The following is a 144,179-nucleotide window of genomic DNA, read 5'->3' on the forward strand; positions in this document are numbered from 1 at the left end:
CTGCCATGCCATTAGACTGTGGGTAGTGTGGACTTGATGTTAGGTGCTGGAATCCATAATCTTGTGCGAACTGCTTGAAAACGGCACTAGAAAATTGTGGACCGTTGTCTGTTATCAATTTGTCTGGGATTCCATGCCTGGAGAACTGTGATTTACAATGTGTAACAATGTGCTTACTGGTGGTTCCATTTTGGAGCAAATTCACTTCAATGAAACCCGAGTAATAATCAACCATAACTAGATACTTTTGGTTGTTGATTTCAAACAGGTCGGCACCAACCTGAGACCATGGCCTGGTTGGAATCTCATGCGATATCATTGGTTCCTTCATATTGTTTCGCTGGTGTGTACTACAGATATGGCAGTTTGCAACAATGTCTTGAATCTGGGCGGCCATCCCAGGCCAGAACATAACATCCCTTGCTCTTCTTTTGCATTTCTCCATCCCTAGATGTGAACTGTGAATATTGTGCAGCATCTCATGCCTCAAATTATTGGGAATTATGACTTTCTCACCTTTGAATATGATGTCATTGCAAATTGATAGTTCATCACGGTAGTTCCAGTAGGGTAAACAGTTTTCTGGCACTTCTTGCTTTGTCTCTGGCCAACCTGTGGCAATCACTGATGCTAGTTGTTGCAAGTGTGGGTCCTTTATGGTTTCCTCTCTTAGTTGGTCTAGCTTTGTTTCGGAGATAGGCAAAGTTTGTAAAATGTTGATGTCAAATTTCTCTTCTATTGATTCTCCACATTCTGGTAGGAAAGCTCGTGATAGTGTGTCAGCTAATACAAGTTGCTTGCCTGGTCGGTAAGTAACGTTGAGTGAATACTTTTGTGTAGTCATTATCATCTTCTGTAGCCTTAATGGGGCTTGGTGGAGAGGTTTTCTTAGGATTGCTTCAAGTGGTTTGTGGTCGCTTTCTACCTCAACATCAGGCATGCCATAGATGTAGTCATGGAATTTTGTGCAGCCAAATACTATAGCGAGCATCTCTTTCTCAATCTGAGCATACCGTTGTTGAGTGTCTGTAAGGGCTCTTGAAGCATACGCTATAGGGTGGTCATTTTGGAGAAGGACAGCACCTAGACCCTTGGAGCTGGCATCAACTGAGAGTTTGACTGGTTGCCTGGGATTGAAGTATGCAAGAACAGGAGCACTGCTGGCTAGGCGTTTTAATGTCGAAAAGCTTTGTAGGTGTTCCGGATGCCACTGCCATTTTGCATCCTTTTCTAGCAGTGCTCTAAGAGGTGCTGCAGTTTGTGAGAGGTTAGGAATGAATTTGGATAAGTATGTGATCATGCCAAGGAAACGTTGTAGGGCCTCTTTGCTTGTTGGAGGTGTCATATCATTAATCGCCTGTGTTTTCTTGGGGTCTGGCTTCAATCCATCTTTAGTCAGGACATGTCCCAGGTAAGTGATTTCTTGTTTCTTGAATTGGCACTTAGCTTTGTTCAATTTCAGGTTTCGTAGGCGAGCTCTGTCGAGGACTTTAATCAGCCCAGCATCATGCTCAGCCTCAGTTGCTCCCCATACAAGAATGTCGTCAACCACAACCTCCACGCCATCAATGTCTTCAAACATTTCTGTCATCACTTTTTGGAATACATCTTGTGCAGATGATAAGCCAAATGGAAGGCGTTTGAACATGTAGCGACCAAATGGGCTGTTGAATGTGCAGAGCTTGGCACTTTCTTGGTCAAGGCTGATTTGCCAATAGCCTGAACTGGCATCCAGAACTGAGAAGTAGGTGGCATTTGGCATCCGCGTAGTTACTTCTTCTATAGTTTGCATGGGGTAGTGCTCCCGCTGAATGGCTTCATTAAGATTACGAGGGTCAATGCAGATACGTAAAGAGCCATTAGGTTTGATTATTGTCACCATGCTGTTCACCCAGCTTGTAGGTTCAGTGACCTTCTCTATTACGTCAAGGCTTTCCATACGTGCAAGCTCTTCTTGGATCTTTGGACGGAGTGTAATGGGCACACGGCGTGGTGGATGGATTACTGGTGTTTTTATTGGGTCAATCCTTATGTGGTAACGCACATCTGTGACACACCCCAGTCCCTCAAACACATCATAGTACTGTTCAAACAAATTAGCACGACTGTTACCAACAGTGTCTATGCGTTGTACAAGGTTCATTTCAATGCATGTAATGAGTCCTAGAATGTTTGGAACGTTATGGTCCATGACTTCAAATTCGACAAGGTAATTCAGGTCTTTGTATTGGCATGGTATTTTAGCCTTGCCACAAGTGTGTAACTTATGGCCACCAAATGCTACTAGGCTAGCCGAGGATGGTTTGAGTGGGTCCTTGCACACTTGGTAATATAGCCACTGAGGTATCACATTGCATTGGGCGCCAGTGTCAATCTTGAAAGTGGTTTTCTGTTGGTTCATTAAGATAGTAACCGACCAGTCCTTTACTCCGTGAGCCTGTCCGAGTGTGCCGATAAACAGATCATCACTGTCAGGTGTCTCTCTTTGGATACTGTAGTTGTGTAGTGGTTGAGTTACCCTTGTGCGGCATACTTTGGCAAAATGGTTTCTTCGGCCACATTTTCGACATTCTGCTCCAAATGCAGGACAGATTTGTTGCTTGGTGTGCCAACCTCCACATCGGTCACAAGATACCTTTTGAACTTGTTTGCTCTGAGACCGTATTCCATGAATGGCAGGTAGACCATTAGTTTGGTCACCGGTGAACAGCTTCATTTGGGATGATGTCGTTTCATTTGCCCTACATATGTCAACTGCCTTCTGCAAAGTTAAATCAGGTTCTCTGAGGAGTCTGCTGCGTGTTTTGTCACAGTGTATGCCACACACTATTCTGTCTCTTATTAAGCTGTCCTTAAGATCTTTAAACTCGCATGTTTGGGCTTTGGTCTTGAGGTCTGTGACATACTGGTCGATTGTTTCTCCGTCATGTTGGTCGCGCGTATTGAACATATGTCTTTCCCACGTGATGTTTCTCCGCGGCACACAATATGCTTCGAATTTCTCCAGTATTTTTGCTGCTTTATTTTTGTCACTTCCATCTTCCCACGAGAACGTATTGTAGACTTCTAGAGCATCGGGTCCGACCACGTGTAGTAGAGTCGCAGCTTGGATTCCTTCGTCTTTCGAGCTGAGGCCACTGGCAAGTGAGAAGAGTTCGAAACGTTGTTTCCACTTCCTCCAAGCATCAGAAACGTTACTGCCATCCAAGTCTAGCGGATCTGGTGGCGTTAGCTTGTCCATTCTGACACCATGTGATAGACGCTACACGAAATACTTCGAATACAACAATTGTGTCACGTGTTACATATGCGCATGCGTATATTCTAATATGTTACACCAATAATGCCTTAAAGTCGTCTGAGAAAATAAAATATATTACCTGTTTTTATCCATAGTTCCACTATATAACACAAATTACAAGTAAAATAGTAAAATTAACTCTACTACTACAATTACAGTACCACTACAACTACTACTACTACTAACTAAGGGTAAAAGGGATTGTCATCATCAGACCCCTGTAGAGCCTAATATCTAAGGATCATCCTTGCATTGTAAGTCCATAAGGCAACAGACAGTTGTTGGAGGAGATTCTTTCATGCCAACTTGGGAGGAACACCACTACGGGGGGGTGGTTCGTTCAGCAATGGTAAAATTGAGGCTGGTTTTTGGGTGATGTTATTTCGTGGGCCACGCCTACTCCTTTGTGGTCCCTACTATACAGTTACTATTGTACTGTATGGCATGTAGGTTGTGTTCATTGGCAAACTATCTAGAGGAGGAGGGGATTAGAATATGGCTGCAAAAACTTCAGAAAATTGACCACACAGTTTTACCGAATCTGTGAGTCATGATTAACCTTGTTTTAACTGGTACATATTATTTTATAAGTTGAGGTCTATTCTGGATCAGTTTGCCTAGTGGTATTGCTTACATCAATGTGTATCACTTGATTCACTTCCCAATGTACAACAAACTTTTAATATACTCTATGATGGTTGATGTATGCATCCTACACCTATATAAACTATGTATATACATGTAACAAACTGTTCATAAGATGTATGTTACCCCCATATAGTAATTGCAGCTTGCGAAAATAGGGCATGTGGGAACATAAAAATTGCCTACTTTTTCAAACTTTGATGTGTCATAACTTTGCATTCCATTGTTGTTGGCCATGAAATTTTCAGTGCTTATTAAACATTTAGTTGGCTTTAAAATACAAGTTATACAGAATGAAAATATTCTATCCCAGTACTGAGATATGAGATATTCTGTGGTGGGATGTAGTTTGTGCCTCATGCCCTATTTTCACAGGCCCAGTCACATTATTATGATGATAACAACACTACTACTTCAGTAGGTTAGCACACCTACCACACAATTGTTATTTTCAGTATTGTACACACAGCAAAAAATAGTGTTCCACTACCTATACGAACTCCATCTTTAGTCAGTATTGGAACAACTGATTCAAAAAATTCCCTATAATGAGAGAAATGCCCTATAAATGACTCCAATGTTATTCAGTATTGGGGCATGTGGACTGATTTTGTCTGAGCACAGTTCCAACACCAAAACAGATGGAATAAACAGAGGCAGTATTTGTATATATGAATTATGCTGTGATACAACTGCAGCAGGAACCCATAATGGACTATGCTCTCTTGAGTATTTATACCTTTGTAAATCATTACTTTTTATTATTACGTGAAATTCGGTCAGACACATTGCAACATGAATATGTATAATTCCAGGCTTCGTAAGGAGAATTGAATTGCATTTGTGTCCATAACCCCCTTTCATAAATCACATCATAATAATACAGCTGTACATGTTTCATGCAAATGAAGAGTGTATAATACAGCTACTATAATATAGGTTGTAATCCAACAATAAGTTACAATATTGAATACTGTGGGAAAGTGCGAGAGTCCACAATCACTTTAGAGATATTGTTATTTGACTACCAGCATATTTCTCGCCAGTGGACACCAGTGGATATATTACATTACAGAACTGATGTGAATTACAGAATAATTGTATGTATGCACTACACAGACGGTTTGGCATGTCTTGTAGCTGAGTCTGACTAATTATGATTGCAACTTCAGAGCACGGCTCAGGCAACAACATAAATTTGTAGCACATACCTGTAATACTACAGCATAAGTTATTTCTGTACAAGATTTTGATGTATTGATGTGCTACAATTTCAATATTTTTACTGCTGCATGGTTTACAGCTAAATGAAACAATACAAGTCGGTATAGTGGCTAGGTATGGTATAGATTTGAAACTATCATCAGTAATTCTCCACACTGGTGGACAGTGGAGACCACCATGTCTTACTTGATTATCCAACCCCCTTGGGACCAAGACATGTTCAGATAATTGATAATCAAAGCCCATTTATAATATAACAGAACCTGTTCAAATACTCTAATAGAACATACATCTTAGACAAAATAATCTAATAGAGCAGTCATTTCTACTGTTTGGATAATAGAGGTTCGGATAATCAAGGGAGCACATAGCATATAGTCTGTGGCTACGATGCTGTAATTTGTTATATAATTATGCCAATCAAGACTTAACAAATGTCCAACTATATACCAGATAACTATACTTAGTTCCATCAGTTCAGTGTAACCACTGTAGGGAGAGGAAGTGTATCAGTGGCAGTAGAAATTTGCAGCAGAGAGTCGGCAGTCCCAAGAAGCTCCAGTTGTGGTAATTCTATTCAATTCAATACTATAACGGGTTTATAATAGCTTTCTGAGTATATAGTCTTCATTAAACGCAAGTCACATTGATCTGTTCCAGTGTTTATTTATGATTGACATCTAGAGTTATCTAAAGTATGCAAGACAGTCACTCAACTATATAGGAGAACATATGTGATCAAATTTTGTATCCACTTGCAGAATGTTTATTACAGATGGTGATTGTTCTATTAGAGTATTTGACTGTTAAAAGAGATGGGGCTGGGTATGATTCCTGTACATACTGCAGTTTTCAGTAATACATTATTTTCACTTCTGTTCCTAACAATCTTTTGCCCATTCCATACGTATATTATTCTAATGTGAAATTACAAGTTCAATGAACAGCAGCTACAAAAACTGTATGAGCAGCATACACACACATAATATGGCATTTAAATTAGTCCCAGCTATATACAGTAAATATAGTATAGCTAACGTACCACTATTATGCAACACTATTGCTACAATAAATACAGACTCAAACCCTACAAATGTGAACTTTGTCACTTGGATGGAACAAAGCAATGCTCATCCACAGTTTGCCTACAAACTGCTCCTTAGTAACATACATAATTTTGGATCCAACAGTAAAGCACACTCTGTCATCATCCATGATAATAGACCCATCAACTTCCTGAGAATCATGCTCAATGTAGCATGATACCCTACTGCTTGACGATGTCGCTTAAAGTAATCGAAGTCTGATGTGTTGCGTACACTTCTTTATGTATATTTTAAATTGGACAGCTTTAGATGCTTTGGTATTGATCTTAGTTAAACATCTAGTAAATCTAACAGCGGTATCAGTTTTAGTGATCAGTGTCCCCTTAGCAGTATGTTCAATCAGCAATCCTTCAGAGCGTAAAAACTTTAAATGAAACTTTTTTAGTTTAATTTGCTTCTCAGGCCCACTAAACTTCTCTGGTATGTGATGATACTCCAAAGCTGCTTTGTAAAGATCAGGATCAGCTAAATTGGTAACACGCACCTTGTCAAGCAAGTCAACCACAGATATTAGTGGGTAACGTATTTTCTGAAAAATATTTTTTATTTCATCTTCAGCCAACAGATCACCCTGATGATTATGCCATTTCACAAGTGCAAGGAACTGGTCAATTTCCTTGACGTCCGGGTTAGATGAATCCATAAAAGTAGTCAAGACTGGTAGTGGCAAGCTAAGAAACTCTGATGTGTAAATTATTTCACTGGCCTTAGCTTCCATCACTTCTAAGCAGCGCTTAAATAGCAAGTCAAACTGTTGGTGGAATGCAATTGTAATGATGTTGCTGCAGTTATGAAGATCCAAAGAAGCCACCATCATATCAACACATAGACTTTCTAATGAAGTAATGTCAAAGTAATGAGCAGCTTGTAACAGGTCAAGACAATCATCCAAACTTGTTTGCACCTTGCCAGTGTACACAAAATTAACCAGCATCTGCAGCACCACAAAATTGACAGTTGGTAATTCAATCTCCTTTTCGTTACTCTCCTTTGTACCACCATACAACATAGCATGGAATACTAGTGAACCAGCTGCTACTATTACCCTATGAGCACTCACACTACCACCATCAGATGTCTTGAATGTCTCATCATGTGTACTGGGGTCTTCCAGTAGAGATGAAAATGTGGTCACACACCATGTCGAGTCTTGCAATGTCCGTATTGACTCTGTAATAATAAATGAACATAATTATAGAAAATGTACGTGTTTAGCTGTGAGGTACCACAACAACGTTGTGTTAAATAAAGTGAGACAAATGCATCCTGTTTTGTTATGGATTCCGTATAAAATTAAAATAGCAGACTTGCAACTTGATTCTTAAGAAAAGTTACTGCAAGTTACTACTGTATGAAGCGTCCCAATGGAATGGTCATGGATATTTTGATAGATACTATATAAGAGCAGTCAAGAATGGATATAATTTTCTGAGCATAATTGTGAGCATATTAGGAAAGTGCTCAAAAGTGTAGGACAATTTGGACAAGAGCATATGACTTTGGGCATCCAGGCCTTGCATTCTAACTAAGACACAGTATGCTATTTTTAGACTGGACTGGATTACTCGACCCATGTTCTTTCCTTCTTACAGACCTGTAGTTATTGCTGCACTGGATGTAGAGAATATGCAAGTGGACTTGCCAACTTTGCATAGCCTGTTCATATTTGAGGCCCATACAAAATTACCAGTTTGAATGGGCTATGAGAAATTTGCGTAGAATGAAATATATACACTGTATGTTGGCTATACGTTACTGTTTAAATTAAACCCACTTACAGTCAAATTCTTAGCATGCTCAACAGTAAATCTCCAGTGTGTGATGGCTACAGTACTATTCTTTTTAAGGTGGCACTGAACGAAAGTCCAACCACAAAAGCAAATTTGTTACAACCCACATGTAATAGTCTTGCACCAGTAATAAGATTAGTTATTGGAAAACCATACATATAACGGATTTATTATTTTTGTATATATCAGTATTGGATCAGCAAAAAGCAGATGTATTTTGTTACATGCTCATGTGCACAAACAATGTATCAAATTGCGTACTCAAAAATATAGACAAAAGCCAGCTTATACAAAAAGATAATTAATGATATCTAATCCAAAACAGCCAAGCTGTGAAAAAGGGTATACAGCAATTGATATCAGAAAATAGCTGCAATGATTAGGCCATACCTATTTGATCTTATGTTGCGCGGGCCCGACCGACTGCATTTTTCTTCAAATGAAATAATTTTGAAAATCACGTGTTCCGATCACGTGTACTTAATTAAGACAACACATCATCAGCACCCTCGTAATATAGTCCAAAAGGGACCATTGAAGATCGTCCAATGCTCTAAAATTGTAGAATACGATGGAAAGCTCTTTTGAAGATATCTGATGCTACTAGAAGAGTATGAAACCTAGATTTTTAACTGTGTATGTACTATTATAGCTACATTCATTATTTGCATTTTATATACTTGAGTTTAAAATGTTTATCATTTTCATTTTCAAACCGACCTACCTACCCAAATTTAAAATAATTTTGCCCGCGCAACATAAGATCAAATAGGTATGGCCTTATTATATCAATTAATATGTTATGTTAATTAATATGTAGCCTGCGCAACATAAGATCAAATAGGTATGGCCTTATTATATCAATTAATATGTTATGTTAATTAATATGTAATGTGACATTACAATATCATCTGCCACCTTTGACATCACAATTTTTATACTAGCCTTTTTGGAAGGCCACACAACTTGGCTGTTTTGGACTAGATCATTATTACTAGGGCTGAGCAATATTATTGTTTTAGCGATATATCGCGATATTTTGAAAGTATCGATATTGTGAGGTTTTGTTATTAACTATCGTGATACCATGCCTGTACATTACTGTCATTAAAAAAATCCATTTGTTATGCAGTACTATTATAGGCTAACAATCCTTGTAAGTCATAACCTGGATACCCCTGCAGAGAGGTATGAACACTATAACATAACCTCAAAGCATGTGTTACAATAACTGTTACTGTAAACAAGGATGATAGTTTGATGCTACCTTTAAAGACTTCCTACAGGAATGCTGAGCAATATACCATGTAGCACCAGCTATGATTTAAGTATCGTGAACTATTCAGTATCATGAATAGTAGCTTTAGTATCGACTGTGATACTAAAATGGCAGTATCACTCAGCCCTAATTATTACTACATTGATATGGTTGTAGTGTATTACTGCCACTATAAACAAGCTAAATTGGTCCTTCATATTATAAAATTTGCGGGAAGACATGATAGACATGCAGTATTATATCTGACATTCTACGTATACCAGCTTATTCGTATATGTAATAGGATGGATGGCTGTGGTATTCGGGATTAATAGTGTGAGCATTGTAAACAGGAAGGAGTAAAATAGTGCGAGGCAAACCCAAGCACTGTTTCCTTCCTGTTTACAATGCGAGAACTATTAATCCCGAATACCATAGCCATCCGTCCTATTGCAAATTAATCCAACAACCATAGCAACTGTTACTAGGCAACAGAATTCAAAAATAACCACTGCAAAAAACCAATCACACTTAGCAACCGTATTGTTACTATGCCGTGGGGCATCTATCACTATGGCAACATTAGTTGTCAAGTCGGACATTCACTTCTAATAGAAACACACCACACTATTTTAGCCAATCAAATTAGTATTACAGGTTTTCGTCAAGGGACCTTGACAAACAAGTGTAATACTGATTGTATTGGCTAATCGCTTGACATATTTCAAAATAATGCGTCAAGGTGCTATTGAGAGTATTATATTATAATACATTCACTTGTTGGATTAAGCATTATATATCAGCTGTCTTGAACAAAATCTCATATCTGTGCAACAATAAGCTATTTAGGGTTGCCTAGAACTCCACTAGCATACATCTAAATCTATGCCTCAAAGGGTTCTGAGATGTTCTGTGTAGTTCAGCTTTGTGACTTTATTTCAAGACTATAACAATGTTAAAATATTTGCTGTGTGGCAAACAGAAGCAAAACAGTAATTTCAGCTCGAGTCGGCCAGCCCAGAATGCATTCACGCTGTATTCTATCCCATGCCCACCTCCAGCTCCTTGTCGTGCTGTGCTGGACCCAGTTCTTGATGGTTCAAACTAGTTTATTTCAAGCTGCACCGTGCTGTACCCGACTAATGTAAATGGGGTGTTTCACAGCACCAGTAGCTGCTAGCTACCTGCCACATTTGCAAGTCCTAGCTAGTCTTAAATTCATAAGTCAAAATGTCCTACATATATTAATTTCCAGGTAACAGCCTCCTCACAATGGCGGCCCTCCACCAACTATAGAGGATATCCGTTTGATGTCACACTAAATATTTTCCATATAATCACAGGTTATCTTTGTTAATGTGTGAGGCAAGAGTGATATACAAGCCAAAGAGCGCTGGCAAAAATAATTCGCAGCTGGAAGAAACAGGGTCATCAAACTCCAGCTGCTCGTTAGCTTGTACAGCAGAATTAGCCCAGTCCCCTTTGTTCCTGCTTTTGAATTGGCTATTACTATAAGTAACTTACTCAGCATAGCAATTTTTCCGTCTTTCTTCAATTGTGCACTAAGTTTCATTTTCTTACCTGGGTCCCATTGATTTTTGCCTCAAAAAACATGGTGTCTAGTAGCCTTTACTAATATAAAATGATGTAAACAGATAACCTCTATACATCATATCATTGATAAACTACATAAATGAATCCTTATTTTGTAACTGCATAGTTTACTACACTGCTTCTCTGAATAGTCACTAGTGTGACTTTATTGGAGTGATGACTGCTCTATTAGAGTATCTCGGTCTCACATACAAACACCCGCTTTGTATCACTATGGCACCAAAATTCTTAAGTACTAAACCACAATAGTCTACACATTTTACGTATATTTTACCTTGTGTTGATGTTGTTTCACTTCTTGCCCTTTTCGCTGAAGGTCCTTCCATCTTCAGGTAGAAAATTCGGGCTTGTTGCGAGCTCGCCGCCTAGTTCTGCTCGTTGCGCCTCAAAGTCCCGGTCCCGCCTTTTTGCTGATCCCGCCTTGGTAGGACATAAGTCAAGTGTATATTAGGGCCGGGGCATCTCCAAACTGATTTTGGTACGCTTAACGTCATAGTGACGCTACCTTGAGACCCCTGTCACACTATGAAAACAATGTATTGGCAATAGAAGCACAAAACGTTACCTGAAAACATAGTCTGCAAACAGTATTGCTGCTTAATCACGTCACTTTCTCTGTTCAGTCCTAGCTGTTTACACTATAACTGCATTAATAAAAAATTAAAACGTCACTGGCTGAACCCCCCCTCAACGTCATTATGACGTTAAGCGTACCAAAATCAGTTTGGAGATGCTCCCTTAACATATTGCTGTTTTTTGGTGTTGTTGTTTTTTCTCCTCCTTAATTCCCTTAGCTATACAGGGGTGGATTCTTTCCAAACCCTGAATCCGCCACTGTAGCTAACTATAGCTAGTTATTAAAAAAAAATTATCATACTAGCTAAATTAATGTTCTACACTTGAGTGTTCTAGAATGGCTCCAGCACCTGTTGGTGCTGCAGTTCAAGTTTATATATAGTGTTGTATCCAAACTTGGGTTGTATTCATCTGTTGTAAATGATGGTGGGGACTATTCTACGGAACGGAACGGAACGGAACGGAACGGAACGGAACGGAACGGAACGGAATGATGGACTAAACCACGGAACGCTTTCTCAAATTGAAGCTTGCAACTTACCATTGCTGAAACTTCCCTTATAAGTTAGCAGTGGTATCTCCAGTGGGTGATTAAACATAAGACAAAAAGAATTAACTGATCGATTGTGGGTTTTTGTTGGTTGTCATTAGTAACGAAGTATTATTGTGGGATGAGCTGTATCAGTGATGTTCATCCATACGGAAGGGAACTTTATGTGAGCTGTTTTTCTTATTACTTTAGAAAACAGTCTGGGCCGGTCTTTCAAGTCGTAAGTCAGTGTATAAATAAAGCAAGCAGGAAGATACTGGTAACAGGAAAGAGCCAGCTGAATTAAAACTTGAAGAATTTTGTGCAAGCAAATATTTTGGCAGACCGCAAGGAGGGTATATTCTGCAAACATCACTGAAGTGTATGCATGGAGTTATTTATATATTAACAGCTGGTGCAGTGGACTAATGCCGTATTCAATAGTGAGCTGATTTTATCTGTTACACAATTCAAGGATGTGTCTGACTGCTAGCCTTGAATCAGGCTAAATGCCAAACTCCAATATCAGCCAAATCTCTATTATAAGCCGCATGTGAAACCATGCCCGTAGCCACCAGGCAAACGTGATTTGGACCAGGATGTGTGTGTAATTTCAATGTATCTAGTCAGACCTGAAATGGAACACACATTAATTACATACCACCTAAGAATCCTAGGATTTCTTAAGTGTAACATTTCACATGCTTCACTTCAAACAAAATAGGTTAAATTTGTTTGTCTATTTTCAAGTGATTCCCAGTCCAGCTGGTCCATGAAATTACAATGGGATCACATGTATTTGTTACAGTGCGGGCTGTCCTGTATTGGATCTACTCTAGAGTTGAGATTTCAAGGTAGACTCACTGCCAATGTACTGACACTAGTACTGTTGTAGCATGTTTAAGTGGAGGACAAATGAAATAGTAATGCTAGATTATTTATGTATACAAATTTTTCATAATGAAATTGATATCCCATTTTGATTTGTACTTCTACTTTGCAACATATTCAAGAACAAGAAGCTACCACACTTAATCTCCAACCACTGTCATTAATTAACCAAGATCTCACTAGTCTGTAATTCACCTTACTGTAGTGATTTTATTGATTCATCTGTATGTTTTCTTCATTTTCCTTTGAAGTTGTACCAAGAGTTCATAATAAGGTGGAGAGAGTCTAACTTGAATGCATTCACCAAACACCCTGCTTAAAGTAACACCTTGGCCTTATTTCAGAACAAAGGCTTTACCTTCTTCAGCAACACTAATCAACAGTTTTCTACCCCCCAGTAAAGGTGTTGATTTGGTGAAAGGTGAACTTTACGCAGGGTGTTTGTACAGGCCATACTGAGAGTTAGACACTCTCCCCCATACAAATCAGTATTACGAACTCTTGGTTGTACAGTATAGGTAAACAAAGATAAGTTTCTCTCCCATCTTATTCTAGGATTTCTATTGACAAGGAAAATTCAATTATTTGTATACAGGCTCAAAATTGAGAAAATATAAAGTGAATTAATATTATACAGTCAGTTTGCTTTTGGATATTTAATGTCTCCAACCACAACAAAAATTCGATGAATCCATGCATCTCATCACTGGTCGTCTGAACATTCTGAAAGTGATACCTCACTCAATCAACCATATATTCTGTTTATTAGACTGAATAAAGTCATGATTACCTAAACAATCACTTAATTAATGTTTTATAATTATCCTATTCCATTTTCCTGGAGGTTCCACTGATAAAATGCAATGATAGCAGCTAGCCAAGCTGCAAGTTGATTCAGAAAGCATTCCATTCTGTAAAATAGACCCCATCCAGAATTCAACTCAGTACTCAGGCTGAGATATCTGACAATAGTCCACTACTCTGTTAATGAATCATTGATGTTCACACAATATAGCCTCCTTGAGGTATCAGAATGTTTGCTCCTCACACACTGCACAAAATTCCTTTAGATTCTGCTTAGACTGAGTTGATTCAGCTTGTCACCATACTTGTTTCCTTTGTAGTGTAGCTATACACATACTGATTTATGCCGATTAGAAAGGCTGGGCCTCAGACTGTACATTCTAAAGTCAAGTAAGTAAAAATAACTCACATACTAGTAAAAACAAGTCATGCATTTAGTTCCCTACTTGATATATCCGAAGATGAACACACTGAGTCAGCTATTCCCACAATTAGTACTTCGTTACTAATGACAACCAACAAGAACCCACAATCGATCCTTAAATTCGTTTTATCTTTCTTGGGGTACGTTTGATTACCTGCTGGAAGTGCCACTGATAACTTGTACAGCAATGGTAAGCTGCAAGCTTCAATCTGAGAAAGCATTCCGTTCCGCAGTTTAGCCCATCGTTCCGTTCCGTTCCGTAGAATAGTCCCCACCGTAAATGATCAAGTTTGTGTATAATGGTGAGCTATCGCTATTGAAATTGGTGAATGAAACTGTACATGTGGAGAAGCAGGGGCATAGGAAGCATGGATGCTTCTATACTGAAGTGAGTGGGCACTCATAACACAATCAAAATCACAAAGGAAGTAGCTACATCATCCTTCCTATTTGCCAGTGATTCTGATCTGCAGCTGGCTTCAACCATAATCCATAGGCTTAAAATAATTGAAAATCAACTTATAGTGGTAGGGCACCCATAAGGTAAATATCTTAATTCCTATGTCCCTGAGAAGATGTAACCTTTTCATTCATCGCCTTCCTGAACTTTTTCGGTCATCTTTTGTTCAGGAAAGGGTTGCTATTTGCTGATATTAAAACAGTTGAGGGTTTAATACTAGACATGCAGGCTAAGGTATCAGTTTCTGATGCTAACATAAGATTTGTAAAGTATTATAAGACTTGGTAAATGTAGGGAAATTGTTCCGAGTTACACTTGACGGTGAAAATTTAAAACGTGCTCCCAGATCTAGACTTAAGAATACGTAGTTAGCTACGTACTTTCCAAAAGGTTCATTTATCCCAAACTTACAAGAAAGGAAAGAGAACAATAAGCTGTATATATACTGAACTTAAGAAAAGGGTGAAAAAGATAATATGTATAATATATATATATATATATATATATATATACAAGGGGTGCATTGTGAAGAGTTACAGAACCAGCAAACTACCTTGAATTAACTGCACAGTCAAATGCAATATATAGCCACACCCTTGCAAACAGGCTTTTTATTGTGGTCACATCATGTGTCTGAGGACTCACCCACATTTATATATTTCTACAACATTTTCATCATTCCAGTAGTGATGGTTTCTCTCAGAAAGCCTGTCTGAGACAACACTTTACCATCAAATAAGTCAGTTTTATCTCAGATGCTTTGCAAAGCATACACTTCAGTGTTAAATAATGATCAAGAATTCAAACCTAGGAGGCCTATAATTTAATATATATATATATATATAGAGAGAGAGAGAGAGTCTATAAGAATAAAATATATAATTATGTTCTTAATTCATCCAGCTATACCAACTAGTTTGTGTACTCCATTCTAGGCTTTTTAATGTAGTGTATATGTTAGCTTTTCTTTTCAACTGTGCTCCTGCAATACAGAGAGCTAGAATGACTTTACCCAATTGCCGAATCAATAACATGATTACCCAAAATCCCAAAAGCTGGGGGAAATGCTTCAGTTCAATGCTTGTATGTAATCCGCTCTTAATAAATCTGGGAGTTCACAGCTGCATGGTATACAGTCCAGTTACTTGTTGATGAATATAAAAATAAAACCTGGTATTTATGCACATGTAACACGTGTCGTGCCTTGAGTTTGCTCAGCTTTAAAGTGGAGGACCCCACCAGCATGCACTATTAAAATGAGTTTAAATCAATACATGTATACAAATTAAACAATCATTACTGTGTTACAGCTGTATCATTACTATACAAAGGTATCTTCAGTTATTGCACAGCTACTAGTATTCCAAGTTAGGTATATTTCATTGGTAAACTATATAGCATAACATTACATAATAAACACCCTATACAAAGTTACACTATTACTTTATACACACATTTACATACATTAAACTACATTAATGTAACCTGTACTTGGTTGTTAATTTGCTTCATATTAATGTTAAGTGCTATTACACAAGGTACTTCACTCTCAGCCTGCTGAGGTTGATATGATGTAAATGACAATCTTGTACCACCAATATTGGCCACATATCTTGTGTGATCTGTTGAACAGGCAGCACTTACAACACAAAGGACTTCTTTCTTCATAGGGAGGGTGTTAACATTCAGTGTTTCACTGTTCTTATTACCATCAGCTATGTTAATGCTGATACTTTCACGATCTCCATCACAATTACTGGTAAGCAACTTAAACTGCATAGGTAGATAAATGGTGCCAGCAATTGTCAATATTTCCCCAGTATTTCTTAATTTGGTGATTACAGTTCCCTTTGCAGTTTGCTGTATCTCAACATCATCATTGTCAGAACGAAATGTTATGAAGTATTTTCTTGGTTGAAGTTGAATGGGTGGACCATTATAGCCATCCAAATTCAGACGATAAGCTAAAGCTGCTCTGTAGAGATCTGCATCTGCCATATTCATTGGGCCAACTTTCTCAAGTAAATCACTGGCAAATATAAGTGGATAACGTATCACTTTGAAAATATCCCTGGCAATATTCTGAGGCAAATCATACTGCTGATGGTTGTACCATTTTGTGATTCCGAGGAAAAGATCTAATTCCTTAATGTAAAGCTCTGAACTGTTGCAAACCTGTAACATGTAATCTGCGGGAAGTGTATTAAATTCTTCAAAGTTGATTATTTTACTGATATTAGTTTCCAAGAATTGCAGACATTGCTTATGCAAGAAGTCGAATTGCTGTTGTGATGCAATGGTGGCTAATTTGCTGTAGTTGTGCATGTCGAGTGAAGCTGCAATCATTTCAGTGCACTTAATTTCCAACAGTGAAACATCAAAGTAATGGGCAGCATGTAACAGGTTAAGGCAATCATCACAGCTTGTTTGGACTTGCCCGGTATAAATAAATGTCAGCATTTGTTGTAATGTGTAAGAGTCTACTACTGGTAATGAAATTTCATTCTCATTTTTCTCCTTTGTATTTCCATATAGCATAGCATGGAACACTGGTGAACCAGCTGCTACTATTGCCCTGTGAGCACTCACACTACCACCATCAGATGTCTTGAATGTCACATCATGTGTACTGGGGTCTTGTAGTAGGGCACTGAAAGTTGTGTTGCACCATTCTGAGGCTCTCAACATGTTTGGCACACCTAGTTAAAATTTACAAATACACAGCAGCAGATTTACCCCACAATACAATATATTTTGTATGACTACACAACAATTATTCATCAATGTAAGTGGTTACTGAATTGCACTATATAAGTCATTTGATTGGTGAGGATTTTACCTTAATAAATTGACAAGTTTTAGTTATTGTTTACCAAAATAAGCTCTGTTGATATGCTTTGTCTATGGTCTCAAAGCAGATATTGCTACATATAATGCATGCCCCCAGACCACTTACTTATGTAGCAAACCCTTATAATGAAAAGTAAAACCAAAAGCCATCTTTTACTCTAGAATTTGATTGATATTGGAGGATATAAATTCTTGATTGGACATGCCAACAGCTAGGCAACTTGCATACCCTTAAACTGCTGCAATTATGTCAGTATAATTAGGTATGTGAAGAAGTCAGGAATTATGCTGGCATTTTGAAGCGATTATAAGGCTTTTACCAGTAACAAAATTTGTAAATTAGTTAAAACGATCAAGATACTTTAATAGAGCAGCCAGAAATTTTAATAGAACAGTCACACTAGTTTTGTTACTCTAATAAAGTAGTCAGACAGATGGACAAGATACAAATACGAGATGAAATACTCTGGCACCAACTAAAGAGAGGAAGCCCAAACTCTTTTAGCCAATAATGTTACCGTAATATACCATATATATTGAATATGGGATGTCTTTAAATGTGACCACCTCTTGGAAACCAGTCTATCACACAGCTATTATATTCCCAACTAAAAGGAAACATTGGATTTAATTCTTTACAGTGCTGTAGCTTACCAATAGTTGGACCAAATCTTGATACTCATTGTAATCATTTCTCTACATGTTTGTATAGCTACAAACAGCCAACTCTTCCACCATTGTATACAGTTTTTGTGAAGCTTCATCCAATAGGTGAGCTCCAATCAGGCTGGTGACTGGGCAATGTAGTGCAATTATAATGCAACAGAAAAAACTGAGGTACAATAGGGCCAAGTTTATGAGCTTCAAAATAGGGGTAATTTACTGTACAACAGGATCCAGCCATCTCTAAATAGGCAATGGCTCCATCATGACCTCTTACTACTCGTAAGTCTCAGCACAGGTAGCCAACAATAAAATAGGGCTGAAACAATCATGGTTTTTTGTATTCGAACACTCTACAATTGTGACTGGATTTTGGAAAAACGATCCAAATCGCACATTAGAAGTTTCGAGATAAACGGTTTTAAAGAATTGAAGCCAGCATAACTCTCCAAGGATAGCAAGCACGCGTATGACATTTACACAAAAGATGCATCAATCTGTTACCTTTCAAGTCACTTCCAGTACTTGTAGCTGCTTGTACAGTTTCCCGCCAAATAAGATAGAAAATCTGAGCAGTTGGACGAGCGAAGTAGTATCACGAGTGCTCACAAAGGGGTGGAGGCTGGGGGGTGGAGGCTGGGGGGTGGAGGCTGGGGGGTGGAGGCTGGGGGGTGGAGGCTGGGGGGTGGAGGCTGGGGGGTGGAGGCTGGGGGGTGGAGGCTGGGGGGTGGAGGCTGGGGGGTGGAGGCTGGGGGGTGGCGGGGAGGGCAAAAAGTAGGCCTCAAAATGGAGGCAGACCACGATTGGAGTCCAGACACGAGATTTCAGGGCTGTGCTGGCTGATATGTAGCAAAATCTACAGAGAACACGTCTGGCCAACATTATAAGGCTGTCCACCAGTAAACCACTGATTCTTGCCAAGCCATGTCCTTCACAAGGCCTGAAACCACCATTTGGGCACTCCACACCACCCAGAAAAGACGTATATTAAAACCAGCCTCGTGTAGTTTGAGTAGTGCTGAGGGTCAAAACTTGTAGTACGATAGTGTAGCTATCCACTGATGGTGTTAGTTTGATTTTGCCTGATGTGCGATTTGGTTCGGTTCTGTAAAATCTGGTCACAATTAATGATTGAGTAGTCATGAATACTAGCTACCTTGTTGCCTTCCATTATGCTGACTTTAAGAAGCTTACAGCTTTTCAAGTAACAACAGTTTCTTCAAGTAACAACAATGATACACACACTGTATTAAAGTACTGATCTTAGTATTTCTGACAAGAAATTATGCCAATCAAACTCTATAGCCTTCATTTTTATCACTACCTGATGGAAAGGCATCATGTGAGCTGGGTCATGTGATCTTAACAAGTACTCAATTACCAATTTTACTATCCTGAGTACCAAAATCTTTAACAAGTACTCGAGTATACACTTGTTTCAGTCCTACATTTTAAAAAAACCACTTACTTTTGTGGACAAGGAATTTAATGGTGTATTCATGATAAGAAAAAGATCAGCATTTCTGGACCTGGTCATGTGATATCTACAAAAAAATTATGGTGAAAACTTTGACTGGTCATAAAGTGACAGACATTTGAACAAAAAGATTTTGAAAGGATTTTAGCAGGTCAAGCAGCTCTACAAATGAGCCAAATTTCAAGAACTTGTGTAGTTATATCAACGAGTTACTAATGTTAATGAGGAACTTGTATACATTATAGTACAAGAGCTCATACACGGCTACGTACTTTTGCATATTAGTATAATTATAGCAGGTATATAAGCTACATCCCAATTTGGAAACAATGATCCAATGACTTCTAACAATGCAGAATAGTTAGCCAACACATGTACCTTATTAGTAGGACATCATACATTCAAGGATATATAACTTCTCTGTCTACCTTGAGTCGTAAAAAATATTTCACTTGCTACAATGACAACTCAGTTATTCAAAATTCCTTACACATTGAAAATTGTTAGTGGAAATGATACAGGAACGGGAATGAGCACGGACAGTGAGTTTTAAACAATGACCAACTAGGAACAGTAAACAACTCAAATAGAACAATTATTATGCAGAAAGGATAACTGATATCTGAGCAATAACAGTTGCACACAGCACTTAACTAAACAACACAAGGAACTACAAATTTGAATAGCTAGGAATTTAAACAAAAGGTCATCTACATTTGCTATACTAGAGCACATTAAATTTAATTCCTACTATAGTTGAGTAATAATAGCATAGCTACAGTGCAGACGATCTCCCTTTTCTATTTCTATAATCTCTTCTCAAATTTGAATCCCTGTACTTGTTGTTAACTATAATTTATGACTAGCTAGACATACCCCATCAAAGGGAAGAATCCTGCCAGACATATTTTTGTGAATGTATCTTATTAATTAATAGCAGAAATGGACATGGTACATTTTTTCAGGTATGAGGGTGCATAGCACCCCCAATTTAAAGCTGTATTGTGCAATAGTCGTCACGTGAACCCAGTAGTCGGGTTTATGTCACAACAGTTCCAGAAACTGATTGAGATACTATAATAGAACAGTCCTAGCATGTATTGAAATTATTAAAACCACTGTAAATACCCTTAAACTCAATCAGCTGGCACCTAATTTTTAAAATTATTCTGGGAAAGGGCATTTACCCAGACACCCCTAAATTAGAATGTGAAATTAGCAACTACTACAACATAAATTTTTGGGTATCCACAGAAATCACAAACAATGAGTGTAAACATGATTGTCATAACAACCCATAGACAGCCACAATGGTAGTGGAGAAAGAAATATAACACAAAATTTTGCAACTACTATGGTAACTGAAAAGGCGTACAGTGAAACCTGTCTATTCTGGTTGCCACATGGGCCACAATTCAGGTCACTTTTATAATTATACACAAACCATACATTTGGGGATTATTACAATAGCCAGATCAGACAGGTGACCTGATTAGAAAGGTTGTCTCACTTTGCACGTGACTTGCATAGACAGTACTCGAGACAGTGTTAGTGGTTGCGACCCGAGTGGTTGATGTCTGATTTGTACAGCTGTACAGTACGAGGTACAGTACGAGTAGCAGAAGTTGGTGAGCCATGGCGTATGGATGATTCCCAGTCTGGAAACAGTTTTTTTGTTTTTCATAAAACCATGAAACTTTCCACATAAATAGTACTCCTCATGACATGTAATTTTAGATATAGTGCCATCGCTGAGTTGACTTTTATGGCCATTTTTGTACACAAAAGTGATCATTTTTGTCTTTAATTCCCTGAGGCAGTAATTAACTTGTTAAAACATGGTACCAAACAAAAGATCTAAACAACTATTTGAAGTCAATAGGTGATTTCATTCTTAAGTTATGAGTATGTTTATTAGCTGCAAAATCTGATAAATTTATGCATAATTATCTGCCCACAGGTAATTCACACCTCGAGGGCAGGTAAATTTATCAAATTTTGCAGCTAGTGAAAATGATCATAGCTTTGTAATGAAATCACTTATTGACTTCAAATAAAAACCAACCTGTTTCTATCAGCAAGATCTTTTGTTTGGTACCATGTTTTAACAAGTTAATTACTGCCTCAGGGAGTTAAAGACAAAAATGATCACTTTTCTATACAAAAATGGCCATAAAAGTCAACTCAGCGATGGCACTATATCTAAAATTACATGTCATGAGGAGTACTACTTATGTGGAAAGTTTCATGGTTTTATGAAAAAATGCACAATGTTGCCAATTTTGGGGGCCACGCCACTATACTAATATAGACATGCAGTATTATATCTGAAATTCTATGTAAACCAGCTTATTCAGCATTATATATCAGCTGTCTTGAACAAAATGTTACCCATCCAAAAACAGCTTATAGCTGTAAAAAAAGTGCGAGTCCAAGTAAAGCAGAGTTAACTGCGACAAAAAGTAATGATAACATAATGCGGCCATGTGCGAGGTGTGCAAGTTGTAAAATTAATATTAGCTAATCAGATAATACAATGTTATTGTTAAAGTGTTAATGAGAACTATGTGATGCTGCTAGTTTTTAAGTGTGTGAGCATCTTCATAAATGCCACATAAATTTAATTCTCAATAAAGCAATGTGTATAGATTCTCTGATAGTAATAAATAGTTTGAGTTTGGCCACCTTTCCTGTATACAGCAATGCTACGAACAAAGGAAAGGTGGCCAAACTCAAACTATTTATTACTATCAGAGAATCTATACACATTGCTTTATTGAGAATTAAATTTATGTGGCATTTATGAAGATGCTCACACACTTAAAAACTAGCAGCATCACATAGTTCTCATTAACACTTTAACAATAACATTGTATTATCTGATTAGCTAATATTAATTTTACAACTTGCACACCTTGCACATGGCCGCATTATGATATCATTACTTTTTGTCGCAGTTAACTCTGTTTTACTTGGACGCGCACTTTTTTTACAGCTATAAGCTGTTTTTGGATGGGATTTCAATACTTTTTGTTAGAATAAGCAATGCACTGTTGATAACAGTAGGTGAGTTCCATGGTTTTGACAGAAACCCCAGATTACAGTGACAGAATATTAAAATATAACTGTAATTTTAGTGGCCAGGGCCGCCCACATTGGGGTATTTTGTCCCCTACCACAGCCCGAAAGGGGTCACTTGAAATCCTGTTTAAAGAAAGATCGATATACTCTAATAGAGCAATCAGGATCTAGACCCTTCCTTGCCCCTGGGTCCCTCTTTAACTCTATTCCCTGGGCCCTCTAATTTCTCTGGATGGCCCTGTTAGTGGCATGCAACTGCAGTCAACTAACACCCATTTTAACTAGTAAACGCTTAACAACACTTTGCCTTTCATCTTGTACTGCATTGAAACGATCAAGATACTCTATTAGAGCAGTCACAAAACAGCTGTAACACAGCAATCAATATTTAGCATAGTTACAACTTCTGCTTAACATCGGATTGTATAGTTTAAATTACTAGCTACTTACAGACTTTACAATATAAAAATATGGCACTTGTAGAAATGTGACTGTTCTATTAGAGTATCTCGATCTACTTCAAGCATTGACTAATTCAAGTGAAGAAGCTACGCCCCTGCCAAGAGATCTTGTGAAATGAAATGAGAATAGTAAAGAAAAGGCAAGTATGTACAGAGACAATAGAGGGGCGCGTAATTATATCCTGTTGTAAATAAACGCCTTTAAAATTTATATTACTACTAAATAAACGCACCAGAATAGGCTTGTGTGGCTGTTGTCTCCAAGGTTGTCTCTTTTCGTGTTGAAGGGATTTAGTCGCAATTGGTGAGTCTAACTATACATGTATTTGTGTTGTAAAACTTAATTGTAAAAAGGCGATTAGCACATATCATGATAAACATGTATTTGTCACAGTAGAGTCTCTCACGAAGTCACGATTATTACGAGACATTGGACCAGGGTAAAAAAATTACTGCTATATTTAGAGGTTGTAGCGTTTGTATATCTTAGTATCTTAATAAATAATCCCCCATGATCACTAATAGTACAGTGAAAACTGGTCATTATTCAGGCCGTAGGGACAAAATTTTCTAACCTTGCCTTTTATAGAGGTGGCTGCATTATGCGGCTTTAAAAAAAGGTAAGAAGCATGCTGTTCTAACTGGCTATAGAGATGGATTTAGTGTATGACAGCGTTTGAGACAGTGAGTGCTGGCAGCAAGGGGGCAGCCAATCTGTTAGAGCACCAAAAGCACTGCTTCAGACATAGGCAGTTGACTGTCAGCCCCAAGTGTAAAAAGTTTCACTATTGGTCCTTATAAGCTCCTGATGAAGAAAGTGATGAAGTCATTATCCATAGGATATATTTTTCAGAGTATCCATTTCAGTTCTACAATATAGTAGCCAAGCATAAGATGAACATAACACAGCATTCCAGTAGTTTAGTGGTGACCACAACACTGCCTGAGTTAAACTGTGGTGAGATTTGAGACTACCAGAAGCCCTGGAATGTCTTCAACACATGAAATACCAAATATCTAATGCCTGGCTTTCATCCACAGTGGACCTGTCTTGGTGGCCACTTGTACAGAAGGGAAACAGCTGCCACACAGTCTTGCGAGCGAAACAGCTAGTTGCCACACCCCTTAATCTAGTTGCCACACCCCTTAATTATCAATTTGTAAAATCTTTAGAAAAATTGTGTGTGCGAGCAAGTGCGATGTGGCAGTGCCGTGTATATGGTTGCTGCCTAGCAGTGACACATCACGAGTATTGAAGTCACAATGCGTTACTGTATCATCCATCTAAATACAATCTCTGAATGTGTCATTTTGTGTAGAGAGCAATCTTCCACAAGAAGTGACCTGCAGGTTTCAGTGTATATTGTTAACCATTAATATTGTTCACAATATTGTGAACTATATGTACAGTGAAACCTCACTTAGTGGCCACCTCTTTAATAAGACCACCTCATTATATTGGCCACCTCTAGTAGGTCCCAAATATAGCTAAGCATTACTTATGACCTCATTAATAAGGCCACCTTGTTATTCAGGCCAAATTTTTTGGTCCCACAGCCTGCCATATTAATGAGGTTTCATTGTACTTATGTGAATTTTTATTTTTCGTAACTTTTCTTCAGGTTTACTGATGGGCACTATGAAGCATTGTTGACTGGTACGTGTATAATGTGGTGACTTGAAATGCTAAAACAGTACGTAGCATGTCTTGTATGTACATGTAATGTGTTGTAATGTGTCCACACATCCACACATCTTAGAAATAAATATAATTGTATTCTCTATAAATAGTCAGTTCCATTGTGCCACTGGGTCATAAGTTGGTTGAGTATGGATCATCCAGGGCACTTGAGTCACATTTTGTCCTGGCCAAGTGGATCTCATCCACTGACAGAATATGTGACCGGATTTGCAAAAAGGTACCTTTTCCACGCATTTTACATACCAGCAAACAAAATGACGTAACACTTGACTCCTTATACTGATTAACTTGCTCTTAGTATCACAATGCAGCCAGATACTGTAGCTACACTCATGGAAAATTTCAGGCAATTATATGCCATGATATAAAAGTTATGAAGATTCAAAGTTCAAAAAATGGGTCAAATTTTGTGTGTGAAAAAGGTACCTTTTCGCAAATCCAGTCACATATACAGGATCAGATCACGTGTATAAATTACGGTGGAACTTGTTTATTGCCACCTTCACTCATTCAGCAGGTAACAGTGTATAAATTCTCAATTGGAATTGGCTTTTCAAGAGTGGTTGTCTTTCTATACTAGTGGCCATTAAGATAGGTTGTTCTGATAGAGTGTACATACTAGAGATGCAATAATATCCTCCACTTAGTGTCGTTTGATAGTGATGCAATGGAGACTATGTATTATTGCATTTAAATACTATACTATTATATTGCAACTCTAGCACGTATTTATAACAGGAATGTTTGTTAACTGTTTAGACATACTGGAGCCACACCCACTCATCTGGATTCTACAAATGGAGTCATACCAACTTGTTGTCATCACGCTTACTCGTTACTCCCATTGTGTTTGGATGAATATACATGCCGTCATGTGAGACTTGCTACCATGGCGGGCCACTGGAAAACATTTGCATAGCAGTTATATTTGCATAGCAGTTATATTACAGTCATTATTGTACAATTCTTACATTATTGTTGTGAAAAGTGTTTGGCAGCGGCGGAGGAAGTAGTTGATATGAGTGGGGGCTGGGCTGACCCAGACTTATTTCTATAGTTTGGTAAGGTGAGACCAAAAAAAAAAAAAAAAAAAAGGTCGCAACCAACTGACAAGAGCTTTTCGCCTCACTAGCTACCATTTCTAGCTGATAAACTACATAAAAATCCTTTCATAGCTCGCTACACACTGAATACTTTATTAGAGTGACTGCTCTATTAGAGTATCTCGATCTTTATCACGGTTTTCAGCCCCACTTCAAGAAAGATAATTTCGGTGTGATATCATTCTGAGGGGGGGTTTAGCCCCCCCCCCCCCCCCTTCCGCCGCCTATGGTGTTTGGTATTCATGTGTCTCCTCTGTATGTTGTAATTACATGTGTAATTTTGTGTGGGGGTGTTATAAAATGCAATAATGCATGGTGACAATTGTATTAGGCGATTTTGCACATTTCCTTTTAAGCTAGCTACATGTGCTAATTACTCACAGCTTGTGTCAACAACTGGTAACCGCAGTTGTACTCTTGTGTCATTCTTTAAGCCGCACCCTTAGAAGACAAATTATGTGGGGGCGACTAATTTCAAAACGAAGGATGGTATGCAGCACCATAGATTATATCTATGGACTATAATCTATGGCAGCACACTTCTTGGTGGCTATATGTACTGATTAACTACATAGAGCGCCAGTTCATCAATACCCAGTGACCGCAGTTGTGCTCTGCGTCATTCTTTAAATTCCGAGTAAAATTCTGAGAGCAAATGACGTGGGGGCGACTAAATTCAAATTTCAAACTAGGCATTCTCGAAAACAAATGTTTCAATCTGAACGAAACTTTCAGAACAGTTTAAAGACACATTGCCCTACATGCCAAGCGAGTATTGCGGAAAACAACAATCTGGGATTTGTATTTGGCCTCTAGGTCGACTGAGGACGACTGAAACTTCGTTTGGTGCTGAAATCACGACTGTAGGGTATATCATGTATGGTGAAATCGATGATGTGAATCTTGAGGTGATTGAGTGAATACTGAAGCGATAACAGGGCGATCAATGTTCGGAATGCACAAAGGAACGCAAGGCATACACCTGCGGTTGTGTCTAACCGCATGCGATAAAAAAAAAAATGAAACTTCCCCTTTGATGTCGGCAACCTCAATCATGAAACAATAGGCGTGGATTTGCTTCACTGCTTGTGTGGTAGTTACTAGTGACACGATGAGTTCAACTCCAGAGTTTCAGAGGGATAGCGTAAGTGACGGGTGGATTACAGGAAGGCCGAATTTGACAACATTCGTTCTTGTAAAATCCTCACGTAGTGGTCGCGTCATTTATTGTCTGCGGCGCGCATTTCTGCTTTATTGGCCGCGCGACTCACTACCGTGAGTCTTGATATCGGTGCAACAATAAGCTATTTAGGGTTGGCTAGAATTCCACTAGTATACATCTAAAATTATGCCTCAAAGGGTTCTGAGATGTTGTGTATAGTTCAGCTTTGTGACTTTATTTCCAGACTATATGTATATATCTAACTGAAGTTTCAAGCAAACTTTAATAACTACCTAGCACTAAATCATTTCATTGGTGGAGAGGAAGAGGAAGTATATCCCTGTAGTTGATGTGAGGGGGGCTGACCAGGGTATAGAATATCTGGTACCAGGGGGTCTGGGGACTACAAGCTGCAGCCGTTTTAGCTTTCATGATGTCTAAAAGTTCACCAGAATTACAACTTTCTTAGTTAAAAGTATCTAAACAGGCTATTTTCATAATAAAAACCTCTTTTGGTAAAGTTTTTAGCTGTTGAATACAGTGTTAATCAACATACAGCATTTATAAGCAGTACAAAACAGCCTTTAGTTACACTTGATACAGTGGTAATATATCAACTTACAAAGTAAGAGGTCAGTAGTTTGATTCCTGCTATAGGGAAAGATCTTTTTCGTTTTTGACTACCGTATAGTGGGAAAGTTTGGAGGAGATAAAGTTTGGCAAATTTGGCAAATGACCAGCTATTTGCCAAACTAAAACCATCCAAACTTTTCCACTTGTGTACTTTTAATATCACGTGAACTGGAATAAACACACATCTTGGGAATCTTGAAGTATTTTCGAGTTAAGAAAACCGAGCAGTCGTACTCCATCAAGAGAATCTAACCCAATGGACCATTATGTAAGGTGATAGCTACCGTCGCCCACCATTGCTGCAGTGAATGAAAAGCTCGATGAAAAGGTCATCGTTGCAAGCATCTGACATCACTTCATGGACTTGCATGCCGTGAGGATGAGCTTTGTTGTACAGACGATGTGATCTGTGGATTCCATATATACAAGGTGATCGCTCTTGGTGAAGAGTTGGGCACTGAGAGAGAGCTAGAAAGGATATGCAAGCAGTAGCTGTAGCCAAATCCCTCCATGGAGAAAGAACATACACCTGTTTTATGAAGTGCTTTTGACAGCTCTATTAGGGTATTTGAGCATTCTATTAGAGTATATCAATCTTTTGCAGCCTTAGAATATTTTCAGTGATTCGGTCATAGATACAGGGGACAGCCAGTGGGGCACCACATGGCCTACATGCAGACTTGGTCATAGGCTTTGCTAGTGACTTAACCTACTAGATATCATAAGAAAATGCACTGGAGCATAAAACCAGCTGAAATAAGTCACACAATGTAATAGCCACCATGTTTTAACTATTGAGTATTCCTTTCACCAAGAATATCAATGCATTGTCAGAGCATAACTGTCAAATAGTCTACCAAAAGTACAGTACGTTGTAACCATTTTGTAGAACAATTTTAATATATTTGCTGTGTGGCAAACAGAAGCAAAACATTATTTTCAACTCAAGTTGGCCAGCCCAGAATGCATTCACACTGTATTCTATCCCGTGCCCACCTCTCCTTGTCGTGCTGTGCTGGACCCAGTTTAGGATGGTTCACACTACAGTTTATTTCAAGCTGTGCCGTGCTGTACCCGACTAAGGGTGTTTTGCAGCACCGGTAGCTGCTAGCTAGCCTTAAATTCACAAGTAAAAATGTCCTATTAACTTCCAGGTCAGTGGCGTAACTAGAACCAGACTGACACCAGGGCCTACTGCAATCAGTGGCGTAGCTAACCGGAAGGTGATGGGGTGACACACCCCCACAGAACATGTAATGTCATGATTGTACAAAAGGCTCATGCCTCATGATGGGCTAGCCAACATACGGTGTAGTATTAATTTAGCTAACTTATATCCAAGTAGCTGCTTTATTACAAATTACTATCTATGTAAGTATAATGTAACCACTGCAGATTGAGCCTCATCTCACTCTCACGTGTCTCAACTGTATTCCAACATATTCGTCCACAATCAAGTAGAGCTATACATCACTGGCAGTATAGATATACTGCGTTATAGCTATTTAGGTTAGACACTCCTGGCCACACTGATTTTGTCCACTGAATTTAGTGAATTACCACTCCAGATTCCAGTTTGACTCTTTATCTCTAGTTCCAAGTAATCCCCTCTACTTTAATATATAGCAGACCAACTCTCTCAACAATTCATTGCCTCGTAGTGCAGTTTATCACTGTTATCTCAAGCCTCAATTGCAGAACGTCACCTGCCTTTGTTTAAATGCATTATCACGTGAGTAAGCTAGTCTAAAAATAAAACAATAATTAGTGTGAGTAACTAATATTTTCGTTACTTAGCATGGACGATCCTTTTGTTAACTGTTGCATCGCACGTTCACTAAATGGAGTGAGTGGAAGTGTTGAAGAGAATAGCACTGAAGAAGCTGGCCATTTAGCACAACTGTTACCATGTGCTAGGACACGTGCTCAACATTGTTTACATGGTCTAACGCCACAGCCTAATTTATGCACGTGAAATTTAATTTAAGGGGCGTGGTAGTTTGTGCCCCAATCAAATTGACCAATGGTCCACTATTGCTCAGTAAGAGATACTCTAGAGTATAGACCTAAGACCAGTAAGTCTTCTTCGCTGTTTTGTTCGAATTTTTGATACATCGTCCACGGTCCGTGATGGTTGGCCAAGCCTATCTTGGTGTCGCGGTATACAAAATGTCTGTTTTCAATCTAATAATTTGCTGCTAGGCCCGGGTTTAGTTACGCCACTGTTCCAGGTAACAGCCTCCTCACAATGGCGGCCCTCCACCAACTATAGAGGATATCCATTTGATGTCACACTAAATATTTTCCGTATAATCACAGGTTATCTTTGTTAATGTGTGAGGCAAGAGTGATATACAAGCCAAAGAGCACTGGCGAAAATAAGAAAGCTGTGATACATTTGTTGTTATTTGTTGCTTAGTAATATCGCTTCGCAGCTGGAAGAAACAGGGTCATTAAACTCCAGCTGCTCATTAGCTTGTACAGGAGAATTAACCCAGTCCCCTTTGTTCCCGCTTTTGAATTGGCTATTAATATAAGTAACTCACTCAGCATAGCGATTTTCCCCGTCTTTCTTCAATTGTGCACAAAGTTTCATTTTCTCACATGGGTCCCATTGATTTTTGCTTCAAAAAACATGGTGTCTATTAGCCTTTACTAACTTAAAATGATGCAAACAGATAACCTCTATACATCATATCATTGATAAACTACATAAATGAATCCTTATTTGTAACTGTACAGTTAGCTACACTGCTAGTGTGCCAGCTTTATTAGAGTGATTGACTGCTTTATTAGAGTGATTGACTGCTTTATTAGAGTGATTGACTGCTTTATTAGAGTGATTGACTGCTGTATTAGAGTATCTCGGTCTCACATACAAACATCTTTAGTACCGCTATCAGATGGCACCAAAATTCTTTGGCAGGCCCACACCTAGATGCGCCAATATACTAAACCAAAATAGTCTACACATTTTACCTTCTGTCGATGTTGTTTCACTTCTTGCCCTTTTCGCTGAAGGTCCTTCCATCTTCCTCGTTGCGAGCTCGCCTCGTTCTGCTCGTTGTGCCTCAAAGTCCCGGTCCCGCCTTGGTAGGCCATAAGTCACGTGTATTAATATAATTATTGCTGTTATTTTTTAACCAGGCGCACGCCCACAGCCGGCCGAAGGCCGGCTGTGGGCGTGCGCCTGGTTTACTGTAATTGTTTTCGTAAAAGTGTGTGCGTGTGTACCTATCTACCTATCTACCTATGTTTGTCCGTACGCACCCACGTGAGCAAAATCATTTAATAATGGTAAAAGCAGCTTTTACGTTAGAAGTTAAAGTGAAATGAAATCTGTATTAAACTTCTGCACAGGTGAACTTGGCTCTGAGGTGGTTTCTTTTCGGCGGACTGAAATACGGATGTGGCGACTTTCCTCAGACTACCTTCTCCTTGAGGTTTTCAGGCGTTTAGCAACTGAAAAACAACGGTGCAGGCCTCGTACACTGCCAGGAATAGCCTATCGCTTCGAGTTGAAAGGGGGCGTATCCCTTACGTACGCGAACGAAAATGAAGAGCAGCTTTAATTATTATTGTTACTGAGCAGACAGCGCAGCTGATATGCTCAGGAAAAGAAAAGCAATCATAAAATGAATTTAGCTACGTAGTTACAAAGATTACAGTTATTGAGTTCTATACAATGTTTGCAGTTCCGCTGAAAAAGAGTCAATATTGTTGCTCTCAATGATGGAAGATGGTAAGTTGTTCCAATCCTTAATTGATCTGGAGAAAAAGCTCTGTTGGTATGAATAGGTGGATGAGTTTGGTAGAATAAAACGATGTGGGTGATATAGTCTGGTGGATCTTGTCATTGAAATAAAATGAGGAGGAATTGACAGTAAATAATCTTGATGTATAATTTTAAAAAGTGCTTGTAATCTGGATATTTTACGTCTCAGCTGAAGGCTTGGCCAAGAAAGATGCTGTAACATAGCTGTGACTGAGCTGATTCGATTGAAATCATTTAGGACCCATCTAGCTGCCCTACGCTGTACTTTCTCTAGCTGTTGAATATTGTTATGGTGGTATGGGTCCCAGATGACTGCAGCGTATTCCATTGACGGTCGTACTATCGTAAGGTAGGCTGTTGCTTTGATGTTAGACGAGCAGCAACTCAGATTGCGTTTCAAAAAGTTTAATGTTCTATTGGCCTTAGCAGCTATATTACTAATATGTGGAGACCATGATAGTTTGTTGTCCAATATAACACCAAGGTAGGAGTGTTGGTTTGATGTACCCAAGTTGTGATTGTTTAGCTTGTAGTTGAAAATGATGCTTTGAGGCTTTGTCGAGAGAATTTGTGGGAAAAAACACGTTAGTCAAACTATAAAACAGTTTAGAAGATACTTCTGTGCGTAATATGTTGGTAAAAGCGGTTTGTTTAACAAACGCTTCCTTAGCAGTGCATAGCAACGTAATTGAACGAATTATGAATATTTCATGAATTACGAAGTACGAAAATTAGCTAATAATGTTATTGCATAACCCAAAATTACCCTATTGTAAAGTAGTAATACATAGTTGGTCAATTTATAGTAGCATAGATGAGTTAGCTAGCTGCATGGCGCCTGGTTTTTAGAAGTAGCACAATATCAACTTGTTTTGTTTGTTTTTTCTCCTCCTTCCCTTAATCGACAAAGTAGTGGTAGGTAGAGAAAGCCAGTTTCACCCCAACAAAAAGCGCTGGCGTTTATAATCTGAGGGGGAGTGGGCTTTGTTCTCCCTGGCCTTTCTCTCTTCTCTCCTACTCACTATGGTTCAGTGATGGATCCAGGGGGGCACAGGAGGTACGTCTCTTTCTCCCCACCCCCTTTCCAAGATTGAAATACTAAATAGTATAGTCAGTCAAAAGTCAAATATAGCTATACTCTCAGGGGCGGATCCAGGAGTTGGCAAGGGGAGGGGCACAAACAGGCTAAGTTGTAAATGGTTGGAGAGCCAGTTCAGTGCTGCATTTTTGAAGCAACAAATAATCACCTCTTAGTAGTGTCTTACTGTTGATTTTTGCCTTTTTTACCTTTTCAGATGGTTGTAAAGTCTTAAAGGCTGTTTAGGCTCTGAATTTCTTAAACAAATGCAACACGATAATTATTTTAGAGGCGCTTAGTACGTATGAAGGTGCCGGGTGACAATTTCACAGCTAGTTTGACTTTGGTTTGCTTTGGTTTCAGGTGAATTTGTAATAAATGCTAGTAGAATGTGCATATTTTCATGAGTTTCTTGGCCTGATAAAGTTTAGTAGCTATTTTATTCAGATGTATGACTGGCTCCTCCACAAGGTGAAGAATTTTTTTTGGGGGGGAGGGGGCATTTGCCCCAAATGCTCCATCCTGGATCCGCCATTGACTCTAATAGAACATGCAGTCACCATATCACATGTAACACTATTGAGAATGCTCAGTGACTCGTATATAGCAGCACTATCCCACATGCATGGGCACATTGATGAAATGTACATGGTCCATGCTAGTTGCAGTTAGCTGAACCTATAATGACCCTATAGTGGCGGCTATACTACTTCAATGTAGTCCACCTAGAAAGCTTTGTACATAAAACCACTCTACATCAATTTATTTGTCCTAAAATAGTTTTAGTTTCTGGGGGCTGCACCCTCAGACCTAGGGCTGAGGTAATTATGCTCATGATTCTTTGCATTATTCTATTCAGAATTTTCTGGAAAAAGCTTGCATTATGCTCCGAAACTTATGCATTAGCTATTCCAGTAACTGAATTGAAATAGAAATGTAGAATTGACTGACTGTTTATATATTTAAAATTATTTGGTTAATCATTGCACATAAAAAAGATATTTGATTGTTCTAATATAGTATGTAAAGCATAGGATTGATTGCTATAATATTTGGCAGTGGTTACTGAATCGAAAGTTGGTTCAATAAGCCGGACTCGCTTTTGAGCCGACAGTAAAACTACGTATACCTTATAAATGCTACTCACGTAGCTAGTAGTCTCACTATATACACTATAATACAGTAAGAAGAACGTAACCTAAAGGTGAAGAAGAAACCAAAGCTGAACCCGAGCCTAACCCTAACACTAATGCTACTTTTAGCATCTCCTAAATTTGAATGCTCGGGGAAACTACTAGACACGTCCCCTAAAGTTGAATGCTCGGGGAAACTACTAGTAGGGACCCGCCGATTATGCTGGCATAATTATGAGCATGATAGGTGCCTGAAAGCATTGAGCATAATTCTAGCATAATAGGTAGAATATTTTGTAATAGTATGAATTCTTGCTTATAAAAATAGCTATCACAGAAAGATAGATATACTCTAATAGAACAGTCAGTAACTCTAATAGAACAATCACATAGCTGACTGTTCTATTAGAGTATATCGATCTTTTCTGTGATATGCGTTTTAACAAGTAAGTTTGTGCTTCAGCCACTATAATTTATTCATAAACTGGAAATTATTAGCAGAACATGAGAACTGAGGCATAACTAATTGGGCATAATTTGAGCATATTAGGTAAGTATTGAGCATAAATTTAAGCATAATAGGTAAATTTTTGAGCAGTGCAGCATAGCATAATAGGTAAAATTATGAGCATAATCGGCGGGTCCCTAACTACTAGACACGAAAATAAAAAACCATTCGGTTCAGTAACAATTCCAAGAAAAGGCCGGTTGTCCATTTGCAGTCACATGCCCACTTTATGTTAAAGCTGTTGATATAGATAGAGGTAACTATTCCTCGATAAGTGACACAGTACCAATTGCTATCAATACATGTTTTAATCTAGATGTGCTAATGGAGATATTCATGTCAATGGCATACAACATTCCACATTAACAGAAAAGAAGGAAAGACATGCATACAGTTGCAATAGTTGTGCAAGCAACACAATAAACACTGCATGGTGTCACATCTGTGGCTTTATACTGGGGAATGAAGGGAGCCACAGCACTGTAAGATGACATCACTACAAAATAATAATGGTGAGGAGTCAGTGGGTTTGAGCTTAGTAAGATGTTTAGGATTCCAGCTGTTTGGCTGTTCAGCACGTGCTTAGACTTCACACTACTAGAAGATCAAGTCACTAGCTGAGATGTTTTCTGCATTCAGCAAATTTAGTGCCAAGATTCTGACTTCATGTATTTACAAGCTATATAGTCTTCTCATGTGGGATAACAATTCCAATACTTCAGTACCAATATGACCTACTCAGTGCACATGTTTACTGCAATTCCATCTTCTGCATTGCTTCAATCCACAACAAACGTTTGTGAAACCTTGCAGTAGATGGTATTTATGTTCATCATTCAGGCAAAGCTGCATGACTGAGGTGACAAGTAGCTCTTTGGGGTTTAATTGTGGAGCATGTGTGTGAAGATTGGATGGAGCTGCTTTTCCCCTGACTAAATACTTTTTATAAATTTCATAGCAATGTGCAGTATGATCATCTGATACTATAGCCATATAGTGGATCCTTGTCATCATCTCATCAGTGGTTTCTGTGCCATCAGATGCCATCTAACTTATTCTTGTGAGTCTGACCACATACTTGATGCTGATAGATTTTCACCATTAGAATTTTTCAAATTTAACAATGCCGCTCAGTTATATTATGTGTTGGTACAAACTGATGAGGAGAAATCCAGTAAGAATTTCTTATACTCAATGCTTGTACTTGAATGTCCTGATCCTTACTGCTCAATATAGTGGCTAATTATAATACAGATCCTGAAATACTTTACTATGTTAGTGCTATGTTACTGCCCTGGTCTGTGTGACTTATAAAGATGCATAAAATAACACCTGATGACATGCAGCCGCAGCAAAAGTGTACTGAATAATATCAGGTAAGCTGGCCATAGTAGTTGCAAGTCACAGCTTGTTACCATTATTGCTATAGCATAGGACATCATTAGTAAACTTCACATTTACAAGAATTCTGATATGACATAAAGTACGAATCCGACTTTGTTACAGCAGCCTAACAACAAAACTAGTTTATATATGGAGGTTTATGATGTTCTGCACTATAAACTTGTCAGTGGCCACAAACATTTGGCTATTATGATAGTACTCTGAACTTGGGACTGTTGCAGATAGTTAATTTATAAAATTGTAAACTCGTATGTTAATGTATAGCATGAAACAATTATTGATGAATGCATAATATGTGATTCAGGTACTGATACTGACATACACACTATTAACACACTCATACCAAAACTACGTACATTTTACCTCAAATTTGTACTGTATATCAAAATCAGTAGCTAAAAGCTATATGTATATTTCTCAGAAAAATAATGCAGCATGTTATATGACAACAATTGTAGCAAAATAAAATTGTAAATATGAATTGGTTCAAGCGGTGCATGGCTTAAAGGAGATCTGGTACTGGTAAGGGTAATTCTAGTCCCTGATTATCCATAATCTCTGTGTTCTCATCACATATCATCTCATTCTTGTTTATCTCACTATCTTCAGTAGCAACCACTGCACTGTTACTAAGCTTGCCCAGTTGTAAAGGCAAGTTCTCAATTGCTTTGACAACAAACTCTCTTAGAAGGTGCATTTCTTTTTTGTGTTGCTTGAGCTCTTCGCTAATCTCTACCAAAGGATTCTTTTTCTGCAAACAATTGTAAACTTGCAATCACCCAATGCATGTTTAACTATATGTGCATGAGGATGGAATGCAATATGGTTGCCATGTGGCATTAGCTTGCATGTTTAAGCTATTGCGAAAACAATTTGATAGTACATCATTTTACACAAAAGGACAGAAGCTTGTTTCTATATAACAAGTCAATAATATTGACGAATATCAGAATTGGCTCAATCTCATTGCGTTATGTATAATGTATTCTATACATGCCTACAGTTAGTCTTACTTGATACTCTTCCATAAGATTTGAGTTTGTTTCATTTGACTCATTAATTGCCTTCACTTTGCTATCAAAAGAACTGAATTGCAGAAAAGGTATCTTGCTGGATAAATGTCTGCGATTTCTTGTTACTACTATGAACTTTTCTGAGAAATAAAGCCGAACTGATGGTAATCTTTCCTCGAGTTCTAGAACTGAGCTAATCTGACATAAAAAGTAAAACTGAACTATGTAAATGGAATGTAGTGGGGGGTTACCTGCAGTGCAAGTTTTGTGAGGTTTGCTTTTTGCAGCTCTTCTCTGGTATCACCAACAGCCAAACCAACCTGTGGATGAAGCACATCACTTTACATAACTTAGTATCACCATAACTCACCAGTAGGTTGTTGAACAGTACTGGCATTATAATGACAAACACAATCCAGAAGTAGTATACAAAGGGATAAAACACATCTCGATCAATGAAGTTGTCAACAAACTCAAGTTCCCCAGTTGTCATTGCCATGGATTTAAGAAACGTGGTGAAAATTGTTTCAAATGGATCATGTTCACCCTGTGTAGTGAAAACTGGCCATAAAGAACAACACCTTTACTGCAGAGGCAGAGGTGAAAAGTTGTGGGTACAAATGTGTTTTGTTGAAGTGCTTCAGCAGGTAGAAGGCATGTGCCATAGATAAGTTTTAAAAAAATAGGCTTTTGGATTCAGTTTTTTAAAAAATTTAACAAGACGTTTATACATAACACCTAACTGCTTATATGTGACTGATCTATTAGAGTACTCAATTTTTGTAGAAAAAAATGTTTGTGCGTGTGTGGGAAGGTAGTGTCAATGTTGGGCTTTTTTGGTCTTGTAATTGGGATGAGAACAATTTAAATCCCTGAGCAAGGAACAGTTGGAGGAAAAGTCTGGTGACAGCAGCAGCCACTGTATGTGTGTGTGTGTGTGTGTGTGTGTGTGTGTGTGTGCACACGCGCGCACGTGTGTATGAGGCAGCATGGCCAAGTGGCTAGTTGCCATTGTTGCATGTTGTTTCCTTGAGCAAGAAACTTGCTCCAGTCTACCTAGCTGTTTAATTGGGGATCTTGTGACAACTGGAGAAGCAGCCCACCCAGCTGTAGCATCAATGGACACCTGGTGTTAACAGGGAAAGTAAATGCCAGCTGTCCATGCCTCACACAGTGGGTGAAGGTCCAGACTACTTAGGGTGCCTACACCTTCACCTGTGAGACATGGTACAGTTTACCAGTCCTGCCCCAGCAGGTTTGCTTATGCTGACTTCTAGCACATGAGTAGTGAGAGCACAGGTGTCCCAGTGCTGGTTCACTGGGTAGGTGTGACCATCTACTAAACTTTTGCTTTGTGTGTTTGTGTGTGTGTGTGTAGAGTGGGGTGGGGTGGGGAGGGGGGGGACTATTGCCACCACTGTACTGTTGATATTAATTATGCATATGGGATATTCACATAGTAATGATGATATGTTATTATGCAGTAGCTAAAAGGATACAAATGGTATAACTTACTGGTTGATGAAGCAATAAGAACAAAGGGATCCCAAATGAAGCAATCAGAAGTACAGGAAGAACAATTACTTTCAAAAATGAACGAGTGATGCCAAATAGCATATTGATAGGGATGGCAGTAAAAGGAACACTTCTCATCAGCAAAATGAAATTAAACCATGCCAGGAATATAACAAGACTTCCAAGTTGCCATTGAGGACCACTTGGACAGAAGCAATCATGCAATTTGTTACTGATCACAAAGGTGATTGTCAATGCAGGGATAGTTAATTGCATATAATTATCCCATTCTTTCAGATAGTCCAGTCTTCTACTTAAAGCCTGCAGTCCCTCCACTATTAAATTTACAACAGAAAATAGCAACAAGATGATCGTGGATGCAAAAAGGAACTCTGTTTTTCTAGTTGATAATTCTGTAAAAAAACAACAACAACAACAACAACATGTGTTTCTGCAGTTTTCATACCATAAATGTGACCTAACTTATGTGACTAGATTTTACAAAACCAATCCAAATCGTAGCGTGTCAGACAAAATCAAACTAATACCACCACTCGAGGATGGCTTTAAGAAACATCTTTTTCTGGTAGCGTGGCAAGATCGAATGGTGGATTCTGGCCTTGTGAAGGACCTAAGAATTAGTGGTGTACTGGTGGATGGCCTGACTCGTATAGTTGGCCAAACATTTTCTGTGTTGATTTTGCTGCATATCAGTCACTAAGAAGCCAGCACAGCTCTGTATTCATGTGTCTGAACTCTACCTCTATTTTGAAGTCTATCTCTTGCCCACCTCACCATCCCTACCTTCCACCACGTGACTCTCCACCCCTTTGTGAGCACTCACACTACTTTGTTTGAACTGATCAGATTTCTAGCAGGAAACTCTACAAGAAGCTACAAATACTAGAGGTGGTCTGAAAGGTAAAAAATTTGATGCATCACTTGTGTAAATTTATGAGTGTGTGCTCACTATCCTTGTAATCTTAAAACTTTTCATCTCGACTTTTTCCACATAATATATACTTGGGTATTTCAATACAGCCACACTTCTGAAAATATCCAAGTTACATATGTACCTGATAAGCATGGCCACTGTATTACTGGTACTCACATAGGGGTGGAGGTTGGGTGGTAGAGCAGGTGCAATACGTAGCTTAAGCTCAAAATGGATGAAGGTAGTAATGGAAAACTCCAGGCCCAATTACACACACCTCTGGACCTGGTCACATGCAGCTCTGGACGTACATGCAAGATTAACAGGTTTTGCTTTGTGTGACACTCCAAGCCAGTAATTCAGTCACTTTAGTGCCTTTACAGAAGTCCAAGTAAGAGTGCAGCCATTTTGTACTGACTATTTAAATGCTTCTTTACATGCCAAAATGTTCAGTGTCCTTAGTGATAGTAAATGCATACATCGTGCATGCATGTATGAAAGATGCTCAACTAGAAGAATGCAAGTAAATGTAATAACCTAGCATATATCTACTAGCTCTGGCCATAGTGTGATTAATGAAGTGTAAGCACAGAACACACATAAAGAAACATACCAGGACAATCTTCAGTAAGATCTATGTAACAAGACAAAAAAGTAAGAACATAAACGGAATGCATGCTATTAACATAGGGCTGCAACCAATGTCAATTTTAGTATCTGGACATTTGAATGTCTTAATACCAAGCTCTTATGAATAATACAAAAGTTCTAGAATTCAGCCGTATGTTGCCACATACATACCACTTTGCTCCTAAAACACATGTAAAATTGATTATAATTGTCTTTATAGCCAGTTGAAAATAGTAGAACAGGTCACCTAAGCCATCTTCACTGCATGAGACTGTAATTTACTAGTAAAAAAAAATCTGATTGGTAAATATTTGGATGTCAAAATTCTAACAAATATCCAAACAAATTGAATAATTATTTGTTGCAGCCCTAATTACAAACATTTCATCCACTGTTAACTATATAACTAACAAGTCCATAATATAGATAATGTTCCTGTACAGAATGTTAACACTAAACAAAATCATTTCATTAGCTGTTTCTTACTTCTTCTTCTGCAAATGCTACCTCTTGGGTTAGGTAGTAACAACACATAGGAGGTAAGGAACCCCAGGAACACAGTATATAATCCAATTTGTAGCAGAAAAGATGGTAGTGTTATTCTATTCCATTTGTGATTCATCAACTCAGTTACTAGAGGATGTTGTAGTAATTCAATTCTTTCTGACTCGACCTAAGAAAAACATATGTATAAATATACATGTATAATTATTTCATTACCATTAAGGCCAAAGTGTGGTTACTCTTGTCATAGACACGGGGTTTCCAGCTGGAGCTATACTCAAATGAAGAGCTTGGTTGTTCAGACACAAACAAATCATTTTGTAATTGCTTGTTCATCACCACCAGAGGAACGTCATCCTGTCGCTGCTTTGATTTAAATGGTAGAACCTTTTCTAGCATGAATTTTCCCACTGTTCCAAGTTTTGGATCATCAAAGTCATCAATGAACTCATAGTTGTATGTTATGTGTGTAACTCCACTGGCTCCTTCATTAACCACAATGCACTTGTCCATGATAACTTTGGCCAAATCTATGTTAGCAAGTACAAGTAAAAGTTAGTTGAATTAGGGATCAAAGAAATAAAATGTAGTGAAACAAGGGAGGTTGCCTACACCGATATACTAGTGAACATAGCGACCTCCCTTGTTTCACTACTTCTTCATTTCTTTGATCCCTAATCGAACTTAAAATTCCTAATTTTACGTGTACTTGTTAGTTTTACTTTTACGTTACATTATTATGACTAGTGAACCTGCACATACCTGCATTAGAAGAAAGAGTGGTGCCAGGATTATTGTTTAGTCTGAGCATGCACCCCAACTATCATTATTGAAATAGTGAAGTGGCCATTTCGCTTCGTTTTCAGCTGTGTTCAGGCTATTATACAGCATTACAAACAAAGAACACTACAAGAAGGACCTCTGCGATCAATCCATTCACAACGGAAAACCTACCAATACAAACATATTGGGAAGCCATCATGCAGCTATACTGTGAATTGACACCCTGCACTGTCAGAAAGATAAGTGGAACACAAAGGAGGACACAGGTAACATGCATTCTATGTACTACGGTATGTGAAAAGGCACCTCAGGCTGAAGCAATTTCAAACAATGAAAAAATCAAGCCTATAACCGTAGCCGTTATTGAGTTATGCTTGTCTGAAGGCATCAGTCAGTCAGTCAGTTAGGCAGGCAGTCGTTAGGCAGTTGGTTGAATATTCATATTGGAAATGTTTCAGGTCATACTGAAAGCACTTTTTGGCTTGGTTATACCTAACCAATACTGTCAAGGCATCATTAAGATATTGTGAGGCTGGTTATATGGTGATATTTTTGGCCAGAAAATCCCAAACCTTCATAACCCCTACTATACAGTACTATATATTGTATTGTATGATATACCACACAGAGTTATATCAACACTTATTACAAGCTATTTTTGGTTATATGGCAAAACACACAAGGAAGCTGTTAAGTATATATACGCATGGTCCTTGGTTCTGGTTCTATGATGCAAGCATGCAGGCTCCAGGGGTGGATTTAATGGTGGCTCAAAGGGGGGGGGGGGGGGGGGGGGTCTTGACCCCTTCACCCCTTATTTCTGAAATTTCTTTAGTTGAGCTGTAAACAGTATGAAAACTTTATCCAGTGGTGTTTTATCACCATATTTGTGACATACAGTTGTGGAATACATTACTTAGCATGGGTGACTCTATCATTGATGTCATAGCTACAGTGGCAAGCCCATGTGCTAACTAAAACCCACAATCAAATAGTAAAATTATGATGTACGAACATTACTGTTCTATAGTCAGTATGCATTCACCTGAGCTCCCGCCAAATATAGTAATATCAAAGAGGTGAACATGTGTTCACTCCCAATGGTTTTGTACTGGAACAAGCATGTTTTCATGTTGTAAACATGTTTGCATGCCTGAATCATCCATACTAAATGTATGGGATATTTTTAAAGCCTCATAACTCACTTGTTCTTGCCAGAATCAAAGCCCTTTTTTGATTAGCAGTTCCAGTGCTTAATGGGCTTCACGTACAGCACTACTAAATGTTTGGGCAGCTGGCCCATGTAACAAGGGTTATTAACAAGAAACGAGGGCTCAGGTGAACATGAACAGACTATAATAGAATGCTCACATATTAAAGTATCACAATGTTTCAGTTACATAAAAGTGAGGAATACTATGTTTCACTCCCATCACTAAATCCATCACATTGGAGGTACTACTAATATTTTCTACTGAAGAACCTAAATCCTTGCATATATCAGACATGAACAAGCAGCTAGCTGTTGATTTTAACAGATACTGTCTTTAAAGTCTTACACATATATTGACACCCTTCCCCTCCTTTTTCAAAGGTCTCGGTCCACCCCTGTGGCTTAATCAATGTTTAGAACCATGTACATTTGAAATATGTGCAGACAGATATATTTAGAATAATTATGTATGGATGCTTGTATATCTTCTTAGTATACCAGAAACACAATATTCATACCTGGCATATGCATAATAAGCAGTCTCATTGGAGTGATGTTATCCTTAGTGCACATTCTCATGGCTTTGTCCCAGTGATCACTAGTGATAATTTCTAGAGCAATCTCCCTAACGAGTTATGTTACATAATAGTGTTGATGATGTAGTTGTACACTTACTTGTAGCCTTTTACAATGACTTCAGCCAATGCATTATGACCTGCGTCATTGGTCAGTGTTACATCAATTCTGGGATAGTCTAATAACACCTTCACAACTTTAATGTGACCTTGTTGTGTAGCCAACAACAGAGGAGAAACCTATAGATAAAAACAGTGGTGAGACATAATAGTGGGCAGCATACAAATACAATTATCTAATCCAAAACAGCCAAACTGTGAAAAAGGGGTGCAGTCTTGCAGGGCTGTAGCCAGACTTTTATCTGGGTAGGTTGTTTTTGTGTGGTGTGATGCAGGATTACATCAAGGTGTGCAAAACATGCTGAAGCTAGGGGGTCTGGGGGAATGCCCTCATACTAAAAGGTTTGCTTTGGTGACATTTCAGTCAATAAAACAATACATTTTTTAGGAAGCAAATGCAAGCTCAAGACTAGCTGTATGGATTACACCTGGCAAAAATAACTACCTGTACTGCTACTGTAATTATGCCATCTGTGTCTAAATGTATTGGAATGTCACAGTGATGTCACGGGAATATGGATGGGAAAGCTTCTCAGCAGGGGGCTGCCAGGGGCAGTGGAGCAGGCCAAAGAGCGCCTTGACAATTAAATTTACACATTGCATGGGGTTGAAAGAAGAAGAAGAAGAAATGGAAGTAATTCATGGGGTCTGCAGGAAAGTTTTCATGCTCTCAGTGTATTTGTTAATAAATTAACTAGCTTTTAAAGAAATGTAAAATAACTGTTCTATTAGAGTGATTGTTCTATTAGAGTGGTTGACTGCTCTATTAGAGTATCTTGATTTTACCTTGTAAGCATTGAATAAGTGACTTGGAGCACTTAATGTTGCAATTTAATTGAAACTGTAGCTAACAGACTTTTGCTGCTTAAAAAATGGACTTTTATACTGACCCTTTTCTTGACCTGTTTACCGAAATTGTGGACCTTTTCTTCAAGAGAGTGCATGGTTCTTCAGAACTCCCTGAACCTGCTTGCTTACAGGCCTGAGCCTTGCTAGTATGAAAAAAATCAAAGGTGGTGACCAAGAAATAGTTGCAATGACATTAGCTATATAATTATGTGTAATGTGATTGACATTATAATTAATTCTGATTGGCTGGCCATTTTTTCTACAATGACTATCAATATTAAAAAAAAAATCAGAATTAATTGGGAATGCAGCAAGACTGGATGTAGAACATGAATATTAGTATTAGCATTCATTCTTGGCCACTCCAGATATCAACTCCTTCAGTTGCCGGTTACTTTTACTTTCATGGACACTCCTTTTTTACAGCCAAGGTGTTTTTGCATAGAGGATATAGATTGCGCACAAACAATAATTTACAGTTACCTTCAAATCAGCATAACTTCCATTACAAGACACATCTCGACCAAGTAAGCAGCTCACAATGTGATCATGACCATGGTAGGCAGCACATGACAATGGTGTGCCTAACTTTCCATTGCTACATGAAGTGAGAGAGGAACTAATAACCAAAAGTGCCTAGCACACATTAATAAACATACATACACACAAACATTGCTAAAACTGATTTGAAGTGAGGTATTTTAAAGCACAACATATTTTTTTCTTTACAAATTATACTAGCCATTACAGGCATAGCCATGGTCTCAGGTATAATAATGTGACTGGGTCACTGAACTATGTATGTACTGCAGTCTAGACACAAAAATATAGAAAAAATCCTCCATAGCATAGAAAAAGATGTTAGCCCCAACAGGTCTGGCTCTATATAGCGCAACTTCAATCCTTCTAGGGACCACCTGATCTTCAGATGATTAAAAAGTCCATAACTCTGAAGTTGTGAACAACATCAACTTAAAACAGCACTTCTTGAATTTTGACTAATGTATTAGAACACTCACTATTCTAATACAAAAACCATTATCTGAGTTTGGTTAATTGAAACTTTTGAATTCAGACAACTGTGGCTCCACTGTACATTTTTACCTCTATAAAAGGTTCAAATCTGCATGCAATAAACAAGTTTTCTGGACAAACTTATTTCCATTTGACACAAATTCTGTCTGTCCAAACAACAACAATATTATTCACTGTCAAAGGCATAGGTCTAATTGGCAGCCATAGCCCCTTTTAACTACGTCAATTCAGTTATACCATCACCAAAGACTGTGAAAACTCTGTATGATGTATGTATCTACTACTGATAACTGCAATTCTATACTCTACGAAGTATATACACTAAATAGTAAGCATGCATATGATAACCTGATACCTGAGTTCTGGTGATATTAATCCACTCTGTAGGAGGAACTGAACAGTATTGAGTTGTCCATGGATGCAGGCAATGTGTAGAATATTGTTATTGTCTTTATCCACTTTAGTGACATCAGCACCACCATCTAGTAGTTCTTTAAGACACCTACAAGTACAAATGGATATATACTGTTGTAACCACATTAGTATATCCTTACTGGAGATTGCCATACTGTGCTGCTATATGTAATGGAGTATGGTGATCTTTATTTTTAGAGTACACCAGTCCTTCAGTTACAGAGCTACTTAGTAAGACCTGTGTAAGATAAACAATGATTATCTAGAAGACATCATTAAACCAATTATCATACATGTATGGTCCTCAAAGAACCTGACTTTGCTGCAACATGTAGAAATGTGTTTTCCTCATCATCCACAAATTGGGTAGCAGCTTCCTGACCTCTCTCAATAAGGGCCTAACAGAATAGTAAATGTCCTGAATAGTAAGTAGTGTGTAATAATTATAATACCTTCACCAATGAGGTGTACTCTTTTTCAATTGCCCATTCAATAATGGACTTGTCATTTGTAGCTTCAGCGTGAATGTCAAGTCCCAGGTCAAGCATAACAGAAATGATTTCAGCTTTTCCAGCTTGGATTGCCAACATAAGAGGAATCATTTCATTATTATCTCTTGCAGTAATGTCAGCTCCACTGTAGAGAGTACACAAATGTATCACATTAATAGTGGAATAACAATAGAATCCATTACATAGACACTCAAAAATGAGGACATCTCCATAACACATGTACAGATGTATAGAGTTCTCAGAAAATCAACTATAAGGACCTCGATTGTCCATGTTATACAGGTTTCACACTGAATTTCATTAGAAGCTTTTCAATTGTTATTTAAAGCACAGAAAATTATTAATATGTTTATGCCATTGCTAATTACACTAATAAAATTAGCTGAAAACTTATATATCTTATACAGCTGGTGTGTTATTCATGCATAGGCATGCGTCTATTATGCCGGCATAATTTCGGGAATAATAGGTACTGAAAAGCATTGGGGAATATTCCGGAATAATCGGATGAATTCTAAGAATAATTGGTACAAAATTATAAGATTTTGTTGTGGTGTAGTATAAAAATCTTTTAGATTTACTACCAAAACAGTGCAACCATAAAAACGGTGAAAACGATCGAGATACTCTAATAGAGCAGTCACTTACACTCTAATAGAGCAGTCAACTTCGAGTCCATAATTCTAATAGAGCAGTCACTTGCTTAAAAACCCTACAAAAATACTAATTTGGCACACATATTTGGGAATAATTTGAGAATAATAGGTAGACTCAGGAATAAATTTGAGCATAACAGGTGAATAAAAAAGAAGTGCCAGAAAGAATAATAGGAAGATTTTGGAGCATAATAGACTTATGCTTTACAATTTGAACAGAGTGTAGGCTTTGAGAGCATTGTTAAACTTTACCTTCTAATAAAGACAAGTAAACTCTCTTTGTGTCCCATCATTGCAGCAATGTGTAAAGGAGTTTGACGATAAATGTTTCGAGAACTTAAAAGGGAAGGTGCCCTTTTAACAATAAGCATGGTTGATTCTGCATTATCAGTAGGACCAAACATATGGAGTAGTGTCTCACTCATTTCATTTGTACTCTGCAAGTCCACATCATGTGAAATCAAGAAGTTGATAATGGCAGTACTGTTGTTGGGAGACTTCTTTGCAATCATTAATGGAATATTACCTGCTCTATCAGCCTGAGTCAATAGGACATCTCTACTCTGTGGTCGTTCTTTGAAGATCAGCTCAACAATGTTGGTATTTCCTCGGTAACATGCAATATGTAATGGAGTTGATCCACCAGTGTCCTTAAGGTGAACATCAGCACCATGATGTAACAGGACTAGTGCAATTTCATCATTGCCAGTAGCTGCAACCATGTGTAGTGGTGTCTTTCCCTGGTGATCTCCAGTGTTGACATCTAATTCTCTCCTCTTCACCAATTCTTCAACCAGCTCAACATTCTGCAGTTTTGTTGCAAGAACAATTGGTGATTCATTGGCCTTGTTTGTGTAGTGTACTTTGCATCCTTGAGCAATCAAAAATCTGACAACTTCCATTTTGTTTTCATTCAAAACCTTTTCATCTTCTTCCTCATAACTTGGAGGAAATGAATCAAGAAATTTTATTGCAAGAAGCAATGGAGTATCCCTGGCCTCATTGTTGGTGGTACGTTCAATATCTACATGGATTATAATCATTTGCAATACTTTTACACAACAGTAATGGAGCCATAAAGTAAGTACAGTGAAACCTAACTTAGTGGCCACCTCAGTAATGAGGCCCCCTCATTATAGTGGCCAGGTCCAGCAAGTCCAAACATATTTTCCATTATGTTACATTTATTTAATTTTCGTTAATAGGGCCACCTCATTATAAAGGCCAGTGGCCACATACCACTGGACCAAACTGGTAAAACTAATACAATGTTCCCTCAGTAAAATGGCCAGCTGAGCAGGCAGTCAAGGTATCACTGCGCAAAAGTTGCTGCTCTTAAGTGCACATTGTAACTACTGAAAGCGGTACCCATTATTCTGGCAGTATACTTCATGCTTTTCCAGCCATTATGTCTCAAGTATTGCTGGAATAATTGGTACATCGTATGCTCCTACCTTTCTCTGTGATAAACTCTACATAGTGTGTTTAGTTAGATCAATTGTATACTGATGTTACAGTTGCTGGTTTGTTGAAAACCTCAATAATAAGGTCATTTTGTTTTATGGCTGCATCAATAAGGTTTTCGGTAATAGGGCCACCTCAGTAATAGGGCCACTTATCATGGGTCCCATAGGTGGCCCTATTAACGAGGTTTCACTGTATAGTGCATTTCCATGATATGCAGATTCTCTCTCAATTACCAACAAATTCCCAGTAACTAAGTTTATGTTTTGTGCATGCAACCTGTATGACTATATACAATTAATATATAACCAAGTACTTAGAATAAACAGACCATCAGCACTTGTGCTGTAAAGCCTCAATAAATAAATAAATAATAAGAGATGTGGTTATGATTATGTAAAATAATGAAATACTTCATGTGAAACTCAAAGTCCTAATAACATGGGAATATGCATGATCTTGATGGACAAATGCACAATAATCTTTTCATGCTGTGGTTGAAGAACTGCACTATTTCTATTGAATTGCTTGACATGTGCCCCAGGAGTCCTATTTTGTTGCTAAACTCCGGAGGTGATGGATTGGAAGCATTTGTCCATCACTTGTGAAAGAAAGCATAGAACAGGTTATTGTATATCAGCTTGAACTTGTGCTAGTGCCCAGTCTGTAAGAAGGAACAATACTCTTAATATACCAACTTGCAGAAGGAGATAACATTGCAGTCACCTTCAAATCTATTATCATATGCTCCATTCTTTAATGAAATGCTTTATGCACATACTTTATTATGACTGTTATGTAACAGCATAACTTGTGCATGCATATACTGCACAACTTGCAATGAAAGATGCTGGCTGTGACACAATACTGTGTCTACGAGTCCTGGTTAAGTTTAGTGTACTTAAACAGCAGCTGTAGTGTATACAAGTAATGATAGCAAAGTTATTGAGAAGGCATTTTTATACTTCATTGTATGAACAAGCTGCATATATGTAAAAATACAGAAACATCATTTTCTATATATATAACGCACCTGCTCCTAGCTCAATCAAGGCTTCAATACTGTTCATCCTCTTGTACATGACTGCATAGTGTAACATGGTATAGCCAAGTAAATTGTGCATGTTGATCAGAGTATCATGAGGTATTTGAACTTTGCCAAATTTCAAAATCAAATCTTGCAGTGTCTCTAAGTCTCCATCAGCAGCAGCCTATAATAATGTGTGATATATGTCATTTATAACAGTGTGTGTGGTTTATCAGTTTACACTGAAGGAATATAAAAATAATGAAGATACTAGAGGCATGATCTTATGAAACTTCATAACTACAGTGCATTTATTTGAGGTTGTTTTATACAGTAGTCCACTATAGTATGTATGTGATAAGCTGGATCCTCAAAAACATTTGATAACTTATTGTGTAATCTTGAAATTTGGCTCATTTGTAACACTGCTTGTCCTGCTAAATTTTTTTTGTTACACAACATTTATGGTCAATCAAAATTTCCACCATACATTTCCTGCGGGGAAGCTATGAAAGTGTAGCATCCATTACAACCCTTTCCTGAACTTTTAGCATAGTCAAACCACACATGTTTGTTGTTGACAACTTTACTGTCACCACTAATCATCTGGTTGGCTGAAATGTCAATTTTCTTGAGAAAAATCCACTTTCCATTTTTAGCTGTTTTTCAGGATCCAGCTCAACTTGCTATATTTAAAATAACTATACATTATTTTTATATGGTACCCCTCCCCACCCTCTGTATTATATCACATGTACATCTCCATGCTTGTGTGCTGTTTGAATAAATGGTGTACATGTGCACTCTATATACAACTATATACACACAGCATTTCATACAGATAAATCAGTAAGAGATGCATCCTGCTATATATATATATCGCTTAAATTATCCAACTCTTGTTGCTATGTGATTAAGAACAGCAGATATTTCAGAATTGAGGCACAACATGATAGTCAGCAATCGATAAAAGATAGATCTGTAACCCTAGGAATATTTAAGTTTGCAGTCTTAAATGGCTTATATATATATATATATTTTGCCGAGGGTACCTTCATTATTCCAAGTATTACTGTAATCTGCACACACACATGTACGCACATGCATGTACATGCATACATGTATGCACACATACACCATGTGTATGTACGCGTGTATGAGTGTATGCATGTGCGTGTGTATGTATATTACAGCAATACTTGGAATAATGAAAGCCGGTTCAACACCTCCTCAGTGACCCCTAGGCAATGACTATTAGCTGGCTAAACTGACAATGATCATGAGGTTGGATTACTGTGTGCTGCCGTTTGATGGTATGACTTGGCAAACACCAACCTGGTGCCTCTGCAGAGGTTTTGCAAGCCTCCTAGGCACTAAAATCTAAATCTACACTTAAGACAGACATAGCTTGGTGGGCTTGTCACAATGTCAGGCTGCTGGAACTCCAATGGGTCTTTCATGTGGTTGTGTCATTACAATTACCAGTAAGCCAGACATGCACTGATGGCATGAAAGTCTACCTTTGCTGTTGTCTATCCCTTTCTATTTGAAAGGTCATGTAACCCATGCCTTTAAGCGAATCAGATTAAGCCATGTGCCGTGAGATCAAGAATACTGATGTGCCACATCAACAAGAACGACATGTACCTAGTTCTGTGATCTCTTCTCCAAATGGAAATATTGCTGTAGTGGAGTTGCTATCATGTATAGAGCTCAAGCTGGAGTGAAATTGTCCTAGCAATTTCCAAGATGCTCACTACCAAATAGTTTGCTTTTCTTTATCGTCTTTTAAACACACTTTACTATAGCTATTGCTATGAAACATGAAAGTAGCTGAATAATCAAGCAACCAACACCAAGTTTGGAGTATATATCTATCAAAAAGCCTTCTCACAGGTCCCTATAGTGGGATAACATTCACAGAATAGTAATGATTCTGATTGATACTTTGTAATAGTAAACAAGGAGGAGTTGAGATTTCAATTATGTCATCGTAATTCCACCTTTGATGTGGTTTACACTTCTGAGCTGATCACAATTGCAAATTGCTACTCTGTAGCCGAAAATTACTAACTACCTGCTTTACCACAGGTATTAGTAAGTATCTTCCGTCTGGTAGCATTTTTTAAAATTTAAAGTTTTCTACACACTGCAAGTCAAGACAAGACTTCAGAATGATGTAAAAAATGAAAACAAGCCTTTAGGGCAAAAGAATTCAATATGATGACCATCCCAAGACAGCCAACTGATGAAAAAAATTGGACTTCATAAGGCCCCAGTTTAATGAGTTGTGAAATCAAAGGTGGCAGCCCAGAAATAGCCAATTCTTGGCTGTCACCTTGATGTCACAACCTCTTGAAGGCCTCAGCTTTTTGAAGGCTGCACTCTTTTTAGTGGGCTGTGCCAGTGACTTTTAATAGGTAACAAGATACTGATCACCTTTCTGTTTATATCCATTGTGATTCTATATAGTAAACAATACTATAGTAATTGAAATGTGACCATAAAGTAAACACCATGTAGTAACAATTACATTTCTATATAGTGATGAATGACTTGCAACCGGTGAAATGAGCTTGAGTATATACATGATCATGACTGAAGAAGCTGAGTAAACAAGGCAACAAAGATAAGCATATGCTTTTGCTTAAAGTGCTGCATCTTAACTGTTATTAGAACCCTAAAGACATTTTCAGTGAGACAATCAAGTGAGCCAAATGTCAAGCCTTAATGTTATTTCATTCTTATAAAATGTTTATAAGGAATTATTTCAGCGTGAATGTACTACTATAGCCATTGGACTACTAGCTAACCCAGTGGCTCACCACATAAACATCACAAGTCATTTATTACATGCTCTATTTTTAAGTACTGGTATTATCTATAGTCATCAATATGATTGCAGAACAGCTAGAATAGTGTTGGGAAAATATGTAATTCCTTAATGTCATTGATGATGACTGGTCATGATCAGTATAAGCATCACACTATAGATTTCTACTTACTGACAACTAGAGCTGTATATAAAGATACACAGTTTTTAAGTTTAACTAAAATCAGACATTTTGTTACCCTATTAGCTGATCTACAGAAAAATGTTACTTGTGCTGCAGCCTTTGACCTAATACTGAAGTATGGATAACAACTGATTACCTAACCTACAGTATAACTAATAAAGTGAAACAGAAATGGGCCAAAGAAAGGAAAAAATTCTTCCAACCCTGGGATTCCAACTGCAGGCCACCAAATGTCTAGTCAGGTGCCACACTCATTCTCCTCCAGGAGTGACAAATTTTCTTCCTTTAAACCTAAGTATATAGATACATGGTTATGAAACAGCGCAAGTGTCAAAAGAGGGAGTCACGATTATATTTGCAAATGAAACCATATAGAGCTTGAAGCTGAGAAAGGTTTCTGAGAATGACTAAAGCTGGACTAAATCTTAAGCTATATTGTTAACTGCATATTATCTGTGGTCCTAAAATGTCAACTTTTTAGTTTTATATTAGCTATGCATACATGTACAGTATTAGCAACCCCCCCCCCCCCAAAAAAAAAATGGAGTACATTGATTTGCCACAAGGAGTTGGATTTTGCATTTGATCTCCTGCTACTCCTCCCAGTTCATTGCTTTCTCAGAAGTGCATTTTAAATTTCCAGGGTTATAAATAAAATGGGGATGTCTTGCATCCAAGATGTTTGTGTGGGCAAAGAAATACAAAGAATGTCTAGTATGTGAGGTTACGGTATTTGCACTGCAACACCAATTAGCATACCATAAGGTATTCTTGTATGGTAAACTGTGTGGTAGTTGTGTTACCGTATAGAGGGAAACTCTGGCGGGGGTAAACTTTGGCGAATAACAAGCTAAATTGCATTTGGCAAAATAAACATTGGTGAATTCAAACTCAATCTATAGCTATAAAGATGAGTAATTGGCAGATTAAAACTTTGGTGAATTTGTATAGTGAATCGCCAAAGTTTCCGCCTGCCAAAGTTTCCCTCTATATGGTACTGTTTAATCTGATACTCTTGCGTAAACAGTCAGTCAGGTTTCCAAGAGAGCTTTTATAAAGGGAGCCATGTTTGCACATGAAGCAATGTAAATGAAGCCATTGACCTTGTACTTACAAAGGTTTCCAGAATGACTCAACCTTGCAAGTTGCAACTAGAAACGTTGTTAAGCAAGTCTACAATCTGTGGCCTCAAAGAGTCAAACTTTCATGGCAGATCTATTGCACACCATATTAATGAAAATTATAGTCTCATCCATCGCATTTCATGAAAGTCATGAATTGGTATATATATATATATATATAATATAGGTCAAGTAGCTATAGCTATACATAGCTCTATAGACAAGGCAAAGTTAACTCATGGCTTAGCATCACTGCCAACTAGCTATAGCAGTGGGAATTTCAAAGTTGCACCAAAATGATTATTTATATTACTTTATCACATGATCATACCTTATAATTATTATAGGCAGATGTAATGGGCTAATACCTAGATTTCACTGGAGTTTTTCTACGTATAGATTGAGATACTGCAGCCATGCACTTACATAAAACATGGAAATAAGAATGCATGCACCATAAAGCTATAGCAATCTTTATCACAAGACCGTCAGAGTAGGCGTGACCATGCAGTGAGGCCAGAGTTTTGACTAAAATTAGAAAACTTTCAAACCTGATGAAGCCAAAACTAAAACTATAGTGACTTGCATGTAGTATTTTCTTGCCCCCAGACCCTATAGACTAGCAGGACCGAGCAGGACTGAGTCCTAACCACTTTCACTTTAACTCTGACACCCTGTATCACAATGTGTACAAATATAGCCTATAACTATAGCCATATAGTGCAGTAACTTGTCAGCATCTCACAGAGAGTCGGACTTCAACTGGCTATATTAAAGTGGGACGAGAAATCAGTTATCTCTTTTTGTATAAGGGACTGAAAGGGTATAGAGTATAGTACACGTATGTAAAGTAGCATTAATTATAAATGCATACAATTCAGCATTTAATATTTGATATAGCTGAACAAAACTGAAGTATGCATCCCATATATAGTTACTGGTGAGTACTGCTATGCAGATAGTGTCTTCATGCAGCTCGCAAACTATACAATGAAAATGACCTTCCACTCTAATTTGTATCATTATCTTGATCAATATATGTATACTATCAACTTTGCCTACATGGTCTATCTATATAGCATACACCCTTGTACAGGCTCTGTCTTTTTGTGCCACCCTGTCTTTTGACAAATAAAATAATGTTCTATACCTGCATTCCATCGACCAGTATTTCGTTTTTTAGAACGTTCACATCAATTTTTGCCTCGAATGGCTGCGATTCTTGGCGAATATTTCCTTCCTCGAGTTCCCCAACATCTTCTCTCTCTTCACTTTGTGCCACTGGTTGCGAGGTCGGTCTCGGTTGTGAACTATTGATCAAGTTATTAGCAGAGCCATTGACTGAACCAGCTTGCGTCTGTGCAGGAGATGTATCCATTTTACACGTAGCCTAATAATAATTATAGCTATAGCTATACGTGTCGCCGCTTTTTATGATTTACTAGGAAGTACCATAGGCGCGCCGCTTGTCCTTAATTGCATATTAGCCATCTCAGATCTCACCATAGCTACTGAACACACTTTACATGTATGATTCAGTCGTACGAAATCGTAGTACAAAACCAGCCAACGACTGGGGCTCAGCGCATTTTAGATAGCTAGATAGCTAGCTAGCTAGCGCTTCACATAAACTTAGGCTTGTCCAGAGTGAGTGCCTATAGCTAGCTAACTGGTATAGCTATATAGCTAAAGGCACAAAACTACAAGATGGTCGACGTTCTTTGTGCTGGGGGTGGTAGATGGTCGACGAAAAAGACACCGCTCGCGAAACATATTCAGGCCATGCCGATGGGGCTAGCTATTGAATAGTAATTAGCTATACATGATTAATATTGCAATAAATTTTGTGTATTGCAAATTAAGGTTACGGTATAGTCACGGGCAATCATTCAAAATTTTGAATGCCTATCGATACTTTTTGAGAAGCCCATAAAACCAGTCTAGCAGCGTGAAAAGTTTTAAATGAAGGTGAAGCTCTTCATATTGAATGTTTTATGTATAGTGTAGTTTGAGGCAGGTGGAACATTACAATTTGTTGTAGTAACACAAGTAAGCCAGCCCGTACATCGCTCAGCTCCAGCTGTCACTACCATGTTTTTCCGCCGCCAAATACAGCAAAAGCTGTAGGCTCTATTGGCTTTTCTGGGGCATAGTGATAATGTATATTAAATTTATTAGGTCCTGTGGAAGCGTTTTTGGCGCATTTCTCCCCAGTGACTCAGATACAAGCCTTCAAAGAGCTTGTTTCACTCGAAAAAGCTACTAAAAGTTCAATAAAACGTCTATACTACCAGTAACTTAAAAAATCGCTTCCACAGGACCTAGATATTTTAGTTGTTTAACCACTTGTGTTGAAATTATAAGGATTCAGTAATCTGTTAGTCTGGTTTTTGGCGGCGCGTTTTTATAAAACATCGCTCTATTGTAGACCACACACCTAAGGACAGTCGTTGTTCTGTAGTAAAAACAAACAAGCACAATTAGTTGTATTGCTAACACAACACAGTTGTTGAAATTATTTATCCCTGCTTGGTTTAAAGCAGGTTTTGTAATTTGTTCCGCCCACGCATTTTAAATTTAAACTATTCCGTAACCTTAACAATATGGAATCGCCGCATATGTACTGCTTACCAACAGAGTTACTTTCCTCGCGACCATCAAGCAATGGAATAATCTACCAAACTCTATTATTGAAGCACAATCTTTAGAACAATTTAATAATTATATTCTTAGCTTAGATTTGTTGTAACTAACTTTTACTTTCTGAGGGTTTACCCCTCCTGGGTGTAACCAGCTGTATTATGCTGTCTTTCCAGTAAATAATCATAATCATAATCATGTAAACATACTAAAGCTTTTCACTGCAGGAGATTTGGACCAGATCATTAACTCACAGGCCACACTAGCCAAGCTCCTTGAGATTTATTCTCATCTTGCTTGCATGAATACTGTCTTGTAAATAGGTATGGTACTGGTGCAGCATCCCTTGGTCATGTGTTTAGCTAAGCCTCCATGGAGGGTTGGAGACTATCGGACAAGTGTTAAAGAAATGTGTGTTGCATGTGTTGCGTGTGTAAATAACTGTGCATGCATGCACTATACAGTAAAGCCAGTCCTGGTCTGCCTAATATAGTTACCTCAAAAATCATCAAATCATTCCTCATGTAAGGTTTCTGTACCGTAATTTGATGAACATTCACAGAAGCGAGACAGAAAGCTTTTCATTTGCCACAATAGCTAGACCACTTGTATAACTACTACTCTGTAACTAGAAAGACAAAAGATGCAAGTTTTAATCCCCATCTCAAGGAAACAATTAATACACCATCTTATTCATGCCTGCATGCTCCTAAAGAGTCTATCAGTACACATATCATGTGCATTTGTTTACAATGTGGTAGAAATATAGCTCTATAGTAAATCTGCAGTAGTCAAGATTATCATGCAGTGGTGGTAATAATTTCTGGCTTGCAAGCCAACATGATGCTATTCACACAATGCAAATCACATTGTAAAATCTGACATCAAATATTGTGAAAACACCACTGCACCACATAGAAATTCATGTATGGATCACATCACTAGGATATAGTAAACAGTGTGAAAAAAATGTGATACCATAGATGGCATGTATACCACTTAGACAGAGGATTGATAACTGATCTATTAAACACCACTTCTATACTAACATATCCTGTTACTAATATGTCCTTTTCTTTCATATTAGTAACATGAGCCGAACAAATCATGAATAGCTATATAGGCTATCTTTTACATACTATAGTAGTGGAATTACATAATTGCAGCTCTAAATTAAGTATAATGCAGTCCGTACCACTTTCACATCTTACTTAAAAGGATAGAGAATGTGTACAAATGCCACATAGCGGCAAATTACAGTGTATTGATGAGAAATAGAGGTCATATATCAAAAATATACTATCTCTCTAAGAGGGAGAGAGAAAAATCATCATTAGGATGTTTAAAACACATGACATATCTCAGACACATGTGACTATATACGTGCAAATGCACAGTACAAACATGGCAAGGAAAAATACAAAAAATAACCAGAACATGATATACAAAAGAACACATAACATTAAATAAGTCATTCTCTAGAGTTCCTTGGATACGTATACATGAAATTGACAAGGAGAAAACATCCTGACCGCCTGGCAGACTCCTGTAAACGTTTGAGCGTTAATCGGATGGCTGCAGGTTCGAGGCTGCAGGTTTGAGGCTGCCTAGGCCCAGTCATGGATTTTTTCTCCTTTCTCTACCTTTTCAAACACACTTTCTGTAACAACTTTAGACAGGCTGTAGGACCAGGTGTCCTACAGACCTTCAGCACTTGTGCTGTAAAGCCTTAATAAATAAACAAGTATATTTTTGATCTACTATCTCCATTTCTCATCATTAATGCATTCCAGGCATTCCCAGAAATTACTATGATTATATGCATGCATGTTGCACATCAGTTCATAGGGTGCAACAAGTCAAGTGTCACAATGTGATGTATGATTACTGCAGAGTTGAAGCATAATAAAGGGGACACATATAAAGTGCCCCCTTTTTACTATTCAAGAAACAATGGTGTGCATGGTGTTGCTTAGCCTCGAACTTGCAAATCCTTTTCTCTGGGCTGCATTTATTGGTTAGAAATTATAAGTGCTCCTTCTTTCAGAGAGGCGCTTATAATACAGTAATCTCTAATTGATAAGCACCACATTTGAGGTATAGGGTCTGGGAGGATGAGACCAGGCTGGGTATACCTATAGGACTGTAAATTGATGGTAGCTATGATTCATGTGGTTACTTAGCCATGATCATACTTCTGATGTAGTCATAGCTACCATCAATTTACAGTGTAGCTGGCTAAATAGAAACCATCATGACACATGACACATGACACCTTGCAACTTTCATCATAAATGTTATCCCACAAGAGAAAACTCAGTACTTATAAAGCTTTTATTTAGCCAGCTAAACTGTACTTATAAAGCTTTTATTTAGCCAGCTAAACCCTAAAAAAATTCCAGACTTAGTGGTGCCTTGAACCCCGACAACACAGCAGTCTTGGCATGCTGTTAAGGCTTGACTACCATCTATCAATATTTTGTGATGATAATGTTATGATTTACACCACCTAGCTAACTGTATAGTGACGTGACTGATTCTCCTTTGTATACAGACACAGCTGATCTATTGTGAGACTGCATTGTACCAGAAGTGCAAGTATAGGTACACATTCAGCTTTTGGAAGGTTATCTATATAGCTTATACTGGGCACACGTATGCGGTGCACATCATCCGATATATTTGTCGAATGTAGAAACCTCACCTCATTCAGGTCTGTAAGTGTATTGGTATAAACCTTATTAATTGCATCAACATCCAAGAGAATCATTCTTGCTGCTTTCCAGACTGCCTCTACTATACATTTCCATTGGCAGATATCATTACTCATACATGGCAAGCCACTATTCACATGCCCAGAGTCAACCCCATGTGGTCCACAAAGAGAAAAATAGTTTTCAGTGGCCAAGTAAGGAGGCAGCATGTCCAATTCTTACATGCACACATATTATTACACGCACATGCACAATGACATAAACATGCAAAAAAACTTTGAAATACATAAAGGGTATATAAAGATACAATTTACATTAAGATTCTGAAAACACTAGCTTACATTATACTTTGAAGCCAACTCCAGCCGTACAGGTGCATGTGAAACTGTATACAACTATATGATAAATGAACAGCTCCCTATATGAAATGTATACATAATTATTGTCATATTTATAGAAAACTTGAAGACATGCATGAGGAATATTCAATGAATGCTAATTCTTGAACTATAGCTGTATAGCTATGCCATAGCAAACACGGGTAACTTTATGAGGGGCAGCTATAAGCTGTATTTTAGAGAGTTATATACACACTAAGAGACACTTCTTCCTCCTTTAACATTCATCCAACAGACTCCAATTCTGCTACCGGCCACCTGACTAAGGTATGCTGAGTATGGGTAACCTATTTGCAGTACACTCATGCAAGGTTGGACAGTTTTGTAGAACAATAGTAATGGGCATGGGCTATTGATCTAGTCCATATCCTCCTCACACTACTGGACATTTTGTCCATGAAAATCCAATGAAAAAAATGTCACAACCTGTGAAAAATAAAGTTCATTGGGTGGCACCAATGAAAGTTTATTTTCATAGCATTTTAATTGGGAAAATTAATGAAACTTCCATGAAAAGCAGTTTCACAGAGTTTTCAGTGGTAATTTTTCATTGGGGCTAACCAATGAAAACTTTACTTTTTTCTTGGATTTTCATGGACAAAATCTCCAGTAGTGTCAACAGCATATAATGTGCATGATGTAATTCCCTATTGTTGGCTTGCACCAACATGGCACTACAAGTACCACATATTTGGATCACATCATATAGTAAACATTGTGATACCATAAAGTAGATGGCATGGCTGTACCACTTAGAAGATATATAAGTGATCTATTAAACAACTATAGCATATCCTGTTAATGCATCCTTTTCAGTAACATGAGCCTAACAAATCATGAATGATAGGATTTAAGCTTAAAATAAGTGGAAGGAACGGGGTAATGCATTAAATGCTGCGGGGTAAGAGTCAGTCTACAGAGGTTTATTCAAAACATTAAGTATATATGATTGTACCCACACTATGTGTGTAAGGTTAGAGAGGTCTATAATGAATTATAAATTATATAGAACATTACTATAATTCTTGGTAACTTAATTATTCTTTAAAATGCTCAGTGCTAACATTGCTGCTATAAGAGTGGTCATCCATAATGAAACAAGTGGCTGAACTTTTATTTTTTGTACTATATGTACAGCTGTATACAAGCATGCACACCACATTGGTTTATACGTGCATGACAGTGGAAATTGCATACATTATAAAGAAAGTTCTTTGTATACTTGCTGCATGTAGACTTTGTTAATGTGCATGATGATCAGCTATACTGGCATGATAGTTTACAGCAGCATAAAAATACACTGCACCTTCGTACTTTCAAGATAGTTTGCTACCCTGTGAGTAATTCATGTTTTCTGTCACCTGTGCTATCCATGCACAAACAAAAGTCAAAAGTGCATAATATGCAAATAGGGATTTGTTTATCACATGCCTCTTTCACAGCTTACATCTATATAACACTCCCATATAGACCCTTTTCAAGTGAGCTGCTGCCATAGCAACATCTGGAGTAAAACCCGTTTTGCAACCGTGGTAGCATTACTTTCTATAAGAGTAAAACAATACCCAGGAAGTAGAGCTTCTTCTGCATTCCACAGCAAAGGTTGACCTGGCTAAACGTACGCTTTCTCCCATGCTACCAGGGTTTCAAAATGGGTTGTACTCCAAAATGGTGGATGTTGCTATGGTAGCAGCTTAACAGAAAAGGGTCTATAGTGCAAAGATACTGAAAAGGGAAGTTAAGTAAAATAATGCATGTAGTGTCATCTTTCATTGCTGATAATGGAAGTGTCTACACTGCATATCATGCATGCATGCAGGAATGTAATGAATGGGAGGAAGACACACAAACATGGAGGATCGAACATACCGAATGCTGTAGATAAGTACAGTATTACTGAAAAGCTTGCCATGCCATGTTCGCAAAAGTTATAGTTAGAAACCACCCATGAGGATCTTAGAAAGTGAGGTAAAGCTGAGGTCTCTAAAACCACAAAGATCTGGGTAGACCTAAAATGAAAATCAGACTAGATATGTGTGCAAGAATATTATTTAACCACATGCACATGCAATATTGTTTCTTAAATTCAGTTGTACGAATGTAATTTCCACTTTGCACTATGTGATTCTACAAAGCCTAACTCAGAGAATAGTTTCACAGCCACAACATTTCTCATGTCTACCATCTCCAGCTCTGGTGTCACACCAATCTCCATCATATCCTTCATGATGTTTAAGACAGTAATCTTAGCATAGCCTTTTCCTCAGTGTTCTGGTAATGTGTAGAGATGCTTAATATGTCCAAACTTCGAACACAGTGCCCATGAAACAGGTTGAGATGGGCTATCCTTGAGAAATAATCCAATTGATCCAAACTTTTTCACGTAATCCTTCAAATTAAATATGTGATTTTGATCTTCTAGTTTACCATATTTCCAAAATTCACAGATAAGCTTCATATTTTCTGCTTTCAGTTTTGCAACATAAGCATTTTCAGGGCATGACCTAAAGACACACAAGAAACAGGGAAAAGGTTAAAGAAGAAATACGTGATGTAGTAATTACTCCTTATGCATGTAATTGTAATTATAGGAACTAGCTATAGAGTGAGTATTTAATAAATATTGATCAAATAATGTGGTTGGTATCAGCGTTGTATAAAAACAGTAACTATGTGATTAATGATTCTCCTCAGTATATATATATATCAAGACACACGGTAGTGTGTCGTGCGGCCCAAGAAGCCGGCGCGCAACCCCGTGAGTATATTGACAGGAAGAAAGAAAATGCAATTTTCGCACCTCTGTAGCTCTGTGCTGCCTTGATGAAACAAGACAAATTTTGCTGTGTACATTTCCTCCAACTTCAGTACTCCACATTCCAAATATGAGCGAAATCGCTTCAGGCATTCCTGAGATATGCGACTTCAAAAATTGGCTTAGTTTCTTCGTTTTTTTTCTTCTTATTTTTCTTCCTCTTTTCGCACACTTCCAAAAACTGCTATAAAACGCGAACGCGTTATCCGATTGCCTTGAAATTTGGCACACAGAAGGGGGGTATAAAGGCGCATCTCGGTACCAACGTTGGCTGGAATACCATAAAAAGGCAAAGAGTTATGAGCGATTATGCACGAAAAATAACACCAATATGTTGTCACGCCTACAGGGTAAACCGCGTATGGGAAGAAGCTGAAAATCGGTGGGGGAATAGGTTAACTATTGAACCTCAAACCTTTTGTGGTTTGAAAGAAATCGAGCTAAAAACCAGGAAGATACAGCGAAAAAATCAGCAGTGTGTAACAATTACGCAATCGAGATTAGCTAATAAAAAACGACTGCTTGCCACGCCTACCAGATAAACCGCTTGGGGTAATGCTTTGAAAATCGCTGTACAGATGGAGTTATCATCTTAGAAAGGCTCTTCAATGGTGTAGAAGAATCAGACTTAAAGCCACGGAGTTATAACACGAAATCCAACTTGGTGTAGCAAGTGCGAGATCGAGATACTCTAATAGAGCAGTCATCCTAATAGAGCAGTCACCCTGAACAGAATTCAAGAGATCAGTTAGAAATAAGTAACCTGTATAGAGATCAGCTACAAACAAATCACCCTGTAGAGAGTTCAGCTACAAACAAATCACCCTGTAGAGAGTTCAGCTACAAACAATTCACCCTGTTCAGACATCAGTTAGAAGTTTTCTTGTAGAGAGTTCAGTTACAAACAAATCACCCTGTTGAAAGATCAGCTATAGAAGATGTCACCTTGTAGATAGTTCAGTTACAAAGAAACCACCATGTAGAGAATTCAGCTACAAACTAGCGACCCTGTAGATACATCAGCTAGAAGAAGTTACCTTGTAGAGAGTTCAGCTACAAAGAAACCATTCTGTAAAGAGCTCAGCTGCAAACAAATCACCTATACAGAATTCAGCTACAAACAAATCACCCTGTAGAGAGATCAGCTAGAAGAAGTTACCTTGTAGATAGTTCAGCTACAAACAAATCATCCTGTAGAGAGATCAGTTAGAAGAAGTTACCTTGTAGATAGTTCAGCTACAAACAATTCACCCTGTACAGAGCTCAGTTAAAAGAGGTTTCCTTGTAGAGAGTTCAGCTACAGACAAATCACCCTGTAGAGAGATCAGCTAGAAGAAGTTACCTTGTAGATCGTTCAGCTACAAACAATTCACCCTGTAAAGAGATCAGCTAGAAGAAGTTACCTTGTAGAGAGTTCAGCTACAAAGAAACCATCATGTGGAGAATTCAGCCGCAAACAAATCACGTGTAGAGAATTCAGCTACAAACAAATCTCCCTGTAGAGAGATCAGCTAGAAGAAGTTTCCTTGTAGAGAGTTCTGCTACAAACAAATCACCCTGTAGAGAGATCAGTTAGAAGAAGTTACCTTGTAGATAGTTCAGCTACAAACAATTCACCCTGTACAGAGCTCATTTAAAAGAGGTTTCCTTGTAGAGAGTTCAGCTACAGACAAATCACCCTGTAGAGAGATCAGCTAGAAGAAGTTACCTTGTAGATCGTTCAGCTACAAACAATTCACCTTGTAAAGAGATCAGCTAGAAGAAGTTACCTTGTAGAGAGTTCAGCTACAAAGAAACCATCATGTGGAGAATTCAGCCGCAAACAAATCACGTGTAGAGAATTCAGCTACAAACAAATCTCCCTGTAGAGAGATCAGCTAGAAGAAGTTACCTTGTAGAGAGTTCAGCTACAAAGAAACCATCATGTAGATAGTTCAGGTACAAACAAATCACCGTGTAGAAAGATCAGCTATAGAAGAAATCACCTTGTAGAGAGTTCAGCTACAAAGAAACCATCATGTAGAGAGTTCAGCTACAAACAAATCGGCCTGTAGAGAGATCAGCTAGAAGAAATTACCTTGTAGAGAGTTCAGCTACAAAGAAACCATCATGTAGAGAGTTCAGCTGCAAACAAATCACCTGTAGAGAGTTAAGCTACAAACAAATCTCCCTGTAGAGAGATCAGCTAGAAGAAGTCACCTTGCAGGGAGTTCAGTTACAAAGAAATAAACCATGTAGAGAGTTCAGCTGCAAACAAATCACCTGTAGAGAGTTCAGCTAGAAACAAGTCACCTTGTAGAGAGTTCAGCTAGAAGAAGTCACATTGTAGAGAGTTCAGCTGCAAACAAATCACCCTGTAGAGAACTCAGCTACAAACAAATCGCCCTGTAGAAAGATTAGCTAGAAGAAGTTACCTTATAGGGAGTTCAGCTACGAACAGATCACCCTGTAGAGAGTTCAGCTACAAACAAATCACCCTGTAGAGAGTTCAGTTACAAAGAAACCACCATGTAGAGAGTTCAGCTGCAAAAAAAATCAATCACTCTGTAGAGAGTTCAGCTAGAAGAAGTCACCTTGTAGAGAGTTAAGCTGCAAATAAATCACCCTGTAGAGAATTCAGCTACAAACAAATCACCCTGTAGAAAGATCAGCTAGAAGAAGTTACCTTGTAGAGAGTTCAGCTACAAAGAAACCACCATGTAGAGAGTTCAGCTGCAAACAAATCACCTGTAGAGACTTCAGCTAGAAACAAGTCACCCTGTAGAGAGATCAGCTAAAAACAAGTCACCCTGTAGAGAGTTCAGCTAGAAGAAGTCACATTGTAGAGAGTTCAGCTACAAAGAAACTACCACGTAGAGAGTTCAGCTGCAAAAAAATCACCCTGTAGAGAACTCAGCTACAAACAAATCGCCCTGTAGAAAGATCAGCTAGAAGAAGTCACCTTTTAGAGAGTTCAGCTACAAAGCAACCACCATGTAAAGAGTTCAGCTGCAAAAAACTCAATCACCTTGTAGAAAGATCGGCTAGAAGAAGTTACCTTGTAGAGAGTTCAGCTACAAAGAAACCACCATGTAGAGAGTTCAGCTGCAAACAAATCACCTGTAGAGAGTTCAGCTAGAAACAAGTCACCCTGTAGAGAGTTCAGCTAGAAGAAGTCACATTGTAGAGAGTTCAGCTACAATGAAACTCCCATGTAGAGAGTTCAGCTGCAAACAAATCACCCTGTAGAGAACTCAGCTACAAACAAATATGCAGTGTAAAAAGATCAGCTAAAAGAAGTTATCTTGTAGAGAGTTCAGCTACAACGAAACCACCATGTAGAGAGTTCAGCTACAAACAAATCACCTGTAGAGAGTTCAGCTAGAAACAAGTCACCCTGTAGAGAGATCAGCTAGAAACAAGTCACCTTGTAGAGAGTTCAGCTAGAAGAAGTCACATTGTAGAGAGTTCAGCTACAAAGAAACTACCATGTAGAGAGTTCAGCTGCAAACAAATCACCCTGTAGAAAGTTCAGCTATGAACAGATCACCCTGTAGAGAGATCAGCTAGAAACAAGTCACCCTGTAGAGAGTTCAGCTAGAAGAAATTACCTTGTAGAGAGTTCAGCTGCAAACAAATCACCCAGTAGAAAGTTCAGCTATGAACAGATCACCCTGTTGAGAGTTCAGTTAGAAACAAGGAATCCTGTAGAGAGATCACCTAGAAGTATCACCTTGTAGAGAGTTCAGCTACAAACAAATCACCTGTAGAGAGTTCAGCTACAAACAAATCACCCTGTAGAGAGATCAGCTAGAAGAAGTCACCTTGTAGAGAGTTCAGCTATAAAGAAACCACCATGTAGAGAATTCAGCTGCAATCAAACACCCTGTAGAGAACTCAGCTACAAACAAATTGCCCTGTAGAAAGATCAGCTAGAAGAAGTTACCTTGTAGGGATTTCAGCTACAAACAAATCACCCTGTAGAGAGTTCAGCTACAAAGAAACCATTCTGTAAAGAGCTCAGCTGCAAACAAATCACCTGTACAGAATTCAGCTACAAACAAATCACCCTGTAGAGAGATCAGCTAGAAGAAATTACCTTGTAGATAGTTCAGCTACAAACAAATCACCCTGTAGAAAGATCAGTTAGAAGAAGTTACCTTGGAGAAAGTTCAGCTACAAAGAAACCATTTTGTAAAGAGCTCAGCTGCAAACAAATCACTTGTACAGAATTCAACTACGAACAAATCACCCTGTAGAGAGATCAGCTATAAGAAGTTACCTTGTAGATAGTTCAGCTACAAACAAATCTCCCTGTAGAGAGATCAGCTAGAAGAAATTACCTTGTAGAGAGTTCAGCTACAAAGAAACCACCATGTAGAGAGTTCAGCTGCAAACAAATCACCCTGTAGAAAATTCTGCCAGAAACAAATTGCCCTGTAGAAAGATCAGTTAGAAGAAGTTACCTTTTAGAGAGTTCAGCTACAAAGAAACCATTCTGTAAAGAGCTCAGCTGCAAACAAATCACCTATACAGAATTCAGCTACAAACACATCACCCTGTAGAGAGATCAGCTAGAAGAAGTTACCTTGTAGATCGTTCAGCTACAAACAATTCACCCTGTAGAGAGAGCAATTAGAAGAAGTCACCTTGTAGAGTGTTCAGTTACAAAGAAACCACCATGGAGATTTCTGTAATCAATATAATGTGACCGGATTTGCGAAAAGGGGTCTTCCACACACATCCAATTCCGTAAACGTTGGAGACCATAACTCAGTGTTCAAGTAACATATTAACCTGAAAATTTTACCATGTATTCAGCTATAGTGGTGCTCACCACTGTCCAAATTTCAAGGTAATAGCTCTTTCCAATCTGAAGTTATCAATTGTCAAAGTTGGCAAATTGGATGTGTGTCGAAGACCCCTTTTCGCAAATCCGGTCACATATGTATTATATATATATAATTTGTACATTTACTGATAAAATATTTAAAGTACATCTACTTCATCTTTTCTTCTTCCTGTAGTAAAGAAAAAAAAACATAGGTTAAAAAAGTCCCAAAGCTGGCCATAGGCCGGCTTTGGGGTATACAAATACAAAAAGAAATGAAATCTAATCCAAAACAGCCAAGCTGTAAAAAAAGTGTGCGGCCCTCAGAAAGGCTATGGTGAAAAAAGATGTGAAATCTAAGGTGGCGGCCAAGAAATGGCTGTGATGGTAGGTTAATGGTAAAAATTTTAATAATCACAATTTAGGTAAATTTTGTGAAGCGGCACAAAAATTCACCTGAATTGTCGTTATTAAAATTTTTACCATTAACCTACCATCACAGCCATTTCTTGGCCTCCACCTTGGATTTCACATCTTTTTTCACCATAGCCTTTCTGAGGGCCGACTTTTTTTACAGCTTGGCTGTTTTGGATTAGATATATATATATCAAGACACACGATAGTGTGTCGTGCGGCCAAGTACAGCCAGTGCGGGCGCGCGACAGACAAGTGTGTATTTTACAGGAACCAAGAAAACGCCGTTTTCACGCATTCATAGCTCGATAATAGCTGAACGGAAATTAACCATTTTTGCTGTGGAAATTCCCTCGGGGTAGGGTACTTCCCGGTCCAATTTTGAAGTGAATCCACCCATCCATCACTGAGATACGCGCCTTCACAGTTCGTCTTATATTCTTCGTATTTTTCTTCTCAATCTTTTTCTTCCTTGCCCACTTTAGAAAAATCGTAATAACTCGCGCGTGCTTTGGTCGATTTACTTAAAATTTGGATGGCAGTAAGAGTGTAATACTGTACATTTACAGCCCAATTGTGGTACAAATCAGACAAAGAACAAAGGAGTTATGCACGATTTTTCATGTCACGCCTCCAGAGTAAACCACTTGGCTGATTAACTTGAAAATCGGTCTGTACATGGAGTAACTATCGTAGTGCAAACCTTTTATGGTTTGAAAGAAATCGCACTAACAGTCATGGAGTTATAACAAAATTTCGAACCATGTCTAAAATTGTGGGATCGAGATATTCCAAAAAGGTAGTGGTTACTGAACCAAAAGTCGGTTCAATAAGCCGGACTCGCTATTGAACTGACAGTAAAACTTAGACAAAAAAGGGTCAGTAAACGAAGAAAAAAAAAAAACCCACAAAACTCAACCTGGGCTAGAACCCTGAACTATTGAAACTGTAGGCAGTGGGCTTACCATTGTGCTACCGCTGCTCGCTAACCACTACCCCTACTTTTCTACCTTATAAATGCTACTCACGTAGTAGTCTCACTATATACACTATAATATAGTAAGAAGAACGTAACCTAAAGGTGAAGAAGAAACCAAAGCTGAACCCGAGCCTAACCCTAAAGCTAATGCTACTTTTCGCATCCCCCTAAAGTCGAATACTCGGGGAAACTACTAGACACATCCCCTAAAGTCGAATGCTCGGGAAAACTACTAGACGCAAATATAAAAACACCTTTTGGTTCAGTAACCACTACCATATAATAAAGCAATCGATCCATACTACTCTATTAAAACAATCAAATATCTTTTTTTATGTGCAATAATAGAACACTCCGGCACCAGATCAAGATACTAGTATCTCGATCTGGTGCTGGAGTGTTCTATTAGAGTATCTCGATCTGGTGATTGTTCTATTAGAATATATCAATTGTTCATTCATGAAATCTTTGATAATTCTTTCAAAATGCTAGCATAATGCTATAGAATAATGATTTCTGGCATTATGCTGAAAATTATTATACTGCACCCCTACCCAGACCCCCTGCTCCATATGCCTACTGCTCTGGTGCACCCCCTTGCCAAACCCTGAATCCATTCCTGTAGCTAACTAGTTATAAAAAAAAATTAAGACTGATCATACCAAATGTTCTACACTTGAGTTAGGTTCTAGAATGGCTCCAGCACCTGTTGGTACTACGGTTCAAGTTTATAGTGTTGTATCCAAACTTGGGTTGTATTCATCTGTTGTAAATGATCAAGTTTGTGTAATGGTGAGCTATCGCTATTGAAATTGGTGAATGAAACTGTACATGTGGAGAAGCAGGGGCATAGGAAGCATAAGTGCTTCTAGTGGGCACTCATAACACAGAATCAAAATCACAAAGGAAGTAGCTACATCATCCTTTCTAGTTACCAGTGATTTTGATCTGCAGCTGGCTTCAACCATGATCAGGCTTAACAAAATAAAACAGAATACAAGTCCATTCATCAAAGAGCAAGATACCAGTCATATACCCTAATAAAACAGTCAAGAGTAGCATTGCATTATTAAAGCAGTCATTTATTATGTTGCTGATCCCACCTTTCAATACCATTTTTAATGTCACTAATAATTAAAAATCAACTTGATCATATAGTGGTAGGACACCCATAAGGTAAATATCTTCCTATGTCCCTGAGAAGATGTAACCTTTTCATTCATCACCTTCCTGAACTTGTTCGGTCCATCTTTTGTTCAGGAAAGGGTATAGCTATTTGCTGATATTAAAGCAGTTGAGGGTTAATACTATAGACAAGCTAAGTGTCAGTTTCTGATGCTAATATAAGATTTGTAAAGTATTAAGGCTTGGAAAATATAGGGAAATTGTTTCAAGTTACACTTGACGGTGAAAATTTAAAACATGCTCCCAGATCTAGACTTAAGTTAGCTACGTACTTTCCAAAAGGTTCATTTATCCCAACTTGCAAGAAAGGAAAGAGAACAAAAAGCTGTACACTGAGCTTAAAACTTGTAGAGAAAAGGATGAAACAGATATGATATATACCACTTTGACACCTCAGCTCCGGTCAAAGGAAACCACAGGGTTATTTAATAGTTATACCATGGCCACGAGGGATTTGCCTGATATATATTCCCAAGCCCGAGGGCCGCAGGCCCGAGGGCGTGGACATATATCCATGGTATAAGTAATATATACCACTCTGGCATGCTCACCTAATAGGTGAAGGAAGACAAACCTGCATTCACCACATTACTTTTATACAGAGGTTTGCAAAAATCGATTGTGGGTTTAAATTGTGGGCACAAAAAAGAAATGATTGTGGGTTTCACTGGTTGTATTGATACCATTTTAAACCAAATAATCACTTTGTGGATGAATAAAGTTACCTAAGGTGCTAAAATAAACACTTAGACATATAGGTTGTGAATGTTTGAGGCATCTTTTCATGCAGTTGAAATGTACTCTGTAGAAAAACAATCCCCACATTGCAAAAATGATTATTTAGTGATGCTTAGTAACTGAACTATGCAATGCTGACTCGCTCAATTCTTTTTACTTCACAACAATGCCCCTAACTAAATCAACATGTTTAATTCAAACCCACAATGCAAAACTTTAAGCATCTCTATATAAATAATCAAAGGGAACTGATGCTTTGTAGCTGCCTCAGCATCAAAGGCAGTTGTGGTCAGGGCTATATCATGATATTTCCCTAACCACAGGGCGATATCTAGATATCGCCCTGTGGTCAGGGAAATATGTGATATATAACCCTGTGATTTCCTTTGATCTGAGGTGTCAAAGTAGTATATATATCACATATTGCCCTGACCACAGGGTGATATCTAGATATCGATATCGCCCTGTGGTTAGAGCAATATCATGATGTAACAATCTTTATAACACTGAATAGCTAGCACTCACACTACAGTCACAAGCATGTGTACAATTTCGAATGTTCCATACATATCTATTCTCTAATTATAGATGTGAACTATTACAAATATTGATGTGTGCATAATATCAGTACTACACACATGTCCCCCTCAGTAGAAGCTTGTTCTCAAGCTTAAATTCAAGTTGACTGTTCTATGTTAACGGTGGCCGTCTGGTTCTCACCGGATATCTTCGAGAGATTGGTTCTGGACTATTGTCTATATAGTGGTCTACTTCAGGAGGGCTCCAGATTCTAGTGTGGTCATTGTGCAGCACAGTAGTATCGCTGGGACTTGGTTGAAGTCTGTGACAGAGTCTATTTACATGAACAACCTTGGATGTAGTACCATTAGAGATCTCCATAACAAGTGGTCCTTTCACTGCTGTTATAGTCCATTTAACATCCCAGCAAGGGTCTAACTTCCGTGCTGTGGGTACCGATAGCCACACATGATCTCCAACTGTAAAGTGCCGTGTTACCAATGTAACAATCTTTAATAACACTGAATAGCACTCACACTACAGTCACAAGCATGTGTACAATCTCGAATGTTCCATACATATCTATTCTCTAATTACAGATGCGAACTATTACAACTATTGGTGTGTGCATAATATCAGTACTACAATGATATAGCCCTGGCCACAACTGCCTTTGATGCTGAGGCAGTTACAAAGCATCAGTTCTCTTTGATTATTTATATAGAACTGCTTAAAGTTTTGCATTGTGGCTTTGAATTAGAGCTGCTTAAAGTTTTCATCGTGTTTTTGAGTTAAACATGTTGGTTTAGTTAGGGGCATTGTTGTGAAGCAAAAAGAATCGAATGAGTCAGCATTGCATAGTTCAGTTACTAAGCATCACTAAATAATTTTTACAATGTGGGAATTGTTTTTCTACAGAGTACATTTCAACTGCATGAAAAGATGCCTCAAACATTCACAACCTATATGTCGAAGTGTTTATTTTAGCACATTAGATTACTTTATAAATCCATGAAGTGGTTATTTGGTTTAAAATGGTATCACTACAACCAGTGAAATCCACAATCATATCCTTTTGTGCCCACAATTTAAACCCACAAATGATGTTTGCAAACCTCTGTATAAAAGTAATGTGGTGAATGCAGGTTTGTCTTTCTTCACCTATTAGTAGGGATGGGCGATACCAGAAAAGTTTACTTCAATATGATTCCAAGTACTTTTGTCATGGTATTGATGAGTATTGATACCAATACTGAGCACTTGTGATTTTTGTGCTTATAGTATGTATGTGTTGAGCTGAATCCTCAAAAATATTTAATAACTCATGGATGCAATTACACATGATCTTGAAACTTGTGCTTGTGATTTTTGAGCCAAATTGCACGTGTCTGTTGTTGACACCTTTGCTGTCACCATTAATCATCTATAGCTAGTTAGCCAAAATGTTTACTCACTTGAAAAAAAATCTACTTTTAATTTTTAGCTATTTTTCAGGATCTATAGTAGTGAATCTTACAGTGCTGAAAATTTCTCAGCGAAGACTGGTGGGTTGAAGCATAATTACTGGAACACTTCATTTTGTAGTTTTTGTATCCATAGCACATAGCTAGCCATTGCAAGTTTTGCATGTACAATGTAAGAAATATCACGTGATACTTAGAAACATGGCACACCCTATACCAAGACACTTTCACTGATGCAATGTTCCATCTCATTTTCTTTACTCCGTTCTGCCATCTTGGCTATCCGGGGCAGTAGGACCGTGAGACGTGTGGAGTGCCCCACTACCTCTGCTGAACTGCACTTGGCATAGGTTCAGCTTGACTCATCTGTTTAATGTGTTTATTTTGTATCTGTTTTGTAAAATTATTCTATTTAGACTGGATCACCAAGTATCGAAATTTCTGATTCTTATAGTACTCGATACCAAAGTATCGGACATTCTGGTATCGGTATCTTTTATTACTTGTATTGCCCACCCCTACCTATTAGGTGAACATACCAGAGTGGTATATATTACTTATACCATGGCCACGAGGGATTTGCCTGATATAAATGCCCAAGCCCGAGGGCTGCAATGGTATAACTATTAAATAAGGGCTGTATTGTGAAGAGTAACAGAACCAGCAAACTACCTTGAGTTAACTGCACAGTCAAATGCAATATATAGCCACACCCTTGCCATGCAAACAGGCCTTTTATTGTGGTTGCATGTGTCTGAGGACTCACCCACATTTATATTTGTACAACATTTTCATCATTCACAGTAATGATGGTTTCTCTCTCAGAAAGCCTGACTGAGACAACACACCATCAAACAGCTGCAGGTCAGTTTTATCTCAGATGCTTTGCAAAGCATACACTTCAGTGTTAAATAATTATCAAGACTCAAAAATTCAAACCTATAATAATTTACAATATATATATATATATATATAGAGAGAGAGAGAGTCTTAGAATAAATAGTATAATTATGTTCTTCAGCTATACCAACTAGTTTGTGTACTCCATTCTAGGCTTTTTAATGTAGTGTATGTTAGCTTTTCTTTTCAACTGTGCTCCTGCAATACAATGGCTTTATCCAATTGTCGAATCAATAACATGATTACCCAAAAAGCTGGGGGAAATGCTTCAGTTAAATGCTTGTATGTAATCCGCTCTTAACAAATCCGGGAGTTCACAGCTGCATGGTATACAGTCCAGTTACTTGTTGATGAATAAAAAATAAAACCTGGTATTTATGTAACACATGCATGTCGTGCCTTGGGTTTATTCAGCCTTAAAGTGGAGGACCCCTCCAGCATGCACTATTAAAATGAGTTTAAATCAATACAATCATTACTATGTTACAGCAGTATATCATTGAGGCTATACGCAGGTATCTTGATTATCAAATTGAGACATGCAGTTATTGCACAGCTAGTAGTATTATGAGTTAAGTATATTTCATTGGTAAACTAGCATAACATTACATAATAAACACCCTATACAAATTTACACTATTGCTTTAACACATATTTACATACATCAAACTACATTAATGTAACCTGTACTTGGTTGTTAATTTGCTTCATATAAATGTTAAGTGCTATTACACAAGGTCCTTCGTTCTCAGCCTGCTGAGGTTGATATGATGAAAATGACAATCTTGTACCACCAATATTGGCCACATATCTTGTGTGATGCGTTGAACAGGCAGTGCTAACAACACAAAGGACTTCTTTCTTCATAGGGAGGGTGTTAACATTCAGAGTTTCACTGTTCTTATTACCATCAGCTATGTTAATGCTGATACTTTCACGATCTCCATCACAATTACTGGTAAGCAACTTAAACTGTATAGGTAGATAAATGGTGCCAGCAATTGTTGATATTTCCCCAGTATTTCTTAATTTGGTGATTACAGTTCCCTTTGCAGTTTGCTGTATCTCAACATCATCATTGTCAGAACGAAATGATATGAAGTATTTTCTTGGTAGAAGTTGAATGGGTGGACCATTATAGCCATCCAAATTCAGACGATAAGCTAAAGCTGCTCTGTAGAGATCTGCATCTGCCATATTCATTGGGCCAACTTTCTCAAGTAAATCACTGGCAAATATAAGTGGATAACGTATCGCTTTGAAAATATCCCTGGCAATATTCTGAGGCAAATCATACTGCTGATGGTTGTACCATTTTGTGATTCCGAGGAAAAGATCTAATTCCTTAATGTAAAGCTCTGAACTGTTGCAAACCTGTAATATGTAATCTGCGGGAAGTGTATTAAACTCTTCAAAGTTGATTATTTTACTGATATTAGTTTCCAAGAATTGTAGACATTGCTTATGCAAGAAGTCGAATTGCTGTTGTGATGCAATGGTGGCTAATTTGCTGTAGTTGTGCATGTCGAGTGAAGCTGCAATCATTTCAGCGCACTTAATTTCCAACAGTGAAACATCAAAGTAATGGGCAGCATGTAACAGGTTAAGGCAATCATCACAGCTTGTTTGGACTTGCCCGGTATAAATAAATGTCAGCATTTGTTGTAATGTGTAAGAGTCTACTACTGGTAATGAAATTTCATTCTCATTTTTCTCCTTTGTATTTCCATATAGCATAGCATGGAACACTGGTGAACCAGCTGCTACTATTGCTCTATGAGCACTCACACTACCACCATCAGATGTCTTGAATATCACATCATGTGTACTGGGGTCTTGTAGTAGGGCACTGAAAGTTGTGTTGCACCATTCTGAAGCTCTCAACATTTTTGGCACACCTATTTAAAATTTACAAATACACAGCAGAAAATTTACAAATACACAGCAGAAAATTTACCCCACAATACAATATATTGTGCATGACTACACAACAATTGCTCATCAATGTAAGTGGTTACTGAATTGCACTATATAAGCCATTTGATTGGTGAGGATTTTGCCTTAGTGAATTGACAAGTTTTAGCTACTGTTTACCAAAATAAGCTCTGCTGATATGCTTTGTCTATGGTCTCCATGACCCAGAAAGCAGACATTGTTACATATAATGCATGCCCTCAGACCACTTACTTATATGTAGCAAACTCTTATAATGAAAAGTAAAACCAAAAGCCATCTTTTACTCTAAAATTTGATTGATATTGGAGGATATAAATTCTTGATCGGACATGCCCACAGCTAGGCAACTTGTATACCCTTAAACTGCTGCAATTATGTCAGCATAATTAGGTATGTGAAGGAGTCAGGAATTATGCTGGCATTTTGAAGCGATTATAAGGCTTTTACCAGTATCAAAATTTGTAAATTTAATTAAAATGATCAAAATACTCCAATAGGGCAGCCAGAAATTTTAATAGAACAGTCACATTAGTTTTGTTACTCTAACAAAGTAGTCAGACAGAATGACAAGGTACAAATACGAGATGAAATACTTTGATATAACAACCAACTAAAGAGAGGAAGCCCAAACTCTTTTAGCCAATAATGTTACCGTAATATACCATATATATTGAATATGGGATGTCTTTAAATGTGACCACCTCTTGGAAAATCAGTCTATCACACAGCTATTATATTCCCAACTAATAGGAAACATTGGATTTAATTCTTTACAGTGTTGTAGCTTACCAATAGTTGGACCAAATCTTGGTACTCATTGTAATCATTTCTCTACATGTTTGTATAGCTACAAACAGCTAACTCTTCCACCATTGTACACAGTTTTTGTGAAGCTTCATCCAATAGGTGAGCTCCAATCAGGCTGGTGACTGGGCAATGTATTGCAATTATAATGCAACAGAAAAAACTGAGGTACAATAGGGCCAAGTTATGAGCTCACAATTGTTCAAAATAGGGGTAATTTACTGTACAACAGGATCCAGCCATCTCTAAATAGGCAATGGCTCCATCATGACCTCTTACTACTCGTAAGTCTCAGCACAGGTAGCCAACAATAAAATAGGGCTGAAACAATCATGGTTTTTTGTATTCGAACACTCTACAATTAACGATTGAGTAGTCATGAATACTAGCTACCTTGTTGCCTTCCATTATGCTGACTTTAAGAAGCTTACAGCTTTTTCAAGTAACAACAGTTTCTTCAAGTAACAACAATGATACACACACTGTATTAAAGTACTGATCTTAGTATTTCTGACAAGAAATTATGCCAATCAAACTCTATAGCCTTCATTTTTATCACTACCTGATGGAAAGGCATCATGTGAGCTGGGTCATATGATCTTAACAAGTACTCAATTACCAATTTTACTATCCTGAGTACCAAAATCTTTAACAAGTACTCGAGTATACACTTGTTTCAGTCCTACATTTTAAAAAAACCACTTACTTTTGTGGACAAGGAATTTAATGGTGTATTCATGATAAGAAAAAGATCAGCATTTCTGGACCTGGTCATGTGATATCTACAAAAAAATTATGGTGAAAACTTTGACTGGTCATAAAGTGACAGACATTTGAACAAAATGATTTTGAAAGGATTTTAGCAGGTCAAGCAGCTCTACAAATGAGCCAAATTTCAAGAACTTGTGTAGTTATATCAACGAGTTACTAATGTTAATGAGGAACTTGTATACAATATAGTACAAGAGCTCATACACGGCTACGTACTTTTGCATATTAGTATAATTATAGCAGGTATATAAGCTACATCCCAATTTGGAAACAATGATCCAATGACTTCTAACAATGTAGAATAGTTAGCCAACACATGTACCTTATTAGTAGGACATCATACACTCAAGGATATATAACTTCTCTGTCTATCTTGAGTCGTAAAAATATTTCACTTGCTACAATGACAACTCAGTTATTCAAAATTCCTTACACATTGAAAATTGTTAGTGGAAATGATACAGGAACGGGAATAAGCACGGACAGTGAGTTTTAAACAATGACCAACTAGGAACAGTAAACAACTCAAATAGAACAATTATTATGCAGAAAGGATAACTGATATCTGAGCAATAACAGTTGCACACAGCACTTAACTAAACAACACAAGGAACTACAAATTTGAATAGCTAGGAATTTAAACAAGAGGTCATCTACATTTGCTATACTAGAGCACATTAAATTTAATTCCTACTATAGTTGAGTAATAATAGCATAGCTACAGTGCAGACGATCTCCCTTTTCTATTTCTATAATCTCTTCTCAAATTTGAATCCCTGTACTTGTTGTTAACTATAATTTATGACTAGCTAGACATACCCCATCAAAGGGAAGAATCCTGCCAGACATATTTTTGTGAATGTATCTCATTAATGAATAGCTGAAATGGACATGGTACATTTTTTCAGGTATGAGGGTGCATAGCACCCCCAATTTAAAGCTGTATTGTGCAATAGTCGTCACGTGAACCCAGTAGTCGGGTCTATGTCGCAACAGTTCCAGAAACTAATTGAGATACTCTAATAGAACAGTCCAAGCATGTATTGAAATTGTTAAAACCACTGTAAATGCCCTTAAACTTAATCTGCTGGTACCCAATTTTTAAAATTATTCTGGGAGAGGGCAATTACCCAGACACCCCTAAATTAGCATGCAAAATTAGCAACTACCACAACATAAATTTTTGGGCATCCACAGAAATCACAAACAATCAGTGTAAACACGATTGTCATAACAACCCATAGACGGCCACAATGGTAGTGGAGAAAGAAAGGTAACACAAATTTTGCAACTACTATGGTAACTGAAAAGTCATACAGTGAAACCTGTCTATTCTGGTTGCCACATGGGCCACAATTCAGGTCACTTTTATAATTATACACAAACCACACATTTGGGGATTATTACAATAGCCAGATCAGACAGGTGACCTGATTAGAAAGGTTTCAAATGTCTTATGTCAAAACAACAAGCCTGCATAATTAAATTGCATTTAGATGAAGGCAGTAGTTACTTTACAAGAAGAAAACCCAGCTACATAAATCTACAATCCATAATGCCTTGTTGAAAACAGTTAAGGTCAGTGTAAGGAGTAAAGTCAGGCTGGATTTTTGGCGACAATTCCTATACCATTTCTGTTATTACACAAGACCTACCTGGCCAGCTATATTCAATACAGACATAGAACAGTGCTTTGCATCAGTTGGTTGTAATAAACTACAAATATTTCTAATATAGTCATGTGTACAAAAATATGTATAGAATGAATGTATACATATAAAGCTAAAATAGTTGTTCTATGGACTAGCAATGCGTTTAATCCCTTAAACCCTCAAAATTCTGATCTGATCACCTTCACTGCACATTGTGAATCCAATAACACACAAGTCATTACGATTTATTGCAGGAATATGAAGCTCTAAACAATTCTCGAAGTGAACACACAACTGACCATCTTCAAAAGATATCCTCCATAAAATTCTTCTCCTATGGGAATATCATATACCACTTTAGTGTCACAATCTAACGTGTTGTCTATGTTTAATAGGTGAATCGCTATTTTACTTTTGTCAGTGCAGGACTTGAGGCAAAATAGGAACCATGCATGATGATTATCTATGGAAGCGAAGCAAGTACAGATTTCAACAGGCGATTGAGATTTTGTGATCAGGGTGCCCTTGGGTGTGTGATCAATTGTCAAGCCTTCAACAGGATCAAAATCAAAATAGAATTTCTTTACAGTGATTTGTTTTTGAGGTCCATCATACGAACCAGTATCATGATACTCTAAAGCAGCTTTGTAAAGATCAGGAACAGCCAAATTAGTTGGATGTACTGTATCCATCAAACAGTCTTTAGCAATAAGTGGGTACCGGATCAGTGAAAACACTGATTTGATGTTGTCTGCACTTAACACATGCTTCTGCTCATTGTACCATTGCTCAATTTCATTAAACAAATCAAATTCCCTGACTTCAAGATCAGGGGAACTCAAGAATTCAATAACAGCTGGCAATGGATATGGTTTAGGTTTAGAAAGAATGCCACAATTAACAATAGCATGAGAATACTCTTCCATAAAGTACACAGAAGATTCCAGCAGAGAATCAAACTGATGTTCTATTGCAAAGGCAACAACATCACCAGCATTTTTAACTCTCAAGTTTCTCTCAACCATACGAACACAAACAGTTGTTAATGCACCCACACAGAAGTAGTCAGAAGTCAAAACACTTAGTAAGACTTGCTCATACATGACCAGTGTAAATGAAACGAAACAATTTCTTCAGTGTACTACTGTCTATATTGGGTAGTTCAATCTCCTTCTGACTACTCTCTTTCATGTTACCATACAACATAGCATGGAACACTGGTGAACCAGCTGCTACTATTAGCTTATGAGCACTCACACTACCACCATCAGATGTCTTGAATGTCACATCATGTATACTAGGGTCTTCCAGCAGAGGTGTGAAAGTAGTGTTACACCAAAACCAATCTGCATCTTCTAAACATTTCTCTGTTTGCAAATATAGGTATTTATACATTAGAACCTCAGTTAACAGAACACCAGTTATCTGAACTTGTAGTAACCAAACACCAAAAAGGATTGCTTTATTTTAGAGTAGCAGAAACCTTGTAAACATTGCATAAACATCATTTCATACACAGCATCACAATTTGGACTATTCAGTTTAATGAAGACTAGGTGGTCCCCAGTGGCTCGGATAACTGAGGTTCCGCTGTATGTACATTGTTATTTATCATGGCAGTACCCACACCCTTGCTACTAATCATAAAAATAAAGCAATGAAACAGAAAGGAAATCTACACCTGTGTGCAGCTATACTTATATCCTATATACACACTGCAAATAGTATAGCCATGAGTTAAGTAGGGACCAAATGTCCACTAGCATAGCTATGTATGATCTGTACCATTTCTCACTGATTTTTCCTCTTGCTTACATATTTCTACAAGTAGAAGGAAAAGTTAGGAATTTCAAGTTGTATTAGGGATCAGGGGAAAAAAAGTAGTGAAATGGAATAGCTAAAAAGTAGTGAAACAGGAGAGGTTGTCTATACCTGCAGATATACCAATGGGTATTTACTCCAGGTTGCCTATACTTGCAGATATACTAATGGGCGTTTACTTCAGGGAGTAAATGCCCATTTAGCTACCATGTTAAATGCCAATACTTTTCATAGCGAATGGATTGATTGCAGAGACACTTCTCGTACTATTCTTCGTTTGTAACACTGACAGCTGACAATGAAGCGTAATGGCCACTTCACTTTTCAGTAATTGATTACTGAGATGCACGTTCAGACATGAAATTAATTTTGTAGCATGTCAGATGTCATTTTGTCTTTTGAAGTGGTATGTGTGGCTTCAAAAGTTGTAAAAAAAAGTTTACAAACAAGCAGAATCTAAAATTAGGAATTTCAAGGATGGGAATAGCTAAAAAGTAGTGAAACGGGAAAGGTTGTCTACCCTGTGTATCTGCAGATATTTATTCCATACTGGACAGCTGACTGACTTACATACACAACATATGGCTTTGGTGCATCACGTGATGCATCTAATGGGAGCCCACAATTGATTCCTATATATTTGCATGCGCAGTTAAAGCTCATGTGAAGAATTGGTTTAGAAGTATGCTGTTAGAAGATGTGACCATTCAGATGGAATGTTGATCCAAAGATAATTGATTGTTGTGATGATGTATGGGACTAGAGTAACGTGTTTCATAATAATCAGGATGGGAACAGCAACTGTATATTCTAATTAGAGAGCAGCAACTGGTACATTAGGACCTCCATTATCCGAACATCTGTGTGCCAGTTCAATCATAAAAGTGTTCAGATAAGTAAATTTGTTTGGATAAATGAAGCCCATTCATTTATATGTGACCATCTCAGCGAAAACCCGTCTAGTTTGCACAACTTCCAAATTTCTTTTTATTTTCCCAGCATTATCTACATAGGCCAAGGAATGGTTCACTAAAATTTCAGTCGATTATGGTGAGTAGTTTTGGAATTACAGTGCTAGAAAGTAGGAAAAACAAGGAAATTGATCTATACAGTGACTATACTAAAAATAAACTACAGACGCTTACATTAGCAGCCATAACTTCCGTTTGGATTAGTCTACAAAGTTGGGATTTAGCTTACAGTGTTCACCATGGATTAGCAGATCAGCCAATGTATAGTTTTAACCCTGCAGTCACTTGTGCATAGACGTATGAAGGTGACTTTGTTAAAGAAATGGCAACAATTTTGTTGACGTCTACCGCATCGTAAACAAACGCACGTGATACATAAACCATGGGGCTACAGAAATGAAACAAAGCTTTTTGAACTCCCCATGAGTAGGCGAATAAGATGGTATATCGGTTTAATCAAATCCTTTCCTGCTTGATAAAAACTTGTGTAAATTTTTTTTGTAACACATGTAATTTCACCATTTTTTTAAATTTCGTTTTTCTCAATACACATGCTTGTGCGAACTAGACGGGTTTTCGCTGAGACGGTCACATATACAGAGCTCTATTCAACTACTCTAATAAAACATACACTTACTCTAATAGAATGGTCACCTAACAGTGAAATACTCTAATAGAGCAGTCACTTACACTGTTTGGATAATCAAGGGTTTGGATAATCGGAGGGTTCGGATAATCGAGATCCTAATGTACTTTTGTCAATAGATCACTATGTAATGTTTAGAGACCTACCACGAGGATCTTCATGATTTTAAAAAACCCAAGGTTTTTTAAAGCCATGAAGATCTGAGTGGACAGTCTCTAATTGACTTAGAAAATGGTGTGGGTATATTTATACTAGTAGATGGATTGATTGATTGTGGGTTTAGTAAAACATCATCATGTCAACATATCTTGCACAAAATGTAAACCCATAATCACTTTCTACATTGCTTTCATACAGTACAATAGCACTGAATAGTAGGGATCACAAAGGAGTAGGCATGGCCCACGCAACAACATCACCCAAAAATTTTCCCTGACAGCAATGAGGCAGTATTGGTTAGGTAAAACTAGCCCAAACAAGTTTTCAGATTGACACGAAATGCTTTCAACAAGTTGTAATGGAATTTTTAATAAATATATATATATATTAAATGGCATTTTCTACTGATTCACTGCCTGACTAACTGATGCCTTCAGACAAACACAACTAGACAGCAACTAAGGCTACGGTCTTGATTTTTTCACTATTTGATGTCGCTTCGGCCCAAGGGGTACCTTTTGGCATACTGCAGTACGTGCAATGCATTCTTCATGTGTCCCATTCAGACAGCAAAAAGTATCAATCTGGCGGTAGCACGTCATGGCTTCCCTTCGTGAACATAGTTGACAATGAAGCGTAATGGATACTTCATATATAGCTGGGACACACAGTGCCAATTTTTTTTTCTTTTGATGCGGTATACGTGGATTGCAGAGGTGCTTTTTGAACAGTTCTTGATTCGTAATGTTGTGTTACAGGTTGAACATAGCTGACAATGAAGTGTAATGGATACTTCATTTTTCAGACAATTTTTGATATAGTTGGGGTGCGTGGTGCCAATTATTTCTTTTGATGTGGTAAACATGGGTACACCAGTCAAAATAATTATTTGCAAAAAAGTCAATAAATAAGTACACAAAAAAATTGAAATAAAATTTTCAACTAGAGTAGGGACCATAGCATATCGATACAAAGTACTGAAATAAGCTGGAGTAGTGCAAAATATTAAATCACAGTAAAACAAGAAGTGTTATACAGTGGAACCCCTCTAAACGGACACCCCTGAATGGCGGACAGCCTCTTTATAGCTGAAAATTAATAAAGTCCCAAACGCAAACACCTGTGTGTTATGCCCCCTCAATAGCGGACACCTCTTTATTTCGTAAAGTGGACACTCACAATTCCCAGACATGTCAAGCACTACAGTACAACACCTCGCTAATCACGGACACAAGTAACAAAGGTTCAATGCCAGTTACAACAATCAATCAAACTACATCATTTAGCTAATGCAGAAAGTGCGAGACAAAGCACTGAAGTTATGAGAAGCCATACTAGTGAATGCGGATACAAGTACTGCCATTAATTTTCTTATCCAGCTAGGTCTTCTGATAATAGTAGCTGGTGCACTTTAAGAATCACTACAGGATAAACTGCATAATTTGTATAGCCAACCATCTTGATAACTAACCAAAGACGGAGTAACCCGGATAAGTCTTTATGGGAGCATGTATAGAATTTTTGTGGTGCCTAATTGTCTGGGTAGTGTAGAGGCCACACACCATAGGTAACCCATGCTCAATAACATCACTTCTGTTGCTATTAAACTGATCTTATCTGGTACCATAACCCATCTTTCCCCACCCACCACTTGGTCTAGTCTCGTGCATTAAAATTGATTATTTTAAAATTTTAGAAACCCCTTAAATAAGGACACCTCCATATAAAGGACATAGTTCATTTCCCCAATGGTGTCCATCTTAGAGGGGTTCCACTGTATCCCTACTGTGCATTCCGTTCTTGAGCATAGTAGGGATATCACACTTCATATTGTTTTACTGTGATTAAATATTTAATATTATGCACTACTCCAGCTTGTTTCAATAATTTTTTATCGATGTGCTATGGTCCCTATTCTAGTTGAAAATTCCAATTTTTTTTGTGTACTTGTACTATAGATAGATTGATTGTGGGTTGAGTATAACATCATCATGTCATCATACCTTGCACAAAATGTAAACCCACAATCACTTTCAACATATAAAAGGAAGCTCACTGACCAGCTATGCCTTCCTTAGGAGGCAGAGCAGATCAGTGATCAATTATGAGATCTGCAATAATACTCAGCATATCAGTGATCAACAGTGAGGTGTGTTGTGTGTTGACTCCTTCAACTGATCTGATTTTAGAGAACCTCTCCAGAGGTCTCTAAAGATTTTAGAGAACCTCTTAAGAAATCTCTTAGGGATTTTAAAGACCTCATTATCTTCCAAAGATTAAAGGGTTTTATGCATACCATTTTCTAATTAAGGTTACAGTATATTTTAAAATACGTGGTAGAGACAATTTACAGAATCTGATTTTATCAAAGCAGGAAATAAACTTGTTTTAACAGATACCTTTTATAACACACCATTTTACTCACAGCTGTCATGCTGCAATTTGAAAGTACAAAAGAATTATCTCTTTGTCTTTTCTCTTCACAAAACAATAAATAAATAGCCATAACTTGGCTGTACTTTCCCTTGACTTCAAGTTGTTTGTCATGTGATGGTGATTCAGTTAATGTGTATAGACATCACGTGATCTAGTAAATAGCTGATGAGAATAGTGATAATATGACGGTGAAAGAAAATGAAATGATTCAATGCATCATAGCAGGTGAGTTCCTGGCTGTATGTTAGAACTTTATATAATTACTAGAGCTGTACCAATATGGGTTTTTGGCATGTACCGATATCTGATATGGATACCACCAAAAGAAGCCGATAGCCGATAGTCAATCCAATATTTGCATTACAAACTTGCTGTAGAGTGACCAATAAGCCACTGCCACCGAACAGCTACATGGATAATGTAGAAAACCAATATTATAAACCATTTATGTACAAACTATTGCTGTATAAATATTGGTAGTGATATCGGTCCTCGTACTGTTCTGTGCCAATGCCAAAATTAGTAAAAATGCCATATCGGTGGCTGATACATTGTATTTTGGCCAATCTGATTATTGGTACAGCTCTAATAATTACATAGTTTGCTCCTTGCCAATTACCAAAATTTGTATTTCTAAGAGACTGGACGAACACACTTCATGATGATGGGCGTCTGTATTTAGCGGATCACGGATCAACGGATCACGGATCGGCTGATCACGTGATATGCATGCTCAACTCGATTTTGAGCACTGGGAAATATTTATACCCTAGTGTAACATACAGCATACTGTAGAATTTATATTTTATCCACAGGTAGGAAGCCTGAAGAGATTTCAATCGATACTATATAACTATAATAATTAGAACGCGGGCGTATTAAAAATTTAACACACGTACAGAGTAAGATTATTTTAATTCACCTTAAAACTGAATCACTGATGTATTCTTTACACCAACACAATACTCAATAGACTAGCTCTGTATTGCAAAAACAAACGACAAAGGATACGCTATCGCACTCACGTGTGAATAGGCTTCTAATATGTTGGCGTGTATCCTTTGTCGTTTGTTTTTGCAATACAGAGCTAGTCTATTGAGTATTGTGTTGGTGTAAAGAATACATCAGTGATTCAGTTTTAAGGTGAATTAATATAATCTTACTCTGTACGTGTGTTAAATTTTTAATACGCGCGCGCTCTAATTATTATAGTTATATAGTATCGATTGAAATCTCTTCAGGCTTCCTACCTGTGGATAAAATATAAATTCTATAGTATGCTGTATGTTACACTAGGGTATAAATATTTCCCAGTGCTCAAAATCGAGTTGAGCATGCATATCACGTGATCCGCGATCCGTTGATCCGTGATCCGCTAAATACAGACGCCCCATGATGATGTACTAATTAGGAGTTATTAATTGATTTTTGAGGAATCAGCTCAGAGTGTACTGTATATACTTCATAATGTGTAGTGAGCTAGATAATGTGAACAGTGTGGAGTAAACTAAACCCACAATCAATTCTAGTATGTGGGTATATATAAGAGACCAGTGAACTTAACTATCACTCAACACTGTGACAACTGTGAAATAGTCTGATTAATAGAATTTTTGTAAAGGTACCTTCCAACTTTTAGGGTCCTTAAAGAAAGAACACTACACTACTATATGATGGGATAGTAATCAGTGGGTAGGAGACGACATCATAATTGTGTGTTATATACTGTGCATTTGTCTATGAAGTGATAATGGTAGTTCAGCTTTCTTTTGATGTGGTATGTGTAGATTCACCTTACAAATCAAACGAGTTACAAGGAGAAATTAGGAATTTATAGGGATACCATAGAAATAAAAAGTAGTGAAACAAGGGAGGTCACCTGCACCTGAAGATATGCTAGTGGACATATACTTCATAAAATAGTGGCTTAAAATGATGTGGTAGAGTTAGTAGTAATGTGTAGTGAACTGGATAATGTAAATATGGAATAAAAATAGGCTATGCATCTTGCATCACCCTACTGGCAATCGTACATGGCATTTCCAGTGCATACATGGCCATACGTTTTATGAAGAAAATTACCCCGAGCTCTAGCTCAGGGTGTGATAACGAGTTGGCATATTGATTCTGGGCCAGACCCTTTTCCAAGGGGGCGCTTATAATTGAAATTGATAATAGGGTCTGGGTACATGAGACTACATCCAATAGGTTTTCTTCTTTTTGTTTAAAGGGAGACTACTTCAGTATAAAAATATTGCTTTTCGGCAGGCAGTGCCCTCAACATACATATATACAGTAATTAATTAGACTACATCTACGTACACACATACAGTTAGGAGCTTCCTCGTTGCATACAAAAGAGGATTTAATGAGTTCCAGATCTGTGTTCCTCAGATATAAAAACTATGTTTGGCTAAAGTAGTTTGCACTTTTCGAATAACAAACAGTGAGCGTTTCAGCTGGCACATGCAGTGATGTGAAATGTATCATTTAGATATCCAGCTGGCCAATTTTAGAACAAAGAAGAAAGTACCTTAAGCTACTTATGCTCTTTAAAGTAATTCATGGTCTTGTTGAAGTTTCATCAATTACTCTAACTCCCTTAACCTCATGTACTCGCGGTCACTCTCGTCGTTATGCTATTCCACCAATTAGAACTGAAACATATTTACATTCTTTCTTACCTTCAGCAGTAAAATTAGGGAATGATCTACCTCAATCACTAATCAAAATTGATGATGTTGATGATTTTAAACAAGAACTTGCACCTCTACTTATATCCCACACCCTCTGTATGATTATTTGTGTTTGTAAACTCTTTCAGAGGTTTTAAATAGTAATCATAATGCACCCATCAATGTCAAGCCCCACCCCCCACCCCGAGGGTCCCCATACAACTACTGGGGATTTGACATCTACACTTGCCCCATCCCTGGGGCTTTTGACGGCAGCAGTGTGCTGAACCAAATTTATTTTAATAGGTAAATCAGATAACCTATAGAAACCCTGCTACCGAGGTGGGGACATAGTGCGGTTTTGACAAGCTTCTTAGCCCCAGTACTGGGGAATTTAACACTAGACTTCATGAAATCCCCTGTATTCCCCCTGTATACTAATAACAATAATAATAGACAAGTTATGTAATAGTTTATATACCTGTATTGCTGTATGAACACATCTTTGTTCTGTTAAGGTCACACACAAAGAAAGATCAGTGCTAGATGGAGGACTATTGAACTTCGAATGAAGCCTCTCTAAACCACGGATAATACAGATGTATATATGTTGTACATGGATTAGAAATGACTCCGTAAATTACACGAAACAGTGAAACATTCCTTGTAATAAAGTTTACAGGGAAAACTTATTTCATGCCATTTACACAGAGGAAGACAGTGTTTTATATGAAAGCTAGTACTTATTCTTCTAGTGAACAGTGATAGAATAAAGACCTCCCACTTTATTTTCTGTGAGTGCGTATCGGTAATTTCCGTTACCAGCTTCACACGATGCCAACTCACCACGTTGTGTTGCTAAAGATACAGAACAGATACTGCTCTTTCATATGTGCCAAGCATGTGTAAGTACATGTTCCCACTGCCATGATTTGCCTACACAAACATTCCGTAACATTCAGGCTTCATCCACTCAATAATTCAGCATTAACTTATGCTATGTCAGGTTTTAATAGCTAAAGAAATAAAACATAGTTATGTTCTTTAAATTGAGTGGCTATCCTTTCTTTTGCCATCACCTAGTCAGAGATTACCCTACACAAACATAGCAGAGCAACATACTTACCACAAACAGCGTAATTAACTGTTAACCTACGCAATGCCTAATGATGAAACAACTTTAGGAATGATAACAAGACGCTACTACTTGACGACAAGGCCCTATACTTTTAAACAACGTTCTGCAACTGTGAAAGAATCGCCTTATTCTGCACTAGTCTCCACTACTAATTTCGTAAAACATTGTGACATTGTATCACAAGGACTGTATAGACCTTATTCATTTAGAACAGTAAGCGCCCTCTGATGTCACGCGAAGCCATACAAGAGTTCCTGTTTACCTAGTCTGGCAGCGCCCGCCCCTTCGCATATAGAGGAAGGGTCTGGTCACTCTAGCATTACGGAGTTGTAACAGTGGAATGTAATTAAACAATGATGTCACAATAATGGCAGCAAGAATAGCACGTCTAACAGCCACACAAAGTAAGCAGTTCGCGAGATAGATTAATGAAAGGCTGCTAACATAACCGAGATTCTTTCCATATTGATTAGGCAGCTTTACGAGTACATCAATTCTAACTACAAGGCTCTTTCACTACCTCCATCTTTTGTTCTTTTAAAGAACATGCTATTGGCGACTACAAGCAGCCTCAATCATATCGCATCTTCACGAAAACTCTTACACGCATTACGGTATCTATGGTAACTCCAAAACAAACATCAGAAATATTTAGTAATTACCAACAACGCAGTGTTACCTGTTTTCGGTAACATGCTACAAATTTTGAATGCTAGAGTGACCAGACCCTTCATCTTTATGCGAAGGGGTGGGTGCTGCCAGACTACTATTTACCATGGTGATGGCTTTTCGGACGCCATTTTGAGTTCTAAAACTGAGCCTTTTACATCTATTTAGCCTGTTGCCTGGCAGTCCTTTGTGGGAGTTGAACTCTGTTTCATGCTCCCACTCCCTGCAGTTTGGTCAGTAGTCTGCAGGGTTTTCTTCTTAAGGCCCCTGTCCGGGGTTTTTGCTGTGTGTATGCTGGCGGTCCATGCGGTGTTTTTGTAGGTCTGTGTAGGCTCTGTAGGTTTAGCTGCTTTTTCTTTTTTCTGCTTTTTGTCATTTATAAATTAAATTAGGTTTAACTTCTAGCTAGAGATCAGGGAGGATGGGAGTGCCATTAGGGCCGGAATAAATTAAAAAATAAAAAAGTTCTAAAACTGAGCGAGCACAACGGTTACTATCATGTTACCATAGCTATGGTATTGCAAATGGCGAATTTGGCGGAGAATTGTGATGTTACTATGGTTTTGGTACTGCAAATGGCGGACAACTCCTTCGCAACGGGTTATAAGCGCTATGAAATTAATTCAGTGAATAAGGTCTATACCATAGATAGGGGTGTCTATTATCTATGGTCTATACTATTCGTAATACATTTTGAATGCGCGTTTCCAATCCATGTGCAACAAATTATCAGTACTCTAAACGTTTAGCCAGCTCCATCTACTGGAGGGCGCAATGTTTACCCGCGAAAACAAAAAAACGGATCACATTGAATTGCGGCATGTCAACAGAATAATGATTATTATACCTTCTGTTGAACCTTCTAACTTTATTCGCTTCGGTCCTGGTCCTTGTTCCATTATTCAACAAACAAGATCGGCTTCACAGGGTGGTACAATTTACTTTGTTAATTTCTATTGTGGGATACTGCATGTGCTGGCTTAGTAGTCCGGCGCCGCCCGCCCCTTTGCAAGGGCGGGCGGCGCCATAATACTAGATCCATAGATCGGTATAAAGGATCTATGCTAGATCATAGAGGTGCGTCTCTATTGTATCGTACAGGAGTCAACACTTTCAGTGGAGCTAGTGGCGGAGGAAGTAGTCATATGAGGGGGGGCTGACCAGGGGAGGAAATGAACTGAGGCGCTACTGTAGGGTCCGCAATCCGAAAAATCAACTTTTACAAATCGATCCCCCTACCATTGTGGGTTGTTCATTGTAGTATCCCATTGCTAGATCCACCATGAAACCGGAGGCACGGTTGTTGTCTTCACAGAAATATTGATTTTAGTATTTCGTGAGATGCAAAAATTATTTTTAAAACTTCGTGCTCCACACAAAGAACAGGATAGAACTCAGCGGCGGAGGAAGTAGTTGATATGAGGGGGGGCTCCGCTGAGCTGACCCAGACTTATTTCTATAGTTTGGTAAGGTGAGACCAAAAAAAAAAAAAAAAAAAAAAAAAAGGTCACAACCAACTCACAAGAGCTTTCCACCTCACCAGCTACCATTTCTAGCTGATAAACTACATAAAAATCCTTTCATAGCTCGCTGCACACTGACTATTTTATTAGAGTGACTGCTCTATTAGAGTATCTCGATCTTTATCACGGTTTTCAGCCCCACTCCAAGAAAGATAATTTTGGTGTGATATCATTCTGAGGGGGGGCTAAGCTCCCCCTCAGCAGACCTAGGGGGGGCTTTAGCCCCCTAGCCCCCCCCTTTCCGCCGCCTATGATAGAACTTGCTACTTAGCTAGGTTTTATCTAGAGTTAATGTAGTTAAAAAGTACGCACAGTAATAAGCAAATGGTTCACTGGGTTCCCGGCACAGGGTTGCTTTCTCTCAAAAAGCAGAAAACGAAACACAAATTTTCGAATTCAAACTACCCTACCAGCCAAGACAAGAAAAGCCAACTCTTCCTCATAGTGATGTGATAAGGTTGGATGCATAGTCTGTCTATGCTGTTAGTCTGGAAAGGATCTGAGACTTCTCACCATCTGGGTGAAGAACGTCAAAATTTTCGTGCGTCATTTCAAGGGATTCTCTCAATGGTACCAAAGTGCTTTCCAGTACTTCTGATGCCACACTGGTCACTTAATTTTGTTTAGAATGATGATAAATGATGGATCAAAACGTTTGGTAGTAGTAGTAGTTGGTGTTTCTGTGATTTCATATGATGCAGTATACCAGCAGCTCACCAGGAGCTCCACCCAGCTCGAATCAAAAATGAAAGATTTTATGCCTTTTCCGGTTTGTTTTTAGATGTTTTGCAGCATAATGGTGATGTAGGGTGATCTAGTGAAAACTTGAAGCTGCTGTGGAGCGTGAGGGGTGAAGTCAAATTTGGACGATTTTGCTGCCTCCCTTGATGCATAGCTTAGATCTCGAGCGAGGCGTGGAAGCCGTGGATGGAATAATAATTGACAACCGCTGCTACCAAACGTTCAGGGACATCTTTTTCCATAGTTTTAGTTTGTAATTGATGATTGTTGTGGCTGCAGAAGCCCTGGAAATGGCTAGAAAGCGCGACACAACTCTTTGATGCTGCAGAAAATTTTGACGCTCGTCACCCAGATGGTGAGAAGTCTCAGATCTTTTCCAAACTAACAGCATAGACAGACTATGCACCCAACCGTATCGAAACACTATGAGGAAGAGTTGGCTTTTCTTGCCCTGGGTGGTAGGGCAGTTTGAATTCGAAACTTCGTATCTCTTTGTCTGTTTTTTCAAAGAAAACAACCCTGTGCCGGGCACCCAGCAGATCATTTACTTGTTTCTGTGCGTACTTTTCAACTACAACAACTCTGGATACGATTTGGCTAAGTAGCAAGTTTCATCCGGTCCTTTGTGTGGAGCACGAAATTTAAAAAATAAATTTTGCATCTTGCGAGATACTGAAAACGATATTTCTGTGAAGACAACAATCATGCCTCCGGTTTCATGGTGGATCAAGCAATGGGATACTACAATGAACATCCCACAATGGTAGGGGGATTGATTTGTAGAAGTTGATTTTTCGGATTGCGGACCCTAACTACTGATTGTCTCTGGTTTGGTAAGATGAGATTAGAGTAACTGCTCTATTAGAGTATCTCGATCTTGATCACGATTTTCAGCCCCACTCCAAGAAGGATAATTCCGGGTTACCATTATTCCACGGAACGGAATGGCATATTCCGTGGCATTATTCTCCGGAACGGAACGCCTAAAGTTCCTAGATAGCTAAATCACTTTCAAACACTATACTATGTTACTTTTGTGACAAACAAAACGAGCCGGCTGTTTCTTGTAGCTGATAACTAGCCTTCAGGCTATAATTATGCTAATGTAGGATTTTATCACGTGACATGCATCTGTCATCCGAGGTGGCAACACGACGAGGAACACAAGATGAAGAAGATGAGTTGGTGACGAATGCAAAGAAGTCCTTTTGTGGTGAATTCAATCTCATTGCTGTAGTTATAGAAGGTGCTTATAGCAGGAAGAACCAGAATGGAAGGATTCCGACGGCAGAACCAGTGTGGTATATCAGAGCTAAGAAGGATTGAGAATTACGTTTTAGGTACTTTAGCAGATCGCCATGATTTTTGATGAGTGTACTGAGAGATTCAGAGTTTTACAAACAAAGGCCATTCAACTTTTGGCTTGCTGGATTTATGAAAGAGAAATTTAGTACTGCTGTATGTTACAATAAGTATGGCCCTAACACACAATTTGAAAACTTATGTGAGTGGACAAGGATCTTTTGGGTGTCGGTAAAAGAGGTGAGTGTGTGTTTGTTTGACATATGTTGTCTCTCAGTGGAACAGCCTGACTGCTCCAAACCTAAGTCACCAATTATCGGCACCGTTTCATCACGCAGTTGTAATTCCTTAATTCAATGGCATACGAACTTCCAGTTTGAACCAGTTAATAGAGCAGTCCTTCATCTCTTAGCGCACCAAATTTTAATTATCTCACGTGAGTGGACATCTTGTTATAAGGAAAATTGCAATGCCTATTGTGCCAATTATTGTCATGGGATACCTATTATCGACAACTGTACTTTCGTGATTGACCAATTATCGGCACATGCAGTGTGCGATTTTGTATGTAACTCCATAATACCTCGTTGGTTCTTTGTGAGGCCAGCCATTCATTCAAGAGGTATTCAGGTTAGACATAAAAGCATACTGATTTCCAATATAGAATTATTTTTATGCAATTCCATGCTTAACCAGCATAGCTTGTATAGCACTTTAACAACAATAATTACCCAATAAAAATGATTCTAAGAAATGTTTTAGAGGATATAACAGCCCATTGTAGAACTTGGTAGCCTCCATATATCTTGTAGCCTCTATAGTTTACAAGTGCCAATTAAAATTTTATCAAATCTCTTTCTTTGATATCTGCATGGGTTTGTTAAATGCAATAGAAGCCTGTGGTGGGATTACTGAAGTGTTGGTAGCCTGTAGCTATTTACTAGATAGAAAAAATTGGCAAGGCCAACAACAAAATGTCAAGGCCAACTACAAAATGTCATTGCTTACTTTCTGGACAAGAATAGCATTGATAGTAGCTTTGTGATGCACTGCAGTACTAGTGTCTCATTGTGGTGGTGATACACAAACATCTAACGCTAAATCTATGCTAGCACCCATTTTGTCACTTTCTCTCTCAATACTGTTCTTTGTTTGCTTGATTCACACCAATGAAATTATATAGAACATGCTGACCAGGTTTCTACTCTATTTAGAACCCATTTTATAGTATACTAACAATTAACCATACATTTTTGATTATTGAATTTTTTAGCGGGAAAAAAGGATTAACATTTCCTTACTTGTTTTGTAATTAATATCATTATGTTAACAGTTAATATGTGTGCTCCAACATGCAGATCTTCTAGTGTGCAGTGAGGAAGGCTCATCACACGGTGGATCACTCCTTTTGGACAGCTCTCCATCGAGTCAACCTGTCAATAAAGCTTCCAAAAACTTGTGCAAATGTATACGACTTGGTGAAAAGAAGCAGCATCCTCCTGCAAAATAAAAGACTGCTGATACATACAGAGAATTGCCCAAAGATGAAGGCACCCATTCCTGGATTGATGAATTACACTTGATGGACGTGGACAAGGCTATGGTATTGTTGGGTGATTGGATTAATGTTGCAATTATCAATGTTAGCCAATATAATATTGAACAAATAGTTCAAACAAAATTTCAAGATGTTGGGTATGGGTTGACGATGAGTTGTTAGATTGTTGAAAGTGCTTTCACTCAAGTTATACATGACAGCAACAGAAATCACTGGGTGACAATTAGTAACCTTGCTAGTAGTCAATCTGAAAAGATGTGTTGGTTTTTGATAGTATGTTTTCTTATGGCAGCTAACACAATTGGCCTGTTTTACTGCACACCAGCAAATCAAAATTTAACCTGAACTTTGTAGATGTTCATAAACAGACTGGATCTAATGATTGTGGTTTGTTCAGCATTGCATATGCAGTTGTTACTGTGTTTAGGTGAAAACCCTGGCGCACTAGTATTTGACCAACCTAAGATGTGTAGCCATCTCTCATCTTTTATTGAACAGCAATGTTTTTCTATGTTATCAATCAGAGGAAAAAGAAGAAAAATCTGAATGTTAAATATACCGAAGGTTTACTGGATGCCTGGCAACCTCCAATGACATGCTGTTTGGAGTGTTCAGAATGGTACCATGGGGATGTATGCATTTCTCCAGTTTCTATTGAAGCGCCTTAGGCAAAGAATGTATGCTGGAGTTGTCAAAGCTGTGTTGAAACTAGTTAGTGTTTAGTAACTGTTGCAGTGTAGTCTATCGCTGTACCATTTATTTGCTGTACTGCTTTTAATTTAATTGTGTTAATTTACTATATATGCTGTTACTTTGTCACTTACTTTACTCGATAATGTTGGTGTTATAAACATAAATATTTTATTCAATTTTTGCTGCTAACTGTATTCTTGCTTCCTATAAGATTTTTTTTACTGTGCTATATATAGCAAGGTTAAATCAGACATGCTATATAGCTACGTACATAGCTGAGACTTAGGGAATGGTCCAAGTTGAGAGACTGAATTTTAAGTTTATTAGTAGCTAATAAATCAGATATAGCTACTATAGCTTTGCAGACATGATAGCTATAAAGCTGAATGTAGTGTATAGAACTTCCCTTAGATGTTCTAGGACGCCCATGGCCACCAAATAATATGTGACTGGGCCTGCGAAAATAGGGCATGTGGGCACATGATTTTTGCCTACTTTTTCACACTTTCTTCACTCATAACTTTTTGTACCATAATGCTATGGATATGCAATTTTTCATCTCTGAGTAAGCATTTAATTGGCTTTAGGATGCAAGTTACAGAATGCAAATGTTCTATTCCAATACTGAGATACGACCTGCATAGTGATGGGGTGTAGTTTGTGCCCACATGCCCTGTTTTCGCAGGCCCGGTCACATATACTAGTTGATGCGCTGGGGGTAACGTGTATCTGTTCCGTTCCGGAGAATAATGTCACGGAATATGCCATTCCGTTCCGTGGAATAATGGTAACCATAATTCCGCGTGATACCGTATATCCCGAGAAACTGGGGGTTGCAGGGGTTTACTAAGTTCACTCGATTCCATGCCACATTACATCACTGTACTGGGATAAAAGCACCAGCGCTATAATACATACAAGCACAGTGAACTTAGTAAACCCCTTTTAGGGATTTTTCATCACCAATCCATTCATCCAAGAATAATCATCTGTAGCCTTCTTGTGCAGTTTAGAATCATCCATGGGTAGTCTACTATACTAATTCGAGCAATGCGACGTGACAAAAAATCTAACCCAACTAGAGCATTGCTCGTAACTTGCACTATGATGCAGTTATATCCAGCGAAACTGGTAAAGTGTCTGTAGTCACTCCCAAATTAATTGGTATCGAGGAGTATGTAATGCTTGACTAGTGTAACCAACAATATGCAAAATGTAATAATTTTATTGTGTGTGTCTCATTTTACCTGACAACTATATATGTATATGTAGGGGGGGGCACTAGCTCAACCAGTTGACTGGATGCTTGACACTGTGCATTTGAGATCCGGTGGTGCAGTTGTTTGTCAACTAAAGACAACACCATTTACTACTTACACTTTTCGAATGGTGCATCACTGCTTTGCACTATGCTGCACAGCCACAGAGTCTGTCAGTGAGGTCATTATAAGCTATACTGAAGACTATGCCACACACCCTCCCAGCTAGCGGTTTAATAAGTTCACTCGATTTGATGCCCACATTACATCAAGGGAACAGCTATACTCTTTCAGATGCCAGTACTTTATTGTATGCAAATGACACTGAAGATCGGGAAATTATTTACCCTTGAAACCATTCAGCTACCAACTTTGCTTGTTCAAAATTTAACCCAGCATTTTCCATTTACGATGTGATGTGATTGTGTCCACAGAGACTAGTGTGGTGCCTCTAGTTACACCTCAATTGAATGGTTTGTGATACTTGAATTAACTTCTGTCAACAGTTCATATTTTACATATGTACAAAGCAATAAGTTCAACATACTATAAAACATTGATGTTCACAAATCTCGAGCTCCAGTCTAATAATCAAGTTCATTTACTCGTAACTCGTTACCTCGCTTGTTACTTTCAACCAGTCACAGAGAAATTCTTCACCAATCCTTCGCGTGTAGCTATATGCTGTAAACACTTTATATGTTGGTGTGCAATCCACAAGTATTCAGCAGAGCTAGCTGTTAATGCCTTCGTCACTAAACTTGCTACCACCATAGATATACTAACCCCATGCAGGTACCTGGGGTTAGTATATCTATGCTACCACAATCATCTTCAAAGCCATAACTCCTGAACGTCAGTAGGTCGTCCACCAAACACCATAATCGATTATCGCAAGTCCTTATATATAAGAATGAGAAGGACCATCTAAATTTTTTTATTAGGCTAGAGCGGCGCTGTGTTAGACTATCACGTGATCTAACCGTGATGAGGGCGTGTGAAGGGTTCCACGTCTTTAAAGTCTAGCACATGCGCTAGCTGCCAGTGGCCCCCTTACATACCGGGGCATCCAATCGAGTGAACTTAGCGATCCCCGAGAAACTGACGAAACGTGGTTCGCGCGCTAGTAGTTACTTGACTTACTTTCGATTGTGGAATATCGCACGTGCTCAGCTGGTGCGTAGAGGCGCGCGTTGTTCCGACACACCCTGAAATTTACAAATCAACAGTTGTAAATTATTAGACCCATACATAATACACACTGCCAGCGGCGGAGGAAGTAGTTGATATGAGGGGGGGCTGGGCTGACCCAGACTTATTTCTATAGTTTGGTAAGGTGAGACCAAAAACAAAAAAAAAAAAAAAAAAAAAGGTCACAACCAACTCACAAGAGCTTTCCACCTCACCAGCTACCATTTCTAGCTGATAAACTACATAAAAATCCTTACATAGCTCGCTACTAACTGACTACTTTATTAGAGTGACTGCTCTATTAGAGTATCTCGATCTTTATCACGGTTTTCAGCCCCACTCCAAGAAAGATAATTTTGGTGTGATATCATTCTGAGGGGGGGCTAAGCCCCCCCTCAGCAGACCTAGGGGGGGCTTTATCCCCCTAGCCCCCCCCTTTCCGCCGCCTATGTACACACCCCTACCATTATCAATGATACAGGCTCAGTTTTCATAGTGGCCAGATTCTGAGTGTGGCCTATATCAGTGCAGTGGAACCACAGATACTAGTCTATAACTGAGTCTTGGGTCTACTTTCTGGAGGCCTTGAGCCAGCCTTTTATACATGTGAAAGTGTACACACCACTGACCATTGTAAGCAACTGCATTGTAATTGGCTTAATCTACCTGGCAACCTATGTTATGCATGTGACAATGTGTATTTCACACTCGGCATTAAGAGCTTCCATTTGTGTAGCAATTTGACGTGGTACTTACTACTTGCGTTTATATGGCCCTTGCCCATTTTGAAACATGTATATCATTTAACACATATACCACAAAAGCATGTACAAATTTTAGAAATAATTAAGTGTACTCATATGCATTATTCAAGGTAATATTCTGTAGGTTAATAAAGTGTGGATGAGTGTTAGGTTGTTAACTATGATATGTTTTAAAGATGCTGATCTGATCACCTTCACTGTACAATGTAATGCCAAAATAAAATGTGGCACAGTACTCATTGCTAAGAAACAGCACTACTTCTCCTATTTCCACATAAAGATCACCTTCAAACCAATAGAAACTTCCCTCTAGTTCTTCACCTACAGGAATTTCTTCAACAGTTTTGCAAGTACAGTAAGGTGATTCAGTACTATCACTTTCTCCACATGATAAGAACAGCTTTGTTTTGCGTTTGTTACTGCAGTTCTTGAGACAAAACATGAAACGAATTGTTGTGTCACAATCTATCTGGACAATGCAAGTACGCTTTTGGGTAGGCAGCTCAGAGTTTGTAATCAGAGTGCTCTTAGGTGTGTGTTCAATCATCAAGCCATCAACAGGATCAAAATCAAAATAGAATTTTCTCATCGTGATTTGTTCTTCAGGTCCATCAAATGTGTTAGTGCTGTGATATTCTAAAGCAGCTTTGTAAAGATCAGGATCAGCCATATTTGTTGGATGCACTTTCTCAATTAAATCATTTTTCTGTATTAGTGGGTATCGTATCAGTTCAAAAATTGATTTTATATCATCAGAATTCAGCTTATCCTTCTGGAGATCACACCATTGAATGATTGCGAGGAATAAATCCAGTTCACAAACAGCAAGATTGGAAGACTTTAAGAATGCGATTAGAACTGGTAGTGGAAATGGGTCATCATGAGGCACTTCAAAATCACAATAAACTAGAAAACTAGCCCAGTCTTCCATGAAATTCACACAAGCAGTTAACAGAGAATTAATCTGATGTGCAACTGCAAAGATGGCAACATGACGGCAGTTTTCAATAGACAATTTATTATCAACGATGCGAACACAAACAGTTGTCAATTCACTAACTACAAAATAATCGGCAGCTTGTAACAATTTTAAGCATGAAATTAAGCCTGCTTTTACATGACCAGTGTAGATGAAATAAAACAACTTTTTCAGTGTATTGCTGTGTATATTGGGTAGTTCAATCTCATTCTGTGTACTCTCTCTCATGTTACCGTACAACATAGCATGGAACACTGGTGAACCAGCTGCTACTATTACCCTATGAGCACTCACACTACCACCATCAGATGTCTTGAATGTTACATCATGTGTACTGGGGTCTTCGAGTAGAGATGAAAACTTGGATTCACACCACCAAGAATCTACATCTTTTGAAGATTTATCTGCTATATACAAGAAAATACAAACTCATGATTACACATGTATAGCTTAGCTAAATCAAGACACATTGCTGTGAGTCATGCGGTCAGGAAAGCTGGTGCGCCACATCATGAGTATATATTTATAGGAAGAAACAAATAGAGGTGCACCGATATCAATATCGGTGAAAAGTTGACTTTTTAGCAGATATTAGCAGATATTACATATAAGTACTATACTTGTACAAAACATGCTGTAGTTGACATGGTAGTACAATGGTTAAAAGATGAGTTTCAAGTTGCAAAGGTTTCATGATGGCCATGCAGGGTTCAAATCCTAAGTGGGTCTCCTTTTTTACACACCTTTTTTATCATCACTGTTTCACAATTCTTTGTTTTAGTGACCACCCTCTTAAGCTTTTTGCCATATTTTTTTAACATTTATTGTAGTGTCCATACTGAAAACCTTTTATGTTCCAGATATTGGTATCGGAATTGGTAATTGTTGTAGCCAAATATTGGAAATTTCCATATCAGTGCACCTCTACAAACAAAACACAATTTCACGCAGACGTAAGCCCCCTCCCTCCCAAGCCCCCTAAATAAAATATATAAAAAAGAATGAAGAAATTAAGCCAGATTTTGAAGGCTTAGATTTCACGATTGAAATTTGGTTTTTTTTGGGGGGGGGGGAGATGGCGTTTGCAGTTTAAAAACAATTATTCAAGAAGGGAACATGGAGCTAGATTATTCTTCCCACACTTTACAAAAATCATTATAAACTTTAAATGGGTAGCTAGGTTGTCTTGAACTTTGGTACACTTAAGAACGTATTGTGGCACAATCATGTAGCAAACTAATCAGATTGATAGTCATAGAGCTTTGGACGATTGTGTTTAAAAAAGCCGACTTGTTGTCACGCTTACAGGGTAAACTACTTATGGGAGTAACTTAAAAATTGGTATGTGTATAGGTTAACCATCATAGCTCAAACCTTTTGTGGTTTATCGCATTGATAGCTATAGAGTTACAAGGCAAATATCAAACAACTAAATTGCAGAGTTGTTGAAATACTCTAATAGAACAGTCATTGTGGGGTTAAAAAGGTGCATGAAAATGCTTTTTAAAAAACTTTAATACCGGTGTTCGAACCAGGGACCTCCACACTGAACACCCAAATCCTCAACCACTGAGTCGCTGCTATCACAGCTGATCACCTCATTTTAATTTCTACTTTATAAATGATAGATCTATACCAATGGAAAATCCAGCTAGATTGTTCTAGAACATTCTATGTGTGGTCTTTTAGAAATCCTCAAAAAGGTGTGATCTATTCATTACAAATAAACTCTGTAATACAATACTATTGCATCGAATAAAAGCCAATATTCCATTTTGGTGGGGTAGTACACTACTTTTAAGACCCACCCACAACTTGAAAATATCCTGTGCAAGTGTGTGTGGGAAGATAAATCTTCAAGACTTCAAAGATTTTACAGCAAAATTTCAAAGCAGAATACCCAGAATATTTGACTAACATGATTTTAAAGCACATGGAAATATCACAAGATTTTGAAATATGCTGAGATTCAAGAGTTGTAGGCCCTTCCAACATGTACCCAGGCACGGGCGGAGAAATAAGGATGGGTTTGGGGGGAGGGGGGGGGGGGGGGGGGTTGCAGGGGCAACTGCCCTCCACTTTGAAGAGTGGAGTAACATTGACTGCTACAGAGAGGCTGTGACGCTCCTCAATTAGAGTATAGAATCTAAGCAAAGGCTGACCATTCCTGTAGAGATGCACTGCTATCTGAAGAATATACTGCCAGGAATAGATTATGGATGGATGTGATACCTAGCATATTTAATAATGATTTTTGTACCAAGAAGAAACAATGTACTGTGGAGTGTTGACACAGGAAGATGATATCCCCTAGGACCAGTTTACTAGAGACTTCATATCGACATGGTAGACACAACCATACAGAAGAAAGAGACACTATTAGATTGTATATTGAAATTCAAGATGCCAGTGTTGCATATTGTTATCCTGTGCCATACTGCTGATGCACGCTGGAGGCTAGAACAGTAGAGAATTGGGGATGGAACCAGCGGGAAAAGGTGGACTAGATCCCGGAGACAGCCGCCTATTGATATAAAGTACTTCTGCCAGTGATGGAATACCGAGGGGATTGTTACCTCAAGACATAAACTTTGATTTCATATTGGCACTATGTTCTTGTAACATCTCATGAATTAATGTAAGTCACATCCTGTTTTTACAATTTTTGGCAATTTGTTTTTGTAGCTTGTGGTTTCTCGTCTCTATAAAAAGAGTGAGAATTTGTTGTTCCATATGTGGTCCAGACCTTACAAATGTTAAGCTAGGAGTCAAGGGTCTCTGGAAGGACGGTCCGAGTAGCCAGTCCTCGCTGCTTACCACCAAAGGGATACCCTTCAAGAAGAGTGAAGAGCAATGCTCCCTTACTTTTACCAATGTCCAGTTGCTAAAGTAAAACAACTATTGTACCTATTTTTAGTCAATGGCCAACTTACTTTGCAATCGCCTTGATTTACTAGGATTAGTGCTAAAGGTTATGCAAGAATGAAATCGGTGCTGGGAGTGCACAAGATCGAGATACTGTCACCTAACTACTCTAATAGAGCATTCAGTGGAATCACTATTAAGTTGATTCGTTATGCAATTACTTCAATCTGTCTCCATTAACACATATATCTATACATAAGGCCATGATTATTTTATTCCTTGTTTCCTGTCACCAGCCACATCAATTTTTTAAGGGTGCTAGCAGGTTTTTGAAGCCATTCAAGGGAACAACCCACATAACCACATGCGGCTGTTACATCATAATTGGCAATATTACGCATACTCAAAGTATCCGTGTTAGGCGGCTGTGTTTTGCACCAAAAAAATTGGCCAAGAAATAACTTGTTTCATTCAAAAATCATCACGAAAATGATCGTCTGGGTGCCCAAGAGTGATGGTAGAGTGAATTAGCCTGAAAATAATTGTTAGTTTTGAAGACACGTGCGAACGCAAGCTTGTTTGTAGCCAACACACGTTCTTCCTGTATTTTATTGAGTGATAGTGTATGCTGGTAAGTTACATTGTGTAATTGTACACCTGTTTTTAGGTAGTGATGATGTTCCAACTGGATTTATCACCCATTGCAAGACACTGACTGTACATTATGAGGCGTTACAAGGCATTACCTATCGAAGAGCAGGCTTGGCGATTCCACAAGCAACAGGAAGGTGTCCCAGTGTGTAAAGAAAGGAACTAGAGCTTTTCTTTCATTCAGAACTTCATTTATAACTTGTTATTTGATAAAGTTGGCATTTGTAGTTTATTGGAATTTGTTGTAATAACTGGTCGGCGTGCGCATGTTCTACACTGCATTGTAAAAGGCGATATTCTGGAATACACGATAGACAGATCTCTACCAAACTTTTGGTGGACCATCAGTGATAAATTTGCAAACTTTTAGTGCATGGAATTATAATTGTTGTGATCCAACACGAAGTTACAAGGCCTGGAAGTCGAAGTTCGCTCGCGGGCACTCACTCTTTGTTTTATAACTCAAGAAAGAAGAAGTGCAAAGACAAATCCATGCGCTAAGTTTCCACAAGTTTATTGAAGAATCTTCACAGCGAATTTGATGCCTGTGCAAGCAGCCAGTATCTCAGAATAAGAAAAATGTACGGGTTAACTTTGAAGAACTATAATGCGTGAATGAAACAAGGTACAATCTTATATTTTGGTCTCTGTATAGTAGAAAGTTAGGTCAATCTTCGAAGCAGTAGTTTAGATTACTGTAGCTTTCTTTTTGCCTGTATCAAAGGTAAAAAGAACAGCATTTGTGTGGCTTCAAAAACCCGCTAGCACCCTTAAGGACCTGCATCAAATTTTAATTATTTGATTATATGTAGATCACGTGAATGCACTATTTCATGACAGAGGGAGGCACAGGATGACCAAGTGTTACGGTAAATGCATTGGCTGTGCATATAAAGTGTAACTAAAGGGTTGGAGACCTTCCACTCTTGTTCAACAGGATGCATGGGTACACAGTCTTTACGCCTGTCATGGATCAAAATACTCTAATAGAGCAGTCACATACTGAAATAACAAGAGTCAACTCTATAATTAATAATCATTAATCAGCTCCCAACTGCATCAGTTTTACTAGGTGACAGGAAACAAACAATATAATAATGATGGCCTAATCAAGAGCACGAGAGTATATCTGAAATGCTTACATTTACTGTATCTAATTACAGCCACCCCACATGACTTGCCTCCCTCCCCTCCCCCAACCCATCCCACTTTGAGTACCACGTTCTCCACCATATCAAAAATAGCCATTGATTTACGAATGATAAATTTACGTATTTTAACGGGTTGCCGCATTTTAGCACACGACAAGGCTAAAAAAAGCGTACTAAACTGAACTCTAGGAAACATAAATCATAATAAAATAGGCTACAACAACCAAGAACAACATCTTCATGAACAATTTATCTCACGCAATAGCTTCAATATGTGACTCGGTCGTAAATCTTGTAAACAAACTTAAAAAGCAGACCCTGGGAAATAGACCTTGGTCCAATTCCTACGAAATATTGATGATTAATCAATATACACGGTATACTCAACCGTATTAGGTTATAAACTTTATTAGTTTAAGGTGAATTCCCATAGTCTTGGTAACAGGTGAATCCCACAATACATTGCGCATTGGAAAAATTGATGAATCAATGGAGGAAACTGTGAAAAAGCAGCCACTGCTGCTACAAACGTGAAATTCATGTGGAGCATTCCCAAAAGATATGTGAATAATTATCCATCCGTATTAGTTGGTTATCCCTTCGCAATGTTGCTGGCGTTTCGAAACTAATCTAGAATCATGGTCAGTTTCACCATTAATAATTATTAATTTTATGCATTTTACGTATTTTTGGGGGCGTAGGCTTTTCAATAGTAAAGTACGATAAAAGTTCTCAACTTTTTGATATGCCCTGTACCCAGGCGAAAATCTAGTTGGTCTGCCGCAAGACCGAGTGGAGTGCTTACAACATACTACCTTCTGAAGAACCATCTTCAAACTTCATCCGCTTCAACTCTGGTCCCTCTTCCATCACACGGTAGACAACGAAAGCCGTCCACGAGGTAAAATTTAACTTGTGACTTCGATTGTGGAATCGTTTATATTAGTAGTGCACAAATATCTTAGGATACAAATTCATTATGTTATACCTACCCGGGATTGGAAACGGGCTTATCAACACATATTAACACATACAGTCCCTGTTGTACTTTCTCCGCATATTCAAATACTAGTTTACTGTAATTTACTAGAGTCAAAGGCATGGCAGGGCATGGATCACGGATGATGGAGCCCACTTTGAACGAAACTTCCGGGTCACCAGACACGCCTGCAGTCATAGGTACGTTAAAGTGTGTAGTAGAGAAATATTACCCAGTTTTAAATAGTGGCACCCAAAGGTCGAGGCCGACCCAAGTCGGGCAAGAAGATGTCGTCATCATCGAGCCAGCAATCCTCGACGTTATCCTCAAACGAGCAACTCGTGACAGCGATTTATAATGTTTTAGAGGACCAAACTTTCAAGTTTGACTCAAAGGCTGCAAGGGAAGCACGTGAGGCAGCAGTTGTGTTGCTGGACTGGGCAACTAAAGATGAAAACTTTCCAACGATTCTTACGTTTTTGCAGCAGCTTCAAGAACGATTTCAAGGTTGTATAAAGTACCTCAATCCAAGTAGTATTAACAGAGATCGACTGTGGCAATCATTATTCATACTTCGCTCATCAGAAGAATTTACAAAGCTGTGGGAAAAGTTACTTTCAGAAGCAAAAGTGAACCCAACACCCACTCTATATCAGCAGCTCACAACCTTGATGTTCAATGAAGACATAAGGAAAGCGACAAAAATTGAAAGCAGTTCTTCACAAGCTGTTGAGCCACTAACTAATAATGAAGGGAATGCTTTACGCTACACAGCTGGATACATTTGTCGTCATCTCCGTAAGCAGTTAGAGCGTAGTAACCATGACATGAAGGAGGAACTTGTACTCTGCTTGATGGAGTTGACAGCAGACAAAGATTCTGATACTACCAACACTGATGAAGAATGGACACAACGGGTAGACAGGGGTGGTTTGTGGTATGTAAAAAACACAACATACTTGCTGTTTGTAGCAATTGAAGAAGTGAGAAAGTGCCTGAAGCAGTTACTCAAAGGCTCAGGCCATAAGTCAGCCATAATCAAGCATGTAGTGGAAAGTGAGGAGGTGGAATTCCACTGGCTAATAGCACAGGCTGATTTTGATGTTGGCGATGAAGAGACTTACAAATTGTTGCTACATAAAATTGTGGAATTGTTTGTAACAGTGAGAGGTTATTCCTACGCAAGTAACCTGATGGAAAAGCATAAGCAAGCAACAGCAAAAGGCACACAACGAGCTAAAGCTTTACACAGAGAACTACATGATAGCACTGATTAATGAATTAAGTACCTTTTAATTTTTTTAAAAATGTACCATTATATGTCCACACAGTTAAAAGTTTGGAACATAACAATTCATTCTTAGTATGTTGCCTTGTTCTTGGAATGTTCAAGTAATATTTATAGTCCAACTTCTCTGCAATGCTGCGCCCATTCATACAAACGAAAATACCACAATCGTTAAAATTACTCTGTTGAGGAATTGTGTAAGCCTCCTTGCTGAAACTTCCTAAAGTAAATTTCCGTTCAGCTGCTTCTATAACTAAATAACGTTCAACAACATCCATACAGTGTGCACTGTTGCTGCTTGGCAGTGAGTCATGTAGAGTAATTCTACCAGTAGTCATGTAAACAGCAACAAGGCACCAGTGATTAGTAAGATGTACTGGAAACAGTAACACCCTCTTGTCAAATATTATTACCCTATTAGTCCAGTTTTGTACTCCTTGGTATCCCGAAGTTGAAAACTTGGTATAGAAGAATGTACTGAAGATATAAACATCATCACATCTATCCATAATCAAACTCATGTAGCTGTTGAGCACCTGTAATTACAATAAATTATTACCATATGTACAAATGTACATACCATGTCATTCAGCCATTCATTGTCCTGTAGTGTTGAAAGGTCACATTGCTTCAAACTGTACTTATTAATGGTGACCACAACTTCAGGATTTTGACAATCCCTCATTGGTTGATGCTGTGATTTCACAATTGGGGTTGGCAAAATGGGTGAAGGCTGGCACTGAGACTTTACAATTGTGGCTGGCAACATGGGTGAAGGCTGGCACTGCGACTTCACAATTGTAGTTGGCAACATGGGTGAAGACTGGCACTGAGACTTTACAATTGTGGCTGGCAACATGGGTGAAGACTGGCACTGAGACTTACAATTGTAGTTGGCAACATGGGTGAAGGCTGGTACTGCGACTTTACAATTGTGGCAGGTGAAGGCTGGCACAATTGTGGCTGGTGAAGGCTGGTACTGCGACTTCACAATTGTAGTTGGCAACATGGATGAAGGCTGGCACTGTGACTTCACAATTGTGGCTGGCAACATGGGTGAAGGCTGGCACTGCGACTTTACAACTAGTAAGGTGGATGAAGGCTGGGACTGTGATTTTGCTAGGTCACACTTCTCAGGTAATGGCGGGTGATTTTCTGATCTTTTCTTTTTACGTTTTGGCAAAGGTTTACTTTCCTCTTCCCAGTCAATAGAAGTTTTGCTACCCCTGCAATTCCCTCTGGGCACATGCCCACAGACAGAATTGATGACACGTAGAGCTTGGGAGTTCTTGCAGAATTCATACTCATTGGGATTTTCACTGCTCTTTCCCCGCTGTCTTTGACAGCCAAAAATTTTTTCCAAGCAGTCTTGTGACAGCCACCCACTCAGAAAGCACTTAACACCAGGAACAGTGAAAAGGTATTGAACAATCTCCACAAATGATTTGACTGCATACAAATTGACAACAAATATTACAATCTTGCATCACAGTACAATTTATTACCTGTCACAGCAATTCCCTGGAGTGTCTCATCTGGCATAAGCATCATCTTCTTCTCCTTGGGTGTATAACCTTTCCGCTTTTTAACGGAGGCTTCCCAGCTTTTCAGGTATCCCATGAAATTGTCTTGCAGCCACTACAAGTAGTATGAGAGTAAACAAATAAAGAGACCTTTGCAGAAAGTACATGTTCACATGCAACAAACCTTCAAACGAAAATCGTTGCTTGACATGTATGGTTCCTGGAAACGTTTATTTCTGTGGTATCCAACCTCTAGGTTAGTGACATTTAGACAGTCAAAAAATTTGTCCATGTATCGAATGAACTTAATGGTCTCTAAAACTTCGTCTCCTCTTGTTTGTTCCAGGGCATGAGCCACTTGCTCACTAAGCGCCTGTAAAACATATAATACACATGGCAGGCAATACAATGAAACATACTTGTGCTGCTAAATCAACCCTCATCTTGGAATAAGAAGTCAGGTTTATGTGCTCAAACTTCAACTTTGTCACAAGACGTGTCCCTTCTTCCTTCTCTGTCTCCACATTATATAAATCCACCAAGTGCTGCCACTCAATGTTTTGCCCATTGCACTAGGAATAACATACACAAAAATAAGGTGGTACTTGCTAAATGAAATATTTATTACCCATAACTTCCTCTTCTTGTTGTACCAGCTGTTTCGTATCGTCTTTATGAGGTGTGGGGGATCTGAAATAAAATACAGAAATCTCTTCCCTTCAGCAGCAAAAACATTAGGCACTCTGTACACTAGCTCCTTTCCCTTGCTGTGCAATTTCCAGAGCTTACGGTTGGACGAAGCTCCATCACAGCACAGAGCTAACACAAAAAAGCCAATTCTTTCAAGCCTTGCAATAGCTTCCCAGATGGGATCAAAGATCAGGTCACCCGACATACTTCCACAGGCAAACTGAGCATATGGGTATTCAAACTTATGGAGCAGCCCCTTAACCATGAACACCATCATCGTTGTAGCCAGAGAAGATTTTGACTCCCCATTGTCAATGAAAGCCTGAAAATCAAGTAGCTGATTGTTTACATCACCGATGTTGACAAAGCCAATTAGAGTGCCATCATGCTTGTCATATACCAAATCGCTTTTGATGTACATTTCATCCATAATCAAAGTCACATATTTGTGAAGATCTTTGGTAAGGTCAGCAGCATCAACAATTGCCTGATCTACTTCAGCAGAGAATCCCACCTGGCTCTTGATATAGTGGGTGTAATCCCTTAATGTTCTTTGGGAAGGTAGTTTTATACACCCAGAACTGCGCAAAAGCTCATAAGCTTTTCCAGACAAGTGTCTTAGGTACAGACACCATTTGATGACCAGAGGGTGCCAACGCATAGATTTGCTGTTCTCCAAGGAGTTTGCCTTCTGCTGCTGATCCCAAAACAATCGTTCAAAGGTGCCTTCCTTGTGAGAAGAATAAACGTTTTCTGTACAGTTTTTCATCAGTTGCAATAGGTCACCATTCAGTTCTTCATCCACAGTCACCCCATCAATCAAGATCGATTCATCTATTGCCTCTTGCAATCTTCTGACCTGCTGCTGGCATGCTCTTTTGTCACTGTGCAAGCGGTGAAGGCGTTCACTCTTTTCTTTACTTGTCAAGCAAAGATAAGTTGTGTGGCTGGTAGGAGAGGTACGATCGTCTATCGGCACATCTGAGCGAGATGCACGGGAAGCCATGGCTGTCAGTGACTTACGATGCTTTCCACAATATCCACACCGTTCTTGTGCACAGTTCACCAATATTTCGCACTTGGCATGGTGAATTGATGGAACACCAGTTCTGCTAGAGTCCAATATGCCAACAACTTCAGTTCCTGTTGTATTAACATCATAATTTGTTGCACCAAAAGAGAAAATAAACTTACTAGACTGGTTCATTAAAACGTCATCGTGGATATTGGGCAATGAAGTGTACTTCTCTTCAAAGTTTCCCTTGCATACTTCACTCTTACAAACTGTATCAAGTAAATCTACAAGTCTTTGAGCTGCAATTACCAATAGACGTCAACATGCATGCACCACATCAAACCAGCAAAGCCTTACCGGTATTAACCAATGCTGGTGACCCTTGTAGTACTTGACATTCATGGGATATTGGATGCCCTCGGTATGAAGCAGTCCAGGTAAAATCACTGTTTACCTTGATAGCTTTAACCACTGCAGGTCCAGCAGCTTTCTCTGAGCACGAAACCTCAAAGAGAGTAAGCAAGTGATCTTGAATACTGGTGCTCCACCCTTGGAACAAAATTTGTGCACACAATTCCATTGCAACAATTCATACGTACCTTGTGGTATCTTATTCAGCGATTGCAGCCTCCTTTGTAGAACACAGATATTAGGAACTGGTCCATCCAGAAATGATGAAATAGGGACAGATACATGAAAGTTCACTAGTTCAATCGGTAGTGACACTTTAAGTTCAGAGACTTTCTGCTTGGAAATGGAGACCCGCAAACTCTTGGGCAATTTAAGTTTTGGCTTAAAATGCTTACGACTAGTCAGCCTCAGCCTTCTGTGTCCCCTCCTATCATTGAACTATTTGTAAACAAAACCATTTGATTCAAAATTATATAAACAGCCTTCAAAATACCATTGCAGCAAGTACTCCAGTTGAAAACAAGCAGCGAACCTTGGCATTCCACCAGCAACAGATCAGTGGCCTAAAATAGACACATTATTACCAATAGATGTGTACAAACACATGGAAACCATTTTGTAGATACAAAGATATTATTTTATGATGAAAAAAGTGTTGTATGTCCCTTCAAAATACAAATACAAGCCTCAAACTTTTAGTCTTTTCACCTCCTTCATAACTGATCTTTTCATTATAAAAAGCGATAGGTTGTAGCTATGAACCAAAACTTGCTGTGAACGATTCCCAGTAGAAGAACGCTTCAAGCACACCTTGAAATGTTGCTGTAAAAGCTAGAACACCTTCCCTCAGAACCCCAAACAAATACACGAGGGAAGTGTGACAAAAATTAGACGGACTGACCTTCCTACTACGAACCGCGAGGCCAGCCGACAGAAACGAGCTGCTACAAGGAAGCAATAAAGTTGGCCAGCTACGTCCACTGCTACAGCAACGCTACCATTCCTTTTCACGTTTTGACAAGAAGACAGCGGGGATCAAAAGAACGTGTTAACAAGGCAACGCGGAGTGTTTCCTTTGACACAAAGAAAGCGGCTTGCGGTTTCCAATCCCGGGGGGTTAAATATCTATGACCTATCCCACTAGGGACCTGTGAGAAGGCTAGGCCTGTAAATACAGGGAGTCAGAAACATGTATCTAAACTGTGAAGAATGCAGCCAGACCCAGTGGTGCATTTGGCATTTATTTAGCTATTTATTACTGAAGGTTTTAATACCAGCACAAGTGCTGATGCAGAAGGTCCATAGGACACCGGGCCTGATCCTACAGTCTATTTGTTATCATTATTGCATGATTATCACTGTGCTGGCATGCCCTGGCAATAAAAAGCTAGTACACAGCTAGCCGCATTGCTAGCTAGAAGCTCAGTAGCTATAGCTAATCAAACTAAAGACATCACAGATACTGTTGGTTCTGTGTGTAGTGGACACTACATTGGTACACTGCATGATAGGCAAGACAGGCTCATGAGAACAAGCCCAGGATTGAGTTATATGCCAGCTTCACCAGAGATCAAATAAACAACCCGGCTACGTGCCCTTCTATTATCTCTGCAGCATGGTTCTACTGGCATGGCCTTACTCAGAGTAAATCCAGTATTTAAGTTAGCTAACTACACTGCAGTTCTGTATAGCTATGATACTTGTCAAGCAAACAGCTTTCAGTTAGCTAGCCTGAGTATAGCTTATAGCATGCAGGCAGTGCAGCTAATTAAGTAGCAACTTTAATGATGGTACATGGCAAAGTAGCAGCTTTTAATGATGGAATTATGACATAGCAATCTCTAGAACCACCCTTGGATTCCGGCAAGGGCTAAAATTAATGTAAAATGCCTAAAATCTGCAGCTGTGGCCATGGCATAAAAAGCCAAGGGTGAGGCTGTCGGTAGGTCTGAAGATGCTATACTTTGGAGTTGGAAGTTGGGAACCAGTATAATACTGGTTTCCAACTTCTATCTCCAAAGTAGCACTGTACAAAGTCGTTATTATAGCAAGCCATAATATCAACCCTATAGGTGACTTTGAAGACACGGACACATGGCGTGGCAACCAGATACAGCCTATAATGAATCAGGGAGGGAGCAAGTGCACCCCCTTACTCTAACCCAAAAATACCAAGCCATGCATTCGCAATACTTCCCACACTACTGTCTATTCTGGAAACTGGTGAACCCTCCTAGAACCGTACTTCTCTATCCTGCACGCTGGAATCTTATTAGCTACAGAGCCTGACTCTGCAGAAATACTGCATTGATTTTATCCTGCATCTATTAGTCAGGGTTGTATGCCTTTAAAAAAGGCCTTTTTGTGCAGTTTTGGATAAAAGTATGTAACTTGGCATAAAGTTTGTGTGTATGATAATGATTATTTTTCAATAGGGAGTCACCTCAGATTTGACCTTTACAGGAAATTTAAGGTTTTAAAACTGTTAGTTTTGTCTCTTTCATGTTTGTATGATCCAAAATCCACAAACTTGGTGTCAAATTGATGCTTTTGCCCTAAAGAATTTTACATAAAGTCTAAAGCTTACTCTGTTCTAAAGTTAGTGATTGGTAAAATATGCCACTATCTTCTCCCGCCCACACAAATATGTACAGTAGAAGGTTTACTTTTTCAATAATTATTCTGTATAACAATTTGTTGTGTCAAATAGGCATGATACTTAGGGATAGATCAATGGATTACCATTGGTTACATACCCAGGTAGCTACCTATTCTGAATGGCGGGTTTACGTACAAGGTACAATTTGTGTGAATTTGCAAATTGAAACTTGATTCACTAAATTTTAGTTGTTTTTGTATGCGACTAAGTTTTCTGGACACAGGCGTAGTAAGATATTTCTAGATAGGGGGCTCTAGCTGGTTTGGTGTTGAAGTGAAGAAAGAAAAAAAAGGTCAACAGACTCAACACCTGTTAAGAATGGCTGCCCTCCACTAAATATTATTGTATTACTGATATAAAGTACATACAAATCCTTATTCACAACTTCATAGTTTGCTACACTGCTTCTCTGAATACTGTGACTGCTTTATTAGAGTAACTGACTACATGCTCTATTAGAGTATCTTGATCTTTTTTGAATTTGCAATCACAAGGGGGACTCCAGCCCCCCTTGACCTCCCCCCCCCAGGTTGCTACGCCTATGCTGGATTCTATTTTTACTGAATCATCATAGAAGACAATTGCTTGTGTTCTGTAGTTTGCACAACTGCAGAAATTTCTGATGTAGACTATTTAGATTCCTATATTAAATTTATATGAACTCGCAAATATAATGTTTAGTACCTATTATTTGAAACCACCGTATACAATAGCAACTCAGTATATCACACTATATTAACCATTGTGCTTTTTGTTAAAGCTACTACAGTGAAACCACTCTAATTCAACACCCGTAGTTCTAATACAGAATATCTCTGTAATATGATATCTGTCCAAAATTAAACTATATTGTGACTTATACAGTAAAGGTTTTCTTAATTCTTATTTGTATTTTGTTGTATAGTTTACTGTGTAATGTCACAATAAGATTGTAAAGGAATTGGCAGTTTATTTACAATAGTATATAAATACCACTAGCCAAATACTCAATTTTAGCCTAATAATATCTGCACATATTAATCACCTGGCCAGTAAGTACTGTTTAATGCTAGTTCCTTCATGACACATTAACGTAATCCTTGATGTTCTGTATATACAGCAATTAAGAATACACATAAAATGGGGGCATTGTTATAACAATGGAGAAGGGTGACAACTAAAATATACTGCATGCTTAAGTGTATAGATACTAGCAATTTAATATTCCATACGCATTAGCACCATTTTAGCTATATGTCTATTTTATTTAGATAAGCATGCAGTGCATTTTACTGTACAATGTACGTTCTATGTCTTGAAGTTAATGTTTATAGAGATGTGGTCTCTTAACACAGGTGGCCACTATTAGACAGGTTCTACCTCACAATTGTAAATGATATCACATAAAACCAAGAGTTCATAATATATATATATATATATATAAATTATGAACTCTTGATAAAACCCAGCATCTAATAATTATGTTGGAAATACAATCTGTACTATGTATAAGTACCATATTACATAATGTGCTTGGGCAGGGGAAAATAAGGCTACTTTTTACTCTTATAAATGGCTATAACTTTGGAATAGTAAAAACTATGGACTTTCTTTAAATGTTAGTGTACTCTTCAGAGCAAGAGAATTAATTTGACACCACGTTTGTGAATTTTGAACCATTTATAGGTGAGACAGATGAAAAACTGACCATTTTTGAAGCAGTAAATTGGGCGTAAAGGTCACCAAAAGTCAAATCTGAGGTGGCTCCTTATCAAAAATTAACCTTTATGACACATACAAACTGTGTGGAAAGTTTCATGCTTTTATTCAAAAAAATTAAGGTCTTAGCACCCTAGCTATATATAGCAGCTACCCTTACAAATATTTGATGAGTTATACTTGCATATCAATGGCCTAACATTGCATTGTGCATAATTATGTGCATGAACTAGCAGCCAAATCAGAAAAGTATATTGATGTGTACATATACAGACATCTTTAGTAACCAATGAAATGCATATGATGCAAATTATATAATGTATTCAAATGGTAACTAGTAAGTCTGAGTCAAATATGCTCAAAATTTTACCCAAAATGCTTTCAGGAATTTCCCAAAATTTTCACCTACTCTGTTCTAGTGCTCTTCAGTGTTCCCCATTATGCTTGCATTGTGTTCTTAGGTTAGTAACATTTCTTACGATTATCTTGGAACATTTCAATCAGTGAATGCTCTATTAGAGTATTTCAAAGTGACTGCTCTATTAGAGAATATCACTCTATGGAGCATCTGAGTGCTTCCACTAACTGCTTTATTAGGCTGCTGCTGTTTCATGAAATTAAGCTCCATATTCACCTAATAATAATGCTAGCAGTATGCTGGCCTAGCACTCCAGTCTATTATGCTTTTTATTATACTGGCACATTTGTTGCAGGCCTAAATGGTAGCATGTGACAGTAAGCCTTTTCTTGATTTTCTTTAGCATGATTCATTATTAAGGGAATCCATTAGCTCAAGCTGACTTGATGTCATTAGAATTTTCGTAGCTTATTTTCCTGGTGTTTACACTGTAGAAAAACTGCAAGGAATATAAACCCAGTTCATAAACCTTATAAAAATTGGAAGACTATTTCAAGAATGCAGCAATAGCTGGTAAAGAAGCCAGTAAGTACCATTAGCTATTAGTAGAGTGGAATAGACAAAGTAAGATTCATTGAAGCAATGTACTGTAGGCTAGACTCACTCATAAACTAGTGTCCCATCTCAAATTGGTAGTTAGAAACATGAAATAATTATAAGCTGCAGCTGTTTATGGCTCAACTTCTGGGAATAGCTACTATCCTACTGGCTTAACTTTGGGCTTAACTCAGCTGTTGACAACATTTGTAAGCATAAATTCTAGCACAAATTTATGAGGAAGAGCAGCAGTGCAGCACCTCAGTAACTAACAAGAAATTTGGGAACTGGTATAGCTGCTAGCAATAGATTTACTATCAATATGACTGTCACATGAAAACAGGTGGCTATAAATCACTGTTGCTAAAAGATCAGATACTGGAGTAATAAACTAAAATTCTGAGAATGATAGCCCTTTCGACTACATATTTACTGACATTCCAGTAAATTAGTTCATATAATATAATAAGATTAGTTCTAATCACTCCAAGGTGAAGGGTTTAATATACACCGTAACTGAGTTCTTGTGGGAGTTTACAAACTTCAATGTTTTCTATATACACATACAGGTATGCACTACTGTCATGCAAACTGGCTCAATGACATGCCAGTGGTGGATTCAAGGAGGGAATAGGGAGTATGTGAGCAACTCCCCCACAAAAAATGATAAACTACAAACAAACTAAGATACTCTAAAAGAGCAGAGTCAAATAATCTAATAGAACAGTCAATGTAGCTGAGAATGAAAATTGAAAACTTGCATCTGCAACACCATCCCATGAGCACATTTATAGCTGAAATGAAATGAACATAGTCTTTCATATTTACTTTAGGCTCATAACATTCATGATAGTCACCATTCATGATAGTCACAACAGGTTTCTCTTTGAATATGGCAATGATGTCATTGCAAGCTGTGTCCGTGAGGGTTTCAGCTTGTTTCTCTAAATCTTTCTCTAGTTTCTTGTAATGTTTGATTAATATCTTTGTTAAGATGGTGCCTGCATTTGAGCTGGGTTGTATTCCAAAGGGTCTTGATTTCCTCTGGGGTCCTTGAGTTCAAGTGGAACTCTTACTGTACACCCTATGGGTGTACTGTGAGCAGCTAGGGTGGTCTCAAGGTTGGACAGTGTGGTAATAGTCTAAACTCAAACATAAACAACAAGCTGGTATTGGAGTTTTTGCACTGGACATGATATTGATGTTATATTAGTATGTTATACTACAGATATTGTAGTATTAGAAATATATACCAATAAAGAAGAACAGCACTAGACACATTATACTGCATGACTGAATGCATGCTACAATTACCATCACTAAAAGTTATGTGGTCATTACGCTTTGTCTTCTCACCATTTATAGCATTACAAAAATAAATCATATATAGCTACAGATATCATTAAAATTTATTTTCATAAACATTTTTGCAGCCATTTCTTGGCCACCACCTTTGATTCACAACTTTTCCAAGCTTTTTAAGGCCCACACCATGATTTTTGTTGAGTAAGGGGTCTGGTGGCCTCTAACCTGGAGTGGATGATCGGGATCTTTAGTTCAGTAAGAACACTGAGGCAATATTTGCTTGCCTCTATAGGGGAAATGGTGTTAAGAAAGGGTTGCTCCTCGGTGGGCCGATGGGGATGGGTTTGATCTTCCTCCATCGTGTGAGTTGCAGTGGAAAGTAAGACAGTGTCTATAAACAGGTTGTCTAGGATCAGATCATCTATGACCTCATATAGACTTGTACTTGTGCTTTAGGCTCATAACATTTATGAAAATGTGCACATGACCGATAAAAGCACCAATTTTTTTTTTTTCTGTGAGTTCCTTTTGATGCTAAATTTAAAGTTTTGATACGAGCTGCCTCATGCGTGCCTTCTAGGAAGCCATTCAAGCCCAGAAATATGCATTTTTCCTAATTTTATATTTTTGAATATTAACTTCAAACTATAATATAATTTAGAACACTTATGATGATCATAGATTATAATGTCATCTAAAGGTAAATTTTTACTGAGTTGGTCCAACACATGCATGCTGGCTTCGACTATGGTAAATATTACCACCCCAAAAACACCTTCGCTGTAAAAAAGGCGCGCCCAAGAAACTACAAGTACCTGGAACCCAATGTAAAAAAAACAAAAAGAAAAAACAGCTCAGCTGAAGTGAAAAGTAACTGGTAACTTAAAGAGCTGATATCTGAAGCGGCCAAGAATACAATTACTAAAGTTTAATCCATGCAAGAATACCTTGGCTATAAAACAGGTGTGTACATGAAAGTAACTGGCAACTGAAATGGCTGATATCTGAAGCGGCCAAGAATGAATGGTCATATACAACTAATTCAAAAATTTAACACTGAACCTTTATAATTCAGCTGTGTTCCATATTCACTCTTGCTGCAACGTAAAATAATTTCTTTTAACTCTAATTGGCTGGTAATTTGGCCGCCTTTTTTTGCTCTATTATACTGACTATTAAAAAAGGCGGACAAATTACCAGCCAATTAGAGTTAAAAGAAATTATTTTACGATGCAGCAAGAGTGAATATGGAACACAGCTGAATTATAAAGGTTCAGTGTTAAATTTTTGAATTAGTTGTATATGACCATTCATTCTTGGCCGCTTCAGATATCAGCCATTTCAGTTACCAGTTACTTTCATGTACACACCTGTTTTATAGCCAAGGTATTCTTGCATGGATTAAACTTTAGTAATTGTATTCTTGGCCGCTTCAGATATCAGCTCTTTAAGTTACCAGTTACTTTTCACTTCAGCTGAGCTGTTTTTTCTTTTTGTTTTTTACATTGGGTTCCAGGTACTTGTAGTTTCTTGGGCGCGCCTTTTTTACAGCGAAGGTGTTTTTGGGGTGGATATCACTCATTTTTGTCAGTGATAGACTCTACATTTGGTTTAAAAGGAAATTTTTTTTGGAAATGAGCAATTAACATTAATGCAGAATATTATCTTGGAGAGTCAGTAAAATCCACACATAATAATGATTGTTTCATAACACCGTAAATTAAATTCGGAAGTATGAATTTACGGTTAGTATGACTGTTCTATTAGAGTAAATCTATCTTTACTGCCTGCATGTGACGAATATATCTCATATCTGTGCATGTTAAATGCTTCAGACACCTAATTAAACTTGCAAGTGACTAATTAGTTCACAGTTGCTACACAGCTATAAATACATTTGTAATTTTTATCACCATAATCATTTATCATGTTATAACCATTTTTTAAATATTTTGGTCACAACGTCAGGATTAGAGCAGCAGAGAAAGGAATAGAGGACTCAACCATCAAGATTTGTATATGGGAGATGGAACAGTATTGCAATGGACAATGCCGGTACTAACCCCTCAAGGGTGTTGCAGTACAGTATAGATGCAAGACCAGAGCCTCGATCGTCACCTTTTGAAGGACAATGCCAGCACTAACCCCTCAAGGATGTCACAGTGCAGTATCGATACAACCACTCCAACCAGTGCATAAGACCAGAGCCTCGATCATCACCTTTTGACTGAAATCTTTATACTTGATGAAGCAATTAAAACAAAAAAGTTGTAGTACTCATACTTTCCTGAGGGAGCATGCCCCCAGAGTCCCAGACTCCCTGCCTGTTCAGCAGAATAATAGGATTGAGCCTTACTACCACTTTCACCTTTATTCTTGGCCCGGATGTACATATCGGCAACATAATACAGTAGCTGTAGATAATGCTAGTTAATGCCGCTAGGCAGAGCTATAGGGGTGGGAATTTTTCCCTACTATCACAGTAGTTCTTCTCGCAGTTCTTTGCCTGGCCATCATCAACTGCTGTCAAAACATTAGTGTCGTCCCCCAGACCCTTCCTCAAGCATGCTTATCACACAAAAATAACTTAGTTTAGCAGTGCACAAACTTATTGACAGCTTATACTATATTAAAGTACACTTACCGCATTGTTGAACCATGTATACCACCAGAATCCACCGGATTGACAACTAACACGTGATCTATTTAGGGGAAATCTCGTGGAAAGTCCCTAATTACCTTAAGTGGACACTCGTGATACGTGGTTTTAAATTGAATGGTTTAAGAATGTAACTAGATGGTGAGGCGTACTTTAATCGGCTCGACTTTAATGAGAAACTCGAGCCCCTCGTGAGAGACTACATCGCTTGAGCAACGCTTGAAGAATTAAGAGTCAAGAATACTGAGGTACTCTATGATATATGCCGGTCTTGAATGCTAACGAAACGAGGAGTGAAGTTTGTGCAACGTGTCACATCGCCAAACACTGATTCACCGTGTTTGTGCGATAGGGTTTATGGACCTGTCCACCAGATGCTGAAAGGAAATTCATTCCACCACATGGTGAAAGGAAATTCATTCCAACTTGTGAAGTTATTGATATAGTCATTGTTGGGGTCCATGGGGACATCGATCATCATTTACCAGTCAGCTGTAAGTAATGTCACAACAGAAGGAAAGGAACCATTTCCATACCCCTATGGCATACTGATTTTCCTGGTCAGTTTTTGTACACTCAACCACAGAAATGTAGAACTTTGGTTGCAGGTGGAAAATAAACACATTTTTACTCAGTTACAAGAGATTCACCCAGCTGGGATAAAATGTTGAAGTAGGGTTGGGAGGTATTTAGGTATTAGTAGTTAAAATCATAGGCGATTCTAAGCCCCCCCCCTGTTAAAAAATAACTTTTAAAACATCTTGGGGAAAAGTTGCTGTATAGATTGGCATTGTTATTTTTAGCATTTTTCATGTTTTTAGAACAAATTTTAGGCTGTTTTCAAGCCTTTAAATTGCAAAAATCCTGCAGCTTCTGGGGGTGCAACCCCCAGACTCCCCTGAAAATTCTACTTTATACTATAGCCAAACAACAATAGTTATGTTGTTCCCTACTGGGCCCCCCCTGTAGGCCAGGTCTAGAATCGCCACTGGTTAAAATGGTATTTTTCAGATACCGTTGTGGCTTTCTAAAATTACCGAATACCGAATTTAATGCATTAATTAAATTTTTGGTGGTTTAGTGGTGGCTACACATGAAGTCAAGCCCCACACAACCATGTGTTTATGCTATGGGCAAGACAAACACAATAATCAAGACTCACGGTAGTGAGTCGCGCGGCCAGTAAAGCAGAAACGCGCGCCGCAGACAATAAATGACGCGACCACTACGTGAGGATTTTACAAGAACGAACGTTGTCAAATTCGGCCTTCCTGTAATCCACCCGTCACTTACGCTATCCCTCTGAAACTCTGGAGTTGAACTCATCGTGTCACTAGTAACTACCACACAAGCAGTGAAGCAAATCCATGCCGATTGTTTCGTGATCGAGGTTGCCGACATCAAAGGTGAAGTTTCATTTTATTTTATTTTTACTTTTATCGCATGCGGTTAGACGCAACCGCAGGTGTATACCTTGCGTTCCTTTGTGCATTCCGAACATTGATCGCCCTGTTATCGCTTCAGTATTCACTCAATCACCTCAAGATTCACATCATCGATTTCACCATACATGATTACTCTACAGTCGTGATTTCAGCACCAAACGAAGTTTCAGTCGTCCTCAGTCGACCTAGAGGCCAAATACAAATCCCAGATTGTTGTTTTCCGCAATACTCGCTTGGCATGTAGGGCAATGTGTCTTTAAACTGTTCTAAAAGTTTCGTTCAGATTGAAACATTTGTTTTCGAGAATGGCTAGTTTGAAATTTGAATTTAGTCGCCCCCACGTCATTTGCTCTCTAAGAATTTTACTCGGAATTTAAAGAATGACGCAGAGCATAACTGCGGTCACTGGGTATTGATGAACTGGCGCTCTATGTAGTTAATCAGTACATATAGCCACCAAGAAGTGTGCTGCCATAGCCGATTATAGTCCATGGATATAATCTATGGTGCTGCATACCATCCTTCGTTTTGAAATTAGTCGCCCCCACATAATTTGTCCTCTAAGGGCGCGGCTTAAAGAATGACACAAGAGTACAACTGCGGTTATCAGTTGTTGACACAAGCTGTGAGTAATTAGCACATGTAGCTAGCTTAAAAGGAAGTGTGCAAAATCGCCTAATACAATTGTCACCATGCATTATTGCACTTTATAGCACCCCCACACAAAATTACACATGCCATTACAACATACAGAGGAGACACATGAATACCAAACACTTTTCACAACAATAATGTAAGAATTGTACAATAATGACTGTAATATAACTGCTATGCAAATGTTTTCCAGTGGCCCGCCATGGTAGCAAGTCTCACATGACGGCATGTATATTCATCCAAGGGAGTAACGAGTAAGTATGATGACAACAAGTTGGTATGACTTCATTTGTAGAATCCAGATGAGTGGGTGTGGCTCCAGCATGTCTAAACGGTTAACAAACATTCCTGTTATAAATACGTGCTAGAGTTGCAATATAATAGTATAGTATTTAAATGCAATAATACATAGTCTCCATTGCATCACTATCAAACGACACTAAGTGGAGGATATTGTTGCATCTCTAGTATGTACACTCTATCAGTACAACCTGTCTTAATGGCCACTAGTATAGAAAGACAACCACTCTTGAAAAGCCAATTCCAATTGAGAATTTATACACTGTTACCTGCTGAATGAGTGAAGGTGGCAATAAACAAGTTCCACCGTAATTTATACACGTGATCTGATCCTGTATATTCTGTCAGTGGATGAGATCCACTTGGCCAGGACAAAATGTGACTCAAGTACCCTGGATGATCCATACTCAACCAACTTATGACCCAGTGGCACAATGGAACTGACTATTTATAGAGAATACAATTATATTTATTTCTAAGATGTGTGGATGTGTGGACACATTACAACACATTACATGTACATACAAGACATGCTACGTACTGTTTTAGAATTTCAAGTCACCACATTATACACGTACCAGTCAACAATGCTTCATAGTGCCCATCAGTAAACCTGAAGAAAAGTTACGAAAAATAATAATTCACATAAGTACAATGAAACCTCATTAATATGGCAGGCTGTGGGACCAAAAAATTTGGCCTGAATAACAAGGTGGCCTTATTAATGAGGTCATAAGTAATGCTTAGCTATATTTGGGACCTACTAGAGGTGGCCAATATAATGAGGTGGTCTTATTAAAGAGGTGGCCACTAAGTGAGGTTTCACTGTACATATAGTTCACAATATTGCGAACAATATTAATGGTTACCAATATACACTAAAACCTGCAGGTCAGGAAGATTGCTCTCTACACAAAATGACACATTCAGAGATTGTATTTAGATGGATGATACAGTAATGCATTGTGACTTCAATACTCGTGATGTGTCACTGCTAGGCAGCAACCATATACACGGCACTGCCACATCGCACTTGCTCGCACACACAATTTTGCTAAAGATTTTACAAATTGATAATTAAGGGGTGTGGCAACTAGCTGTTTCACTCGCAAGACTGTGTGGCAGCTGTTTCCCTTCTGTACAAGTGGCCACCAAGACAGGTCCACTGTGGATGAAAGCCAGGCATTAGATATTTGGTATTTCATGTGTTGAAGACATTCCAGGGCTTCTGGTAGTCTCAAATCTCACCACAGTTTAACTCAGGCAGTGTTGTGGTCACCACTAAACTACTGGAATGCTGTGTTATGATCATCTTATGCTTGGCTACTATATTGTAGAACTGAAATGGATACTCTGAAAAATATATCTTATGGATAATGACTTCATCAGGAACTTATAAGGACCAATAGTGAAACTTTTTACACTTGGGGCTGACAGTCAACTGCCTATGTCTGAAGCAGTGCTTTTGGTGCTCTAACAGATTGGCTGCCCCCTTGCTACCAGCACTCACTGTCTCATATGCTGTCATACACTAAATCCATCTCCATAGCCAGTTAGAACAGCATGCTTCTTACCTTTTTTTAAGGCCGCATAATGCAGCCACCTCTTTAAAAGGCAAGGTCAGAAAATTTTGTCCCTACGGCCTGAATAATGACCAGTTTTCACTGTACTATTAGTGATTAGTGATCATGGGGGATTATTTATTAAGATACTAAGATATACAAACGCTACAACCTCTAAATATAGCAGTAAATTTTTACCCTGGTCCAATGTCTCGTAATAATCGTGACTTCGTGAGAGACTCTACTGTGACAAATACATGTTTATCATGATATGTGCTAATCGCCTTTTTACAATTAAGTTTTACAACACAAATACATGTATAGTTACACTCACCAATTGCGACTAAATCCCTTCAACACGAAAAGACAAGTAATGAGACAATCTTGGAGACAACAGCCACACAAACCTATTCTGGTGCATTTATTTAGTAGTAATATAAATTTTAAAGGCGTTTATTTACAACAGGACATAATTACGCGCCCCTCTATTGTCTCTGTACATACTTGCCTTTTCTTTACTATTCTCATTTCATTTCACAAGATCTCTTGGCAGGGGCGTAGCTTCTTCACTTGAATTAGTCAATACTTGAAGTAGATCGAGATACTCTAATAGAACAGTCACATTTCTACAAGTGCCATATTTTTATATTGTAAAGTCTGTAAGTAGCTAGTAATTTAAACTATACAATCCGATGCTAAGCAAAAGTTGTAACTATGCTAAATATTGATTGCTGTGTTACAGCTGTTTTGTGACTGCTCTAATAGAGTATTTTGATCGTTTCAATGCAGTACAAGATGAAAGGCAAAGCGTTGTTAAGGGTTTAATAGTTAAAATGGGTGTTAGTTGACTGCAGTTGCATGCCACTAACAGGGCCGTCCTGAGAATTAGAGGGCCCAGGGAAAAGAGTTAAAGAGGGGCCCAGGGGCAAGGAAGGGTCTAGATCCTGACTGCTCTATTAGAGTATATCGATCATTCTTTAAACAGGTATTCAAGTGGCCCCTTTCGGGCTGTGGCAGGGGGCAAAATACCCCAGTTACCCTCAATGTGGGCGGCCCTGGCCACTAAAATTACAGTTATATTTCAATATTCTGTCACTGTAATCTGGGGTTTCTGTCAAAACCATGGAAACTCACCTACTGTTATCAACAGTACATTGCTTATTCTAACAAAAAGTATTGAAATCCCATCCAAAAACAGCTTATAGCTGTAAAAAAAGTGCGCGTCCAAGTAAAGCAGAGTTAACTGCGACAAAAAGTAATGATATCATAATGCGGCCATGTGCGAGGTGTGCAAGTTGTAAAATTAATATTAGCTAATCAGATAATACAATGTTATTGTTAAAGTGTTAATGAGAACTAGATGCTGCTAGTTTATAAGTGTGTGAGCATCTTCATAAATGCCACATAAATTTAATTCTCAATAAAGCAATGTGTATAGATTCTCTGATAGTAATAAATAGTTTGAGTTTGGCCGCCTTTCCTGTATACAGCAATGCTACGAACAAAGGAAAGGCGGCCAAACTCAAACTATTTATTACTATCAGAGAATCTATACACATTGCTTTATTGAGAATTAAATTTATGTGGCATTTATGAAGATGCTCACACACTTATAAACTAGCAGCATCTAGTTCTCATTAACACTTTAACAATAACATTGTATTATCTGATTAGCTAATATTAATTTTACAACTTGCACACCTCGCACATGGCCGCATTATGATATCATTACTTTTTGTCGCAGTTAACTCTGCTTTACTTGGACGCGCACTTTTTTTACAGCTATAAGCTGTTTTTGGATGGGATTTACTTTTTGAGATATTCAAACCTTATTTTGTGGTACAATTTGTCATTTCATTTGTTCCTTTTAAAGATAACTTTCACTACTAGCACAATGTGAGTATAGGTATAAATCACAGCTTACCCAGGTTTTTAAAAAGTGTACAATATAAAAGGTATTTAGTGATACCGAGGTATTTTTCCTAATACCGTACAGTTCTTCAAAAAAGGAATACCGCCCATCTCTATGTTGAAGTAAATGTCATTAGTACTAACTTGTTCATCAGGTATTGGACAATTCCAATTGTCCAGATTATGCAGTTGTCCTCATGTTCAAGTTTACACGTTTAGGCAAGTTCCACAATGTCCTATAATCTATTACTATATCAGTGTGGAATAATGCTTATATAATATTTTTCATATTCCAGGCTTTAGGTGTATTGTATTTAACACCTGTTTGTTGGTTTTTGCAGGCCATCTGGTCATACTGGTTTATCCACTAGCAGTTGAATGTGATCATGGTACATATGTAAGTTGAGACCATGCAAGAACAAAGATACAGGTGTCATGAATTTTAGGTCAGTTAACGTTCAGAGGAATTGTATTATTGCAACTGTTCTTTTTGTAGTTATCAATTATCAGTGACCAGTTTGTGATAGCGTACTTTTGTTTGACCAATGACCTAATGTTCTGGTTTAGATGCTTACCCAACAGTTATGTTACTCACTTAACCTGCATATGGGATATATATTTTTTAGTTCATTTTGATTATCCATCCTTTATTGGTACAGCCTGGCATATTGATTTTTTTGCACATTCTCTTTTTAATTCAGTGCCTGCTGGATTGTTTCGTCAGATATCGAAACAGGTGTCTGGTGTTGTGACCGATGTTCCAGGTCAGTTTGCATGTGTGTTTACTTTAAGGTTGACTTCAGTGCCTGCTTATTCTTTTACAGGTCTCGGTATCGAGTGTTATGAATTTCAGGTCAGTTGACATACAGAAGAATTGTATTATTGCAATTGTTTTTGTAGTTATCAATTATCACTGTATACTAGTGATGTGAATTTGCAGGTCAGTCTACTCAGATGTATTGGGTATAGTGTTGATGGGTTCAAACAAATATCCAGTGTAGACTGTGAGTGGCATCAAGGGTGTTAATTTCTAGGTCAGTTTACATGTTGTGATGTTAGTGATTTTTTCCTAGTACCCAGATGTTAAGTGTATTGTATTTAATGCCCACCTGTTATGTTTTTAAATTACGGTATATCAGTGTAGACAGTGCAACAGTAAGCCTTCTGTGTTGTAGTAACTATTTGTTTCATAATTATGCTGTTGTCCTGGAATGGCACAATTTTTGGGCAACCAGTGTGAAGTATAAACATTGTATTATGACCAAGTTGTGATAGCGTACTTTTGTTTGACTAATGTCTTAATGTTCAGGTTTGACATGCTTACCCAACAGTTATGTTATTCATTCACTTAGCCTGGGAAATAATTTTTGTTCATTTTGATTATCCACGCTATTATTGATATAGCCCGGCATATTGATTTTTTGTACATTCTCTTTTAATTCAGTGCCTGTTGGATTGTGTCATCAGATATCGAAACAAGTGTTTTTGGTGTTGTGACCGATGTTCCAGGTCAGTTACATGAGCGTTTAATTTAAGGTTAACTTCAGTGCCTGCTTATTCTTTTACAGGTCTCAGTATCGTCATGCTGACATACTAGAAATCATCACTATTGTTGGAACTATTTTTAGTCAAGTCTTGATGTGATGTTGATTAACATTGTTACACATTGTTGTATGTTTACCATATGGCAAGAAATTTTCATGGCCATCATGAAATTTGAATATTGTGTAAGTTGTGTGGAACAACCCCAACTCATACATGGTCACTGGCAAACCACGAACCACATTCGAGCCACAACACCACCAACCACATTCGAGCAATCCATTACAAAATTTTGTTGCACCATTTGAATTGTGTGTGCATAATACTTAATGAAAGCCACAACACAAGCTACATGGTACACACTACATAGAGGTGGTAACCCCTAAAGGCTTGTTACCTTTTGTATTCACCTTGTCGGCCTTTGTGGTTAATCTATTAAAAATTACATGTAAATAGAGAATTGAAAAGTATGCTTAAAGCACCTTCGCTAGTGATTTTGTTCTTCACACCATAAGACAACTGGCGATTTATAAACGCTCGCATGGGGTGTGGCACTAAATGGAATTTTAAAGATTTCTGCTTAAAACGCCATCCCTAGGGAACTTACGGTTCAGCACGCTGTCACAACTTGTTTATCAGGCATTAGAGTTTGTGTCCACGTCGTGCCTTTAAAAGTTATTGTAGGGATTAGAGGTTTGATTGAAGAAAATACGCATATAGGCAAACCAGGATTGGATAATGTCAGTGCTAGATGGACTATACAAACACGACTATGTTGACTGGTATAACGTGACAGTAGTTGTAACATAAGGTAGAGAAATACAGTGAAATACGCCTATTTTTTATTTTGCGATGGTTACTTTTTTGGCAGGTTATATAGAGCCGGTACCGGTTACACTGTTTTGCCGGCTATTTTGCCGGCAGTGGAGGGTATAATTAGGTAGTTCAATCTCCTTCTGATTACTCTCTTTCATGTTACCATACAACATAGCATGGAACACTGGTGAACTAGCTGCTACTATTACCCTATGAGCACTGACACTACCACCATCAGATGTCTTGAATGTCACATCATGTGTACTGGTGTCTTGTAGTAGAGATGAAAATGTATTGCTACACCAACAAGAATCTGCATCCATTAATTTTTTTACATCTGTAGACATAAACACATTCAGTTATTGTCACAACAGTCAATAATAAGATCACCATACTGTATACACTTCTATTTGTAATAAAAACAATCAAGATATCCTAAATAAGTAGTTACTTGCTCTCATAGAGCAGTCAATGGGTGGAACTGCTCTCACCATGTCAAGTACATAAATCTTCAAAAAAAATTTTCTGTGAGGATGAAGGATCATTCCTCCCTCAAAGTTGAGTATGTACAAGTTAACATAGCAGATGTAGCTGGTGTACTAATACTAGCTGGTAAAATTCATAATTAATCCCTTATGCTTAATTAACTTTTGTTTGCAACATATTGCAATTTTAAAATACCGCATCAAAGTGTCAAACATATAAGGCTAGAATTACATAACAAAGTGTGTGTCTCTCTCTGCTAAATATTAATAAATAAAAGCAAGTATGATGTGCCCATTAAACAGCCCTAAACACAGACAATGATACATGAAGTCAGCCTAGTTTACTTTGACTGTGGTGCAAAACAGTATGGACAATTTTTACATGATAGATATAACATACAAACCATTGACATGTTATGTCGAATCAACATCTTTGTACTGCTGCAAAATGAAATGGGACGTAAAGGAGGACAACGGAAAGTTCATGATGCATGCAAAGTATGTACTCTATTGTGCCAAAAGGCATCTGTTGTTTGAAGCAGCATCTTAACAGTGAATAAAATCACGTTTATTTAAGTACGCATGTTTGACTGAAGGCATCAGTCAGTAAGTCATTCAGTCAATCAGTCTCAGTCAGTCAGTCAGTCAGTCAGCCAGCCAGTCTGCTGGTAGGTCGGTCAGTAGAAACATTCACTTAAAATTATAGCAATTTATGGGAAGCATTTCTAGTATCAGCAAGAGTAAATTATAGATAATTAAATAGAATATCTAACAGGTCAAAAATGAATCAACCTGTTAAGTACATTGCGTCTGTTAAACGTCCTCAAAGAATGTGTTAAATACTGCACACAGTCTTTGAGGCATTGTGCATAAGTATAAAGGTGATGATGATTCAGGGGCAGCGGAGAAGGGGGCTGTAGCCTCTGTGAAAAAAATTAATGGGGGGCTTAGCCCCCCTAAAGCTGTGATGGAACGCCTAGCTCAATAGCATCAATTATTCGAGATATTCTAATAGAGCAGTCAAGATTGAGATACTCTAATAAAGTAGTCACAGCATTCTTAAAGCAGCAATGTAGCAAGCTATGTATGTAGTTACAATTCAGGAGATATAGTTGGTGGAGGGAAACTATTGCCAGCAGGTTGTGACCTTTTGTTTCTTTTTTTTTTGGTCTTCAACTCACAGCTAGGCCATAGCATCACCAAGCTAGACCCCCAGTCTCCCTTAAATAAAGGTGTCTCCTCTGCCCTTGTTAGGTGTCAACACTTTTATCAACAGTTCATAATATTAAATCGTTACTACTTATTAGTATGAATTCTTGCTTCTATGATAACCAAATATGATATGTAGTCGGATACTCTGTCCACTCTTGGTAGCACTGTAGGCACTTTTAGGCTAAGGTATCAGTTTTGTGAAATTTCATCCAGATGCATATAAACATGCGGGTAGTGATGCAAAACTGCTAATCAAGTTTCTTATGGTCATACAGAACAGTAGCACTGTGTTTCTCATGAAAAAAATATTGACCAAAAAACTAGCCTGTGCTTGGGTCCATTTCAGAGAATTTTAGTTTCAAGACCCACATTCTCTCTGAATATACCAGGCTATAGCCTCCCTACAGGTCTCTAGTAGGATAGTACATACAACAGTTCAGATTGAGATACTGTAATAGAGAAGTCTATGTACAAAACTTTAACACTTGTTTCCAGCACTTAAATTAAGAAGTAATGTTCTAGATTGATTTTTCTATTAGCTGATAGCAAATTGAATTTTATAAGTTCTTGTTGTTAGTACAGGCATTGCAGGTCCCGGCCTATATTTCAGCATATGATTGTAATGCAACTACATGCCAATGGCTGATGCTAAAACCTCCTGTATTAAATTTAATAATAGTGTGCTAGCAGCTACACTGTGTGGAGTAATGCTGGATGGTAAAGTATATTTGATTCCCTGGTATCCAGTGTTGAGAAAATATCCTGTTATCATGGTATTCAATGTTACCCTGTATGGAACCTATCTTATCGGCCATCTGGTAAAGACCACCTCCATAAAAAGGAAAATTTTAAATTCTGCAGATGAGAAGTTTTATACATTAATCCACCCCACCTGGCCTTGACCCGAAGGTGACTAGCTTACATAGGCTTCACTGTACTATACATCATTTACACATATCCATGCTTCTGGTCATTGTTCATGATGAAGACATTCAACTATTACTCTGTATATACAGTAACTATAAGAGTCTTATCCAACTAAAGTTAAACACATTAATATAACCTGCTAGCCATTAGTACCTTGTACTTATGGTACACAAGTTTGCAATTGTAAAGTACAATACTAGAATGTATACAGTGTGATACCCAGACTGAGTGTTGGGGTTACCAAGAAGCCTTATGGTGTAAACCCTAATTCAAAGTGGGAAAATTCAACTTAGCAGAGTGTGTATTGCAATTAGTATGGTGAGACATGTCTTGTAGGCAGTTTTATATTATACAATTTGCATACGCATGCAGGAATACAACAAATCAATGTATTTAGCATTGACGGGAAGCACTCTGTGGAATGGACATTCTATAGTATACAAATGCAGTTCATAATAGAGGCCTGTATCTAGGAGGACTTGGCAGGCATGGATGAACCGCAGTCTTCTAATAAGATCCACAATTCACTAGTGCATCACCCCAATGTTACTCTAATAGAGCAGTCAATTACTCTAGTAGAGCAGTTGTTTATTCTAAGCACTAAAATTACAATTTTCATATCCAAATTACATTGTATCTTTTTAAAACTTTTACTCAGGCAAGGGGACATCCCAACAGACTCCTAGCATGCTTCGCATTTAAAGTGTGTTGTTACAGACACTAGCCCAGTAAAAATTCTGGTTACGGGTCTGTATTTTATACACAGAATTGTAGCATGCAATATGTAAGAACACACTAAATGTAGCTACCATATACATATTTAATAATCAGGGCCGGAGCCACCAGATTGGCCGGACCACTTTTTAGCTACTTTAATTTGTAAAAAGATCAAGATACTCTAATAGAGCAGTCATCAGAATATACTCTAATAGAACAGTCATCGCAATACTCTATAAATAGAGCATTCAGTATAATATATCTCTTGAATCTCTGTTAATTGTCGTCAAATTACTCCAAAGTTCCAGTGAGTCATCTGAAAGGCACTGCATCAGGCTAAATGATCACACATTTCATTCATTAGCAATTACAATCCCAATGGTTTCCTTATATACTAAGCTTTCTCTGAATTTTTATATCATGAAAATAAATTAGCTACTAGCTAGATTAATTGGTACTGTAGCACAAAAATTACCAGGATGTTAACAAAATAAAGAAAGAGGCTTTGCATGTAAAATAGCCTCTAGATGCCAAACTTCAGAGCATCTGTTTTCAAAAATTTCCCTGGGGAAGGATGCCTCCAGACCCCCTAGCTTGGCATGCTGCATGTGCTTAGCAGATGCAGTTGACTATCACATAAAAGTGGGCAATCTCTGATTTAAAGATCATAATTAAACTAGTGTGCATAACTCCATTGTAGTCCATAAATGGTTGGACCACTCAAAATATCTGGATTCTGGCCCTGTATTTCCAAGAGTATAATACATGTCAAGAATTTTCTGGTGTTTAGAAGATCTCCATTATTTAATCCCACATGTAGTTCATACATAAAATTAATCTGAAATGTATTCATCCTGCTATAAGGCCACTATTTAATGATTTTCTGTATTTCATCAGCTCCCAAATATATTTTCACTGCTGTACGTGTTTCCCAAGATTTAACCATTATTTCATCTGATTAAAAACATGTTGAACATGTGCAGTTCGGTTTTCAAAAATTGCTACACTCATACAGTAGTTACCTCATGCATTGTAACCAAGAGAATTGAAATATTTGTGCAGTGAACTCTGTGATATTATCATACAGTATGATAGTACTGTATAGTAGGGACCACAAAGGAGTAGGCGTGGCTCACGAAATAACATCACCCAAAAACTAGCCGCAATTTTCCTTGATGACGATGAGGCAGTATTGGTTAGGCAAAACTAAGCCCAAACAAGCCTTCAGATTGGCCCGAAATGTTTTCAACAAATTAATACGGAATTTTAAAAAAATTTAGCAGAATTTTCTACTGACTAACTGAGTAACTGATGCCTTCAGACAAGTGTAACTTGATAACGGCTAAGGCTACGGGCTTGAATTTTTCACTGTTCGACATCGCTTCGGCCCGAGAGGTGCTTTTTGGCAAACCGCAGTACATACAATGCATTCTTCATGGACTTACCAGTGTCCTCCTTTGTGTCCCATTCATCTTTGTTGACAGCAAACGTGATGGTTTCCTTTCATAACGGAAATCGTCCGTATTTTTCATAGTGGCTATATTGATTGCAGAGGTGCTTTTCGAACAGTTCTTGATTCGTACTGCTGTGTAGCGGGTTGAACATAGCCGACAACAAAGCGCAACGGATACATCACTTTTCAGACACTAATTGATATAAATGGGGTGCGCAGCACTATTTCAGTATGCGTGGATTGCAGAGTTGCTTTTCGAACAAGTTCTTGATTTGAAATGCTGTGTAACGGGTTGAACATAGCTGACAATGGATACTCTACTTTTTAATTGATATAGCTGGGGCACGCAGTGCTATTTCAGATGCGGACCTTATATGCGAAGGGCAATTTAAACTCTTTCGTTCTATAAGTCCGATTTTTTTAGCTAATTGTGTGTGTGTGTGTGTATGTGTGTGTGTGTGTGTGTGTGTGTGTGTGTTATATGCTCTATGTGTGGGTTCATAATAATAATTATTTACAAAAAAAGTTAACAAACATGTACACAAAAAAATTTGGAATTTTCAACTAGAGTAGGTACCATAGCACATCGATAAAAAGTACTGAAACAAGCTGGAGTAGTGCACGATATTAAATCACAGTAAAACAATCAGAAGTGATATATCCCTACTGTGCATTTCCGTTATGGTATCTTAATTGGACAATGCACAGTAGGGATATAACACTTCTTATTGTTTTACTGTGATTTAATATCGTGCACTACTCCAGCTTGTTTCAGTACTTTTTATTGAAGTGCTATGGTCCCTACTCTAGTTGAAAATTCCAATTTTTTTTGTGTACTTGTAGTGTTTGCAATCTTACGAGTGAGAAGTTGAACCTTGAGTTTAACTCAGTGAACTATCATAAATAACAACTATATGTAGGTACATCTGAAATGAACCAGAAACCTGTGGTTGTTACTTTAGAGGATGCCATGTTATCATGAACCATGGTAGTGGTCCATAATAGAGATCACCTATGTTTTCACTAAAATCTTAATAGAACACTCACCTACGTAAACTAGGCTTGAGCGATCAATCATCACAATAATTGTGATGATAGCAACACAATCAATTCTACAACAAATGCCGGTTAATTAAATATGCCTCACGATCATGTGCATATAATTTTCATGAAATTTCATCACCTGATTAATAAAAATGACGACAGACAACGTGGTCATGCTACTGGATGAATCGCCTAGTCTATCACAAGGTGAATCGCTCAAATTGTTAAGGCTCGAAAGAGTCATCAACAGAGTGTGGAATTGTTTTGGCTTCCCAGCTAAAAATGGAAAGTTTCTAGAGCCAATAAGAAGAAACGAAAGTGAGCGAATTGCAAGCTTTTCGTTCTAGATTCTTCATACATTGGAAACACCATATGTGGCAACATCTTAAAGAGTCCCACCCATCCTGGTCACTTCAGGAAAGCTAAACTTGATGAGAGTTCACCAAGCTCTGCTAGTGCTACCACTTCTAATGTTCCTGGAACTGCTGAGATGACCAGGGAGACAGCTGAGACTGAACAGTTTGTAAGTAGTTCTAGCCAGAAACCAAGAATTCCTGTATTTTTCAAGTGTCAATAACCCCTTCCCATACTTCTACACGCTGGAAAACAATCACTGATTCGGTGTGCTATTTCATTGTGAAAGGTATTTACCCTTTTCAAACAGTGAATGAACCTGGTTTTCATAGACTGTTGCACTTGCTGGAATCAATGTAAGATATGAGCCCCCAGATAGGAAAACACTGGCCAGCAATTCCATGTGCAAGATGTACGAATGTGTACTGTACAAGCAATATTCACTCCCATGTGGGATTGCACAAAATCCTTTGTTCCTAACAAAAGGCTTTGGAGATCAAAAGCATGACTGATGTAATGAACAGTAACTGTTCCATAAGATCGGTTTTGGCAGGATGTCCAAAAATCTGCAGGGACAGATTAATTGTCAGCATTCACCAGCTGAAGAAATTCGGAATGTATAGTATGTACTTGCTGAATGGAATCTCTTTCCTGACAATGTATCTGCAGCAACTACTGACAATGCATCTAATATGGTTCTTGCAATGGAGTGGATGAGAATTCCATGCTTTTCACATAGCCTACAGTTAGCAGTATAGAGACTGCACTAAAGTTACCAGCAGTCTTTAATGCTTTAGCAAGATGTTGATGACTAGTGAGCCATTTTCATCACTCTTCAGAGTCCACATATATGCTATGTCAATAGCAAATTGACCTAAATTACGATGAGTTGTGTTTAGTATGAGATGTTCCAACTAGGTGGAATTCAGCATATATATATATACTATATGGCTAATAGTAATGCGAGAGCCATTAAGTGCTGCTTTGTGTGCTGTTTGGAAGGGAGACCTAATGCCCACTGACAGTGAATTTTCTATCCTTGAGTGGTTCATTGAAATTATAAAACCCGTAACACAAATAACTGAAGCAGTTGAAGGTGAAAACTGGGTGACTATATCCAGTTAGGTCACTGTTGCACACGATTAGATGATCATTTGGTGTGCTTGCTCTGATCAAAATTCAAGGCTGGTGAAGGCAATGAAAATTGCTATGATTAATAATCTTCATGAGCAATACACTTAAGCTACTTTAACGTTTCTCAATGTTTCAACATTTCTTTGAGCCAAGGTTTAAATTGCCATCTTATCTAGGTAATGAAGAGAAGGCTCCATTACTTAAGCACCTAGAACAAGAAGTACCAGATAACACTTTTGGAAATACAGCTTTTGTACTTGTTTGGAAATGTATGCAGTAAATCTTTGAAAGAGCAAAAGCAGAGATAAGTATGTGGATGAAGAGGCACGTGAGGTTAGCCCACTTCTGTGGTGGAAAGCAGAATGAGTCAAGGTTTCCTGCGCTAGCTAGAATGGCAAGGAAGTATTTATTTGTGCCAGCCACATCAGGGGTGGATCCAGGGGGGGGGTTCAAAGGGTTCCATGGAACCCTCTTTTGGAAGAGCCTCAATAATTCGAGATACTCTGATAGAGCAGTCATAATATTCAGAGAAGCAGAGTAGCAAGCTACGTATGTAGTTATTAATAAGGAAATATAGTTGGTGGTGGGCAGCTATTGCCAGCACGTAGTTACCTTTAGTTATTTTGTTTGTTGGTGTTTGGTTTATTTTGAGCACCTAGTTATACAGAAAATTCAAGAATAATTCATTAATTCATTCATTAATTTGAAGAATATTCGATTCTTAAAATTTGATAATCCAACTAATCACTATCAAAATAATCAAATAATCAAATAGTCTTGATGTTTTGTTTTAAATAATTGTGATGTTGTAATTGCCATTATCGCTCAGGCCTAACCTAAACACCACCTTAGAAAGATTTCCAACCACAAAAGAAGTCTTAGAAGTTGATTTGGAGAATGTATAAGTCCTTTAGTAAACGTGAAGTCAAAAGGAGCCCAAAAAGTGAATCTTGAAATATACCACTTAGTTCATCTTTTTCTGAAATAAATTACATATTTCTGGTGCTATCAATGTCCCAAAATTGACCAGGTGACCAGGCTTCCTTTTATAACTTTTTGTTCATATATTTTTTGCTATATTTGATATACATAGAATTACAGGGCAACTATGGTTGATCTGAAAAGTTAGTACATAAGAAAAGTGTTTATAAGACATTAAAGTATAAAAATTATAAAATTTTCACAAATATTTTATGGTGATTGTACACTTCATTCAGCAAAAAAATGACTAGGTAGGGAACCAGAAACATATACATGTAATTAACTTTTTTCTTTCCACAGGCCCTAAGAAAATCTGGGCACTGTTTGGGGATACAAACTTCATAACCTTCCTTCCTATGTCATTCTACACATCTATAAGTTATTTTATACGCATATTGCAACAAGAACACCCATTCTCAAGCAGATTTGCAGTTCACTTTGCCATTGATCTGACAAGTGAAGCCTTATTCGCTGGAAGGAATCCTATTATGTAGTATACAATATATTCAACTTAACAAGTTCATTTGGAAACCCTATATATATATATCATTACCTATATTTTAACCACAGTGCAGCAATGTTGTTGCGTATACCACTGAGATCACAGAGCTATACATGTGCACAGGGGTATATATTAGAAGCCATATACACACACACACACAATGGTGACCACAGCATGGTATTCTTCACAGCCTATTGTTGGATAGATCGAAGCTGTATGCGAAGAACAATCAACTGGTGTTGTTATACTTTGATCCTTTAACACCTGCTTTTTGAAATGAATATTGTTAAAATGTGGTCATACAGGACAATTAGCACTGTGGACTTTACGGGCTCATATTTGATGGACTAATACTGAGTTAAAAACTCTCTTCTCCATTATTTACTCTTGATATTGTTTGGTACTGTGAAATCACCAGCTGACATGCACTTTGGTCCATCATGCCCAAAATTTTATCCATTGTCTATTTACATATATATTCTACACCCCAGTAGATGCAACGATTACAGATAGCAATTTATAGTGAAACAGCACCTGATTAAGATCAAAATTAGTAGAAATCCTTGATGGATTAGATGTTTTAGACTCTTTAACGTTGCCACACCCATCTACTCACGATTAGTGAGTTATCCACAAAGGAGACAACAGCTCATGGAAAATTTGTCTCCTTGCTCAGATGAATAATTCTAGGTGCTAATTGTTTACTGTTTAGACAAGGATTTCGCGGAATTTGTGAAGTTACATCATATATGGTAAGCGTAGCCACAAAACGTGGTATATCACTTATATACCAGTTTGCCATGGTATATCAGTTATATACCACAGTGCGGCGCTTTAGATCTCAACCACAGGTGTAGTATATAAAACTATATACACTGTATATAGCTAACTGTTCAGCATTGGTACATATTAAGTACATGTAACATTTTATACTAATTAAGAATGCTTCGATAGATAAAAATTTATATGCACCAAGCAAATATTACTAAATAATTAACCAGATAATTTACCGTTGAGGGACAGAGAATAGACATTACATGCATCAAGTGAAATAGAAAAACCACTGGCAGTCATATGTCAAATAAAACCACTATACATGATTCTTAATTCTGTAAGAAATATTTTTCATGAGTATATCACTTCTTAAGATAACTATCTTTGCAGCAGTTACAGTGTTTAACAAAACCTTTTTTCAATAACATATGCATGTATTGTACAATGTCAAGTAGTTTATAATGCAATGCAAATATACAACCCTCCTCGGGTTATTGAGTCTTGCTAACATAACAGGCTACAACTACAGTAAATACCCTATATACATTATGTTACAACGTTAGAACTTTAAACAGACGTATTAGCATTTGTATATTTACACAAAGACGCAGTGCTGCGTATGTAACTTTATACCCTAAATATACAGATCTGATCGCCCACACTGCCTAAAGTAATCGAAAGAGAACAGTAATCATCTTCATATTCAGGAATACGCAGCAATGCTTCTCCAATTACAACATTTACATAGCCATCACGATCATTAAGACAGATGAGACCATGTATCTCCTCTCCAATAGGAATTTTTTCAACACTCACTCTGTCCATATCTGGAGAATCTTGATATCTTATGGAAATGCTAGTTTTTCGCTTGTTAGCACAAAATTTAAGACAAAAGATAAATGGAATTGGTACCAGCTCTTGGATAGATACGTAAGCAGTGGCGGTGGTGGTAAAATGCCAGGCAGTGGACTTTCTTATCATGGTACCCTTAGCTGTATGCATAATATCCAACCCCACTCCATCAATGAAATCAAAATAGAATTTTCTAACCTCAATTTGTTCTTGAGGTCCATCAAACTTGTCAGTGTCATGATACTCTAAAGCAGCTTTGTAAAGATCAGGATCAGCCATATTTGTTGGATGTACTTTCTCAATTAAATCATTTTTCTGTATTAGTGGGTATCGGATATGTTGAAATATCTGCTTGATATCATCAGCACTCAGTACATCTTTCTGCATCTCACACAAATCAACAACGGTAAGGAACAAAAACAGCTCACTAGCTTCAATGTCAGATGACGTCAAGAAAGCAACTAACAGTGGTAGTGGTATTGGTTTACCAGAATTGAACCTGCAGATCTCATAGACATTGCATTCCATGAACTCTACACAAGCTTCAAACACTGAGTCCAGATGGTGTTCTATTGCAAAGGTGGCAACATCTTGATAAATGTCAAACTCTAATCTATCCTGAACCATACGAAAACAAACGGCCTTCAGTGCACCAACACCAAAATAGTCAGCAGCTGGTAACAAGTTTAAGCACATAATTATACTTCCTTGTACCTGACCAGTATAGATGAAATGAAACATATCTTTTAGTGTGCTGCTGTCTATATTAGGTAGTTCAATCTCCTTCTGATTACTCTCTTTCATGTTACCATACAACATAGCATGGAACACTGGTGAACCAGCTGCTACTATTACCCTATGGGCACTCACACTACCACCATCAGATGTCTTGAATGTCACATCATGTGTACTGGGGTCTTGTAGTAGAGATGAAAATGTATTGCTACACCAACAAGAATCTGCATCCATTAATTTTTCCACCTCTGCAGACATAAACACAATCATTATGACAACAGTCAATAATAAAATCATAGTGCTGTACACTTCTTTTTGTAATCACATTAAAACAATTAAGATTCTCTGACAGAGCAGTCATAGAACAGTCATTGCATGGGTGAAACTGCTCTCATAACAAGAACATAAATCTTTAAAAAAAATTTCTTTGAGGATAAAGGATCATGCCCCCTTCAAAGCTGAGTGTGTACAAGTTCACATAGCAGATGTAGTTGATGAATTAATACTAGCTTTTATTGTACTTTGGGTGAAAAGATCAGTGAAAAGTGTACTTTTATTTCCATATTGTATACCTGGCTGCACACTTCAAAGCTGGCAGTGTGCTGTATTTGTTTCAACTGTGCTGTATTTGCCCAAGTGTGCTGTATTTTCCCTTTGATACCAATACAGCACTGTTGAAACAGTAAACAAGTTGACCAAAGCATGACCAATGCCAGACACCTTATCGCATTCCTTTCACCAAACCACTGCAATGTTATGAAGCCATTCAACAATTATGACGTATCATAAACACATAGAACAATGCCATGACTTAAACACAAGTGGGCGAATTACCCTGAAAACCATTCTTAGCGAATGCAGTTAGCGAAGGAACAGAGCACATGGCATTATCAACACTACAAAATGACTCCTGTCCATGTTGTAAAGCCAGGTGGAACACGATAAGTTAATTCGCTTTCAGTTGCCTTCGTGGTATCGTTCCCAGCACCACACCATGGCTTCTATAAATGCACTCTCACCTGCTAAACATGATAGCAAGCCTCCCTATAACAAAGTCACAGACTTACTCATGGGCATTAAGCCAGGCTTCAACCGAGAAAAAAGCAGTTGGCCACTTACTGTCGTTCTCGGCAGCTCAAATCAATTAAAGCTACGCCGTACTGAGCTAGCTAGCTTCATCACGCTGGTGCAGGCGAGTATGAATAATGCCTCGAATAATTAATCATTGCAATACACATGGTCTCAAACTTACGTGGATAGGCACTTACCTCCTGCTACTTGGCGTCACCCCCACTCTTCACAGCCACTACTTTAGTACAATAAACCAGTTGAAGCACCGCCATTGCTCGTGCAATATGGGAAAATAGCACTTGGGCATGGTCCCGAACCTAATATAACACTTGGCTTTGCCTCGTGCTGTATTAGTCTCTCGCCCACGCCCTCGTGCTATTTTTTCCATATTGCACTCGCGGCGGCGGTGCTTTAACTAGTATGTAAAATTCACAATATGTGACTGGATCTGCAAAAACCCGACACAATTGTGCAAGCCTAAAGTTACAGTAGAAAGCATTGAATACAATGGGTGAAATACTTGCAAACTATTGAAAAAATCTGTAAATTTTTTAATGCCTGTTTCTTAGTGAAGGAAGGGACTAACAATAAAAACCTGGGGATATTATTGTATTCGAAAATCTTTGTTTCGTTGCTTGCAGTAGACCCAAAGGAACGCAAATTATGGGGTGTTTGTTTATGTCATGTTGAAGCGATCGTACACGATCGATCTTTCGTCACAAATTTTGCCTAGGTGCTAAAGGAAACACTTACCCAGTAATCGATTTTCATACTCATGGCAAACAGGATGGTGCAAATTTCAACTCCGCACGTTATTCCGTTTGTAAGTTACAACCGTTTTAGTAAGTGCCTGTAATAATGTATTTTCCCTATACAGTGGAGCCTCAGTTATCCGGACCCCACTTATCCGGATTCTCGGTTAACCGAATTACGGAAATGACTGCTCTATTAGAGTAGTGTCCGTTCTATTAGGGTAGTTGAAATACTGATATTTAAAAAAAAAATTTGATTATGCTATTTTATACACAGTTTCAGAGATACGGACTTTCAGACTTATGGACCACCTTTGGTCCCAAGGGGTTCGGATAACTGAGGTTCCACTGTATATACTGGCTGTACAAATCGATCTTCCTGTTGTTGCTACTGTACTTTGTAGGGCTGTAACTCCAAAAGTTATTGGCATATGAGGCTGAAAATTTTCCAGAGGGACCACTCGGCTAAGTAGATTATAAATAACAGGAATTCAAAAACTGTGATTGCGTTGGGTTTTTGCAGATCCGGTCACATGTTTCCTTATGTTTAACAACCATTTTTGCACCATGATGTGCTTCTAAAAATACCTCATAAAAGGAAAGAAAGGTGCCAGACTATAATTGTAAAACAAAGTGTGTGCTCCTTTGCTAATTATTAATAGTGCTTTTATCAATTAAAAGAATGATTAAGGTTTCATTGATAAAATGTAACGAAACAAGAGATATGAATGATGGTAGCTATTACAAGGCTACTTTGGCATGTTATGCCAAAGTAGGGGTTTTCCCTCATGTAGTCATGTAGTCATGTTGTAATAGCTACCATCACTCATATCTCTTGTTTCACTACTTTTTATCGCTGGAACCTTACTTCATTTTTAAATTAATAACTTTTAATTGCATTAGTTTGTTAACTTTATTGACATAGCATAGCTATGTTATACATGTGTGGTTGTGACTACTTTATTAGAGTACGTATCTCAGTGCCCATGCTTGTCTCAAATGAACTACGTAATAGAGTAAAGGGCGTGGTTTGCCATGTCTAGTTTTCTACAGCAATTAAAGTTAGAGAATGGTCACAGAGTGCACTAATCGTTAAGTGCAAGGCACATGTTCCGTTCATTTATGGGTATGGTCAGATCAGCAATCGTTTCACACTCAGTTTTGTAAGTGCAGTTACACGTAATTTAAGCACTTCAAATAGTTTCGTGGCATCTAAATATGCATGCTCCTCTAAGGAAAGTGTTGATGTGAAAAATTAATGCCGTGTTATGGTTTCTTATATAAAGAAGAAGACAACCATGTTGCTGAATATAAAAGGAAAGGCAAAGCGCAGAAGGCAGACATTCATCAGAACCAGAAAATGACGCATTCCACAACTGAGTTTGTTATTGTGACGTTAAATGGTGGCTGTGCACTGCTTAATTTGGCCCCTACCCGTGTTGCTGTGGTCAGGCAGGCAGTGAGGCAGACAGACAAAAATATGGGTTTTGACATTTAAAAAAAAATCAATATCTTAATTTTAATGCTTTTGTAGATGTTATCAATGATTATGGTCTAGAACAATTTATTAGTACATCTACTAAAGGTAACAATATATGTACTGGACCTGTTATTTTGTTTTCATCCTAGTCTCGTATCAAATGTACAGATAACTCCAGGAATCTCTGACCATGATGCTATTCTCTATTGCCTCGACCTACTAAACAAGCCACTTTTTGAAAAAAATGGACCATCCCATCTATCTATACCACAAAGGAAACATGGAGAGCTTAAAATCAGATATATCAGATCTCCAGTTGTAATTTCTTACAAGTGATCCCTACTCCAATGATGTTGAAAGTAACTGGAATAAATTTAAACAAGCTGTAAACAATGCAATCACTACAGATATTCCACAAAACCTATCGAATTCTAGTAACAAACTACCCTGGATTACCCCTTCTATAAAAAGACTAATGAACTGTCAAACTCGTTTGTACCACAAAGCCAAATCTCTTCAACTGAAAAGGCTTGGAATAACTATCGCATTTTAACCCTTAAACCTGCATAATCCAGAAAACTGGATTAAAACACAAGGATTAAAATGATACCTAGAGTTTTACCCTAACATTAAATAGTGAGGCAAAAACTAGCCGTGAAAAACTTTTCAGTAAGGCACACAAACCCTTTACATACCTTTATATAAAATGGTTGATAACCCGATAGCGGTTGCTCCTATCGCCTTGCAACAACTTCCATTTGATTCGCCGTTAAATTTTCTATCAGGCCATGTATGACTCATGTGAGTAAACCCACAATCGTACTTAAACACATGGCAAGAATTGTGAAACATGGAGACACAACTCGCCGCTGTTCATTGCTTCATAACAAGTAAGCCACTGTAGTTACAATGTTCATTTAACTTTCTCCAAGCAGTCCAGTGAACACGCTTTTAATCGATGTGTAGTTGTAGGCTGTAAGAATTAAGCTACCCCACCTAGTGTTGCCATGCGTGCCCATGTTGTGTAAACATGCATTCCCCAAAAGTTCTCTGGGTTTAAGGGTTAAAGAATAAAATTACAAACAGTATTAGACATGCTCATACCAAATACCAAACTAACTTGTTTACAACGGTAACACTGTTAACACCTCTAAAGAAAAAGCTAACATCCTAAACAGCAAATTCCGGTCTGTGTTTACTTCTGAAAACACTACCGACATGCCAAACTGCAACAGTGCCCCTTATTCTGCAATGCCAGACATTGTAATCGCATGTGATAGTATACAAAAACTTCTTGAATCTCTATACCCAAGCAGGGCATCTGGACCTGATAGCATCCCTACTAGGGTTCTAAAACTTTGTGCCAAAGAAGTTGCTCCAATACTTACTGTTATATTTATTCAAACCTTACAATTACCTGATGACTGGCTAAAAGCTAATATAATACCAGTATTCAAAAAGGGGGACAAAAGCAATGCCAACAATTACTGTCCTATTTCCTTAACATCAGTTTCAGGGCTCAAAATAATGTTTGACAATCAGCCAATTTCTGGTCAATATTGTACCATGGCTGGATAATTTTATTGTTGTTTGGACATTGTGGCTGGATAATTCTGACTGTCATGGACAGTACTACATTTTATCACTTATTACGTCATTATGTAAAGTATGTCATGTGATTAATTTTCTGTACATATAAATTACTTGTAATCTTTAAAATAAACAGTTCTCCATAAAGTCAATAAATTGTTACTGTGAAACGAGAGCAATAGACTTCTTCTTCACTCATGGGTCCACATAGAGACAAGATTTGGCATAGTTGGCAGGATGTCAGGGCCGTTGCGCAAAATACTAGGGTCTTCAAAAGTGCACCTGAAGAGGTGTATTGAAGAAGTGGAGCAGCTACTTTTGCAGTCCATCGAAGAGAAGACGATGGAAGAGGAAGAGGAGATTGTTGTAGAGCGAATGAACAATAATATTTCTATTGTGGAACGATGCAGCGATGACTGGGTAAGTCTACTGAGAAATTTGAAGGGGGAAACAAAGGTCACAGAAAAAGAAGAACAAAGGCAAGCTGCCGATGGAAAGGAAGGGTATGTGGAAATTTTGCTGGATTCTGGTGAATTTATAGGTCACCTGAAAACAAGGCTGAAATGAAATCAGAGAAAATCAGACATAAAACAGAGAACTCCCCTTGGCCTAATGGCAGCAGTGAGCAGTCAGCACGTTGCTGGGAGCATGAGCAACAGTGGGCTGCAGATCAGTCTCCCAAAATTGCAGCTTCAAACGTTTGATGGCAATTTACAACAATGGCAAGAATTCTGGGACATATTCAATGCTTCTGTTCACCAACAACAGAATTTGCCATCAGTCGCAAATTTTAGTTGTTTAAAGAGTTCGAAATTGCCAATGCAGCTGTGCCCTGTGCCCTTTAATAATGAGAATTATGATGCTGCCCTTCAATTGTTAAAAGAGAAGTTTGGAATACCTGAGAAGATTATAGAATTGTTGTACTCAAAGTTACAAGCTATACCAAGGTGTAGCAATAGGTTTATGGATATTAAATACACATGTGATTCAATAGAGAAGATTTTACGTCAACTGAAAGCATAGAATGAGCCAGTAAATTCACAAAGGATGCTCATACAGCAACTTCTAGCAAAGTTCCAGCTGATTTTCTTCTTAAACTGGAACAATCCAAAGAGCCAACAGTTCCATGGACAATGGAAAACTTGCGTAAGGTTATTGTTTGTCAGGTCAATATACAAGAGAATGTATCACGCTTTATTTCAAGTACAAATGTAGATGGGAGAGGTCGGTATGAACATGATCATGATAACAAGGTGAAAGGGTATCATGAGTATCATACTGATAACAAACATGAACAGCTACAAAAATCCTTTGCAGGGGTATGCAGTAGTGTTAGTGCTAACATGGGTAAAATGAATAAAGGTAATTGTGGTTACCCGGGTGACACAAGAAGTGTTCAAGTATTGCGTCCATGTATATTCTGTAGAGTAATCACTATAATGATGAATGTGATAAATACTCTACAATAACAAAACGAAAGAAGGTGTTAAATCAACAGAAAAGGTGTTTTATCTGTTTGAAGATAGGTCATATGTTGAAACAATGTCCTAGCCTGCACAAAAGAGCTTGTTGCTACTGTGGCAAAAGGAATAGCCATAATCGGTGTTTATGTCCTGAGAATTTTCAGCTCAGTGTGCAGAATCATTTGTTGCTGCTGGACAAGACCACAATTCTGACTTACCTGTTCTGTCTTCTGCTGAGAGTTTGAATCAGCAAAGCA

The 144,179-nt window shown here is 38.1% G+C and overlaps 7 protein-coding genes and 1 long non-coding RNA gene across 19 annotated transcripts in view; 2 read left to right on the plus strand and 6 right to left on the minus strand.

Moving 5' to 3' along the window:
• Positions 1 to 6,457: 6,457 nt before the first annotated feature.
• LOC136239804 (BTB/POZ domain-containing protein 9-like) lies at positions 6,458 to 7,940 on the minus strand. Its single transcript, XM_066030556.1, has 2 exons — positions 7,871 to 7,940; positions 6,458 to 7,446 (listed from the first exon to the last, which is right to left on the minus strand). The coding sequence occupies exons 1-2, from the start codon at positions 7,938 to 7,940 to the stop codon at positions 6,458 to 6,460; spliced, it is 1,059 nt and encodes a 352-aa protein (XP_065886628.1).
• Positions 7,941 to 15,919: 7,979 nt separating this feature from the next.
• On the minus strand, positions 15,920 to 89,269 carry LOC136240469 (kelch repeat and BTB domain-containing protein 8-like). Of its 3 annotated transcripts, none has more exons than XM_066031457.1 (2): positions 89,155 to 89,268; positions 15,920 to 17,321 (listed from the first exon to the last, which is right to left on the minus strand). In XM_066031457.1, exons 1-2 carry the CDS (start codon positions 89,204 to 89,206, stop codon positions 16,093 to 16,095), a joined length of 1,281 nt encoding a protein of 426 aa, XP_065887529.1. In that variant the 5' UTR covers positions 89,207 to 89,268; the 3' UTR covers positions 15,920 to 16,092. The 3 variants fall into 3 exon arrangements, with proteins under 3 accessions (XP_065887529.1, XP_065887530.1, XP_065887528.1); XM_066031458.1 differs by lacking the exon at positions 89,155 to 89,268 and adding an exon at positions 30,734 to 30,829; XM_066031456.1 differs by lacking the exon at positions 15,920 to 17,321 and adding an exon at positions 73,167 to 74,507 and having other exon boundaries at positions 89,155 to 89,269.
• Positions 36,035 to 54,419, minus strand: LOC136240636 (transient receptor potential cation channel subfamily A member 1-like). Its single transcript, XM_066031655.1, has 18 exons — positions 54,185 to 54,419; positions 48,903 to 49,080; positions 46,658 to 47,429; positions 45,690 to 45,873; positions 45,531 to 45,635; positions 45,378 to 45,475; positions 45,179 to 45,325; positions 44,272 to 44,386; positions 42,920 to 43,059; positions 42,763 to 42,869; positions 40,465 to 40,778; positions 40,231 to 40,417; positions 39,728 to 39,748; positions 38,181 to 38,593; positions 37,036 to 37,212; positions 36,917 to 36,985; positions 36,666 to 36,863; positions 36,035 to 36,403 (listed from the first exon to the last, which is right to left on the minus strand). Exons 1-18 carry the CDS (start codon positions 54,410 to 54,412, stop codon positions 36,155 to 36,157), a joined length of 3,702 nt encoding a protein of 1,233 aa, XP_065887727.1. The 5' UTR covers positions 54,413 to 54,419; the 3' UTR covers positions 36,035 to 36,154.
• An 8,090-nt stretch (positions 89,270 to 97,359) lies between the features above and the next one.
• On the minus strand, positions 97,360 to 104,184 carry LOC136240836 (kelch-like protein 26). Of its 2 annotated transcripts, none has more exons than XM_066031897.1 (2): positions 103,977 to 104,184; positions 97,360 to 98,724 (listed from the first exon to the last, which is right to left on the minus strand). In XM_066031897.1, the coding sequence occupies exon 2, from the start codon at positions 98,558 to 98,560 to the stop codon at positions 97,493 to 97,495; it is 1,068 nt and encodes a 355-aa protein (XP_065887969.1). In that variant the 5' UTR covers positions 98,561 to 98,724; positions 103,977 to 104,184; the 3' UTR covers positions 97,360 to 97,492. The 2 variants fall into 2 exon arrangements, with proteins under 2 accessions (XP_065887969.1, XP_065887968.1); XM_066031896.1 differs by lacking the exon at positions 103,977 to 104,184 and adding an exon at positions 103,800 to 103,938.
• LOC136240837 (uncharacterized) lies at positions 103,983 to 105,355 on the plus strand. The gene is made up of 2 exons (XM_066031898.1): positions 103,983 to 104,163; positions 104,210 to 105,355. Exons 1-2 carry the CDS (start codon positions 104,085 to 104,087, stop codon positions 105,238 to 105,240), a joined length of 1,110 nt encoding a protein of 369 aa, XP_065887970.1. The 5' UTR covers positions 103,983 to 104,084; the 3' UTR covers positions 105,241 to 105,355.
• On the minus strand, positions 105,223 to 110,010 carry LOC136240835 (uncharacterized). Of its 2 annotated transcripts, XM_066031894.1 has the most exons (11): positions 109,792 to 110,010; positions 109,384 to 109,453; positions 109,079 to 109,328; positions 108,837 to 109,028; positions 108,659 to 108,778; positions 107,403 to 108,607; positions 107,194 to 107,346; positions 106,959 to 107,147; positions 106,757 to 106,889; positions 105,832 to 106,700; positions 105,223 to 105,787 (listed from the first exon to the last, which is right to left on the minus strand). In XM_066031894.1, the coding sequence occupies exons 2-11, from the start codon at positions 109,384 to 109,386 to the stop codon at positions 105,245 to 105,247; spliced, it is 3,657 nt and encodes a 1,218-aa protein (XP_065887966.1). In that variant the 5' UTR covers positions 109,387 to 109,453; positions 109,792 to 110,010; the 3' UTR covers positions 105,223 to 105,244. The 2 variants fall into 2 exon arrangements, with proteins under 2 accessions (XP_065887966.1, XP_065887967.1); XM_066031895.1 differs by lacking the exon at positions 109,792 to 110,010 and having other exon boundaries at positions 109,384 to 109,710.
• Positions 110,011 to 118,132: 8,122 nt separating this feature from the next.
• Positions 118,133 to 125,876, plus strand: LOC136240472 (uncharacterized). 2 transcript variants are annotated; one of them, XR_010693825.1, is made up of 7 exons: positions 118,133 to 118,660; positions 124,380 to 124,484; positions 124,740 to 124,802; positions 124,863 to 124,891; positions 124,939 to 125,072; positions 125,483 to 125,547; positions 125,607 to 125,876. It is a non-coding gene; the product is annotated as an uncharacterized lncRNA (long non-coding RNA). The 2 variants fall into 2 exon arrangements; XR_010693826.1 differs by having other exon boundaries at positions 124,979 to 125,072.
• The window catches only part of LOC136240470 (kelch-like protein 22), a 32,451-nt gene continuing 8,631 nt past the window's right edge, over positions 120,360 to 144,179 (minus strand). Inside the window, exons 1-3 of one of the 7 annotated variants that reach the window (XR_010693822.1) lie at positions 122,462 to 123,383; positions 121,144 to 121,178; positions 120,360 to 120,592 (exon numbers count right to left, since the gene is read on the minus strand). Coding sequence is in view for 1 of the 7 variants with exons in the window: in XM_066031459.1 (XP_065887531.1) it covers positions 136,607 to 137,814 (1,208 nt within the window). In the remaining 6 variants the exon portion in view is untranslated. The other 6 variants (XR_010693819.1, XR_010693823.1, XR_010693820.1 and 3 more) reach the window with 6 other exon arrangements.

This window comes from Dysidea avara, chromosome 12 (genome assembly GCF_963678975.1).
Source record: "Dysidea avara chromosome 12, odDysAvar1.4, whole genome shotgun sequence".
Classification (NCBI taxonomy): Eukaryota; Metazoa; Porifera; class Demospongiae; order Dictyoceratida; family Dysideidae; genus Dysidea; species Dysidea avara.

What these genes read in the sequence shown, in the direction of transcription:
- LOC136240636 (XM_066031655.1), bottom strand. Translation starts at nt 54,412, where the DNA reads ATGGATACATCTCCTGCACAGACGCAAGCTGGTTCAGTCAATGGCTCT. An exon ending in GCACAGTATGGCAATCTCCA is followed by an intron (nt 45,326 to 45,377) that starts GTAAGGATATAC and finishes TTGTACTTGTAG; the next exon opens with GTGTCTTAAAGAACTACTAG. An exon ending in TCTTATTGCTTCATCAACCA is followed by an intron (nt 37,213 to 38,180) that starts GTAAGTTATACC and finishes TTCACTACACAG; the next exon opens with GGTGAACATGATCCATTTGA.
- LOC136240469 (XM_066031457.1), bottom strand. Translation starts at nt 89,206, where the DNA reads ATGGAACAAGGACCAGGACCGAAGCGAATAAAGTTAGAAGGTTCAACA. An exon ending in GTTAGAAGGTTCAACAGAAG is followed by an intron (nt 17,322 to 89,154) that starts GTATAATAATCA and finishes AATTTTAACTAG; the next exon opens with GTGTGCCAAACATGTTGAGA.
- LOC136240836 (XM_066031896.1), bottom strand. Translation starts at nt 103,854, where the DNA reads ATGGAAGAGGGACCAGAGTTGAAGCGGATGAAGTTTGAAGATGGTTCT. An exon ending in TGAAGATGGTTCTTCAGAAG is followed by an intron (nt 98,725 to 103,799) that starts GTAGTATGTTGT and finishes TCTTGTATATAG; the next exon opens with CAGATAAATCTTCAAAAGAT.
- LOC136240837 (XM_066031898.1), top strand. Translation starts at nt 104,085, where the DNA reads ATGGCAGGGCATGGATCACGGATGATGGAGCCCACTTTGAACGAAACT. An exon ending in AGACACGCCTGCAGTCATAG is followed by an intron (nt 104,164 to 104,209) that starts GTACGTTAAAGT and finishes AGTTTTAAATAG; the next exon opens with TGGCACCCAAAGGTCGAGGC.
- LOC136240835 (XM_066031894.1), bottom strand. An exon ending in GGGTTGATTTAGCAGCACAA is followed by an intron (nt 107,148 to 107,193) that starts GTATGTTTCATT and finishes TATGTTTTACAG; the next exon opens with GCGCTTAGTGAGCAAGTGGC. An exon ending in ATGAATGGCTGAATGACATG is followed by an intron (nt 105,788 to 105,831) that starts GTATGTACATTT and finishes TTGTAATTACAG; the next exon opens with GTGCTCAACAGCTACATGAG.
- LOC136239804 (XM_066030556.1), bottom strand. Translation starts at nt 7,940, where the DNA reads ATGAACAGGCTATGCAAAGTTGGCAAGTCCACTTGCATATTCTCTACA. An exon ending in CAGTGCAGCAATAACTACAG is followed by an intron (nt 7,447 to 7,870) that starts GTCTGTAAGAAG and finishes TTATTATTACAG; the next exon opens with AGTCAATACGGACATTGCAA.